This window comes from Cervus canadensis, chromosome 3 (genome assembly GCF_019320065.1).
Source record: "Cervus canadensis isolate Bull #8, Minnesota chromosome 3, ASM1932006v1, whole genome shotgun sequence".
NCBI lineage: Eukaryota > Metazoa > Chordata > Mammalia > Artiodactyla > Cervidae > Cervus > Cervus canadensis.
In genome coordinates this window covers 6,793,963-6,937,263 of record NC_057388.1, presented here as the reverse complement: position 1 = coordinate 6,937,263, position 143,301 = coordinate 6,793,963, and the positions used below count along the sequence as shown (strand labels likewise).

General features: G+C 45.2%; 4 protein-coding genes across 7 annotated transcripts; 2 read left to right on the top strand and 2 right to left on the bottom strand.

Moving 5' to 3' along the window:
* Window positions 1–9,338: 9,338 nt before the first annotated feature.
* Window positions 9,339–22,641, bottom strand: CLDN12 (claudin 12). The gene is made up of 3 exons (XM_043462553.1): window positions 22,544–22,641; window positions 21,036–21,123; window positions 9,339–12,677 (listed from the first exon to the last, which is right to left on the bottom strand). The coding sequence occupies exon 3, from the start codon at window positions 12,638–12,640 to the stop codon at window positions 11,906–11,908; it is 735 nt and encodes a 244-aa protein (XP_043318488.1). The 5' UTR covers window positions 12,641–12,677; window positions 21,036–21,123; window positions 22,544–22,641; the 3' UTR covers window positions 9,339–11,905.
* A 12,637-nt stretch (window positions 22,642–35,278) lies between these two features.
* On the bottom strand, window positions 35,279–79,436 carry SUN3 (Sad1 and UNC84 domain containing 3). 3 transcript variants are annotated; one of them, XM_043462550.1, is made up of 10 exons: window positions 79,292–79,436; window positions 65,800–65,861; window positions 59,251–59,354; window positions 50,400–50,440; window positions 48,307–48,478; window positions 46,352–46,436; window positions 43,752–43,867; window positions 41,363–41,530; window positions 36,549–36,641; window positions 35,279–35,573 (listed from the first exon to the last, which is right to left on the bottom strand). In XM_043462550.1, the coding sequence occupies exons 2-10, from the start codon at window positions 65,834–65,836 to the stop codon at window positions 35,454–35,456; spliced, it is 936 nt and encodes a 311-aa protein (XP_043318485.1). In that variant the 5' UTR covers window positions 65,837–65,861; window positions 79,292–79,436; the 3' UTR covers window positions 35,279–35,453. The 3 variants fall into 3 exon arrangements, with proteins under 3 accessions (XP_043318485.1, XP_043318487.1, XP_043318486.1); XM_043462552.1 differs by lacking the exon at window positions 79,292–79,436 and adding an exon at window positions 71,717–72,097; XM_043462551.1 differs by lacking the exon at window positions 65,800–65,861.
* Window positions 79,437–79,563: 127 nt separating this feature from the next.
* Window positions 79,564–100,007, top strand: C3H7orf57 (chromosome 3 C7orf57 homolog). 2 transcript variants are annotated; one of them, XM_043462547.1, is made up of 9 exons: window positions 79,564–79,692; window positions 79,918–80,078; window positions 87,759–87,944; window positions 89,718–89,826; window positions 90,265–90,421; window positions 94,685–94,782; window positions 96,353–96,552; window positions 97,500–97,514; window positions 99,556–100,007. In XM_043462547.1, exons 2-9 carry the CDS (start codon window positions 80,024–80,026, stop codon window positions 99,600–99,602), a joined length of 867 nt encoding a protein of 288 aa, XP_043318482.1. In that variant the 5' UTR covers window positions 79,564–79,692; window positions 79,918–80,023; the 3' UTR covers window positions 99,603–100,007. The 2 variants fall into 2 exon arrangements, with proteins under 2 accessions (XP_043318482.1, XP_043318484.1); XM_043462549.1 differs by lacking the exon at window positions 79,564–79,692 and having other exon boundaries at window positions 79,700–80,078.
* A 17,926-nt stretch (window positions 100,008–117,933) lies between these two features.
* Window positions 117,934–142,441, top strand: UPP1 (uridine phosphorylase 1). The gene is made up of 8 exons (XM_043462546.1): window positions 117,934–118,069; window positions 129,496–129,560; window positions 136,082–136,196; window positions 137,351–137,509; window positions 138,484–138,598; window positions 141,084–141,293; window positions 141,488–141,634; window positions 142,244–142,441. The coding sequence occupies exons 2-8, from the start codon at window positions 129,517–129,519 to the stop codon at window positions 142,375–142,377; spliced, it is 924 nt and encodes a 307-aa protein (XP_043318481.1). The 5' UTR covers window positions 117,934–118,069; window positions 129,496–129,516; the 3' UTR covers window positions 142,378–142,441.
* The last annotated feature ends 860 nt before the right edge of the window (window positions 142,442–143,301 follow it).

The following is a 143,301-nucleotide window of genomic DNA, read 5'->3' as shown; positions in this document are numbered from 1 at the left end:
CTGATGCTGGGAAAGATTGAAAGCAAAAGAAGAGAGGGCCAGCAGAGGATGAGATGGTTGGATTAGCTGGACATGACTTACACAAACAGAACTTAAGAAAAGTCCATTACACCCTCACAACCATCTTTGAAAAGAAGTGTGGTGGCTACAGTCCTTCTCTGGCGGGTTAGGACAATAAAGACTCTGTCTGCAATGCAGGAGACCAGGGTTTGAGCCCTGGGTCAGGAAGATTCCCTGGAGAAGGGAATGGCTACCGACTCCAGTATTCTTCTGGAGAATTCCATGAACAGAGGAGCCTGGTGGGCTATAGTCCATGGGGTTGCAAAGAGCAGGACATGATTGAATGACTACTAGTAAAGTGGTTAATACTTGTGTCAATGTGCAGATGTAGAAACTGAGATACAGGAGCTGGGACTCTCAGACACCTGTCCAGGTTACCTACTTAGTGAGAGGAGGCCCGGACTACAGAGATCTCAGTGCTCTTGACTCCACACCCAGGCTCCTCTGCTGCCTCCCACTGAAACAAATCAAGAATTTCAAGGCAGGGTTTCCCTGGTGGCCCAGGGGTTAAGAACCTGCCTTAGCAATGCAGGGGATATGGGTTCCATCCCTGGTCTGGAGAAATTCCACATGCCGTGGGGCAACTCAGCCCAAGTGAACCCCTGAGCTGCAGCTACGGAAGCCTGCACATCCTAGAGCCCGTGATCCGCAACAAGAGAAGCCATGGCATGAGAAGCAAGAACGCTGTGGCTGCAGAGTATCCCCTGCTTCCCACAACTGGAGGGAAGCCCGCGCAGCAGTGAAGAGCCAGCACAGCCAAAAAAGAATACAGAAAGGAAGAATTTCAAGACGGCACCCAGAATATTAAACCAAGGGCAGAGCCCTTCTGAGCCCAGGACCCCATGTGACTGCACGGGTCCCATAATGGCAGTCCTGCTCTCATGACGCAGTCCCTTCCAAAAGCACAGATCCAGCTGGGTCTGGGGGGACAGGGGCGTGCTTCTTATGTGTCCATGGTACAACTTGTGCTCATGCCACGGGGAAAGAATTGCTAATTTCTCTTGGCAGGGAGAGTGACTTTACTTCTAACAAAACATCCAGAGGCATCTGTAGAAACAAAAACAAATACATAAACACAGGAAAAAAGGCTGCCACTCCCTTGAAGGGCGACTGTCAATCGCAGGGTTCCTAAGTAAAACATCAGGATAAGATGATTTTCTTTTTTCTTTGCCATTTTCCTCATTGGAGCACCCTAAATTTTGATTCCTTTACTTCCTTAACAATCATACTTCTGTCCTTTGCCTAAACTGAATTTCTATTCATCATCCTTTCATGGTACCGTTTCTAAAAGCAAGAATTGAGTTGAACTATAGATAATTCTCACTTTCCACAGGGTGTTAGGTCTTCCTTAATTCTTGCTCTGCTCCCTGTCAAAGCTAATTCCACTGGAGTTGTGGTTCTGCCTTAGGGGAAATTTATCAGTCTCTCCCTAACTCCAGGCTTCCCAGTAGTAAGGAATCTGCCTGCCAGTGCAGGAGACGTAAGAGATGGGATTTGATTCCTGGGTCTGGAAGAGCCCCTGAAGTAGGAAACGGCAACTCACCCCAGCATTCTTGCCTGGAGAATTCCATGGACAGAGGAGCCTGGTGGGCTACAGTGCACAGGGTTCAAAGAGTCAGACACGACTGAGCCACTGAACACACACACAAACACTGCCTAACTCCACGTTAGCATTCATGGCTTTTTCTACCTCTGTGCCTGACAAAGTGGTACCGGCTGGTGGAAAGAGCAGCAGTCTAAGAAGGGTAGGGACAGTTGGCTTTCGATGCTTTTCCATTCCGGGGCTGAGCCATTCTCCCCCACCCCTACCACCTCCCAGGTCACATTTTCTTTCAGTCTCTTATTCCCCAACCGAGGAACTCAGTGTCCTTCGGCCGCCCCGCTCTGGGAGTCCTAAGCTACCTAGCTTGTGCCCTTTCCAGGCCAAGCATTAGGAAAGCAATCAGATTAACCCTGCTGTACTGAATACCAATACGATTCAGCTTCCTGCTCCTAATGCTGGTCTCACCATTGCTGCCATCAAGTTTTTTATTTTTTCTTCTGGCTGAACGGCATATGGATCTTAGTTCCCCAGCCAGGGATCAAGCCCCCACCCCGTGCATTGGAAGTGCGGAGTCTTAACCACTGGACTGCCAGGGAAGTCTCTGCCACAGGATTTCATCTTGCTGTTTGCTCTACCAAAGGGAGGTTTTGCTTGTCAACTCAACGGCCTAGTGAATCTCAGAATCAGCTCTTTCCTCCTCTACCTAGGAAACTATCAGTTTTATTTTTCTTCCTGAGAGGCTGACCCCAGAAATAATTGACCACTAGATAAAAACAAATGATACATTTTTTAAGGTATGGTTTATTTGTGCCTGATAACCATAGAACAATATAACCACTGTGTATGTGTGCATGCTAAGTCGTTTCAGTCACGTCTCTATCTTTGCAACCCCATGGACTGCAGCCCACCAGCCTCCTCTGTCCATGGGATTCTCCAGGGAAGAATACTGGAGCGGGCTGCCATATCCTTCTCCAGGGGATCTTCCTGAAAGATAGGACCTGAGTCTCTTACTTCTCCAGTATTGGTAGGTGGGTTCTTTACTACTAGCGTGACCTGGGAAGCCCCAACCACTATGTATGTGTGGACTTAAAAAAATTCACAGCCTAAAAGTTGAGAGTTATATTTTATTCGGTGGTTGATTTTTAAGACTTCAAACCCAGGAGACAGCATCTCAAGTGACCCTGAGAGAACTCTTCACAAGAGGCGAGGGGAGGAGCCAGATTATATAGAAGTTTTGCAGAAAAAGTTCAGTAAGCTGAACATCAACAGATTATTGCTAATTAGAGAAAACCAGACAACCCAAGTTAAGTAATTTAGCGCTTTTCTATGTATGAGAGGGCTACCTGGTAGCTCAGTCAGTAAACAATCTGCCTGCAATGCAGAACAGGGTTCTATCCATGGGTCAGGAAGATCCCCTGGAGAAGGAAATAGCAACCCATTCCAGTATTCTTGTCTGGGAAATGCCATGGACAGAGGAGCCTGGTGGTCTACAGTCCACTGGGTTGCACAGAGTCAGACACAGCTTAGCAACGAAACCACCCCCACCACTGACTGCTGGTGGAGAATTAACGATACAGGAAGAGCGTAGAACCCTGGAGACCACTGACAAGCTACTGACCACCAGTGAGCCATGGTGGTGGTTTGCAGCAGGTGGGTGTATGGGTAGATGCAAGGGCCAGGCTCACTGAAGCCATTCCTTTGGCAGGCACCTCAGCCGTCTGGGGCCTGTGTCCCTCGGTTCCACATCCGGAGCTTCCCCAGGGCTCACCGCAGGAGATGGCTGCAGTCTGATGGCTGCTATGATGGAGGGCAGGTACTCCTTCCTTCCTGAGTCCTCTCAGGGCTCACCAGCTCTCCACTGTGCTGGCTGCAGTTGCTGACGACTGTGACCTCCTTTGTTTACTGACAGGGCAGGAAATATTCCACTTCTCCTATATCCTAGTAGTTTGACTGTAAATGCATGATTTAACATCTATTCCAAACCCCACGAGTGTGTATTCTTCCGTTTATCTCCCTGGTAACAGAGGCAGTCATTTATAAGCTAACCAGAATTAGAGAGGACTCTGCTCCCAACCTAAACCCAGATATTTCTCACCTCCCACCCAGAGTAGACTGTTTTACCACATTTTGGCAATAAATATTCAGCATTTTCCAAGGGAGTCTGGGATCATGAGAGAGATTTTTTTCTGACATGGAGCCAGGGAAGCTCACAATACCTCTTCAGAGCATAAAGACAAATGTTCCTCCAGGTTGCCCCGTGTTTGCTTTATGCTGTTTGTATCAGTCATCTACTGCCATGTAACAAACTGTTCCTGAAAAATGGAGTATTTCCTGCCATATCAGTAAACAGGGATGTCACCGTCGTCAGTGATTCTGGCTCTCCAAACGTGAATTCCTGAGCTCTAGAGGCTCTCAGGAGGCGGAATGAAGCCTGTATCATTGGCAGCCACCAGGTTGCAGCCACTCCCTACAGTGATCAGTGAGAACTATGGATGTGAAAAAAGCAGGATACTGGCCCCAGATAGCTGAGGTGCATATCAAAGGAATGAGGTCAGTGAGCTCAGACTCTTGAATCTTCCCATATATAGAAGAGCACTAAATTCCTTAACCTGAGATGTCTGGTTTTCTTAATACACAAGATACCTGTGATGTTCAGACTACCTGCCCTTCGTTGCAAACTTCTATATAACCTGCCTCCTCCCCATGCCTCCTTGGAGCAGTTCTCTCTGGGTTACTTGAGATGCTGCCTCCCGGGCTTGAAGTCCTGAAAATTCCCACTGAATAAAGCACAACTCTCAACTTTTAGGTTGTGATCATTTTTTAAGTTGACAGCTCCAAACAGCATCTAGAAACAACAGCAAGCACTATTTCACACAGGGTGTGTGGGTCAGGAACTTGAAGCAGCTTAGCTAGGAGAGTCTGGCTTGGGACTTGCAGTCGGGTTGCAATTGAGATGTTGGCCAAGGTGGCAGTAATCTGATATGTTTCCAACATGGCTGGCAAATTGGTAGGGGCCTCAGTTCTTCCTAAATTAACTGTAGGGGCTGTGTATGTCCTTACAACATGGAAGCTGGTTTCGCCCCAGCGGAAGTGATCCAAGAGAGAGAGGCAGAAGCTACATCTTTTATGACCTATAACCTCAGAAGTCACAAGCTATCATTTCTGCAAAATCTTATAGGTAACACGTCAGCCCTGCTGCAGGGAAGAGCCAGTTGTGACTCCTAGTTGGATCTGTTTCTTTGATTTGCTTTTCGTTACTTTATTATTATAATCATATGTAATGGCTTACTCTGGGGACCCCTGCCCCTCTGCCTGACTACAAATGCCTTTGTTCAGCTCACAGAGATAACTTGAACCAGCCCACCTGTGAATGGTGGCAGGAAAGAAATGAACACATCCCCTCCTGTGTTGCAAGATAAATGGCCTTTTTACTTTACTTCCTCACCTCCTAACATTTAGATCCAGATAAGATGGTTGTTTTGAGATATTAGTCTGCCATCTTCTCTGTCAGTTGGTTTTCCTAATGAAGTCGTATTCCTTGTTTCAACACCTCATCTCCAAGTTTATTGGCCTGTCATGCTGTGAGCAGAGAGAGCTTGGACTCTAATGTATTTAGTATGGGAATACGATTGCATAAGGATATAAATCCCAGGAGGCAAGGATCACTGCAGGCCATCTTAAAGGCTAGCTATCACATTCATCATGCCACTTTTTCCATTATATAGGAAACAAAAACCCCTCGTTTCCAACGTGGCTTTCCTACATGGTTGAAAAATTCATAGGGAGCTTCAGTTCTTCCTAAATTAACTATAGGGCTGTGTACGTCCTTACAACATGGCAGTTGGCTTCACCCCAGAGGGAATGATCCGAGAGAGTGAGGGCCTCTTTCTCTTGTGACCAATTTGGATTGGTATGTGACCATCATACCATTTATATTCCGTTTACACATTAACTTGTAAGATACTGTCAGTGTCAATAATTGCTAAAAGTCTGACCAATGATGGGCACAATGAAAAAAGAAATCTCTCTAGATAATCTGTGGCTGTGCGAGGCCAGGCAGTGTGCTTTTCCTGGCTCCAGGTTCTTTGATGCACTCCTCTGCTTACTGCTGCACAAGACCTACTACTCAGACTCAGAGCAAGAATTGAGATTCTGTTCTGAGAGGTAACTAACTGCTGAATAAAGTTGAGGAGAGACAAGGTCATATTTGGATTTTATTAGCTTCCTTCTGTTGTCAGTATACAGGATGGGTTGTTGTTGGGTTGGGAGAAAGAGCAATACTGGAGATGGGCCCATTGAAAGTCTGTTTCAGAGAGTCCCTTTATCACAGATAAAGTTTTACACTTGTTATAATTCCCAGCTCCTTCATTAACTAATTTGAAGCTCAGCACATTAATCTCACCTGAGCAATGGTATGTGCTGATTTAGTGTTTAAACACATGAGGAGGGTGGGGAACGAGAAGAAGGAAAGAAAGAAGGAAGGAAGGGAAGGAGGGAGGGAGGGGAGGAAAGAAAAAAGGGAAAAGAAAAAACTCTGTAGTATTTGCTCATTTCTGTGGCATCAATACTTTCACCATAGCCAATTTCAAACTACAAACATGATCTCACTGGACAAGGAGCTGGGAAGAGATGTGTACAACTGGCTAGTACCACCAGGCTCCTGCATGCACTGCTACCTTCAAGCTCTTTAAGCAGAAGCAGCCAGGAGCAGATTAGCAGGTCAGAACATGACCCAAAGTCCTCACTCACATGGCCAGCATGGGGGAAGACAGACTTCTTAGGCACCTGCTCACTCCAGAGGGGATCAGTCAGGAGCCAGGGTCCTCACTCTCTGCAGAAACATCCTGGTACTCAACTCCCAACCTGGACTATCCAGACCACAGAATTAGCCTAAGAGTAAGGACAAGAAAAAGGATATAGGCATAGGGGCAAAAAGTATTTTTAAATTTAAGTGAATTATCTGTATTCATTTACTGGTAGCTCGGCTGGTAAAGAATCTGCCTGCAATGCAGGAGACCCCAATTCAATTCTGGGGTCAGGAAGATCCCCTGCAGAAGGGATAGTCTACCCACTCCAGTATTCATGGTCTTCCCTGGTGGTTCAGATGGGAAAGAATCCGCATGCAATGCAGGAGACCTGGGTTCAATCCCTATCCCTGGGTTGGGAAGATCCCCTAGAGGAGAAAATGGTAGCCCACTCCAGTATTCTTGCCCGGAGAATCCCCATGGACAGATTGAGCCTGGCGGGCTACAGTCCGTGTGGTTGCAAAGAGTCAGACACGCCTGAGCGACTAAGCACAGCACACACACCCTTTCAAACTATTAAGAGTGAATTATGGAGCAAGGCCACGAGATATATAATGCAGTTACAGTGGTGGCTCAGACGGTAGAGCATCTGCCTACAATCTGGGAGACCCGGGCTCAGTCCCTGGGTCGGGAAGATCTCCTGGAGAAGGAAATGGCAACCCACTCCAGTATTCTTGCCTGGAAAATCCCATGGACAGAGGAGCCTGGTAGGCTACAGTCCATGGGGCCACAAAGAGTCAGACACGACTGAGTGACTTCACTTCACTTCTTCTCTTGATGAGAAACTGTTACCTTTTTCTATAAAGCATAACCCTGGAGACATGAATCTACATATATATTTTTTTAATAGAGGATTTAAGTGAACAAGGACCACTCAAAACCATGATTACTACATTATTACGAATAGGACCCAGTCACATTGGGTTTTTCACAGTGTGAAAATAAGAAAAAATTTCTTTCCTCATCCACCATCTCATTGTCTTCATCAAAATCTGCTGAAGCATTTGTTTTACACAACAGTGTGGAAAGCTGGCACATTTCCAAACAAAGTGAAAAAACGTAAATTCCCTGTTAATAGCAGATTTGTATATGAATACTAGGCAGGCCACAGTTGTGCTTTTCCCCGCAGAGTTCCACAGTCCTACCACGAGGTTTTAAAGGGCTCTGGCACGCTATGGCACTGACACAGAAACTTCCTGGCTAGAGGGTGGTGAGACACCCAGCTGGGTCAGGGAGGATGACTTTCTCCTAGAAAGGGTCTCCAGTGTGGGCGAGGGGAAGGAAAGGAGACAGCCCTTAGGCTAACCTGACAGTATGCTTCAGGATTGAAGTTACTGCTAATCAATGAAATGGGACAGCTAATTCAGATCCCTTGAGTCCTATGGTTCTGTCACTTTGATTTATATATCTTCTGCAAGGACTTTTCCTTTTTATTTTTTCCAGAGAAACTGACGCAAGCTCTTCAAATTCTCTCCTAAACATGAAATATTTTAGAGATCATTTTGACTGTAAGTTTTTATGCTTTTTTATAAAATTGAAGAGCTGTGAGATCAGGAGAGGTAGAGAAGGAAGCAAAGCGCAACAGCAGAGCTGACAAGCTACATGTTTCCACAAGATAAGTCTTAAGCAACGTTCTTAGTGGAACTAACACAAAAGCAATGATCTGACCTTCTCATTGCATCATATCAAGAGGTGCATGGTGTTGGTTTAACATTGTTGATAAATTTATTCACTTGGTTAAAGTTGCAACTGCCAAGTTGATCCATTGTTACTATTTTCCCCTCTGAAATTAGTAAGTTATTTGTAGAGCAGTATTTTGAGACTATGTAAATATCCTGTTTTTGTCAAACTTTCACCAATCAGTTTTAATTCCATTGATGTTTTCCCAACTCCATCTATTTTTCTATACTGATCATTTGGTATTTTACTGGAAAAAGCAACTTTTCTTTCTTCCCATTTCTATCAGTAGGGATGCACGGATTTTTGCTTTATTCAATAGATTCCATGTTATTTTGATGCTTAGATTGTCCCAGATTCAACCACCAGGAACCTCTTTAAACCAGTTCCTGTGTAATTTGCTAAGTCCCCATCCTTCTTCGAGCATTTTTTTGCAGAAGACGATGTGCTGGGCTCATCTTGCACTTTTCCTACCCCTGGACTGGAATCAGTTTTTTTCTCCAAAGAGCTCTGTGTAGGGTATATTTTTAAAAATTGGTCTTGGATAGTGATTGCAAGCCATCTATATTTTTCACTTCTGGTTAGTAAATCACTCTTGTGAATTTGGTTAGCATGAGGAGTTTCTCCAGCATTTCAGCCACCCTCAGGGAGTTTGTGCAACTTGGGGGCAGACTCCAGATTGTAGTGTAAGTATAATCAGCTATGGGGACGGCCAGCCTGAAATGGCTTCACACTTCTAGGGCAACATACAGCTCTGGCATCGAATGACTCATTAGAGCCATGGGTTCAGTGAGGCGTGCTTGTGAACACTAACACTGGGAGGCCAAAAACTAAATGCTCATTCCAGGTCCTGGAAATTCTGAGGTGACTTACCTATTAGGACCACTTTTCCTGGTAACCTTGAGTTCTGAAGAATGAAGAAGTGTTCTCCCACTTAACCGTTTGAGAACTCTCAATCTCCAAGAGCACAGATGACTGGAAAAGTCCACTGACGAGGCAAGTCTGGCCCATTTGACTTTATCTGTTGTTTTTCTGGGGAATGTTGAAATAGTCCAGTGAACTCCTAAGACCTCTCTTAGAAATGAAGGGTCTTGATGCTTCTGAAATAATAATGCCAAGTTTTCTGATTACAATTGCTATTCTACAGGGCTTAAAAAGGGACTGTGTCTTTTACAATTTGCACATATTTGAGAAACATTTCTCAAAATATTTCACCTTAAACCACTGATGAAAATGAGGACAGAAACAGAAACTTGTAAAAATACATCTTTTAATAAACATCAAGAAGTACAGTGCAGTTTTATCGAAGTTTTACACAGCAGTTTACAGCAAACATACTATCTATTATAGTGTATATTTATTTACAAGTAAAGTAAACTCAGGCATTTTTTCCTCCCATGGTTGGATAAACCAAAACTGGTGTATCATACTACATTTAAGGTTTTCCAAACTGTTTCCCAATCTTCTGTAAAAGGCCTTTAACATGAAGAGACTTGTAACAACAAAAGAAAGATATCCCATCACAATGACAGCCTGATGAATGCTCAAAAGTTATTTTAAAAAATTATAAATATATGGATTCCTTTGATGGCTTTGAAGAATAAGAATAGTTTCTGATAGCAAATCTGAAATATTAATGACAACAAGGAAAACAGCTGTTTCTTTTGCCAAATGAATCCATAATAAACACTAATTTGAGGCTACAGTTTATGAAAAGAATCCAAAAATGCTTGTAGTAAAAGTTCAACATTTTATATATATGGTCCCATGGACTAAAAACTGTCTAGAATATTAAAGGCTGGGTCTGCTTTTAACATTGTTTATAGAAAGAATGGTGGGATTCTTGACACTTCTGGACAAAGTCAGTGAGAATAGGGACATTAATTAGTTAGTAAAGGGGGAAATGAATATTAACCTCAAAATTCTACCTGCTGTTGTCTTGGAATGATCAAAACTCAGCTACATCCAAGAAGAGTAAAAAGAACTGAAGGAAATCAGAAGCTATCACTTAAAAACCAGAGTTTTGCATGCTTTCAACTGAAGGCATTTAAAAATTATACAACTGGATTTACTGCTATTTACATAAACCAGTGTTTGGAATTAGCAACGAAAGTACTGCTTTATACACAGAAGTACCAGAAGCATATTCAGATTTGCAAAAGAGGCACAGTAACATGTCGATCATGCAACTAGTTGTATGTGAAATTTGTAATGGGTGATAGAACAAATCCCCCATGAACACAGTACTGATGCGGAGCAAATTACATCAAATAAGTAAGCAGCTCAAATTCCTAAGGGTGAAGACCCAATATCCCTGAATCTCTAAGCATTCATCTCGGTGCTAACGTGGTTTCCTCTAAACATTATCCCATTAGAAGAGAGATTTTAAATACCTCTCCCTCTTTGACATGTCATCATATTTTTAGAGGTGAAAAGGGAACAATTGGTGGGTTTGTTTTTTTACCACTGTGGCCCATCCAATTCTCATGAATCTGATACCCTGTTATCACAGCATCAAGGCTAAGGTAGGTGCTCTAAAGGATCCAACAAACTGAATTTCTGGTTCCAAATATTTCTGGTATTTACAATAAGCCTGTCTGCCAGAAAGCCATGTCTTTGGGTGAAATGTACTCCAGGAACAGTGACTAAGAAGTGAAGACCAGCTGCCACGGAGGTCAGTTAACCATTTGATCTTCTATCTTGAAGTAAAATTTCTTAGTAGATGGGACGAGATCTCATACTTTCCATGTATCCTCTACAGCACCTAGTAATGTGCTGGGCAAAGATACACGCTCATAGAAATAATCGGTGATGGGGGCGGGAACTGAATCAAGAGTGAACATGGTCATGGGGAGGCCATGCCTCACCCCACCCATCACCCAAAAGGTAGTCACCCTGATGAGTCTCTGCTGTTGTCACCGAAGAACAGACGCTTGTCCCCTGCTACTATCTGAAGGAGAACTAACCACTCGGGCCTTTTTATTCCTTTCTCTTGGTCACTAAGAGATTCCATGTGGGCCTGAGTGCCACCTGGTTGATGATATCTGGAAGAAAAGTTTTTTTGCCTCAAAGGAAGCACCGATCTGTCACCTGGCACAGTTTAAATCTAATAATACAACTTATAGAACCATTAGCTTTTTAATTAGGTTAAATGTTATCCATACTAACAGATATTTTCAAGGTTAGGCTTATTCTCTCTGACATCACTTAAAATACATTTTATTTTTAAATATAGGCATGAGGTAGAAGATAAGAACTCACAAAAGAAAGTCATCTTCAAAATACCAAACTCTATTCAATACAATTAGCCCCGAGAAAGAAGTAAGAAAAGTTACAGCTTAAGCTGGTAGACTGGCTACTGATAAACCATTACCCTTACCTGAAAAAAAAAAAAAGCTTAATTTGAAATTGTCCCTTTCTTCCCACCAATTTAAGGAATTATAGAAAAAGGGCAATACACATTCTGACATTCTGAAATATTTCTAAGGATCGCATACAACAGCTCCTCTTAATAATCATTTTTTACTATGTGGCTCTAAATCACCTCAATTGAGACACAGGTCCTTTCTACCTAAATAACTGATCAGATATCAATATGAAGGTTAAAAATGCTTTCAGCACAAGAAGCAAGATAAAAGGAATGATTCACATTTAAAATATTGTACTTTTCATAAAAACTAGCAGCACTTCATCCTACCAAGACATATAGATTTGGCTTCATTGACTGATCAGGAACAGAGGAAAATGGATATAGGTCCAAAACAGCTCCTTCACGAGGGAAACGCGAGGCTACACGTTTTCTTTAACAACGATTTCTCCATTAGGTGGTGTGGGAAACAACTGGAATGTCGATTTCAATGGCAGAGAGGCGGGAACGGGCGGAATAGGGCTGTGAGTATGTATGCATACCGGGAGGATGGGAGTACAGTGGCTGCCAGAAAGGAGAAGGCAAGGACTTACAAGCACAGTACCAAATAAATAGTAGCAGGGCTGTCATAAACAAGCCCCCAGCACTAGCCACAGTGACATACACAGCATAGTCAAATGCAAAGACTGGCTCGAACTTCCTGTTCAGGTGGATGTTGTAAAAGATGACCCAGATGGACGGGGAGAGGCTCACAGTGCCTGCCAGGAAAAACAGCAGCCCGGCCACCAGATGGCAGCCCGCACTATTGACCAGGCACTTAGCCAGCTTGATGTTGGGCACGGAGGACCTGAAGGCCGTGTTACACATTCCGATCAGGCAGAGCAGCAGGGCGCCCATCGCGATCAGGATGCTGAGGGGCAGCGCAAACTGGAGGACCCGCAGGTCCAGCTGGTCCACGGAGGAGTACCAGGTAGCGTCGTACATCAGGCAGTCATGGCCCCCGTCGTAGCGGGCGCACTTCACCCACAGGCCTGTGTAGACGGTCAGGTTCTTCTCGTTTCTGTTGAACGTGATCAGTCGTAACTTCCTCCAGTTGGGAAGCAGCGTGCCCGCAAAGAGGCCTGCTACCGAGGCGATTCCACACAGGAAGGAGAGGACGGTGGCCGCGTGGACATCCCGACAGCCCATGGCAGGCAGGCAGGCGTGTGCAGTACCGCCAGTCAGACTGGGGGACACAGAAGAGGACAGATCATGAGGGGACCCCGGGAGAGCAGAGCAGGAAGGGTGGGCTGCCTGGAAACACAACCAGGGACGTGGAATCAAACGGGGATTCTGTCCCGTGTCTCCATGTGCAGTAGTAACGGGAATGAGCGCATGTGCTCATGACCGCAGAGCACTGGTATACACACACACCGCTGCTTACCACCGACTGGTCATATAGCAACCCAAGTCTTCACACATGAGCATTTTTCTACCCAGTGAATCAGAGGAACAACCAACATAATTCCAAATTCGCTTAACATAACATCTGAAATTCTCTGTTTTCAAAAATCACTCATTCAACACCCGCATATCAGGCACTTGGATGTGTCAGACACTCAAATGTGCAGGGTCACAGGACCATGCGCAAACCATCAACTCCAAACACAAATCCAGCCTCCGATGCTCACGCAGATGTGAAAGGAGACTAGCAGAACAGGCAAAGGTGTGGGGAAGAGGGCAGCAGGGCAGCTGAAGGCACACGCTGAGCTAGACAGCGTGAATTCAAATCCCTGCTTCCTCAGTTACTAGCCAAGTGACCCAAGTGACTTGGGATCAGCAACACTACTGTGCGCCTCATTTTGCTCATCTGCAAAATGCGGAGAGTAACAGTGCCTAACCCACAGGTTTTCTAAGTAGTCAATGAATGAATACGACACCAAGTGCTTAAAAGTGTATCTGGCGCCTTGGAAGTGCGATGTGAGTGTCAACTATTCTAAGCACTTGGTGATCAGCTCAGTGCTTGCCATCATGGAGCCATTCAAAGAACATCTGTGGCGTAAACGTTAAATAAGCAGCAGCAGACAGCTCATCCCTATGTACTGGGCTAGACTCCTCTCCAATGAGTCAGTCAAACCAAAAAGACAGAAAAAAGGCCCCTGACGTTATTCTGCTTCACCACTTCCTCACTGATTCACGATGACTGGCATGCTTTTCAGACTCAGCTATTGGTTATTGGTTATAATACTGACATACTACCATTGGTTAGACTACTATTACTGCTCATAAGATGAATGCAAAGGTTTCTGAAACGACAACCTGTCTCTACTAACGCTAGCAAGACCCTTCATCTCAAATTAAAAGGCTGGGCTCTTTATCTGTACATGACATATTATAAAAACCAGTACGTTATTCAGCTTTATTTCTTCAGGAGTTTGAAATTCTCTCTCCAAACACCACTCAAATGTATTTTTTCTACCTTCTATCATGTCTCCTGCAAGGCAACAGAACAGACTGCTTTAATTTACAATATATTTAGTCCAATGACAGAAACTGGGAATAATTTTAGTAGCAGAAAACATGTACGTGTACAATACTTATACACACACACATATGTAAGTGTACAATATAAAAATCAGTTTAAGTGATTTTTATATTGTAAAATATAAAAGTGACTATTTTTTAAAGTCCTCAAGTTAAGAATAACTAGTTTTAAGTTCTCCTGTTCTTAGTTTACTATTTGTTTATCATGTTGTCTTCTGTCAATATTACCAAAAGTAGTAATTGTTTTAAAAAAAAAATGTTATAGGTGAAAATACTTAGAGGAATTATGGTCATAATTTATTTTTTTTTCCTGCAAATTTTAAATGCCTGATTTTAGCAACCAACCAACCACCTGAGTCCAACGATGCAAACTCTGGTGCAGGTTTGAGGATGTTTACACTGGAAAATGCCACTAGTCTTGTCAGTCTCTAGAATCCAGCTTTCTGTTGGTTTCGGCTCATTTACCTTCTCCCCAGTACACTGACAGCAACTTGCACAGTGCCTGGCACACAAGTCATTTTAGGAATATCTGAATAAATAAATACTAGGCTCTGATCCAAGACCACAGTACCTTAAAAAGGTAGGCTCTTAATGGTATAGAACTGGACAAGGAAGTAGCCATTACTACACAATCATTCATTCGGCAGGGATTTACTATTCAGCACATGCAAAACACTATGTTAGGTCCTAGAGGCACACCCAGACCATAAAGATCTGTCTGGACTTTGCCCCAATATGTTAACCATCAGACTGAGGGAAAGAATATGCTGTTTTATCAAAACTCAAAGTGCTGATAATGAAACAGGTGTCTGATTACTACGTATCAAGTGATCATTGTTAGGTATCAACCAAAGTGACTCAATAAGATATACCAGTTCATAAAAATGAATAATTCAGGGTGAGAGAAAAACTGAGCAATGAAAAGAAAGACGATTTAATCATCATTTTGAAGATGTTAAAAAAAAAAGTTTTCCCTCAATTCCTTTCAAAGCTTCAGAACACCTTCAGATCACCACTGCTAAGTCCTAACCCAATCACAATTCCTTCCTGCTTTCAGAGGCAGGGGACAAATGCTTGGAGTATCAGTATAATTGAGTTTTCTTCATTCAAGCTCCCCTATACCCCTGACTCCTACAAATGGAATGAGAAACAAGATCAAAATCAATTTTATTACTAATAAATAAATTTCCGAAGTTATTAGCCTACAGACTATCAAGTGGCACTAATAAACAGAGCTGGATCAATATTTAGTATCTATTTCAATTTAACGTGTGTTCAAATTTATCCTGCATCAAATCAATCCCGGTATTGTATCAGTCCCCTGAATTTGCTTCTGCTCAAGCATACTTGCCTCAGATCCCAGAAACTAACTAAAAGTCCTATTTTTAGAGAGCCAACAAGTATACCTGGAGCGGCAAGCGGCCGAGAGGAGATACCCCACATCCAAGTTCAAGAGTGGCGGCCATGAGGAGATACCCCACATCCAAGCTAAAGAGCAGCGGCTGTGCTTTGCTGGAGCAGCCATGAAGAGATACCCCATGTCCAAGGTAAGAGAAACCCCAGTAAGATGGTAGGTGCTGAGAGAGGGCATCAGAGGGCAGACAGACTGAAACCACAATCAGAGAAAACTAACCAATCTAGTCACATGGACCACAGCTTGTCTAACTCAATGAAACTAAGCCATGCCGTCTGGAGCCACCCAAGAAGGACAGGTCATGGTGGAGAGGTCTGACAGAATGTGGTCCACTGGAGAAGGGAATGGCAAACCACTTCAGTATTCTTGCCTTGAGAACCCCATGAACAGCATGAAAAGGCAAAAAGATAGGACACTGAAAGATGAACTCCCCGGGTCGGTAGGTGCCCAATATGCTACTGGAGATCAGTGGATAAATAACTCCAGAGAGAATGAAGAGACAGAAGCAAAGCAAAAACACCACCAGTTGTGGATGTGACTGGTGACAGAAGCAAGGACTGATGCTGTAAAGAGCAATATTGCCTAGGAACCTGGAATGTTAGGTCCATGAATCAAGGCAAATTGGAAGTTGTCGAACAGGAGATGGCAAGAGTGAACATTGACATTCTAGGAATCAGCGAACTAAGATGGAATGGAATGGGTGAATTTAACTCAGATGACCATTATATCTACTACCGTGGGCAAGAATCCCTTAGAAGACATGAAGTAGCCATCATAGTCAACAAAAGAGTCCAAAAGGCAGTACTTGGATGCAATCTCAAAAACAACAAAATGATCTCTGTTCACTTCTAAGGCAAATAATTCAATATCTCAGTAATCCAAGTCTATGTCCCGACCAGTAACACTGAAGCAGCTGAAGTTGGACGGGTCTATGAAGACTTACAAGACCTTTTAGAACTAACACCCAAAAAAGATGTCCTTTTCATTATAGGGGAAGTCAAGAAGCACCTGGAGTAACAGGCCTTGGAGTACAGAATGAAGCGGGACAAAGGCTAATAGAGTTTTGCCAAGAGAACACACTGGTCATAGCAAACACCCTCTTCCAACAACACAAGAGAAGACTCTACACATGGACATCACCAGATGGTAAACCCCGAAATCAGACTGATTATATTCTTTGCAGCCAAAGATGGAGAAGCTCTATACAGTCAGCAAAAACAAGACCAGGAGCTGACTGTGGCTCAGATCATGAACTCCTTATTGCCAAATTCAGACTTAAATTGAAGAAAGTAGGGAAAACCACTAGATCACTCAGATATGACCTAAATCAAATCCTTTATGATTATACAGTGGAAGTGAGAAATTGATTTAAGGGACCAGTTCTGATAGACAGAGTGCCTGATGAACTATGAACGGAGGTTAGTGATACTGTACAGGAGGCAGAGATTGAGACCATCCCCAAGAACTGTAAAAAAGCAAAATGGTTGTCTGAGGAGGCCTTACAAATAGCTGTGAAAAGAAGAGAAGTGAAAAGCAAAGGAGAAAAGGAAAGATATATCCATTTGAATGCAGAGTTCCAAATAACAACAAGGAGAGATAAGAAAGCCTTCCTCAGCGATCAGTGCAAAGAATAGAGGAAAACAATGGAATGGGAAAGACTAGAGATCTTTTCAACAAAATTAGAGATATCAAAGGAACATTTCATGCAAAGATGGGTTCCATACAGGATAGAAATGGTATGGACCTAACAGAAGCAGAAGATATTAAGAAGAGGTGGCAAGAATACACAGAAGAACTGTACAAAAAAGATCTTCATGACCCAGATAATCACGATGGTGTGATCACTCACCCAGAGCCAGACATCCTGGAATGTGAAGTCAAGTGGGCCTCAGGAAGCATCACTATCAACAAAGCTAGTGGAGGTGATAGAATTCCAGTTGAGCTATTTCAAATCCTAAAAGATGATGCTATGAAAGTGCTGCACTCAATATGCCAGCAAATTTAGAAAACTCAGCAGTGGCCACAGGACTGGAAAAGGTCAGTTTTCATTCCAATCCCAAAGAAAGGCAATGCCAAAGAATGTTCAAACTACCGCACAATTGCACTCATCTCACAGGCTAGCAAAGGCTCAAAATTCTCCAAGCCAGGCTTCAGCAATACATGAACTGTGAACTTCCAGATGCTCAAGCTGGATTTAGAAAAGGCAGAGGAACCAGAGATGAAATTGCCAACATCTGTTGGATCATCAAAAAAGCAAGAGAATTCCAGAAAAACATCTATTTCTGATTCATTGACTATGCCAAAGCCTTTGACTGTGTGGATCACAATAGACTGTGGAAAATTCTGAAAGAGACGGGAATACCAGACCACCTGACCTGCCTCTTGAGAAATCTGTATGCAGGTCAGGAAGCAACAGTCAGAACTGGACATGGAACAATAGATGGTTCCAAATAGGAAAAGCAGTCCGTCAAGGCTGTATATTGTCACTCTGCTTATTTAACTTATATGCAGAGTACATCATGAGAAACACTGGGTTGGAAGAAGCACAAGCTGGAATCCAGATTGCAGGAAGAAATATCAGTAATCTCAGATATGCAGATGATACCACCCTTATGGCAGAAAGTGAAGAAGAACTAAAGATCCTCTTGATGAAAGTGAAAGAGGAGAGTGAAAAAGTTGGCTTAAAACTCAACATTCAGAAAACTAAGCTCATGGCATCTGGTCCCATCACTTCATGGCAAATAGATGGGGAAACAGTGAAAACAGTGGCTGACTTTATTTTTTGGGGGGCTCCAAAATAACTGCAGATGATGACTGCAGCCATGAAATTAAAAGATGCTTGCTCCTTGGAAGGAAAGTTATGACCAACCTAGACAACATATTAAAAAGCAGAGACATTACTTTGCCAACAAAGGTACGTCTAGTCAAGGCTATGGTTTTTCCAGTAGTCATGTATGGATGTGAGAGTGGACTATAAAGAAAGCTGAGCATTGAAGAAATGATGTTTTTGAACTGTGGTGTTGGAGAAGACTCTTGAGAGTCCCTTGGACAGCAAGGAGATCAAACCAGTCAGTCCTAAAGGAAATCAGTCCTGAATATTCATTAGAAAGACTGATGCTGAAGCTGAAACTCCAGTACTTTGGCCACCTGATACGAAGAGCTGACTCATTTGAAAAGACCCTGATGCTGGGAAAGATTGAGGGCAGGAGGAGAAAGGGACGACAGAGGATAAGATGTTTGGATGGGATCACCAACTCAATGGACATGAGTTTGCATAAACTCTGGGAGTTGGTGATGGACAGGGAGGCCTGGCGTGCTGCAGTCCACCGGGTCGCAAAGTGTCAGACAGGACTGAGTGACTGAACTGAACTGAACAAGTATACCATGGCATTTTTCAGAAGAGAAATATTATGAACCTCAATTTAACTGAATTTCAATCTCGGTGCTGGAATTAATGTCCTCACTCTTTGTAACCTTCTTTGGCAGCTTTACATTTTATACCCTTCTCTTAACTCTAACTATGTGTGATTTGATAGAAAGTAGTATATCCCACTAGAGGTATGAAGTAACATCTTATAGGGACAGTGAGAGAAGGAATATGTTCAGTGATTTAAAACTGAAAGATATGCCGACTCTTGGAGCTCTACCACTTAATTTTAAACCATGCATCATTTTTTAAAATGCAAATCTGATCATTTCACTGCATTTCTTAGCATTCAATAGCTTTCTATTAATAGTTTCCTCAGAATAAAGTTTCCAAAGTTTCAAATCTTTCCGACAATTTCCAAAGGTTTACTTCCCACCATCTGGCTCCTGCCAGATTCTTAGCCCCCTTATTGACTCAGTTTCCTACCTTACATATTAGTCTACGTAGCCATAATGCTTTTCTTTTTAACTTTTCAAATTTTGTTTTTCAATGTGGGCTTTTTCTCATGCTGTTTTCCCTCCTAGAACTTTCTTAATCCCATCCTATTCTTTGCTTAGCTGACATGTACTTATCTTTCTAGTTTCCAGGGAGGCTGGACCTAAACCTCCCCTCTCCTCTCTGACCCTTCCCCTTTCCCCGTCCCTAGTTACACGCTCTGGTTGCACCTTTGTATTTTTTCTTTGATAGCAGTGAATTTGCTTATATTCTCTGTTCAGTGTTTATCCTTCTCACCAGACTGTAAATTCCAGGAGGACAGAGAGCCTTCTGTTTTATTCACTGTGTCCAACACTGGCACATAGAAGGCATTCAATTTGTTTAATGAATGAACAAAAAAACAAATGGAAGGTTCATATGAGTATGGTGAGGACACAGACAGTTATAAATTTGCTCCAGGATTAGTTCCATTCATTACATTCATGCATACTCTGTGTTCTGAAGCCTCCAAACTGCTTCTAGAATGTGCCCCTGCTTTCCACTCTTTACTGGTCAAAGTCTCTCTCATTTTCAAAAATGAAGTTCATTTTCTTTCCCCAGAAAGTTCCCAAGAAAGATGAGGCCATTCCCAGGTTATTTATATGCAGCCTCTGCTTCTAGAAACACAAATATAAGTTTAGTGACGCTGGTTAATTCCCACCATGGTAAGGCAATCAATTATGACAGTTGATTCTCGTGTTTTCAACTTAATAGGTATGTTACATATAGGATGTGCCTCTTGCCATTAAGACTGGTTCATATATCAAATTAATGTTTGCTTATCAAAGTTAAACAATTTTTTAATACTTGTATTTCTATTTCCTTTTTAAAATATTTCTCCCAATGAGGAAAAGAAACAAACATCTTTTTGCCATATGAAAGCCCCCTTTTAGCGACTGCAGCAGATGTGCAAGGCTAAGAATACGCTTGAACAACCTGATGAGCACACACGAACACTAGCTGGGCGACAAGCCCTGAGCTGAGTTGTATATACAGATGTGTGGGCTTGCTGTTTCCATCTGGGAGGCAGCGTGGTATTGTAGCCCAGGCGACCCAAGACTCAAACACCAGTCACAAACCACCATTTGCAAACTGGGCAAGTCACCTATGCCCTCTGCATCTCAAATTTCTCAAATGCCCCCCAAGACAGTTGTGAGATCATAAACAGTAAAACCCTTGGTAAAACAGAATAGGGTGAGAAATTTAAGTCTGACGATTATTGGTAGCTTTACTTGAGAGCATTCTCTTTGAGAACAGCTACTGACCAATCAGATGAGGCCTCTGTCTGAAACACCCACTGCACATCTGACTGCTCCACAATGACTTGCAGAGGAGATGGTACACAATTAAAGGTTATCAAAGATGTTTCAAATAAAAATATTTTTCAAAAGAACATCTTTCCTGTGGTTTTGAATGAAGTTCAAAGAAGTCTGGAGCAGAAATAGTGGCTAAGAGCTTTAAGAATTCCCAGATCCATTACTGTATTTTTTTCAGGGACAATTCTAAGGAATAGCTACCTGAGAACACATCTGTAATAGCAGCTACATTAATCCTCAGTAGTAACACTAGCAGTCCCTTCTACCTCAGAAGGTACCGTCTCCCTTAGAAGGGTTTTCTTAGAAACTGTAGATCATCAACATAGCACCTGGAATGGAAGTCTGTCCTATAGCTTTATTTTGTTAAAATAAAAAAGTGTCATATATATGGAAGTAAAAGGAAGAAATAAAATCAAGGGATGTACTTACTCTTTGAGGTACTTGAAGGTTCCAAAACAACTTTACTCAACTTAGAAGAAATATATGCACATCTGAACACAGCCAAGATGACCTGGACCTAAAGAAACAGGAAAAATACTCCAAATTAATATGTACTTCTTTAAAAACTCAATTTTAATTCATATGGAATTAGGAAAAATAATTACCAACCATCTAAAATCAAAGAAATCTTAAGCCAAAAAAGGTGGGCAGTAAGTTTAAAAAAAAAAAAAGGTAGTTTATTCTTAAATTCACACAATATCTATTTGTGAGCTACAGAAGAAAAAATTAACTCTCATTTTGTGACTTAAGAAGATAGGAAAAATAAGGATGAAAATCACTGTTTTGGAAATTTTTTCATGACTACAGTGAAAGAAGAAGGAGGTCTGATGAAACACTATCTAATTAGTGTCTTGGCATAAAACACATTCCTGAGGTTTCTTCCTCAGTTTTACTCCTTTTAAAAGGATACTGACAACAAAACTAATCAAAGTTGCTTTGTACCATGCCCCCTAAAACTTGCAACTAGAATTTCTTTTCAGTTTATAGTTCCACCAACAGCTTAACCTACCATTTACATGTTTTCATATATCTTTCTTAAGCATCAACAACTTCCTCTTCAAACACTAGGGTGAGAAGGAAAACTTGTAACGCCTAAGAGCTTCCTGGTTTAAGGCGTGTCTATATACATATATACTGCTAGCCCTACAACGATCACAAAGTAGAATGATGTTCCCAACAGTCTGCAGGAAAGGGGTTTCAACCAGACTTTCTTTTTCTTTTCTAAATATATGTCTGGTTGGTTTCAGTCACAGTTGCTTACTTACTCCAAAGTTAAGTTTTCACAATATAAAACACACAATAGGATCTCTGAGCTATCCTTTTAAAGTCAGGTCACCAAGTCTGGCCTTCTAACGTCACGACTGGCCCCTTGCAAAGCCTGTAACATAGAACTTGGGCTTCAGAAAAAAGCAAAGCAGGCTTCCAGAGAAGCTCGCCTCCCCCTGACCCTCTCTGCACTCCCTTTGAGCTGTGTCCTCAGGCGCATCAGAGCTGGTAGAAAGACAGAGGAGGTTAAAAATAAAAAAGACACAGAGCTTTCCTGATTAGAGCCAATGGAAAGAGACCGCAACAGTGACTATGAACGCTCTCAGAACAAGCTCATCCCCGCACCACTAAGTGGGTTTGAACAGAGAGCAGGTCATCATTACACAACCAGCATGAGCTAGTGATTCAAAAATAGCAACCAGCACCTCCACAGCACACACCTGGCCAGCCAAGCCCCTAGCCCTGGCCAGACACCTCGACATTGTCATAGTACTGGGTCCAAACTAATTTTGAGAGCTTCGTCAAACACCTCCTCATTCAGCGTTCACGTCCACAAAGGTGGTCAGCACTTTCCAATGCTGAGTGACTCTCCTCGTTGAAGCAACCTTACACAAAATCCTCAACTACTTATGCAAAAGACCCAGAAACCAGACATTCTTGCCCACACCTACCTGTTTCTCACATCCAGGGCATTTTCCCTCGCCCACACTGAGGAGCCTCTCGGAGCGTCTCCCTCTCGGCGTCCCCGGAAGTGCGTTCCCAGAGAGCCGCTCCGAAGGCTTCTGGGACTCGTAGTCAGGTTCCCTAAACCGGAATGCCCTGGACGACTGGCGGACTACAATTCCCAAAATCCACTGAGGCGGCAGTCCCAGGCAATATCCTGCGACCACCTCCCGCCTTTCTGCTCTGCTTCCCACCTCCCCCATTCCTTTAACACCTTAACCTCCGTTCAGATTTGGGTTATAGGTCTACAAAACAGGTAGAGGAAACAGAGCTAAAAATAATTTTAAGTTGGGTACCCAAATAAATATTTCCCACTAAGTGATTTATTTACCACTTTCAGTGAGGGGCGGGGGGAGTGGGGGTGGTCAGAGTGTTCTTTATTTGCTTTCAAACTTTTTATTTTGTTTTGGCGTATAGCCCCCAAACTCCCCTCCCATCCAGGCTGCCACATAACATTAAGCAGAGTTCCATGTACTATAGAGTAGGTCCTTGTTTATTCATTTTCATTATAGCAGTGTGTACATGTCCATCCCAAGTATATCATTTTTTTTCCCACCTGCTGTTTCTCAAGTAACTTTACTTCAAAACAATGGGGTATGCCATTGAGGCATATTTGGGGGTGACCTGCCCAGGGCAGATGCTGAAGTGTCATGATCACACACATAAATGCAGATAGAGTAAGTGTGGCAAATGTTGGTAACTGTTAAACCTAGAGAGAGTTAAGTATGCAGGTGTTCACTGTACTATTAAAATTCTCTGTACTTTTGAAAATTTTCAAAATAAAAAGTTTGAGGAAAAGCATCATAGTTGTAAATGAAAGTAAAGGATGGCATCCATTCCTATTCCACTTTGCCCCTGTATGACCTTGGGCAAAGTAAGGAACCTGTTTGTACCTCAGGATCTCATCTCTAATGATAATATATTTATATAAAAACTACAGTGAAGATTAAATGAGTTGCTATACACAGAAAAATTTGCAATAGTGTCTAGCACACAATAAGGACTGTACATATTTGCTATTACCATCTGACATTTTTCTGCCTCTTTAGTAACAACAGGACTATTTATTAATTATGGAGAAAGCTACTCTCTGTGCGCTGTTACCACTTTCTCATCTGCCACACTGCTTCAGAAAATGCAAGATACTTTAAAGCCAGAAGCAATCTGATCCCAAAGCCAGGCCAAGAGATGTAGCAGTGAGAAAGAGGGCAGCATTAGATAGTAAAGAAACTCTGGGCACAGAAAGTCTCTGGGCTGCAGGCCAACTCTGGTAAGAGCAGACGGGCGAAAACAATATGACACAGGATTCTTTGCTCTGAACTTCAGTTCTCTAATGTATAAAATGGAATTGAATCAGGTAATTGTGTACAAAATCATTTTATATTTTGTCCCCAATCGTTGGTGATTAGCTAAATCTGGTTAGCAGACTCTAGCCGGGATGTATACGTAGCTGATAGCAATTTTTTTAAAGCTACAAACAGAAGGGAAGACAACTCTGTTTCTAGACTTATTAATCAAGTTCAGGTCTATGGTTAGCTTGCCTTTGGGACAGAAAAGATGAGATACTTACATGCCCCAGTGTTAGGGCAAACACACTGACTAAAACCGCCCAGTCTGGCCAGGCACTACAGTGAATATTTGCATAAGTTATTTTATGACAGGAGGTCCTGGTAAGGAAAACAGAACTAACAAGCCACCATCAACCAGAAGAAGTCGGGAAAAGATGAAAGGAGATGCCACGTGTCCTACCACCTCCCAGAATCCTCCTTGCTGAAATCCGTCTTGGCTGAACAATGCGTGTAGCACAGGGAGGACCCTGAGTCAGAATCATTGGCCAGAGACAGCCCAGAAACTAGGCCCATCGCCCACTGTAACACCCGAGGCTGGGAGCCTTGTGGCAGAGCAGCTCCTCTGGGCTCCCTTGCCCTGCCACCCTCCGCCCTGGCACCCCTTTCTAATAAAGTCTCTTGCTTTGTCAGCACATGCGTCTCCTCAGACAGTTCATTTCTGAGTGTTAGACAAGAACCCACTCTCAGGCCCTGGAAGGGGCCCCCTTTTCCTACAACATATTCACATTTTTGCTGGCCTATCTAATACATAGTCTTCTAGTGTAGATGATTAAATGAGCTGGGAAGCAGCGTGAACGCTATTCATTATGTTTGTTTATTGTGCAAGGAAATGCCCTCATCGGAAATGCAATTAGAGTGAAGCATACAAAACATCAGACAGGGTGTGGAGTTGGAAGTAAGGAACTAATCTTTTCATAACTGCACAGATGGTAAACTCTCCTAGATAACTATTTACTGTGCATGCTTTGTGCTCAGTGGCATCCAACTCTGCGACCCTGGAGTTGAGCCCACCAGACTCCTCTGTCCATGGGATTCTCCAGGAAAGAATACTGGAGTGGGTTGTCATTCCCTTCTCCAAGGGATCTTCCCGACTCAGGGATCAAACCTGGGTCTCCTGCATTGAAGGTGGATTCTTTACCATCTGAGCCGCCAGGGAAGCCCACGTATTTATTAGCTCTTACCCAAAGCTGTGTCTGCCAGTGTCTTCAGGCGCCTGCTTCCCCACTTCAGTCCCCAGTCCCCTGAGGAAGGCTATTTGCAGTCCTGTAGTTACCAGTTAATGTCTGAAAAATTACCCAAGGGGAAAGACTGGCATAGCTCGGAGGTACTGTGGCAATCCTGATGGGCAGCATTTGTCTTTATTTTTTCCTATTGCATGAGAAAACTGTTAAATGAGGGAAAGCGTACTGTGGAGGTGGCATGAGTGAATGTCTTTTGAGAATTATACTACTTTCAGTTCAGTTCAGTTCAGTCACTCAATCGTGTCTGACTCTTTGCGACCCCATGGACTGCAGCATACCAGGCTTCCCTGTCCATCACCAACTACCAGAGCTTGCTCAACCTCAAGTCCATCGAGTTGGTGATACCATCCAAACAACTCATCCTCTGTCGTCCCCTTCTCCTCCTGCCTTCAATCTTTCCCAGCACTAGGGTCTTTTCCAATGAGTCAGTCACATCAGGTGGCCAAAGTATTGGGCTTTCAGCATCAGTCCTTCCAATGAATATTCAGGACTGATTTCCTTTAGGACTGACTGGTTGGATCTCCTTGCTGTCCAAGGGACTCTCAAGAGTCTTCTCCAACACCACAGTTCAAAGGCATCAGTTCTTTGGCACTCAGCTTTCTTTATGGTCCAACTCTCATATCCATACATGACTACTGGAGAAACCATAGCTATGATTAGATGAACCTTCATTGGCAAGGTAATGTCTCTGCTTTTCAATATGCTGTCTAGGTTGGTCATAGCTTTTCTTCCAAGGAACGAGCATCTTTTAATTTCATGGCTGCAGTCACCATCTGCAGTGATTTTGGAGCCCAAAAAAATAAAGTCTGTCACTGTTTCCCCATCTATTTACCATGAAGTGATGGGACCAGATGCCATGGTCTTTGTTTTCTGAGTTTTAAGCCAACTTTTTCACTCTCCTCTTTCACTTTCATCAAGAGGCTCTTTAGTTCTTTGCTTTCTGCCATAAGGGTGGTGTCATCTGCATATCTGAGGTTATTGATATTTCTCCTGGCAATCTTGGTTCCAGCTTGTGCTTCATCTAGTCCAGCATTTCTCATGATGTACTCTGCATATAAGTTAAATAAGCAGGGTGACAATATACAGCCCTGATGGACTCCTTTCCCAATTTGGAACCAGTCTGTTGTTCCATGTCCAGTTCTAACTGTTGCTTCTTGACCTGCACACAGATTTCTCAGGAGGCAGATAAGGTGGTCTGGTATTCCCATCTCTTTCAGAATTTTCCACAGTCTGTTATGATCCACACAGTCAAAGGCTTTGGCATAGTCAATAAAACAGAAGTAGATGTTTTTTCTGGAACTCATTCGCTTTTTTGATGATTCAATGGATGTTAGCAATTTAATCTCTGGTTCCTCTGCCTTTTCTAAATTCAGCTTGAACATCTGGAAGTTCATGGTTCATGTACTGTTGAAGCCTGACTTGGAGAATTTTGAGCATTACTTTGCTAGCCTGTGAGATGAGTGCAATTGTGCAGTAGTTTGAGCACTCTTTGGCATTGCCTTTCTTTGGGATTGGAATGAAAACTGACTTTTCCAGTCCTATGGCCACTGCTGAGTTGTCCAAATTTGCTAACATATTGAGTGAAGCACTTTCATAGCATCATCTTTTAGGATTTGAAATAGCTCAACTGGAATTCCATCACCTCTACTAGCTTTGTTCATAGCAATGCTTCCTAAGGCCCACTTGACTTCGCATTCCAGATGTCTGGTTCTAGATGAATGATTAAACCATCATGGTTATCTGGGCCATGAAGATCTTTTCTGTATAGTTCTCCTGTGTATTCTTGCCACCTCTTCTTAATATCTTCTGCCTCTTTACTTTTTTACTACTTTAACGATGTGTTTTGCTTAAACAACTCTTCAGAAATTCTTCTTCATCTTTTAGATGTTAAAGGAAAAATACATAAATAAATTTCATAATTTTTTAGAACATTAACATCTGTGGGGCCCATTAGAAGTGTTAGGTACAGTGCTGGGGGTTAGGGCTCTGAGGAAGGAGCTCCTCCACCCAGGAAGACTGAAGTTTAGTGTTTGTTGGGTGCCTGTTGTTTTTTGGTTGCTAAGTTGTGTCTGATTCTTTGCAACCCCATGAACTGTAGCCCCCTAGGCTCTTCTGCTCATGGGATTGCCCAGGCAAGAATATTAGAGTGGGTTGACATATCCTTCTCCAGGGGACCTTCCCAACCAAGGGATCAACCCCCCATCTCCTGTCTCGACAGGCAGACTCTCCACCACTAAGCCACCAGGGAAGCCTTGTGGGTGCCTGCTGTGTTTCATTTGGATGTATTAGGACTCCCCCCCAACCTTTTGTGACTTCTGAAGTCTGAATATATCTAGAAAGGTCTTCCTCTATCCAATGTCATACAAGAGTCATTCCAAGTTTTCCTGTTATCATTTTGTAGTATGTTTTGATTCTGTTACACCTATAAATCTTTTACCATGTTAGGAATTTAACATGTTACCAACTGGATTTCCCTGGTGGCTCAGATGGTAAAGGGTCTGCCTGCAATTTGGGAAAACTGAGTTCGATCCCTGGATCCCCTGGAGAAGGAAATGGCAACCCATTCCAGTATTGTTGCCTGGGAAATCCCATGGACAGAGAAGCATAGAGGGCTACAGTCCATAGGATCAAGAAGAATCAGACATGACTGAGTGACTACACTTTCATTTTCTTTCTTTCCTGTCACCAACTGAGAAGTATGAACGGAATGTTCTTTTCTTAATGACAAGGTAATTGTTCCAAGCCATTTGTTTTCCCCTCTCCTTTTTAAAATGCCACATTTATCATGTAAATGCTATGTTTTGATGTAGATATTAATCTATTTCTAAATATCAAAAATAGAATTTTTTGTTTGTTCCATTGATCTGTCAGTGTTCCAGGGCCACACAACTTAAATCTTATATCTGTGTCACTAACAACTCTGGGAAACCAGTCCATTGTGTGGGTCTTTTTCCTCCCACCAGAAGAAATACTCCAACACCAGTTGGGCGTCCTATGAATCAAGTCTGACATGGAGATCATGTCAGACCCCACAGGTCCCACAAGACTACCCCCTCATTTAGCTCCCCCCAGTCACAATCCTCGGAGAAGGCAATGGCACCCCACTCCAGTACTCTTGCCTGGAAAATCCCATGGATGGAGGAACCTGGTAGGCTGCAGTCCATGGGGTCGTGAAGAGTCTGACATGACTGAGCGACTTCACTTTCACTTTTCACTTTCATGCACTGGAGAAGGAAATGGCAACCCACCCCAGTGTTCTTGCCTGGAGAATCTCAGGGACGGGGAGCCTGGTGGGCTGCCGTCTATGGGGCTGCACAGAGTCGGACACAACTGAAGTGACTTAGCAGCAGCGGCAGTAGCAGTCACAATCCTATCCTTCTGATCAACGGGCTGTAAATTGGGGTGCCATGATCCCCTCTTTGGATTTGAATATTTTGCCAGAGCTGCTCACAGAACTCAAGAGAAACATTTTACTTACTTACTACAAAAGGAAGTAACTCAGAAACAGCCAAATGTAAGAGATGAATAGAGTGAGGTGTGATGAAGGGGCTCAGCGCTTCCATTATCCCTCAGAACTGGCCAGTGTTCCCCAATCTCCAAAGGTTCATCAATGTAGAAGCTCTCCAAACCTCAACCTTTTGGATTTTTATGAAGGTGCCTTTACATAAGTCTGATCGGTTTGATTCAATCACTGGCCATTGGCATTCGATTCAGCCTCCATCTCCTCTCCAGTCATCAGACACTGGGTGCTGAGATTGAAAGTTCCAATCCTCTAATCAGTGGTTGCTTCTCCTGGCAACCATCCCCCATCCTTTCCAAAGTTACCTCATTGACACAGTAAAAGACACCTTGATCACTCTTATGGCTCTGAAAATTCCAAGGATTTTCGGAGCTCTGCACCATAGTGAAGTGAAAGTGAAAGTCACTCAATCTTGTCTGACTCTTTGCAACCCCATGGGCTATACAGTCCATGGAATTCTCTAGGCCAGAATACTGGATCGGGGGAGCCTTTCCGTTCTCCAGAGGATCTTCCCAACCCAGGAATCGAACCCAGGTCTCCTGCATTGCAGGTGGATTCTTTACCAGCTGAGTCACAGGGGAAGCCCATAAACTGGGAAGAAAACCAAATGTATATTTCTCACTGTAAATCATAGTATAATAGTCATACAACTGTTTCCCTTTGTTGATTGCCATCTTTTTCAAGGTTTATTTTTGTTGTTGTTCAGTCATTAAGTCTGCCCAACTGTTCGTGACCCCATGGACTGCAGCATGCCAGGCTCCTCTGTCCTCCACTATCTCCTAGAGTTTGCTGAAATTCATGTCCATGGAATCAGTGATGCTATTGATATCTAACTGTCTCATTCTCTGGGGACACCCTCTCCAGCTTCCCCCTAAGTTTATATTTCCATTGAAATTTTAGAATCAGTTTGGTTGAAAACACATCCCTTTGGCTTTCTATGTATACGTGTTTTAATCTTTTAAAATCTTTCTAAAGTTGAAAATGTTAAAAATATATAAATGTAGACAGAATAGTATTAACTGAAACCTTGAGAACCAATACCTAAAGTCAGTGATCATTTAGTGGCCAATCTTTTTTATTGATCCTCCTGTTACATAGAAGACCTGATTCCATGTTGGATCTGCTTGGTGCTATCAAACATAAAAGTAGTAAATAATCCATCTGTCCTGAAAGAGGGCCTTTTGGGGTGTATATTAGATAAATGAGCCAGACAGATCCATGAGCCTATGACTAAGAAAAACAGGTATACTATTATAAAGGAATTCGTACACAGTATATTAGGATCAGAGGAGTGATGGCCCCTGAATGGCTCATTCAGTTATTATACGGTCTCGCAGCTGAAAGTGTTTTGCAAAAGAGCAGGGGAAAGAGATAAGATTTCGTGTGCAGAAGCATTTATGCGCTTCCATCAGGAGGAAGAGGAAATCAGAGGACTGCCACCTTGTGGTGCAACCGTCTGAAAGGAAACCCAGGGGAATCATGACCCTGCTCGCCAAGGAGACCCACTCCGTGCGACTGGACTCTTCACCTGCGTATGTACCAGCCACCGTCCCACCTGGAAACACTAGACCATCTGACCTGCCTCCTGAGAAACCTGTATGCAGGTCAGGAAGCAACGGTTAGAACTGGACATGGAACAACAGACTGGTTCCAAATAGGAAAAGGAGTACATCAAGGCTGTATATTGTCACCCTGCTTATTTAACTTATATGCAGAGTACATCATGAGAAACGCTGGGCTGGATGAAGTGCAAGCTGGAATCAAGATTGCCAGGAGAAATATCAATAACCTCAGATATGCAGATGACACCACCCTTATAGCAGAGAGTGAAGAAGAACTAAAGAGCCTCTTGAAGAAGTGAAAGAGGAGAGTGAAGAAGTTGGCTTAAAGCTCAACATTCAGAAAACTAAGATCATGGCATCCAGTCCCACCACTTCATGGCAAACAAATGGGGAAATAGTGGAAACAGTGAGAGACTTATTATTTTGGGCTCCAAAATCACTGCAGATGGTGACTGCAGCCATGAAATTAAGATGCTTATTCCTTGGAAGAAAAGTTATGACCAACCTAGGCAGCATATTAAAAAGCAGAGACATTACTTTGCCACCAATGTCCATCTAGTCAAGGCTATGGTTTTTCCAGTAGTCATGTATGGATGTGAGAGTGGACTATAAAGAAAGCTGAGCATTGAAGAAATGATGTTTTTGAACTGTGGTGTTGGAGAAGACTCTTGAGAGTCCCTTGGACTGCAAGGAGATCAAATCAGTCAGTCCTAAAGGAAATCAGTCCTGAATATTCATTAGAAAGACTGATGCTGAAGCTGAAACTCCAATACTTTGGCCACCTGATGCGAAGAGCTGACTCATTTGAAAAGACCCTGATGCTGGGAAAGATTGAGGGCAGGAGGAGAAAGGGACGACAGAGGATAAGATGGTTGGATGGCATCACTGACTCAATGGGCATGAGTTTGAGTAAACTCTGGGAGTTGGTGATGGACAGGGAGGCCTGGCGAGCTGTGGTCCATGGGGTCTCAAAGAGTCGGACACGACTGAGTGACTGAACTGAACTGAACTGATTCCACTTGGGCAGACATTGACCCCTTTACAAATATAATGCTTGCTAGGGATGAAAGGTGGAGAAGGAAATGGCAGCCCACTCCAGTATTCTTGCCTGGAGAATCCCAGGGATGGGAGCCTGGTGGGCTGCCGTCTATGGGGTCACACAGAGTTGGACACGACTAATGAGACTTAGCAGCAGCAGCAGCAGCAGGAATGAAAGGATGGGCAATAACAAGGCTGGAGAGAAAGTGCACCAGCACCATCTAGTGGATCCAAATGGAACTCCAGAAGCAAAATCTGGCAGTCCCTATTGCGGAACCTTACTGGGATCCTAATAATGGAGGCATGCCTCTTTTAGAACACTGCAAGGAGATGCATCTTAGTGGGTCTTCAAAGGGGGATACCTGGACAAAGGAGCTTAAACAAAATCCAGGAGGTAAACCAAAAACCAAATGAGGATCCATCAGAATTTCCAGAAAGGATTTATCAAACTTACAGGCACTACTGTGTAAGTGTAAGATCAGGAGAGGTAGAGAAGGAAGCAAAAAACAAAAGCACAACTGATAAGCTACACGTTTGTTCAAGATGAGTCTCAAGCGATGTTTTTAGTGGAACTACCACAAAAGCAATGATCTGACCTTCTCATTGCATCATATCAAGAGGTTCATGGTTTGGATACAGACCCTGAGGCCCCTGAGAATGTAAGTATGGTTAATATGACCTTTATTGGGCAAAGTGCCTCAGATATAAGAAGAAAATCACAAAAATTAGATGATGTATTTAGAATGAGCCCCTCTCGATTAGCAGATGTTGCTTTTAAAGTATTCAACAACAGGGAACAACAGCAGGAGCAAGAAAGACGAAAACCAGAAGGCAGCTCTTCTGGCAGCAGTATTAGATTCCCAGAAGCGGAATAACCTCAAAGGAGGCTCGCCACCACCACTGGGGGAGGAGCAGTGTGCTTCCTGCAAGGAGGGTGGGCATTGGAAAAATGACTGTCCTAAACTCAAGTATATCAGGAGGGCAGGAGCCTCTCATGGTAGAAAGAGGGGAATACTCTGATAATGAACGAAAAGTCCCAGGCGCTCCCTTAGACTTGATGCAACTGATGCTAATTTCCCCACAGGAGCCCTGGGTGACTTTGCCAGTGGGGAACAAAGTGATGGACTTTCTAACAGATACGGTGCCACATATCCTGCAGTGAACACCACGGTGGCACAGAAAACATCCCAGTGTATCCCAGTCATGGAGTTCTGGACAAGTACTAAACCATTCACTTTAACAACCTCTATAATGCCAATTAGAGGATCTCAGCCTGAAACACAACTTCTTATACGTCAGAGCGTTCTAGCCCTGCCTTGGGGACAAGATCTCCTTTGTAAATTAAATGCTCAAGTAACTTTTTCCACCAAGAACAGCTTGACACCAGGGTCCCACTGGAGCATGTACTGAGCCTACAAATGATGCTCATGAAAACCCCAGAGAAGGAGACAGAGTTCTTCCCCACCGAGGTCTATGAAAAGGTAAGGCCAGAAGTGTGGGCTGATAGCACTCTGTCTGTGCTTAAGTCTCTCAGTCATTTCTGAGTCTTTGCGACCCTTTTAGACTATAGCCTGCCAGGCTCCTCTCTCCATGGGATTTTCAGGCAAGAATACTGGAGTGGGTTGCCATTTTTTTCTCCAGGAGATCTTCCCAACTCATAGACTGAACCTGCATCTCCTTTGTCTCCTTCACTGCAGGCAGATTCTTCACCTACTGATAGCACTCTGGGGAAGGCCAAAAAAGCAAGACCAATACAAATCCCATTAAAAAGGGATGCTGGGACACCTAATCTAAGACAATATCCTCTGAGACAAGAAGCCCAAAAGGGAATACAGCCAACTCTGGAAAAGTTTGTGAAAATAGGGCTAATTAAACCTTGCAGGTCTGCATATAACAACCCTAATCCTCCTGGTCAAGAAGCCAGACTCAACAGAGTATCAGTCTGTCCAAGATTTGAGGGCTGTTAATGAAGTCTTATACCCTGTGGGACCTAATCCATGGTGGTCGAGTCACTAGGTCGTGTCTGACTCTTGCGACCCCATGGACAGTAGCCTGCTAGGCTCCTCTGTCCAGGGGATTCTCCAGGCAAGAATACTGGAGTGGGTTGCCATTTTCTTCTCCAGGGGGTCTTCCCGACCCAGGAATCGAACCCAGATCTCCTGCATTGCAGATAGATTCTTTATCGAACGAGCTATATATCCTGCTTACAACTATTCCAGGAGAATATGGCTGGTTCTCAGTCCTGGACTTAAAAGATGCTTTCTTCTACATTCCAATTACAGAAAAATCACAGCCATCTATTTTACTTTTGAATAGCAGGACCCAGAAACACAGGTAGTCCAACAGTATTGTTGGACAGTCCTGCCTCCAGGATTTAAGAATTCCCCTACTTGTTTGGGGAGATGCTGGCTAGAGACTTTAGAAATTTAAGATTGGATGAAGGACTCTTACTCCAACATGTGTCTGACTTGCTCACAGGGAGTCCTACAAGTGACAAGTGTGTACCAAATACCATCAGGACCCTGAACTATTTGGCTAGTTGTGGATATAAGGCCTCCCAGAAAAAGGCCCAGATATGCAAAGAGCAAGTATCTAGGCTTTGCTGTCTCTCAAGGACAGGGAGGGTCTTTGGCCTCACAGGAAGCAAGCAATTGCAGAATTGGGAGCACCTAAGACCCACAGACAACTGAGAGGGTTTCTGGAAATGGCAGGGTTCTGTTGGATTTAGATTCCAAACTATGGGTTCATAGTGCAGCACCGCTATGGGGGCACTGAAGGGATGTGATCTTGAACCCCTGTTTCAGGCTAAAGAGTGCCAAACGGTCTGTGAAACAATAAAAACGTTAAAGTCAGTCTCAGCCCCAGCTTTGCACTCCCAGACTTTAAAAAGCATCTCAAACTCTATGTACATGAGAGATAGGGTATAAGCTTTAGGGTGTTAATTCAAACTCACGTCCTCCTCCAGGGGATCTTCCCAACCCAGGAATCGAACTGTGATCTCCTGCATTGCAGGCGTATTCTTCACCAGCTGAGCTACCAGGGAAGATCCTGGGTATGCAGTGGTAACACTTAAAGGGATTATCAAAGCAAAAGCCCTGCCCCCAGGGAGCTCAGAAGGCAGAAATCACTGCGGTGACAAGAGCCCACCTCCTGGCTGATATACACATGGGCTCCCACTATGCATTCTCCGTGGGGCATGTTCACCGGGCAACATGGAAAGAAAGGTGGCTTCTCACCTAATAAAGATATTAAACAGGCCTCTGAAATCCTGCCACTGTTTGAGGCAGTCTACAAGCCCTCACATGTGGCCAAAATACCATAATTTTTTTTTTCTGGGTTGTAATTAAAATTTAACTGAATTTGTGGATCAGTTTAGACAGAATCGAGTTCTTGACAGTGAAGTTTTTGTATCCATAGACAGGCTATGTCTTTCCATTTTTTTAGGTCTTTTCATTATCCACTGCTGTTTTATTGGCTCTTCACACAGTTTAATTCTTTCATTTGATTTTTTAAAAATTTCCATTGAGGCTTTTGTGAATTATATCCTCTTACTGGTTGTGGTTTATATTTATGATTTTGATTTATATATGATAATTTTGTATCCATCTGTTTATAATGTATTTTTTTCATTGATTTTATTGCTTTTTTTCCCTTTTATTTATTTATTTATTTTTTATTTTATTGCTTTTGAAGGAGTTCATCAAGTCATCTGCAAATGAATTATGGTTGGCCTTCCTAAATTTTACCTCTAATTTATTTAGCCTCTCTAATTACAGAGTATGTCCAGGTCAGTGTTAAATAATAGTGGTAACAGCAGATATCCATGCCTGGTATGGATGAATTAATAAATGAAAGCAAATATGCTATTATGAGAAAGAGTGCTGAGAATTACTGTCTTCTTAATGTGAACTCATTTTTCAGTGCTTCAACAGTATGATTCATCCTCAGAAGCCACACTAATGCAGAGATTGAATTTATTTTCATATTTTTAATAGTAAAATTCATTCACTTTTTACTGCAGGTAAGAACCACTTTAAGGTTTCTCTCCCACTTCTGATTTTTTATTCCTATGGATGTGATACAATCAAAGGGAATTGGAGTACTTGAATATTTTGGACTTGTGATCATGGCCTTCTGCACCAGTTCTTCTAGCTGTCATCTCTTGGGGTGCCATGAACTCTGAATCTATATAAACAAGTATAGTTTGGGTGTCCCCAGTTGCTGAGAATTTTAAGTTTCACACATAATAAGAATTCAGGAACTTCATGCTGAAAAAATAGAAAAGATTAAAATTAATGTCTTATCAAATGAACTATGTCAAAGGATCTCAAGTAATGCTCATATAATAAAAAAAAATTAGAACACTTTCTTTCCTTCTTAACTCAAGTACTTTCAAGCACCAATGGATGACATCCTGGTCTACCATCAGGAAAGAGCTGATAAAAAGGCAGACACAGGGAAGGCAGATAGCATGGTGGTCTAGACACCAGGGACCTCTGACTGCCTTCTCCTGCCTCCATGATGGTCCTGACTGGCTGCCCCAGGGAGGGGGCAGGGAGAGATGTGGATATACAGTTGAATGTGAAACTCTGTAAGGGCATTCATTTCTGAATGGTAAGGGCAAACAGTTCATAAATTGTTTTCAGCTTAGATTTTCTCACCACTGGCCAAGAAGTGCAACACACTTGTGTTTACATGGCTTGAGATGCCTTCGACATCTTTTCATTAGTTCCTGTGACTAATGAGAACTAATGAAATACATTTCTTATGCCTAATGACTTTTAGGGATTTTTAAGTTACCAACTGGTATTCTTTCCCCTTTGAGTTAGGCTAAGAAGTTGTTATCTGGTATGAAATATTTATTTTCTCTGAATTCCTCTCTGCCTCCAGTCATCTCATTTTGTACCATCATCCCCACTCCCTCTACCCAAGGAGGAAGATAGTGACTGTCAGATTAAATATTATCAAGGGAATCTGATAAATAAGGACTGAGGAAGAGTGTGTGTGTGTATATATATAAAAGTAATAGCAAATAATAAAAAAATTGTCTTGGAAACAACTTTTGTGTTATATTTGCCTATTTTTTTTCATTAAAACTTATGATCAAGAATTCAGACAAGGCTTGCTTATCTCACATTTTTGTCACAATTATTCTCACACACCACTTTACATGAAGCAACCCCACACATCCCTCCTGGGGATGGAGCCACGGATACCGCACCTTCTCCCAAGGTTCTCATTACCTGGAGTGCAAATGTTTGGACGGTAGTCCCTGTTTTGTTATATACAAACTGACCCAGAAAAATTTCTTCTCCTTCACATTGTTTCAAGATGCCCTGTAAAGAAAGCAACAGACACGGAGATTGTGATGAACGTGTGTTTGGTTAAAATAAACGGAGTCAGTTGTCTGTTTGAGAAACAATTCCCCAGACATCTCTGGGTGTCCACCAGGGACACCCTGCTGCCCTGCATGTTGGTACTGGGTATGCGTGGGGGGAGGACTGTGCAGCAAGAACCAGCCTAACCAGAGGGCTGAACGGACTAAGGCAGAGAGACAGACAGACAGGATGCAGAGACAGACAACAGCACGTGTCAGCACTGACTCTGACCTCCGAACTGTATTTACTGTGCTTTGGGTAAAATAAACCAAAAAAGGAGCCCCCACATCGACCCGCAATGCATTAAACTTCACCAATTTGCTGAACTTTGATCACACAAGTAGCTCCATCCAAAAAGTAAGCTTTTGTTGATATGTGTATGCAATTTCCCTTGGGCTTTTGGCCTTCCTTTTCTCCACTTTAAAACTGAAGATTTTTGAGGAGAGAGGGCACACTGGTGGAAATTAATTTATCTTGTAAATCTAAAATTTATGGTTAGATTCTTTGAATCATAGCACCACAACAAAAAATAAAGTTTCATGAGTTCAGTCATTTTGTAATGAAAATCATCATATTTAAACTATGAGTCATTTTGTAGAAGAATTGGGACTTCCCTGGTTATCCAGTGGTGAAGAATCTGCCTGCCAATGCAGGGGATGTGGGCTTGATTCCTGATCTGAGAAGACCCCACACGCCACAGGGCAACGAAGCCTGTGGGCCACAACTACTGAGCCCTCGCCCCAGAGCTTGCGAGCCGCAGCTCTAAGCCTATGTGCACGGCTACTGAAGCCCGTGAGCCCAGAGCCCACTGTCTGCAACAGAGCGTAGCTCCTGCTTATTGCAACTAGAGAAAGCCCACGCGCAGCAGGGAAGGCCCAGCGCAGCCAAAAATAAATAAATAAAAGAATTGGATACATCATGATTAAATAATGTCCTGTTACATATACTTTTCATCTATATATTGACATATATAAACATACATATTTCATATTTTATATATATATATATATATCATCTCATATAGTTCCTTTAGCCTGTTCAGAGAGGCATGCTAGTTTTATTTCAAACCTTCTTTATGATCCTGTTTTAATTTCACTTGGTTCATAAATGTGCTAATATTGAGAAAAACAATGAGAAGTATTTTGTCTTACTAAAAGGATTTTTTTTCCACTTTTTAAATATGGTCTATTTCTTAAAGGATTCTTGCCTGAAGGATTCACTCATAATTCCTCTCTAATGAGCAATTGTGTGCACTTTTCTGAGACAGGGTTGGATCTGCTCTAATCGAGTATAATGCCACTACAAGTGTCTGTAGACGCTGAAAGGACAGCAGTCTGTTTGTAACCCTAGACCCACAGCATCTAAAGGTGTTCAAAAGACACACAAGGCAGGCTGCTGCTGCTGCTGCTAAGTCGCTTCAGTTGTGTCCGACTCCGTGTGACCCCATAGAGGGCAGCCCACCAGGCTCCCCCCCCCCGTCCCTGGGATTCTCCAGGGAAGAACACTGGAGCGGGTTGCCATTTCCTTCTCCAATGTGTGAAAGTGAGAAGCAGGCTAAGCACCGTGTTTAACTCTGAGCCCCCTTCAGAGTGGAACCCCGAGCGGATGGAGTGAGGCATAAACCTCTGAGGAAAACACGGGAGCAGACCCGAAGAGAAAAGCATCTGGAGGCGGCCGAATGGTGGCCGGTGCACTGGCCTGGAGGAAGCTCGGGTTCCTCGGGCTGCAGGGGCAACCAGCAGCGTGCGGGAGCTGGCTCTGCCAGAAAGGCCAGAAAGGGCTAGAGGTGGGACCACGGTGTGCAGGCCAAGCGTGAAGCTGGGAGTCCCCGCATCTGAGGGTGGGCTGACGATCTTTTTAAAATTGATTAAGTTTTCATCGCACCGGGTCTCCGCTGTGTGCGAGCTTTCTCTAGTTGCGGTGAGCGGGAGCGACCCTCCAGTCTCTGCGCACGGGCTTCTCACGGCGGCGGCGTCTCCTGCTGCAGGGCGCAGGCTCCAGGCACACAGGCGTCATTAGCTGTGGTGCGCCGGCTCTAGCTGCCCTCGGCAAGTGGAATCTTCCCAGACCAGGGATTGAACCCGCATCCCCTGCATTGGCAGGCAGACTCCCACCCGCTGTACTACCAGGACGTTCCTCTGATGGTCCTTTTAAGGAGCAGTTAGAGCCCAGCCAGCACTCCTGTCCTGGTCCAGAAAAGAATTGCCTTTTCTTCCCACCTCCAGGACAACTGGCCTCAAGAGCATCCTGCAGAAATAAGGGGAAGGCAGAGCCCATCATGACCCAGGGTGTGGGCTGAGCTGAAAACCCCTGGGCACAAGGCTTTAGGATTCCTGGGGTCACCCTTCTAGAAACCACACTCTGGGGTCTCCAACCAGACCATCTAGCTGTGACGCTTGCTGTCAACTTGCCCGTAATGTGTGCAGAAAAAGCCAGCTTTTGACTGTTCAGCTCTTAAGTGAGACAGACAAGCATCACCAAACACACGAGAAAAGCACTTAGCAAGGAAGATGAAGCCCACATTATAAACAGCAAGGGAGGTACTTGGGGGTATGTGAAGGAGGCTGAAAGCATGGAACAAAACTACACCTGCTCATATCTTCTGACATTCGGGGGAAGGTATTGCAACCATGAAGGAAGATATTTAGATTCTAGAAAAGGGAACATTTGCAAAAAAAAAAAAATCTTAGAATATTCATGACAGCAGAATTTAAAAATTCAGCATTAGGTTTATGATTAGATATTCCAAACAGTAAAACAGAAAATCAAAGAAGAAACATAAGATTAAAAACATTTTTAAAACAATAGATTTAAAACAAGTCAAATCCTCAGAGAGTGGAGCTGAAATCCCCTGATAACAATATTGTGCATCAAGCCTGACCAGGCACCAGTTTGGAAGAAATGTGAGCAGAGTGCTCCCGAGGGATATCTCTAAAAAATAAAGGAACGTCCCTGGTGGTCTAGTGGTGAAGAGTCTGCGTTGCAATGCAGGGGACATGGGTTCGATCCCTGGGAAGGATGTGGGGAAGGGACAGTTATGGAGTTTGGGATGCATACGTACACACTGATATATTTGAAGTGGATAACCAACAAGGATCCACTGTAGAGCACATAGGACTCTGCTCAATGTTATGTGGCAGCCTGGTTGGGAGGGGAGTTTAGGGAGAATGGATACGTGTATATGTATGGCTGAGTCCCCTGGCTGCTCACTTGGAACTATCACATTATTAATAGGCTATACCCCAATACAGAATAAAAAGGTTTTAAAAAAGAAATGTATTCAAGGGCATTGTATGACTCAGCTAAGAACAATACCATTCAGAGTCACAATGAACACATTGGATGTGTATTGAAGCTGAGGTATACCATCTGGCAGTGTCTCACACATGAAACACAGATTTGTCACGTAATCTAGAAACTGCTCCGAGGCACAAACCCAAGAGAAATGAAAACCGAGGTCCCCAGAAAACCTTGTACACAGCGCCTCACAGCAGCATTGTTCATTATTCATAACAGTCAAGAGTGGGATCCACTCAGATGTCCAGCAACTGCTGATTGAATAAATAAAAAGGGGTCCATCCATATAATAAAATATTATTCAGCAATTAAAAATGAAATATTGATACATTCTAGCACACATAGACCTTGAAAACATTATGCTGAGTGAAACAAGCCATTCACAAAAACCATTCACATATAATATGATTCCATTTTATAGGAACTATCTAAAATAGGGCTTCCCAGGTGGCTCAGTGGTAAAGAATCTGCCTGCTAAGCAGAAGACAGGGGATCTATCCCTGGGTTGGGAAGATCCCCTGGAGAAGGAAATGGCAACCTGTATTGGAGCAGTATTCTTGCCTGGAGAATCCCATGGACAGAGAAGCCTGGCAGGCTGTCGTCCAGAGGGTTGCAGAGGGTCGGACATGACTTAGTGACTAAATGACAACAGCAGCACCTGAAAGAGGCAAATCTATGGACACAAAATAGATAAGTGGTTGTCAGTGGCTGGGGCAGTGAGGTGGGGGTGAGAAGCGACAGCTAAGGGGTGCAGGGTTTCTCTGGAGAACAGTAAAAATACTCTAAAATTGATCATGACCATGGTTATACAACTCTGTGCATATACCAAGAGTTACTAAGTGTACACTTTACCTGACTGAATTGCTGATGTGTGAATTATATCTCAGTAAACCTGCTTTTTTTTTTTTTTTTAAGTTAAGACATAAACATTTTGGGAGAATTGAGAGAGGCATGGAAGAGAACTAATCTCCATTTTCCATTCAAGGAAGTCAATAGTAACAATCAAAACTGACAAATCAAGGAATGACAGTAAAAGCAAATACGAAGGCAGTAACCACATGAGCAGCTCAAACTCTGGCGAGTGAAAGCTTCCAGGGAGTAAAGATTGGTGGGAGAAGTGGGACAAGGGAAAATCATGTTTCATTATCATCGAGGGGAATTGCACACGTATAACTTGGATAAAGTTTTTAAAAATAGCATTAAGTAGTAGTAATCATCTGGTCCAACCCTCTCACTTTGTAGATGACAAAGCTGAGATACTGGAAGTAAAACACAGTGATAGAAATGTTTAGCTGCACAGTTCAGATGAGACCCTGGCTCCCAATTCCTAGCTGATCACCTCCTGTAACCCCTTCTGAAGGAAGATTTAGACAGTTTCTCACATAGACAGAAAACTCCTTGGGTGCGCTGGAGGTGTTTCCTGAGGGGGACACCTTCTCTGAGATGTGCTCCATGGTAACAGCAGTTGGCATGATCTTCCTGGCGAGCTTGATCAGGGCATGACCCTGGGAACCCGGAAAGGCCCAGCACTTCCCAGGGTGGACATCCGGCTGGAAAGGAAGCGCTGCGTCAGTCCCTGACATGCTTATATAAACCCACTCCTACAAGGTTGGCCAGCTAGTCACTGCGGACTACAGATCTCGCTTATGCCTATAATATGAAGGCACGGTGTGAGATGTACCAAACCGGAAAGCTTCCAGACTCCCACAGGTGTGCTGAGGTCAATCAGAACCTTTATTTCATGCGGATGTTTTCTTCTGTTGCTCTAATTAAGACTGTAAGCTGCTAGATGCAGCTGGTTGCTATGAATGGTGATAGCACTGGTGAAGATAGTGCTGGTGGTGGTAATGAAGAGGGTGGTGGCAATTATTGTGGTGACGATGATGGCAGGTGATGGTGATGATGGTTAATGTGATGGTGGTGGTGGTGGCGATGGGTGATGATGATGATGGTGGTGGTTGTGATGATGGTGGTGATAGTGGCAGTGGTGGTGATGGGTGATGATGATGGTGGTGGTGATGGGTGATGATGATGATGGTGGTGGTTGTGATGATGGTGGTGGTGATGGTGGTGATAGTGGCAGTGGTGGTGATGGGTGATGATGATGGTGGTGGTGATGGGTGATGATGATGATAGTGGTTGGTGATGATGGTGGTGGTGGTGGTGCTGGTGGTGATGGTAAGTGATAGTGGTGATAATAGTAGTGGTGATGGTAATAGTGATGGTGGTGGTGATGTTTAGGTGATAGTGGTGCCAGTGCTGGTGATGGTGGTGATGGTAGGTGATACTGATGGTGATGGTGGTAGTGGTGATGGTAGGTGATAGTGGTGATAATAGTAGTGGTGATGGTAATAGTGATGGTGATGGTGGTGGTGATGTTTAGGTGATAGTGGTGCTAGTGATGGTGATGGTGGTGGCGATGGGTGATGATGATGATGGTGGTGGTTGTGATGATGGTGGTGGTGATGGTGGTGATAGTGGCAGTGGTGGTGATGGGTGATGATGATGGTGGTGGTGATGGGTGATGATGATGATGGTGGTTGGTGATGATGGTGGTGGTGGTGGTGCTGGTGGTGATGGTAAGTGATAGTGGTGATAATAGTAGTGGTGATGGTAATAGTGATGGTGGTGGTGATGTTTAGGTGATAGTGGTGCCAGTGCTGGTGATGGTGGTGATGGTAGGTGATACTGATGGTGATGGTGGTAGTGGTGATGGTAGGTGATAGTGGTGATAATAGTAGTGGTGATGGTAATAGTGATGGTGATGGTGGTGGTGATGTTTAGGTGATAGTGGTGCTAGTGATGGTGATGGTGGTGGCGATGGGTGATGATGATGATGGTGGTGGTTGTGATGATGGTGGTGGTGATGGTGGTGATGGTAGGTGATAGTGCTGATATTAGTAGTGGTGATGGTGATGATAGTGATGGTGATGGTGGTGATAGTGGCAGTGGTGGTGATGGGTGATGATGATGGTGGTGGTGGTTGGTGATGGTGGTGGTGATAGTAGTGGTGATGGTGGTGGTGACAGGTGATGATGGTGGTGGTGGTTGGTGATGATGGTGGCGATGGTGGTGATGGTGGTTGTAATGGTGGTGATGATGATAATAGAGATGATAGAGATGATAATGGTGGTGACAGCAATGCTGGCACTGGTGCTAAGGAAGAAACATGATGTCCACCATTGTCTAGATCTAGACTGTACTCTGGACTGAGAGTTATAGGTTCGCCCCAAAGGTATTTCTAAATGAGGAATAAATCCAGGTGTGTAATTACAGTTAAGAGCTCTACTGTCAGTTGGAATCAAGTGCCTTTTGAACTGAACTGAAATGTTAATGAAAATCTTACTTGGAAATTTCTACTGTTAAAATTGGACTTTATAAAAATGTGTTGACCTGAATAGCACACAGCACAGTACTTGCACTCAGGGGTCATGCACCTTCAACAAATATTTTCCAAGTGACTGAAGTTCTTGGTGGAAAAGGAAGACTACAGAATCAGCTTTAAGAGAAGATATGGAATAGGTACGTCCTATTTGAGAAGTACATAGTCTAGTTCACGGATCTTAAAATAGTAATCAATTAGCTAATCATAGTTTTCTGCCCATAAAATAAGAAATAATGTATTTTGATGACTATAAAAATGCAAGGAGATGGCTTCAGGTTCTCTGACAAGTTCAGAGCTGCATCTCTTTCAGACATTAATATTTTCATGATAAATAATAGGAACAAGATCCTAAAATATAAACAGGTTATTTTTAATCTAACTTTTACCTGGAGAATGATGTCTGGAGGCATTTCATAATTTAAGAAGCCAATCCCATGCCAGTACAGTTTTGCTTTATTATTTTTGTAACTTTCTGAGGTCCCAGCTTCAACAACAGAGGCTCCTGATATGATAAAATAATTTTTTAAATTAAAAAAAAATCACACAATTCAAAGCACCATTTAGATTTTAATGTTGTTGGAAAACTATTACTGGGCAACTTACAAAGAGGTAAAACTCATACCAGGAAATTGGTGGTAAAAGTATGATTTTCAGCTTTCATTACCACTGAAATCTTGTCACTTTGAGAAAATCATGTTTTTTCTGTGGTTTCACAAAATTTCTGGAACTGACATTATGATAAAAAAAATGAAATCTGGAGCCATTGATTTAGACATGGAACTATTAGGTGGATTGTGTTTATTACCTAAAGAAACATATGGATCCCCACATTTTAACACCTTGTGTGATAAATAAGCCCGATTCATTCAAAAACAAAAGCAGAAAAACCAACAGTGTTGTAAATATACTAACAAGTTGTGTTTATAATAGCCTTTCTTTAGATTCATTGAGCTTTAATTTTAATCAAAGAAATATAAAATATACTCATTAAATATTATCTCTTCAAATTACTTCATTTTAGAAGTAAAAGGTGTTTTATACATAAGAAATAAAATGCAAATCACTTCCTTAAATTCCATCTGGGTATCAAAATACAGCATTAAAAAAACATAAATATGAGTGAATATCAAATCGCCAGTGCTTTTTCTGAGAAGGCAGGATTTGCAATAGTGAAGTTTGAGAGTGTTTATAAATTCTGGATAAAAGTCCTTTGTCAACTGTGTGGTTTGTAATACTGTCTCCCAGCCCATGACTTGTCTTTTCATTCTTTTCAATGTCTTCTTGCCAAGCAGAAGCTTTAAATTTGGATGAAGCCCAAATTATCCATTCTTTTCCTTTTGGAACTGTATGTCCAACTCTTTGAGCACCATCAACTTGCTTTTTCCCCACTGTCAAAAGTTAATTAGTGTGGCATTATTTCCAGGCTTTCTATTATGTTCCATTGATTTCACACTCTCATTACTGTAGTTTTATAATATTGTAGCTTAACATCAGTAAGTCCTCCAAATTTGTTCTTGTTTCAAAACTGCTTCAGCTATTTTAGAAAGAGTTCATAGATTTCTACAAACAATTGTGCTGGGATTTTGATTGGGACTGTATCAAATCAACAAACTAGTTAGAATTTCCATCTTAAAAATATTGAAACTTTTAATCCACAAACATGGAAGATCTGTCCAGCATTTAGGTCTTCTGTTATTTCTTCCATTTGTGGGTTTTGTTTGTTCATCTGTCCAGTTTTTAGCACATAGATCCAATGAAAATTTTATTAAATTTATACCCAAGAATTTCATGTCTTTCACTGTCATTGTGAATAGGACTGCTTTTAAATTTTCTTTTTCCAATTTCTGATCATGAGCATTTAAAAATGAAATATATACAGTTGAACTTACTAATTTCACTTTTTAGTTCTAATAGAGTTTTGATGATTTGCTATGTAAATCTGTATGTAGATCTCTATATAAATAATAATTATTTGGCAGAGTCTTTATGGTTACATATGGTATCATGTCATCTGCAAATGTGATAGTTTTACTTCTTTTTCTCCCATTTGGATGCCTTTTACTTCTTTTCCTCTCTGACTGCTATGGCTGGGATTTCCAATACGACGCTGAACAAAAGTGGTGAGAGTGGGCATCCTTGTCCAGACCCCGATCTTAGAGGAAAAGCGTTCAGCTTTTCACACTGGGTCTGATGTTAGCTGTGGGCTTGTCATATATGCCTTTATTATGTTGAGGTAAGTTCCCTCTATACACACTTTGTGTTCTTTTTAGTGATTGCTCTGGCAATATTAATACACATAACTAACTAACTTTTCAAAGTCAATTTACACTTAATATCTTACCAGTTTGTGTAAAATTCAAAATTTTATAACCACAGAGGTCACTTTAACCTCACCCATTGACCCTCCCTCAAGAGTTGTCACATCTACATGTATTACAACCCCATCGGGGACTTCCCTGGCAGTCCAGAGGCTAAGACTCTGCACTCCTAAGGCCGGGGGTCCAGGTTCGCAAGTCACAGAGCAACTAAGCCCGTGCACAGCTTTTGAGCCCACGTGCTGCAATTCCCGAAGTGCCCGCAGGCTGGAGTCTGTGCTCCTTGACAAGAGACACCGACGGAAGGAGAAGCCCACGCACGCACAGAGCAGTCCCCGCCCACCGCAGCTAGAGAAAAGTTGGCCCAGCAGCAAAGACCCAGTGCAGACCAAAGACCCAGTGCAGACCAAAATAAAAGAAAAAAAAAATTTTTTTTAAAGGACATTACAGACAATCTTGAGACACTATCACTTAATCACTAATGGTGCATTGAGACTAGTCATGAGTAGTCATTTTTGTATGTAGAAGACAAAATGCAACAAAGTTTGTGATGCATACCCAAGCCTGCTGGCAGGCAGGCTTTCTCTGTGTTCCTCTTCACAGACACTAGTGAACAGAGATTGTTCTGAAGTCCTGACTTTTTACACCGAGCTTAACATTTCTTTACTCACCTGCTGACTTAAGGGCATAATCAGCCATCTGGACTTGATCTTCTCTCAGCTTTTTCAGAATGTAATTCACCAAGTTGGACATTTCCTGTACAAATTGTAAAAAGAGTTTCCTGTTAACAATCTCCATCAATTTCTTGAGTCCTGACAATTGACTATATTGATTGGGACCTACGTTTGCTAATCTGCCAAACACACACAGGTTCTTCCTATCACCTCCGCAGATCCGTGGGATCCGTGTTTCACAGGGAGCTGAGAGATGGGCCATTCGCCAAGGCCGTGGAGGACAGCTGGATGTCATGCCCTTGACGAGCACCCCGAAATGCTCACACAGTGGAACAGCCCAGTGAGGTTGTGTGCGCGACCCGCGGGGGCCCCCTTTCAGTGTCCTGCTTAGTAATAAAGACTGGAACGCTCTGTAGGGGTTTGGGAATCAAGGCAGTTTACACAGAGCACCCAATTGCTTGCATTGGAAATTATTCATCTTTTAAATCAATATTGGGTTATAAGGATGTTCTGAGTCTAAGAAAGCAAGCATCCTGAGAGAATGTAACAGTTTGAGTTCTAAATGACAAAGCGCTTTGTCCCAGGGCTGTGAGGATGGGGGCTTGGAGGCAGTGGTGGTCAGAGTCAGCAGTATGTGTGTTTCCAAAAACAGAATCTCAGGAAAAAGAAACGAAGCCAGTGCTAACAGAAGGAGAAGTAAAACCAGGCTCTTGGTCTTCATCATCATGTTGCCTGATCTGGTGCTCATCAGGGCAGATACACTAGCGTTAGGTCCCTGAATAAAAATATTTTACTATTTAAGTATTTGTGTATAAACTTTCAGAGACTGCCATTTGTGAATGAGCAGTCTTTTTTTTGTTTTTTTTTACTGCAAACTTAAATAGAGTCAATTACTTATTTGGATGGAAGTCTGTCTTACTGCAATACAAAATTTTCCCTGTGACACAGCAATTATGAAAAAGTGTGCTTCCCCGAAATGTTCATCGCAGCACTGTTTATAATAGCCAGGACATGGAAGCAACCTAGATGCCCATCAGCAGATGAATGGATAAGGAAGCTGTGGTACATATACACCATGGAATATTACTCAGCCATTAAAAAGAATTCATTTGAATCAGTTCTAATGAGATGGATGAAACTGGAGCCCATTATACAGAGTGAAGTAAGCCAGAAAGATAAAGAACATTACAGCATACTAACACATATATATGGAATTTAGAAAGATGGTAATGATAACCCTATATGCAAAACAGAAAAAGAGACACAGAAGTACAGAACAGACTTTTGAACTCTGTGGGAGAAGGTGAGGGTGGGATGTTTCAAAAGAACAGCATGTATATTATCTATAGGGAAACAGATCACCAGCCCAGGTGGGATGCATGAGACAAGTGCTCGGGCCTGGTGCACTGGGAAGACCCAGAGGAATCGGGTGGAGAGGGAGGTGGGAGGGGGGATCGGGATGGGGAATACGTGTAACTCCATGGCTGATTCATATCAATGTATGACAAAACCCACTGAAATGTTGTGAAGTAATTAGCCTCCAACTAATAAAAAAATAAAATAAAAAAGAAAATGTGCTTCCAAGGGGTGAGCTTTAGTAAAAGTGAAGTAGGGGCTTCCCTGGTGGCTCAGATGGTAAAGAGTTTGCCTGCAGTGTAGGAGACCCAGGTTCGATCCCTGGGTCGGGAGGATCCTGTGTCGAAGGGAATGGCTAGCCACTCCAGTATTCTTGCCTGGAAAATTCTGAGGACAGAGGAGTCTGGCGGGTTGCAGTCCAAGGGGTCTGAACGTGACTGAACAACTAACACTTCCCTTTACAAGCTAATGTAGAAAAGGAATTTTCAAGAAGAAGACAGACCACACATCCCAGTCATCATTACGTTTCCCCATCACATAAGTTGTCCACTTTCTGAAAGTGGACAAGCCCCTGCCTCCGTCCCAGGCTCACTTACCTCGTCGATGATCTCGGTGTGGTTCCAGCCTTCAGCGGGGTCTCCGTTGGCATTCCAGCTGTGATTGTGCAGACCATCGCGTGTGTCTCTAAGCAATGCCTTCAGAACATCTATTTGTTCAATTAAAGAGAGAATTTCCCGGAAGTTGTTTTCCAAAGTCTGGCTCTCCTTCCTGTGAATGGAGACCTTCACAGTGAAAGGAGGAAGCAGTGGATGCCTCGCCAGCCCCATGCTGGGCTTCAGGGCCAGCAAAACCAAGCGGTGCTTTACATTGCAGAAGAGAGAACCCTGAGTGAGGGGTGTCCAGGCGATACCCCCTTTTCTAGAGAACTGCACTGCGCTGTGTATGAGGAGCAAAGACATTCCAGGAAGCACTCCTGAGGGCATCGCAGGCTTGGGCTGCGCTCTGTGCAGGGAAGCGGGCTCAGAGGACTTCACTCATCCCAGTCCTCCTGCGGGGATCGAGGCCACGCTGACTTGGGCTGGGCAACTTCACAGTGCCCTAAATCCCCCTCCCGCCGCCTCACGGTCAGGACACCTTGCACTTTGAGTTGGGTATGGAGCAGGGGGATCCCAACCAAGCCCTGAAATTCTGTGGACCAGCCTTTAGAGACGAGTGACTGAAAGATTCAGGGGGCAGGGGTGGGGGCTTAGGGGAGAGAGGTGGGGGTGGGGCAACTGCCTTCCACCAGCTCAAGGGTGCAAGATTTTACTTCCCAAGAATTGGCTCTGCTGCTTGTACAGTCTGAAAGTTACTGGTAGAGAGAATAAGAAAATGTCAAACCAATGGGTGTTTCTTTATGTTGAAAAAATGTAAGTACTATTTGTGAGGCGAGCAGAAGTAACACAGCTTAGATTAGGAGTAGGTCTTCCTACTTGGTAAGATTATCAGGCCACCTGGATACAACCAATTAGCCAATTAGGACCAATTAGCTTTGACTTAATACTGACCGCTGGTTGCCAATTAGGAAATTAGGAACGGGGCGGAAACCCCCAGGAAAGTCCCGCGCGCGAAAGTATTGACCAATGAAATTGCTTTGCAAACGTGTAACCAATCCGCTTCTCACCCCATAGATTTGTGTAACAGCTTGGGCTCGGGGCTCTCTGAGTCGCACCACTGCGTTGGTTGCGGGCGGAGAGTCCTGGCTTGAGTCAGTAATAAACTTCCCTTCCTGCGAGTTGCATTGTTTTGGAAGCCTTCTCTCTTCCCGCTCGGGGATTCGGACATCGGGCATAACACTATTAATATTTAGTGAGTGAGTGTGTGTGTGGTCACTAAGTTGTGTCTGACTGTTTGTGACCATGGACTGTAGCCGCCAGGCTCTTCTGTCCATGCGAGTTTCCAGGCAAGAACGCTACAGGGTTGTCCTTTCCTCCTCCAGGGGATCTTCTCCATCCAGGGATTGAACCTGTGTCTCCTGCATTAGCAGGCAGATTCTTTACCGCTGGCCTTCCCTTTAGCAGGGAAGCCACTTCTTTCCCCCGTTTATGACATGGGCTTCCCTCATGGCTCAGCGGTAAAGAATCTGCCTGCAATGCAGGGGATGCAGGTTCAATCCTTAGGTCAGGAAGATCCCCGGGAGAAGGAAGAGACAACTCGTTCTAGCATTTTTGCCTGGGAAATCCCATGGACAGAGGAGCCTGGTGGGCTACAGTCCATGGGGTTGCAAACAGTCAGACATGACTTAGTGACTAAAAAATACAAAAAAAACCCCAAAAACTTATGAATCAATCTATGTTCACAATTTGAAAAATGCAGAACTGCTGAAGAAATAGAAACTGTTAATAGGTTTTCTAAAAGTTTTTATCCCAGGCAAAAAAGTTGTACTAAATAACAAAATAATTTTGTGTCCCACTAATATTTTTAAATTATTTTAATGGCTTCATAATTCTCCATTCCAGGTATTTAAACCCTGGTCTATTTTTCTAATTTTATCCCATTAAAAAAAATAATAATACCGAAAGCACCTCCCAGTGTATGTTCCCTTCAAGAAGGATCCACAGAAGTAGAAATTAGTTTTATAATTTTACGAAAGCATTTCAGTGTTTGGACAGACACTAAAAAGTCACACACACGAGAACATCTCACTCACTTTAAAAGTTCCAGTTGCTCTTTTGGCATTCGAAGCCTGGCCTGAAAAATAAGACAAAGCAAAGCCAAATCAGTCCAAATCCTGCCTACTTAGGTGGAGTTATTTTTCCTATTTGTAGAGGGGAAGGAAATCACACGACTACCCTTGATAGACACACCTGGCCAGTAGGACCCACAGTCTCTAAGACAGCTGCATCTTCCTGCAAAGAGTTGTATTTAAAGGAGACGCAGAAGCATCCAGCCTTGAGGCTTGTCCCTGTAAACAGTGAGGAGCATCCCCTTTCTACATGAGGAAGCTGACTGCTGGAGTCCATTAGCCATGACATCAGGAGGACCACAGACGCTTCTCTAACGCCGATAGGGGGTCTCAGAAGGACCACCTTGTGTTTGAACAGGTGGTGCCCAGCCAGGCTGACGATGCTACTGATGCCGAGGATGTGCACGGCCTCGGTGGAGGAGGCCACACAGGGACAGCGGACCGAGGGTCCGCTCAGGCTGCCTCGCCCTGCCCCACCCCAGGTCCCCCCACCAGCTCCACGTCACCCAGGCCTCTGCCTCATCCCCACAGGCCCTTCTTCCCGTGTGCTTCTCCTCCGTGAGTCTCTCGTGAAGACACATGTCAGTGTGGTGACAGCCTGTCTGGGAAATGCGGGATGACTTCATCTCAGGATCCCCAGTGACATCCGCAGAGACTCTTTCTCCAAATAAAGGTCCCGTGGGCAGGTTCTGGGGGTTGGGCTGTGAAATAGCTCCTTGGGGGTCACTTTCACCGCAGGGACCATCCATGTGTTATCTGACAAATAAGGTCCATCCTCTCAGCCGACGAGTCTGCTTTCATGTTTCAAAGACGCTGGCTTCCCATCAGTTTGCTGCCAAAATGGTTCAAAGCACGAGGGACATCTTACCCGCGCCACTGTGCCCCACGCAGAAAACAATTACCTCCCTTTTCTTTTTCTGCTGAGCATTTTAATTTCATTTTTAACATTTTTATTGGAGTATCGTTGCTTTATGATGTTGTGTTAGTTTTTGCTAACACAGCAAAGTGAATCAGCTACCTGTATACAAGTATCTCCTTTTTAGATTTCCTTCCCATTTAAGTCCCCACAGAGAATTGAGTAACTTCTCTGTTCTATACAGTAGGTTCTCATTAGTGAGCAATTTAATTTATCACAGGCTCTCCTCAATATTTTTCTTTGTACAGAGATGTGGAGTTGGGAGCTTATTTTTGGTAGGGAGAAATTCTTATTTCCAGTGTTTCTGTTGCTGTTTGAATAGGTTTCCTCTCGCTAGGGGCAGTGTTTTGCATTTCTGTTACTTTTTTCTGTTTTACCCTTAAAAGAACATAGAGAAAGTAGGCCTTCACTAATTTGCTGATAAATGAATTTGAGAGTTCTTTGAAAGCTAACGTTTTCCTAATTTTTTTTTTTTTTTCGTTTTCCTAATTTTTAAAAGCATTTGCCTCATTCCCAAAAGGACTTCAGGTGGCTTCCACTTTAGGAACAAACATAGTATAAAAAGTCACTGAACAGAAAAGTGAGGCAATGAAAGTGAACAGAAAACAAGGACTGGAGAAGGACGAAAACGTGTGAAAGATGGGTGTGACTTCAACTCCTGGAGTTCTCAGCTGCGGCCCTACATTTGTTCCTGACACTGTAACAACGGGATTGGGTGTGGGTGGGATGGAATGGGGAAGACAACCATTGACAGCGGTCCACAGGGAAAAAAAGAAAATCGCACAGATGTGGCAGAGGCTGCTTTGCATGTGGCTGGTAATCCATCCCTTCCATGAGGCTCCTGTGATAAGAACGTGCTGGTCCCAGGGCTTCCTTCCTGGCAGGTGGGCAGAGCCCCATGGAAGGTTAGGACAGCCGTCCAAAGCCTTCATTAAGACTTTGCAGCAACTCCAACAAAGCACCTGCTGCCCAACCTTAAACATGCCCATTAAAGGAGGACCAGTGGGCATGTGCAGTCAGTTGAATGGGTATAGAATTGGCAGCCTCCTGAGAAATGGCAGGGTGAAGGAGGGAAAGCAAAGAAACAGCTGTGGGCAGAGCCACAGCCTTGCTGCTTCTTGTTGCCTCATTGTTTTACCCTTAAAAACATGGAAGACTTATCAATTAAAAATAAATAGTTTAACAAATATGGAAGCCTTCACAAGTCGTCCTTGTATGGGGGCTGTGCTGATCTCTGCATTGTTCCAGTTTTTGTATATGTGCTGCCAAGGTAAGCGTTCTTCTGTTTTTTCGGGTAAGGATGACTGAGATCCAAAGCTTTATGTCTTAGGATGTGGCTCCGATACTTCAAGCTGGGGCAGATTGGATGCAAGAGTTCACAAATGTCTCACGTGGCCAGTACTTTTCTTCTTTCGTTTTTTTAAACAAAACTGTTGGCCTTGGAGTACGGAATGAAGCAGGACAAAGGCTAATAGAGTTTTGCCAAGAGAATGCACTGGTCATAGCAAACACCCTCTTCCAACAACACAAGAGAAGACTCTACACATGGACATCACCAGATGGTCAACACCAAAATCAGATTGATTATATTCTTTGCAGCCAAAGATGGAGAAGCTCTATACAGTCAGCAAAAATAAGACCAGGGGCTGACTGTGGCTCAGATCATGAACTCCTTATTGCCAAATTCAGACTTAAACTGAAGAAGGTAGGGAAAACCACTAGACCATTCAGGTATGACCTAAATCGAATCCATTATGACTATACAGTGGAAGTGAGAAATAGATTCAAGGGACTAGATCTGATAGACAGAGAGCCTGATGAGCTATGGACGGAGGTTCGTAACATTGTACAGGAGACAGGGATCATCAAGACCATCCCCATGGAAAATAAATGTAAGAAAGCCACCCTCAGCGATCAATTCAAAGAAATAGAGGAAAACAACAGAATGGGAAAGACTAGAGATCTCTTCAAGAAAACTAGAGATATCAAGGGAACATTTCATGCAAAGATGGGTTCAATAAAGGATAGAAATGGTATGGACCTAACAGAAGCAGAAGATATTAAGAAGAGGTGGCAAGAATACACAGAAGAACTGTACAAAAAAGATCTTCATGACCCAGATAATCACAATGGTGTGATCACTCAACTAGAGCCAGACATCCTGGAATGTGAAGTCAAGTGGGCCTTAGAAAGCATCACTATGAACAAAGCTAGTGGATGTGATGGAATTCCAGTTGAGCTATTTCAAATCCTAAAAGATGATGCTGTTAAAGTGCTGTACTCAATATGCCAGCAAATTTAGAAAACTCAGCAGTGGCCACAGGAGTGGAAAAGGTCAGTTTTCATTCCAATCCCTAAGAAAGGCAATGCTAAAGAATGCTCAAACTACCACACAATTGCATTCATCTCACACACTAGTAAAGTAATGCTCAAAATTCTCCAAGCCAGGCTTCAGCAATATGTGAACTGTGAATTTCCAGATGTTCAAGGTGGTTTTAGAAAAGGCCAAAGAACCAGAGATCAAATTGCCAATATCCGCTGGATCATCGAAAAAGCAAGAGAGTTCCAGAAAAACATCTATTTCTGCTTTATTGACTACACCAAAGCCTTCGACTGGGTGGATCACAATAAACTGTGGAAAATTCTGAAAGAGATGGGAATACCAGACCACCTGACTTGCCTTTTGTGAAACCTGTATGCAGGTCAGGAAGCAACAGTTAGAACTGGACATGGAACAACAGACTGGTTCCAAATAGGAAAGGGAATACATCAAGGCTGTATATTGTCACCCTGCTTATTTAACTTGTATGCAGAGTACATCATGAGAAACTCTGGGCTGGAAGAAGCACAAGCTGGAATCAAGATTGCTGGGAGAAATATCAATAACCTCAGATATGCAGATGACACCACCCTTATGGCAGAGAGTGAAGAGGAACTAAAAAGCCTCTTGATGAAAGTGAAGGAAGAGAGTGAAAAAGTTGGCTTAAAGCTTAACATTCAGAAAACTAAGATCATGGCATCTGGTCCCATCACCTCATGGGAAATAGATGGGGAGACAGTGGAAACAGTGTCAGACTTTATTTTTGGGGGCTCCAAAATCACTGCAGATGGTGACTGCAGTCATGAAATTAAAAGACGCTTACTCCTTGGAAGGAGAGTTATGACCAAACTAGACAGCATATTAAAAAGCAGAGACATTGCTTTGCCAACAAAGGTCCGTCTGGTCAAGGCTATGGTTTTTCCAGTGGTCATGTATGGATGTGAGAGTTGGACTGTGAAGAAAGCTGAGCGCCAAAAAATTGATGCTTTTGAACTGTGGTGTTGGAGAAGACTCTTGAGAGTCCCTTGGACTGCAAGGAGATCCAACCAGTCCATCCTAAAGGAGATCAGTCCTGGGTGTTCACTGGAAGGACTGATGCTGAAGCTGAAACCCCAATACTTTGGCCATCTCATGTGAAGAGTTGACTCACTGGAAAAGACCCTGATGCTGGGAGGGATTGGGGGCAGCAGGAGAAGGGGGCGACAGAGGATGAGATGGCTGGATGGCATCACCGACTCGAAGGGCATGAGTTTGGGTAAACTCTGGGAGTTTGTGATGGACAGGATGACCTGGCGTGCTGCGATTCATGGGGTCGCAAAGAGTCAGACACGACTGAGCGACTGAACTGAACTGAACTGTCACAAGTTAGGGCTACCCAGGTGGTGCTAGTGGTAAAGAATCCACCACCCAGTGAATCCACCTGCAGATGCAGAAGGCAGAAGAGAAGCGGATTGGATCCCTGGATCAGGAAGATCCCCTGGAGGAGGACATGGCAACCCACTCTAATATTCTTCCTGGGAGAATCCCATGGACAGAGAACCCTGGCAGGCTACAGTCCTTAGGTTGCAGAGTTAGACACGACTGAACAACTTAGCGTGCATGCAAGTTATCTAATTTTAAACCCTGTAACTTTCAGGTGAATCCTAGAAGCTCTTGGATTGGCCAAAATTTGTTCAGTTCTTTTCCTGTAAAATGGCTCTAGTAGTGCTTAGTTGTCTTTAACTTCATTTGAAACAATTTTGTTAGATTGTATTGTGACTGCTGACATACCAGTGTGCATTTTTTAAAAAACTTATCAAATTGGTGAATTTTTGTGTAGCCATTTTAATACTAAAGACAGAAGAAAAAAGGAACATTTCTGGCATATTATGTTTGGCATTATATGCATATACCATTTTTGGCATATTTAATATATCAAGAAAGATAAAAATGCAACTGAAAAAGAAACAAAGATTTGCACAGAAGCTGCTGTGAGTGATCGAACATGTCAAAAGTGGTTTGTGAAATTTTGTGCTGGAGATTTCTGGCTGAACGATGCTCCACATTCGGGGTAGACCAGTTGACAGGAATCAAATCGAGACATGAAGTGAGATCACTCAAAGTTATACCACATGGGAGACAGCCACCATACTCAAAATATCAGAATCAAGTGTTGAAAATCATTTACATCAGCTTGGTTACATTAATCTCTTTGATGTTTGGGTTCCACACAATTTAAGCAAAAAAAGCCTTCTTGACCATAGTTCCACCTGTGATTCTCTACTGAAACATAATGAAAATGGTCTGTTTTTAAAACAAATTGTGATGAGCAATGAAAAGCTGAAGAGACTGTGGGGCAAGTGAAATGAAGCGCCACCAGCCACACCAAATGAATATGTACTGCCCTCAATTAGACCAGCTGAAGTTAGTACTCAATAAACAGTGTCCAGAATTAGTCAACAGAAAGTGCATAATCTTCCATCATGACAATGCAAGACTGCATGTTTCTTTGATAACCAGGCAAAAACTGTTGCAGCTTGGCCGGGAAGTTCTGATCCATCTGCTCTGTTCACCAAACATTGCATCTTTGGATTTCCATTTATTTCAGTCTTTATAAAATTCTCTTAAGGGAAAAAGTTTCAATTCCCTGTAAAATGGTAAAAGGTATATGGAACAGTTCTTTGCTCAAAAAGATAAAACATTTTGGGAAGATGGAATTATGAAGCTGCCTGAAAAATGGCAAAAGATGGTGCAACAAAACGATGAATACATTTCAATAAAGTTCTTGGTGAAAATGAAAAATGTGTCTTTTATTCTTACCTAAAAATTCAAAGGAACTTTTTGGCTAACCTAATACAATGACTGCAGATTGCACCTGTGGTTAGATCATTAAGCTTGCTGCTGTCTGTCTTTTAAGTTTTATTTATTTATTCTTTCACTCATTCATTTTGATGGCACTGGGTCTTCATTACTGTGCACAGTCTTCCCTAGTTGCAGCAAATGGGAGCTACTCTGCATGGTGGTGTGTGGGCTTACTGCGCCGGCTTCTCTTGTTACGGAGCACAGGCTCTGGGCTCAGGCTTCAGTAGTTGTGGGGCATGGGCTTAGCTGTTCCTCGGTGTGTGGAATCCTCCCAGACCAGGGATCAAACCCCTGTCCCCTGCGTTGGCAGGTGGATTTTTAACCACCAGACCACCAGGGAAGTCCTGGGTCTCTTTCTTAATAGCACTAATCCCAGCCAGGGGGCTCCACCCTCATGACCTAATCACTTCCCAAAGGACCCACCTCCTAATACCTGGGGTTTGTTGTTGTTGTTTAGCTGCTAAGTCATGTCCAGCTCTTCTTAGACCCCCACGGACTGTAGCCCGCCAGGCTCCTCTGTCCATGAAATTCGCCAGGCAAGAATAAGAGACTAGAGTGGGTTGCCACTTCCTTTTCAGGGGACCTTCCTGACCCAGAGACCAAATATGAGTCTCCCTCACTGGCAGGTGAACTCTTTACCACTGAGCCCAAAAGGAAGCCCCAATACTTGTGATTAGGTTTCAACATATGAATTTTGGACGGGACACAGCAGTCTATGACATTCTAACTCTGGTCCCCCAAATTAATGTTCTTGCATGCAAAATACATCCTTTTATCCCAACAGACCCCCAAGCCGTCATTCACTCCAGCATCAACTTATGTCTAAAGTTCAATGCCTCAACTAAATATCATCCAAGTCAGATACGGATGAGACCCCAGGCACCATCCATCCAAAACAACCTCCCCTCCAGCTAAGATGCTGTGAAATCAAACAAATTGTGTACTTTCAAAATACAGTAGTGGGACCAGCATACCATAGACATTCCCATCGCAAAAGGGAGAAACTGGGAAGCAGAAAAATTTGATGAATCAGAAACATACAGTCCATGGCAAGAGTCTGCAGGGATTGAAGACTGTGGAGAGATTTTAGGATCTCTTGGTTATAAAACCACTTAATAGATCTCTGGTCCCAACATTATTTCTTTTTTTAAAAAAATTATTGGAGTACAGATGATTTACAATGCTGTGTCAGTTTCTGGAGTACAGCAAAGTGAATCAGTTATACATACCCATGTGTGCTAAGTCACTTCAGTTCTGTCTGGCTCCTTGAGACCCTGTGGACTATAGCCCGCCAGGCTCCTCTGTTCATGGGATTCTCCAAGCAAGAATACTGGAGTGGGTTGCCATGTCCTCCTCCAGGGGACATCCCAACCCAGGGATCAAACCGGCATCTCTTATACCTCCTGCATTGGCAGGTGGATTTTTGACAACTCAGTCAGTTCAGTCGCTCAGTCATGTCCGACTCTTTGCAGCCCCATGAACTGCAGCACACCAGGCCTCCCTGTCCATCGCCAACTCCCGGAGCTTGCTCAAACTCATGTCCATCAAGTTGGTGATACCATCCAACAATCTCATCCTCTGTTGTCCCCTTCTCACACTGCCTTCAATCTTTCCCAGCATCAGGGTCTTTTCAAATGAGTCAGTTCTTCTCATCAGGTGGCCAAAGTATTGGAGTTTCAGCTTCAGTATCAGTCCTTCCAATGAATATTCAGGACTGATTTCCTTTAGGATGGACTGGTTGGATCTCCTTGCAGTCCAAGGGACTCTAAGGAGTCTTCTCCAACACCACAGTTCAAAAGCATCAATTCTTCGGCGCTCAGCTTTCTTTATAGCCCACCTCTCACATCCATACATGACTACGGGAAAAACCATAGCATTGACTAGATGGAACTTTGTTGGCAAAGCAATGTCTCTGCTTTTTAATATGCTGTCTAGGTTGATCATAACTTTTCTTCCAAGGAGCAAGCATCTTTTAATTTCATGGCTGCAGTCACCATCTGCAGTGATTTTGGAGCCCCCCAAAATAGTCTCTCACTGTTTCCATCGTTTCCCCATCTATTTGCCATGAAGTGATGGGACTGGATGCCATGATCTTAGTTTTCTGAATGTTAAGCTTTAAGCCAACCTTTTCACTCTCCTCTTTCACTTTCTCAGGAGGCTCTTTAGTTCATCTTCGCTTTCTGCCATAAGGGTGATGTCATCTGAGTATCTAAGGTTACTGATATTTCTCCCGGCAATCTTGATTTCAGCTTGTGCTTCATCCAGCCCAGCGTTTCTCACGATGTACTCTGCATATAAGTTAAATAAGCAGGGTGACAATATACAGCCTTGATGTACTTGTTTCCTGATTTGGAACCAGTCTGTAATTCCATGTCCATTTCTAACTGTTGCTTTTTGACCTGCATACAGGTTTCTCAGGAGGCAGGTCAGGTGGTCTGGTATTCCCATCAATTGAAGAATTTTCCAGTTTGCTGTGATCCACCCAAAGGCTTTGGCATAGTCAATAAAGCAGAAGTAGATGTTTTTCTGGAACTCTCTTGCTTTTTTGATGATCCAGTGGACGTTGGCAATTTGATCTCTCATTCCTCTGCCTTTTCTAAATCCAGTTTGAATACCTATTAGATGTTCTATTAGATATTCACATGCAAAACCAATATAACACATGTCTAGTTGGACTCTCTTTGTAGCACATTAGATTTTAAATGAGTAACAGACAAAATGATTTAAGGTAACATCACCTGGTAATTGTAAAGCCGTGAACCATATTCTGCAATTAGAGCATAAATTTGACTGAATTTCTGAGGAAATTCTTTCTCTTTAAGCTTCATGTGATTTATAAATCCTGTTAAAGAAAAGATCAACTTTGATTAAAGAGTTTATCTGGAAATACTTATATTTTACATTGATGAAACAATTTATATTTTTAGACAGCACAAGAAAAAAGTTCTTTCTCTGTGTCCATTTGGGCCTCCTCCCCCCTCCTTGATGTGTGGTGTGCATGCATATTACACATTAACCAGAGCTCCTCAAAGATGGGGATGAACTTTATATAAATATCAGTATGTCATTTCGACATGAGCCTTTGTCTCAAAAATGTATATGACTGTGCCTTCAACTTCTAACACATGGAACAGTTCTCAGAGCTCCTGAGAGTCTGTCTCGTGGGATATAATCCTCAGTTTAGCTTGAATAAAATTCCTCTTTTTTCTTCGTGATTATTAATTGAATTTTTGTTGACAACATATATTAATAGAAATTCCTCTAAGCAGGGAAGCTATAGCAAGTTACTTTTTTTTTTTTTCAAATTTCTCATTGTGCGGGGTCTTCAGTGCTGTGTGGGGTTTTCTCTAGGTGAGACTGAGGGGCTCCTCTCCAGCTGCAGCGATCGGGCTTCTCACTGCAGTGGATTCTGCTGTTGTAGGGCACAGGCTCACGGTGCATGCGCTTCAGCAGCTGAGGCTCACAGGCTTAGTTGCTCCTCAGCATGTGGGATCTTCCCGGCCCAGGGATCAAACCCACGTCCCCTGCATTGGCAGGCAGATTGTTTATCACTGGACCATCAGGGAAGTCCTATATCAGGTTCTTGAGTGACAATAATTTTCAATGGCAGCAAAAGGTGCTCAAAAAATTGTTCCTCCATTGAAACAATCATCAGCTGGCAAAGACTAACAAGATCAACTTTATTGGACTTCCAAAATCCAATCACAAGCTTGCATCAACCAGAGGACTAAAGGAAAGGGCAGGTTATTTCTGGCAAGAGAGCAGTGTGGCATTATCACTCACTTGCATACCATCTCCCAGAATGGTGGCGGTGGCTGTGTGGTGCCAGCCAATATTGCTGGCTCAGCTTGCTCGTGCCAGGGATCTAACACAGACCTTGATCTTCAGCTACTCTGACTTTACGCGTTCATCTGCCTGGTATTGCCCTGACTGTCTACTGCAGAGGCCAATCTTTGCTTCTATCCACTCCCATGCGCTGAAAAAATTTTCTGGGAGGGTATAATGACTGTTCAAAGAATTAAAGACAAACTGGCCATGACCGTCTGGGCAAGGGACTGTGAAAGGAGACGGTGGCAGACAGATCCAACATCATGGGAGAGAAGGCAAAGGATGAGGGCTCACATGGGAGCAAGGGCTTGGAAGGGAAAGGGGAGGGCAGTGTGAGTGTCCAGGACTGGACGCGTGCTCAAGGAAGGTCCCAGAAGACCCCAGGCTTGCACCTTGGGTGGGTCTGTGGGCTGCATGCAAACAGGAGGTGAAGATTATGGCAGAGCTGTGGGTGGCCCAGGCTGGCCCTGAAATAGAGTCCCAGCTTAGAGTCAAACAGCCCACACTGGGACAGCAGTTCTCACATCCTTGCTCTCTCCTGCTTATTTTTGATTCTAGGAAACCTGTCAGGTCACTGGTTGACCATTGTGATATCGGAAAAGTGACCATCATGAAACAAACGACTACAGCCCTCAACAAGCAACAAAGCCACCTTTGGAAAAGGGGAGAAGCCAATTCCCAGGGTTACTGTGTTATAAAACTGAAATGTCTGGTTTGCAACACAAAATTACAACGCATACAAAGAAGCAGGAAAGTACAGCTCATTAAAGGGAAGAAAAATTGACTGACATCTCTGAGCAAGTTCAAACTCTGAACTGACTGGAGAAAAACTTGACAAATCAGCTGTCTTAAATAGGCTCAAAAACTAAAGGAAACCATAGACAAAGAACTAAAGAAAACCAAAGAAATGAAGTATGAGTGAAATGAGAATATCAACTGAAAAATTATAAAAGGAAACAAGTACAAATTCTGGAGATGTAAAGTACAATAGCTGAAATGAAAAAATTCACTGAATGGGCTCAACAGCAGATCTTAGCGGGAAAAGTGAACTCAAAAATAGAACAATTGAGATTATCAAGTGTGATGAGAAAGAGGAGAATTGCAAATCCAGAGCTAGGCCTATACATCTACGGTTGATTGCATTTTTTGACAAGGGTAACAAGACCATTCAATGGGGAAAAATATCTTTTCAATAAATGATGCTGAGACAACAAGATAACCATTTGCTAAAAAATGAATCTGGTTCATTTTTAATTCATTTGCTAAAAAATGAATATGAAATTGAAAAATTCATATTATATATAAAAAATAACTCAAAATGGATCAATTAGCTAAACATAAGAGTAAAAATCATAAAGTTCTCAGAAAAAACACAGAGGTAAGCTGTCATGACCTAGAATTTAGTAATGGATTCTTAGACATGACATCACTAAAATTAAAACCTTTTATGCATCAAAGGACATTACTTAAAAAGTGAAAGGAAATCTATTGAATGAAAGAAAATATTATATATCTGAGAAGAGTCTAGTATCCAGAATATATTTTTTAAAAACTCTTACAAGTCAACAACAAAAAGACAAAAACCCAATTAAATGGGCAAAGAACTAGAAGAAATTTTCTGCAAAGAAGAGGTATAAAAAAAAAAAAAGAAGAGGTATAAATGGCAAACAAGTACATAAAAAGTTGCTCAATATTAGTTGATATCATTCACTGGTGGTGGTGATGGTTTAGTCACTAACTCACGTCCGACTCTTGCAGCCCCACGGACTGTAGCCTGCCAGGCTCCTCTGTCCACAGAATTTCCCTGGCAAGAATACTGGAGTGGGTTGCTACGTCCTTCTCTAGATAGCAGGCATTAGGGAAATACAAATCAAAGTCACAGTGAGCCAGCACTTCACGTCACCAGGATGGCTGCAGTCGTAAAAGAATAGCAAGTGTCGGTGAGGACGTGGGAAAACTGGGACCATCACACACTACTAGCGGGAAAGTGACGCGGGGCAGCTCCTCTGGAAAACAGGGGCAGCTCCTCCCTAGCAACTTACCAGCAGGTGTAGAATTGAAAACAGGTATTCAAACAAACACGTGTACACACATGTTCACAGCAGCACTACCCACAACACCCAGAGGGTGGACACGGTGGATGTTCATCCATAGCTGAATGGGTAAACAAACTGCGGTCTATCCACACGTTGCAATATTATTCAGCTGCAAAGAGGAGTGATTCGTCTGCAACAGGGATGAGCCTCAAAAACACAAGCTTATGATAGTAACATTTGTTTCACCTACTTCTCAACATTTAGTATATTCAGACTTTTAGAATTTCCACCATACTACAATGGGTCTACTAGTGTTAATTTGCATTTTCTTGATAAATAACAAGCATATTTTCATGCTATCTTTCTTTTGTGAAATGCCAGTTCAGGTGGTTTGCACATTTAAAATATTGAATTGTTGTTGTTCATATTGATTTATGGACTTCCCTGGTGGCTCAAGTTCAATCCCTGGATCTGGAAGATCCCCTGAAGAAGGAAATGACTACCCACTCCAATATTCTTGCCTGGAGAATCCCTTGGCAGAGGAGTCTGGTGGGCTACAGTCCATGAAATCGCAAAAGTTGGACAGGACTGAGTGACTGTTTTTTATATTGATTTTATAAAAGTTATTTGCACACTTAGAATATCAATTTTTGTTTGATAGAAGTATTGAAAATATCTGTTTTACATTCAGTGGCTTGCATTTTTCCTTAATGTTACCTTTTGATAAATAAAAATTCTAAATTAAAAAACAAACAAACAAAAAAACACATGAGCTTAGTGAAAGAAGCCCGACAAAAATGGCCATACATTGTATGATTCCATTTACATGACACTTTCAGAACACATGTGTCCTTGGAAAGCATATTGGCGGTTGTTGCCAGGAGGTGAGGGGAGGGGGGCTGGGGAGTGACTGAGGGGTGTGGGGTTTCTTTTGAGGTTGGTGAAAATATTTTGGAAATAGAAGTAGTAGTTGCACAACACTGCGAAGCACTAAATGCCACTGAGTTGTTCACGTCAACACGGTTAGTTTTATATTATGTGGATTTCACCCTAGCAAATAAAAATGGATCCAAGTTCAGTTTAATTCCATTGAAATCATTAACACATCAGTGGTGGCTAAAAAGGATCTGGCACTTTTGTGGGCAAATGGGTAACCTTACAGTGGGGAAAGACAAAGAAGCAGTTTGCATGCACTAAGAAAATGTATATATTTCGTTCTTAAAAGATGTCAAAGGAGAGACTTCGCTGGCAGTCCAGTGGTTAAAACGTCCCCTTCCAACGAAGGGATTGCAGGTTCAGTCCCTGGTTGGAAAATAAGATCCCACATGCCTCTCAACCAAAAAAAAAAAAGAAAAAAGAAAGTAAAACAGAAGCAATATTGTAACAAATTCAATAAAGATTTTAAAAATGGTCCACATTAAAAAAAAACATTAAAAAATGTCTAAGGAATATAGGGCATTCGTTTCCAAAACAAGGAAAATTCTGAGCACAAACAGTTCTGTTTACACGGCGTGTTCCTGACACGGGCAGGGAGGTGGAGCCTCAGAAGAGCAGGCACGGATCACTGACACAGGGTTGGGGTAGTGCTGTGGGAAATCTCAAGGGCACAGGGCTCATGAGTCAGGAGCAAGGGGTCGGGGGAGAGCTGCTGAAGCTCTCAAGCTGAGATCAGCAGAGGTGAAGACCAGACAGCTGGAAGCAGCAGAGCCAGACAGCGTGTAGCTCTCAGTAGAACCGGAATCTTCGAGATGAAGTTTAGAGGTCTGCAGAGATGGGATGGTGCTCAGGGCCCTAAGGTGCAGCTGAAGGAAGGCTGGTACAGGCTTCAGAGAGCCCTCAGTCCAGGCATCCACGCGCAAGCCCAACTGAACAGCCCCCGTTGCTGTGTAAAACGGCATTTTGTGGCAATAACTGGGTGAAACTCTGACTTCCCTGGATACCCTGAAATTCAAGGTGTCCACATACCACAGAACAATTTTCCATTGTACTAGGATTCATGGTGCGTGATATTTACAGCCAGAAAATGGCAAACCATGTGTTCTATCATTTCTTCAAGAACCCCGTGATGGTCAGTCTCTGATTGTCAAAATCCTTCAAGATGAGTCACCCAGATTTAGAAAAGATCAACTGTATGTGTTTGCAATAAAAATATAAAGGATTCCTAACTTCAAAGCAACTTCTCTGACTTTGAACCGTGATTCTGTAACAGGGAAGAAAAAAATCTGACTCCATATTTGATCTGTTTCTTTTACTTTAATCATTGCTTCCCATGGCTTTTGTCTGTTAAAAAGATACTATCTATACATAATGGCTTGCCTTGGGGAACCCTTCCCTTCTGCAAGAATGTTAAACTAACCTGCCTTTGTTCAGCTCACTGGGAGACACTCTGACCCTGCCCACTTGTGAATGACAGCAGGAAAAAGAAATGAATGTATCCCTTCCCTGAGGATGGCCAGACCAGGAGATATTTTGCAACACTCGTGGTCTTTTGACTTCCCAGGTGGCTCAGACCTTTGCCTGCGATGCAGGAGGAGGAGTAGTGGTAGTGTTGGTCGCTCAGCTGTGTTTGACTGAGACCCCATGGACTGTGGCCCGCCAGGCTCCTCTGTCCATGGGATTCTCCAGGCAAGAGTGCTGGAGTGGGGTGCAATGCAGGAGACCTGGGTTGGGAAGATCCCCTGGAGAAAGAAGGAATGGCAGCCCACTGCAGTACTCTTGCCTGGAGAATCCCATGGACAGAGGAGCCTGGTGGGCTACAGTCCATGGGGTCAATAAAAGTCCAACACAACTGGGTGACTACCACTACCACACTACTACTCCGGCATCACACGACTAACTAACTGAATGACTTACGCTTTCGCTTCATGGTCTTTTTACTTTACTTCCTTTCCTCCTCCCCCTCTGTTCTGTAAAAGAAACTGGCATCCAGACCCCATAATATAGTACTCCAGGACTCTCATCCACCATCTTCTCGGATGCCCAGCTTTCTGAATAAAGCCTCTATTTCTTGCCTCGACACCTTGCCTCCTGATTTATTGACCTGTCCTGTGTCAGACAGAACGAGCTTAGACCTGGTAACAACTCTAAGAGAAATTAAGTTCTCACTAAATTTTCAACAAAGAAACCCATATTACTTTTACAAGAGAACCTGAGTGCTGCAACTACTGAGCCCACAAGCCACAAGGGAAGACCCTACATGATGCCACAAAGACTCCTTGTGCTGCAACTAAGGTCTGATGCAGCCTAACAAATGAATAAACAAATACTGACGGGGAGGGGGGAAAAAGGAATGGTTAAGAGCATGCAGTCACTTCCAGGTTTCTGGGCCACTTATTGCAAATTCGAGTCATTCCCCTGCCATCTCTCTCATCATACACATACCCTGTGAAATGGCTTCAAGGATCACTACTGAGTAAGACTCACCCAGGAGAAGTAAAGTCAGTATAAACACCATACCCATGACAGTCTTCCATGATCGAGGTAACCTAAAAAGAAGAAAAGTAACAGCAAAAAGAATTTAGCAATACACCACTCTTAACCTTTAATTTGAACTTTAACCTCTACAGCCAAGTCGACAGACATGACTAGGCTGAGCATGTGAGTTCATTTAATTCCTAATCCACTATCCGTGAAACTGAGGGGAAAGAGCATTCAGAGTGGTGTATATACGTATTCACACATACATACACCATACACACCCCTCTTTCACACACATTACTGCCCTGTTGCTGCATGTTTTTATGCCTATAAATGTTTATGAAGAAGAAAGCAAAAGAGGTTATCCTAGAGGTCTGCAAAGTATCATCAGCCCAGAAGAAAAGAAAAAATCAGAGTCTGGACTGTAGCCCACCAGGCTCCTCTGTCTATGGAATTCTCCAGGCAAGAATACTAAAATGGGTTGCCATTTCCTACTCCAGGAGATCTCCCCCACCTAGGGACCGAACCGGCGTCTCCTGCTTTGGCAGGCTGATTCTTTACCGCTGAGCCAGCTGGGAAGTCCAAAGAGCTATGACAATGAACAGCTATCTGATAAAACTCTCTAAAGCAATCCTAACCCTTTCCCTCACTTTTTATTGAAATACAACACACATAAAGAAAAAAGCATAGATCATCGCACAGCTCGGTGGATCCAAAGGCCATCCCCACCCTCCCACTGGCAACCAGCGGGACAAGTGGTTTATAGACAGGAGCAGTCAGCTCCGACAGCTGTCTCCACTTGGTCATGGGTGGTCTGACCAGCATCATCTTGGCTGTTTTAGGTACAGTTAATCTTCAGTTTCAGGGTCCATTTTCCCCCGTGTCTTTGAGGTCAGTTCTCAGAATTTCGGCAGTTTAAGTCGTGGGTTCACCTTGGAAAGTCAGTCTGGTCATTATGCAGTTAACTTCTTCTATCTGAGGTTTCATTATCTATCAGACAGCTCACAGGATATGGCTCAGAATATTAGGAACTAAAGAAGGAACAGAAAGGTCCTTGACTATGCTTGATGACTACATTATTATTATTCGGTCTCCTTCATTTTCCTTTGTTTCCGTATTTCTCATTTCCCTGATTAAACTTATTCTTTGACTAAAGTTTCCCACAGACAAAAGGCAGGCGGAGGACAAGGGGTGTTGGGACAGGCACCACGGGGTCCTGCTCTGTTTCACCAAGACAGAAATGGCTGGGTTTGTGCATATCCGGTCTCAGCAGATCTTTCCAAAGACTTTACGAAGTGATCTCAGTGACCTTTCCACATCCAACTTTAAAGATTTTTTTTAAAAGAAGGAAAAAAAAAAAAAAAGAAAATGGCTAAAATAGATTAACCTCACTGCAACAGAAGGCTAGGAGCTTTGGGACAAAGTCCTCTAAGATGGCTAATTGAAATTTCTATTTAAAATATACAAAAACCAGGTGACAATGAATCACTCATTAATTACAGAAGGCACCCTGATGTAGCAGGAGAAGCACTGGGTCACAGCTCAGAAAAGGGGGTGAAGCTGTCACCGACTGTGCCGGTCACACAGTGAGGCCAGACAATACAGAAATGTGGAGTTTGGGGCAGAGAAAGTTTTATTGCAGCGTCATGCAAGGAGACAGGTGGCTCGCGCCTTTAAAAAACTGAGCTTTTCTAAGGCTTTCAGCAAAGCCTCTTCATGGGGAAGGGGAGGAGGGGCATGGAGAGCTGTTGCAAACTTCTTGGTGTTGGGTCCTTTGTGCAGCTCTCCACAAGGGTCAGAATAGTCAGGTCACAAGTCCCTTTAAACCTCCATCAAAACAAACGTTATTCTCTGTCCTGCAACTTTTTATATAAGGGTGTAATACTCTTAAAGGTCATGGACAAAAAAGGGAAGGGGAGGCATTAAATTGTCTCCCAGCCTCCTTGTGGCTTTTAACAAATCTATAAGCAAAACGATGTCACCCCTCATGTTATTTATTTAAGGTCCCAAGGCTTGACTTTTGTACTCTGAGGTCTAGGCCCTGGCTAACAAGGGGATGGGGTTCCTGTGCAGGCTGGTCACCCTGCCCGGGAGCTATCATCCAGCACCCAGTCTGGGACCTCTGGCCAGTGCCCAGAACAGGCTGAGGAGGCAGATCTCAGCTGGTGATACCCTTAGGGCCAGGTACCCAGACCATGCCCAGCTGTCATCACTGAAGGAGCTAGATGCCCGACACGCAACCAGCCCTCAGGCTCCACAAGGCCACACAAACAGGGGTCAGTCTTTTGGAGACTCACACTCATAGTCTTGTGATAATGGCCTTGAGCTTGCCTATGACAAAGCTGGGCCAAGCTGAAGCTCCAATACTTCGGCCACCTGATTCGAAGAAATGACTCATTGGAAAAGACCCTGAAGCTGGGAAAGATTGAAGGCAGGAGAAGGGGACAACAGAGGACGAGATGGTTGGATGGCATCACCAATTCAATGGACATGAGTTTGAGCAAGCTCCGGGAGACGATGAAGGACAGGGAAGTCTGGCTTCCTGCAGTCCATGGGGTGCTGCAGTCCATGCAGTTGCAAAGAGTCAGACATGACTGAGCAACTGAACAACTGAGTTTCAGCAAGTCACTTGATCAGTTTGTTTGGAGTTTTGACCTGTTGTTTATGAACTAGTGTCCATCAACGGGAAGGCAGAATTCCCTGCTCCAGGTGCATGCAGAATGGCTAAGAAGTGACCTCAGGTCTGGAAGCCGCTTCAGTCATGTTTACCTATGTGTGTTTCTTTCTATTTTGCTGTTTAACATTATGCGCATGTGACAGGAACCATTTCCTGCATCGATTTGTTTGAGTTTGCTGAGCAAATGGACAGATGACTCCCGCAGTGACCTGCTCCTGAGCTGTGCTGTCCAACTGGCTTGTAACCCCGCAGCTGGGGAAGTGGCTCAACACCCTAGGGAGCAGAGACCAACTCAGGACCATTGGGTGGAAAACGTTTTCCTCTCTCCTTCTTGGTTCCTCTGGCTGGTCTAAGAATTAAAGTGACAGGACACAGCTTAACCAAACACAAGTATTATGAGGTATGGTGAGAGAGGCCAGGAAAACCAAGTCACTCTCCGAAACCTTCACTTCAAGTATCTTCGGCTAAAGACAGAAGAGGGTGTAGGGGTTGGGACTTCAAAGGGGAGGAAGGCAAGTCACGTGGGGATGGAAATCAAGTGCGTGGTAAATAAAAGCAGAGACAGAGGGACACAGAGTGGACTCTGATATCTGGGCCTTGCTGGTTCCCCCACCCCACTCAGATCCAGAGACAATCCCTTTATCCCAGTTCTTTAGGCAGCTAAAGTGAAAGGAAAGTGAAGTCGCTCAGTCGTGTCCGACTCTTTGCGACCCCATGGACTGCAGCCTCACAGGCTCCTCCGTTCGTGGGATTTTCCAGGCAAGAGTACTGGAGTGGGTTGCCAAGACAAAAAGAGGACCTCCTGATCTTCCATTTCTTCAAAATAATCAGCCTAGGGGCTTCCTGGGTGGTCCCAGTGATTAGGACTCTGAACTCCCACTGCAGCGGGCTAGCTTTCTATTCCTTGAGAACTAAGATCCCTCATGTCATGCTGCTGCTGCTAAGTCGCTTTAGTCGTGTCCGACTCTGTGAGACCCCATAGACGGCAGCCCACCAGGCTCCTCTGTCCCTGGGATTCTCCAGGCAAGAACACTGGAGTGGGTTGCCATTTCCTTCTCCAATGCATGCATGCATGCTAAGTCGATTCAGTCATGTCCGACTCTGTGTGACCCCATGGACAGCAGCCCTCAAGGATCCTCTGTCCACAGGATTCTCCAGGCAAGAATATTGGAGTGGGTTGCCATTTCCTTCTCCCCTGCATGCCATGAGGTGTGGCCAAAACCCAGAAAAAATATATCAGCCGAAATTAACCCTCAGGCCAAAGAGATACATGGTGGGGGGGGGGGGGCAAATTTTGTTCCTCTGCAGCAGGAGCCACCTAATTCCATCCAATACAGAATCTTTAAGTAGCTCATCCACTTACAAAAAGCAATAGTGCCCATTGCCTGTCCAAGGTGTTACCGTTATTGTTCAGTCGCTAAGTCATGTCTGACTCTTTGGGAACCCATGAACTGCAGCATGCCAGGATTTCCTGTCCTTCTCCGTCTCTTGGAGCTTGCTCAAATTCATGTTCATTGAGTCAGTGATGCCATCTCATCCTCTGTCGTCCCCTTCTCCTGTCTTCAATGTTTCCCAGCATCAGGGTCTTTTCCAATGAGTTGGCTCCCTGCATCAGGTGGGTAAAGTATTGGAGCTTCAGCTTCAGCATCAGTCCCTCCAATGAATATTCAGGGGTGATTTCCTTTAGGATTCACTAGTTTGATCTTGCAGTCCAAGGGGTTCTCAAGAGTCTTCTCCAGCACCACAGTTTGAAAGCCCCAATTCTTCGGCACTTGGCCTTCTTTATGGTCCAACTCTCACATGACTAGTGGAAAAACCATAGTGTTGAGTCCTGTACCCCAGGCCATAGTGGGAGGCTTTGCACCAAGACCACAGAAGTGGAGTCCAGAATCAAGGTCACCTCCAAGCTTACTGAGCCCCTTTGTAACCGTTGCCAAAAGCCCCCTGATAATCACTAACAAGCTTCCTGATTCCCAATTAGGCAAAGATGCCCAACCAATCAACTAGTGTTAGCCTTCCTGCAGGAATTTTCCTTGCCTTGAGGCTATAAAAATTGGCTATTAACCCACAAAAACTGCCTACTCTCCCTGGTCTGTCAGGAGGTTGGCCCGCTGTGCTTGCAGTGCCCACTCTATCTCTGTCTTTTGTTAATAAACTCTCCTTTCTGCAATTCTCTGTCTGGAAATCCTTTTCCAATCCCAGCTCGGACTGCTTGAACACATAGCTTTGACTATACGGACTTCGTCGGTAAAGTGATATCTCTGCTTTTTAATTCACTGTCTTGGTTTGTCGTAGACATGGGCTAAAAGCAACAGAAAAGAAGGCCTTCCCAAAAGTCTCCTCTGAAGGGACATGAAACCTTGAAACCACCATCCTTTACATCTCATTGGTCACATGAGGGATCTACTGTCTCAAGAGGGCTACTCAAAGGTCAGAAGACCCTCCCAAGGGACTGGCTTAAATGAATATTAACCAAAGGTTAACTAAGCTTTTTCATTAAACCTTAGCTGTTATCCATGGGTGGTTTTCATTACTCTCTGTTTTGTTTGACCAGCAGGCAGTGCCAAGGGCACAGTTGATGAAGCTTGGGTTTTTGGGCCATCCAAGTGGTCCAGGATTTCCTCCTGTCTCCCCACTTCTTCCAATTAGAGGAGACACAGTTATTAGCTCAAGATGTGCACCCACTAACAGCCCGTGTAATCAGCTCTCACCCAGGGAGGTAACAAGCACCCTCTGTGTACAGACTTGTAAAGCATGGTGCTGGACCTTGCACCTGGCAGAGACCGAGCAGGAGGCCACTGACAAATGAGCGACGCATGAGGCTGCAGGCTGCGATCGTAACTTCACACCACTGATGAAACTCATTCCTTAGACAAGAACGTCTCCTCTTTCATCACCCTTGTCCCCCACGTGCTGTGTATGCTGTGCTTAGTCACTCAGTCGCGTCCGACTCTTTGTGACCCCGCGGACTGTAGCCCGCCAGGCTCCTCTGTCCATGGGATTCTCCAGGAGAATACTAGAATGGGCTGTCACGCCCTCCCCCAGGGGATCTTCCCATCCCACTTGTGTGATTAACCTCAACCGCTACCACAGAGAGGAGACAACAGGTCAGAAAGTACTGAGGTCCAGAGAAATCTTCAGAGGTTCTTTCTGTAAAGGAAGGTTATTTTCCAGGGTGACAGAGCACAGGCGATGAATGACATGCACGCTATCAAACCTTAAGGGGGTCACCCTGCAGTTACGTACCCGCTGGCGTCGGGGTTTTCCTGCTGTGGGAGCATCACGCTCCCGCTAGAGCTGCTACTGGCATCCTCAGAGGGAGCCCTGAAGAGCCTGGTGCTCCCCCTCGACTTGGGTCTCCCACTCATCCCCCCCCCGCCGAGTAGCTGGCGGCCTCTTCGCTACTTGATGGAAACCATGAGGCGATATACAACGGTCTGGGATTGGCTTGGGGTTTTGCCTTCCTACTTCTTGGCTGTTTCTCCTTCGAGGGGGAATCCGTGAGTGAACTAGCCCTGGAGGAGGTCCCCCGGCTCTTCTGTTGCATCACCTTCTGTGACACATCACAATGGCCAGATGCCCAGGCAGGGGGACACTCGGCCCCCCACCAGCCAGCACCCAGCCCGAGCGTGTATCACAAGGCTCCCAGACACACCGCGAAACGCCAGGGTCCCCCAGGCCCCACGCTTCTGCCGCAAGAAATCTGTTTCACTGTGCTTGCTTCAGTACTTTTTCAAAAAATTAAATATCATGAACAAAATGGAAGATCCCAGAACACTACTCGCCTCCTTTCTTTCCCACAGAAAAATGAAAATTGATATACAAAATTCCCACGTTTTTATTTTACCACGTAAATATGTATCCATAAATGTTTTCACACTGCAAATTCAAATGATAAGCCACTCTCAGCTTTCTTAGATTACTCGTCCTGAGAAATACTAACTTCAGCTTACTCATTTTAACTGCCGTATGGTATTTTACTACATCATCTGTTGATGACAGACAAATGCACAATCTGAAAGTTAAGTTTTTTTCGGTGGTCTTATTGAGGGCTGGGCTTTCGCAGTGGCTCAGTGGTAAAGAATCAGCCTGCAATGCAGGAGACACAGGAGAAATAGGTTTGATTTCTGGGTCTGGGAGATCCCCTGGAGGAGGGCGTAGCAACCTGCTCCAGGATTCTTGCCTGGAGAATCTCATGGACAGAGGAGGCTGGCAGACTATAGGTCATAGGGTTGCAAAGAATCATACACGACTGAAGCGGCAGAGCACAAATGCCCTGAGGACTAGACCAAGACAAAATTTCCCAGGGAGCTCTGAGGAACTGTCCCAAAGAGTTAAGGGAGAAGCTAGGATATATAGCGGATTTTGCTGAAAATCACACAGACCAACATGCAGCAGAACATCAAAAGATGACTGCTAATGACACACCTGAATTAATGGGTTAATGCTTCTCCATTAATGGGAAGATGCAAGAGTCTGGGCTCATTGAAATCATGACTTTGATATAGACCTTAACTCTCTAGGGCTGCTGCTGCTAAGTCGCTTCAGTCGTGTCCGACTCTGTGCGACCCCATAGACGTCAGCCCACTAGGCTCCTCTGTCTCTGGGATTCTCCGGGCAAGAACACTGGAGTGGGTTGCCATTGCCTTCTCCAATGCATGCAAGTGAAAAGTCAAAGTGAAGTCGCTCAGTCGTGCCCAACTCTTAGCGACCCCATGGACTGCAGCCTACCAGGCTCCTCCGTACATGGGATTTTCCAGGCAGGAGTACTGGAGTGGGGTGCCATTGCCTTCTCTAGGGCTAGCATCCTGCTTTTCTCCACTGTGAGTCCTGTCGGCAGTGACCGATGGCCTGATGGTCGGGCAGCATTCCTTCTTTACTGGAATGGCAGGCAACACATCACAGTTCACTCTCCCAGTCTTGTATGAGTGTAAGGTTCAGTTGCTTTTTGTTTTTTAGCAACACAGTGGAAGTTCAATGTCTGCCTTTGTCTCATGCACACGACAAGGGCTTCCCTGGGTGAACCTCTGGAATGCAACTGCTGGGAATGATGAGCATGCTTATTTGGGGCATAAAATTGCAGGCTGACAGTTATTTTCCTCTGAGTCCTTTGGAGATGCTATTCCATAGTCTAGGACTTGGCTGTTAGGGATAAAAATCCTGCCTAATCTTCATCTCTCCTTATTCCTTTTTTGCGTGACAGACTGAGTGGCAACTTGGTTTTTCTTTTCCCTCTGGTCATTTTCAAGGTTTTCTGTTCATCTTTGATGTTCTTTTTTTTTTTCATCTTTGATGTTCTTTAGTTTCACCAATGTAGCTCATTGTGATCGTGGTTTTTAATCTTTTCTCCTTTTTGGAGGAAAAAAGCATAAGATATTTCATGCTCGTGTATTTCTTCAATTCTGGGATTTTTATTTTGGCCATCAGTTCTTGAAATGCTGCTTCTCTACCACTGTCATTCTTTTCTCACGATGGCCCACCTGTTGACATTTGTAAGACAGTGCTAAACTGCCCCTTTAATTTGTTTTTGGTGTTTTTCTTTCTTTTTTTTTATGCTGATTTCAGGGTAAATTTTAGGAGCTATTTTTATAATATGCTAATTTTCTTTTTAACTTGGCAAAGTCTAGACGTATCCCAAGAATTCCCGAGATTTCTGATTTTTTACGTAATGATCCAAAATTCAAAAGATGCAAAATGATACACAGCAAAGTACTTACCCACTTCTGCCTGGTAGCTATCACTTCTCCACTCTCCTTGCATCCATGGTACCATTTTCTTTTATTTTCTTTCAAAGATATGATTTGTTGTTTTTGTTTTTTAGTTATTAAGTTGTGTCTGACTCTTTGGACTGCAGGCTTCCCTGTCCTTCACTATCTCCCAGAGTGTGCTCAGAGTGAAGTTCATTAAGTGGATGATGCCATCCAACCATCTCATCCTCTGTTACCTCCTTCTCCTCTTGCTCTCAATCTTTCCCCACATCAGGGTCTTTTCCAATGAGTCCGCTCTTCACATCAGGTGGCCAAAGTACTGGAGCTTCAGCTTCAGCATCAGTTCTTCCAGTGACTATTCAGGGTTGATTTTCTTTAGGATTGACTGGTTTCATCTCCTTGCAGTCCAAGGGACTCTCAAGAGTCTTCTTCAGCTCCATAATTCAAAAGAATCAATTCTTCAGTGCTCAGCCTTCTTTATGGTCCAACTCTCACATCCACACATGACTACTAGAAAAAACCACAGCTTTGACTAAATGGATACATATGTACAAATACATATATATATATATTTATGTACTTGTGTACATAAACTTATGTACATATACTTATGTACAAATATATGTGTGCATCTATCTATCTTTATATATCCATCTCTTCACTTTGTTGAAAGCGAAAGGTAACTTGCTAGAAACCATGTTCCACATCTTGCTTTTTTCAGGTAAAAATATATCTTGGTGACCAAGATGGTGGTGGTGGTGATGAAAAAAAGAAATTTTAAATAATTTGATAATCAAAGCTATCAAATAGCTGATCAAATAGCTTTGATTTTACGGTAGTAACTTTTCTCTCTCAGTAAATGTTTTATGAAAGTTTCAAACAGTTTTTAATCTTTTAAAAATATATTGTAAAATCTGCCAAGCATAATAAATTAATTCATACTAGGAAAAAATATATCTTGGGTTTTGTTTTGCTTTGTTAGGCTGTACCAGGTCTTTGTTGCAGCACAGACACAGATCTTTAGCTTTAGCAAGCGGAATCTAGTTCTCTGACCAAGGATCAAACCTGGGCCCCTGCATTGGACGTATGGAGCCCTGGCCACTGGGCCCCCAACGAAGTTCCTTGGAAGTTTTTGTGACTCACTTTGAGTTGATCTTTTTCTTTTTTTCATGGCTGCCTAGGGTTTCAGTGTATGAATGTGCACCAATCCATTTACCCTGATGAGTGTTTTTATATTGAAAACAGTGTGCAATAATGACCACAGGCTGAGGTTTTCCAAGTGTGTGAGTATATCTGTGAGAATGCACAGCCAGAGGAAGAACTGCTGGGTCCACGTCTCTTTGTGTCTGTCATTTTGATAAATGTTGCCTTTGCCCTCTCCAGAGACTCTACCAGCTAAGTTTCCACTGGAATTTATGATATTTTCCTCCTATTCACCAACATGGTGTATTATCAACCTTTTAATCATCGCCAATTGAATAGCTTTTTAAAAACGGTACCTCAGGAGAGTTTCTTTTTGCATTCTGATGAGTGAGTTTGAGCTTTTGTCCCCACGTGGTTAAGACCCACATTCTCCTGGGTTCTGCTTTTCTTGTTTACCTGTTTTTGCTTTGTTTCTTTTGCTTGGAAATTTATTTTTAAAATAAATTTTATCATTCTTTCATTTAGGTCTTTATTTTTTAAATTTTTATTTATTTTTGGCTGTGCTGGTCTTGGTTGCTGTGCGTGGGCTTTCTCTCATTGCCAGGAGTCGGGGTGGGGGTGGCCACTCTCCAGCTGCAGCGTGCGGGCCTCTCATTGTAGTGGCTTCTCCTGCTGCAGAGATGGGCTCCAAGGCCTACGGACCCCAGCAGTCGTGGCGCACAAGCTTAGCTGCTTCACTGCATATGGGATGCTCACAGACCAGGGGTCAAACCCGTGTCCCCTGCGTTGGTAGGGTCTCCCAACCACTGAACCACCAAGGAAACCCTCATTCATGTCTTTAAGTGCATACTTACTTCATTAAGTATGTACTTATTTTAAAACCCTTTTCAAGTAACTGAATTAAAAATAAAACCTGTCTGGAGATTACTCACTATCTGATGAGTCACCATCTTTCCATGGCTTGTTTCCATGGTGACTTAGGGTGGTACATGGCAGACTTATTTTCAGTGAAGAGTTTCCTGTTTTCATTCTTGTTTGTCTCTGATCCTCCGTGTTTATTGGCATCCCATGACTTCCAGAGTTGTAAATTATTTTCTATTTGCATTTCATCTACTGCCATTATAAGTTTGGAAATAGGAGGTACTTGAGACCACAACCCCAAAGCTTATATTTGGCAGAAGACTCCAACCTATTTGCAATTATTTATTTTTAAAAAAATTTATTTATTTACCTATTTGGCTGGTCTTGGTCACAGCATGCAGGACCTTCATTACATCATGCAGGTCTACAGGTCAGCAGTTGCAGCATGCAGGCTCAGTTGGTTCACTTGTGATCTTAGGTTCCCACCCACCCCAGTGATCAAACCCACTGTGACTGGCAGAAAAAACTGGGAGTTGTCTCATATAGCAGGGCTGGCAGTGAATGCAGGCAGCACACGGAGATAGGTGTCTAGGACTTCCCTAACGGTCCAGTGATTAAGGCTGCACTGCAGAGGCTGTGGGTTCGATCCCTGGTCAGGGAGTTCCTCCCGAAAGTCAAGTGGCATGGCCAAACAAATTAAAAAAACATTGGTTTCTGATAGCCTGCAACAACTTAGCTTTATAAATAATAAATCATACATGATAAACGGTCTTACTATTTTTCAAATATGAAGTATTTATTTTGTATTTCTTCAAAACTAATACAATTACTTTAGCATTATATATAAATTGTTGCATTATAGGAATTTAATAAAAATGATATAAACTGTTCTGTTACTTGCATATATTTTGTTTTTACTCTGTCACTTTTACAAAACATTTTACTGTTACATCTTAAGAAAGGTAATCTGTTTAAATTTATTGTAAACTGTGAAGTTTTTCTACCAAAGAGAAAGATCATTATCACTTTAACACATAATGTTAAGAGATGCTGGTAAGGACACAAAGAAATCCTGTCTCATTCTGTGCCAGCCACAGATGATAATCTTGTTTCCACAGATGGTAATCTTGTTTTTCAACTGAACTGAAAACCCAAACTGCTACATAATACTGAAATACAGAAATGTGTGGAAAAGGAAGCATTTGTCTTGAAATGATCAGATTATCATCAAACACAAAACACCAAATGTGGAAATCCCCCCATTTTATGAAACCCGAGTCTAAGGAATATGCTGCACACTATGGAGGACTGAGTCTCCTGGGAGTGATGTTTAGGGAAAGGAATTTATCCACTGGGTTGGAAGATGAAACAAGGATGGGCTTGAGCCTGAAGATGTATCTCAGGAGTTTAGCAATATTAGCTTCAGTCAACAACATGAGCAAACCAAGAGATAGTAGTACGAGGGCTTTAAAATATCGGAATTTTATACTCAAATACACGTTTTCCTCTTCCCCCAAAACCCAAAAACAGGATATAATCATATACAATATCTACGTAAGATATAAACCTCTAAGAATTTATCCACATATAAAATACAGATATATTTTAAACAAACATCTACAAATAATTGAATAATTCATTTTCTTTCCATAAACTGCTAACTAAATCTGTACATGAAGTTAGATTGTATATGAGGAAAGGCTGGATCTTCTAAAAACTCCAGGCTGTTGAATCAGTTCTAATGAGATGGATGAAACTGGAGCCCATTATACAGAGTGAAGTAAGCCAGAAAGATAAAGAACATTACAGCATACTAACACATATATATGGAATTTAGAAAGATGGTAATGATAACCCTATATGCAAAACAGAAAAAGAGACACAGAAGTACAGAACAGACTTTTGAACTCTGTGGAGAAGGTGAGGGTGGGATGTTTCAAAAGAACAGCATCTATACTATCTATGGTGAAACAGATCACCAGCCCAGGTGGGATGCATGAGACAAGTGCTCGGGCCTGGTGCACTGGGAAGACCCAGAGGAATCAGGTGGAGAGGGAGGTGGGAGGGGGGTCGGGATGGGGAATACATGTAACTCCATGGCTGATTCATGTCAATGTATGACAAAACCCACTGAAATGTTGTGAAGTAATTAACCTCCAACTAATAAAAATAAATGAAAAAATAAAAATAAAAAAATAAAAACTCCAAGCTGTTATATGAAAGAAAGGTCACATGCGTTAAAGTATAGGAAATAAACACTGAGAAATCTTCATAATAGATTTTTCTTGTGTCATGTTTTCATTTGTATAGCAGCTCACTTACGTTCTTATTTGATTTGGCATCTGCAAATACCTGTGATTTCAGTCACATTCCAAAAGTCAGAACTTTATTCTGAGGAATGATCACTCTTCATTATAGCTCAAATGATGATTTCAACTAGTAAAGAGGGTTGTCAGCTTGAGTAAGTTCCCTTCTCTTCTGTTAACCAAGCTCAGAAATAGAGAAAGATATTCTTTAGTCAGGATTGGGCCAATCAGTAGGATACACTATTTGAAAAAATTACCTTCTCTTGGCCGCAGTCCCCTGGGCAAACAATGCCTTGACTTATGCAACAGGAAACCCTGTTACACTTCGGGGGTGTCTACATGTCTACCTGCAATGGGACAAACATTTGTCATTGAAAAGTGACGTCTTGCTTACTTTCAAAACTGGGTCAGCTGAGGATCCTGAAAATATTATATGCGAGCTGGATAACCCACAGTGAGAGTAAATTCCCATCACAAGAATTCTCTTCTCCCTACCAAATGGTTACATCACCTCTCTTCTGCTAGATTTCTAAAGCTTAACTTGTGTAGTAGCAAAAGCAGCGCCTTGTTTAAAGTTGCCAAATAACCACCGTTAAGACATCGTGATTTTTCTTTTTTAGCAAAAGACAACCTTAGTTCCAACGGCTGCCTGGGCTGGTGGAATCACAAGAGGACTACAAACCAAGTTTCCAAACCAGAAATACTGAAAAAATAACGTATGAGGAAAGACGTGTGCACAGTAATTTTACTACTAATACACAACTGGCAGAAATGGCTGTCTTTTGAGTTTTCCAGGTACTTACTCGTCCTCTTTTTAACAATGTATTAAATAAACCGGAGACGCACAAACCGCTGTTGAGTCTTCCAGGTCGTCAGGAGGGCGGAGGTCTCAACTCCGAGGCTGGCACGCCCCAGGAGCCGCTCTGCCTCGCCGGCGCCACCACCTAGACCGCGCCCAAGCCCCGGGCAGTTGACTGTAAGCGCCCAAGCCACGCCCCTGACCCGATTGGCCCGCCCTCACACTGCTCCGATTGGCTGCCTGTGCTCCTTCCGCGGCCGCCGGTTGGCCCAGGCCGTTGCCCTGGCGACGCGGGTTGCTGTAGTGCCGCGCCTCTCTGGGATTTGGGATTGGTCTCCGCCGCCAGCCGGAACAAACTGGTCTCGGACGCTGCCGGTGGCACCCACCCAGGCCCTAGGTCGGCAGGTGAGCGGGGTCAGACGGCCTGTGGGGCCGGGACCGGGAGGGACCCCTGTCTCCTGAAATGGAGGAGCACCGGGCCGGGGCGGGACTTCAGAACCTGCTGTCTTCTGCTGGCTACTTTGCGTGCGTGCCCCTGATGCATATACCTTGCCGGGACGCGCCCCTGCTGATGCCTTGCCTGGGCGTGCACGCACTACCTGAATGGTGAGACTCCTGCATACCCGTCAGGTGGAGGAGGACGGACCGAGTAGGGTGCGGGCCCAGCCTCTGCAGCTCAGCCCCGGCGACGGTTCCTGGCTCGCCCGTGAACCCCCGGCCCAGCGTGTCTCAGGGCATGAGGAATACCAGCAAGGAGCTGCATGGGGCCGCGAGCCGCTACGCGCCCTGCGGTGAGTGACCAGAGGAGAGGAGATCTGCCTTTGCTCTGCTACTGGACAGGCTCACCTGTGTCCTGCATGCGTGTGTGGAGAAGGCGGTGGGGAGGGGACAGGACTAACACGGGGGTACCATCAAAGAAAGCTACACACTGCCCCTGTGCCCAGGGTGGAAGTAAGGCTTAAAAGTAAGGTGGGGATCTAGGGGTAGAGGGGAACTTGGCTTCTGGGGTTTTTTCGTTTGTTTCCCTATTTTCAACAAAAGAAAGCCAGGCTACCCACTGCTGTTAGAGCTACTCAGTTCTTGGAGCAATAGCATCTCTGAAAATTTCTCTGTAACAGGAACCCTATGTTGACTTGGACACTTTCATTTTCAGCTGCATCCTTGTGTGTTTCCTTGATCACCTATCTCTTGCTCCTAATTTAGACTCCAACCAGGGTAACTGTGTCTCCTGCTTTAGGCAGCTGAACACAGGAAGTAAGCCTCCGGTGGAGGCTGGCACTTCAGTGGGCTTCTCATTGTGAAGTTGGAAGAAGGGAAAGAAGAAGACCTAGCTGCTGTGGTCTGATTTTGACTTTGGCTTTATTCTTCCCCATCTCGTGAAGGGCTGGAGTAAGAGGATGGAGAAGAAGAGGGTCCTGAAGCTCTGTTGGAAGGGGCAGGATAGGGGTTGGCACGTGGACTGCCGGCAGTGAGCCGAGTGTGGCCTTCACAGGCTCCCCGTGCTTCTGGCCCAGAGCTCTGCTGTGACCGCTGTTGATGAGGCTGTGGCTGTGCTGGAATGGGGGGCAGGGGGCACAGGAGGCCTGGGTCCCAGTCTCCACTGTGGGCTCTCAGCCTGGTTTTCTGCTGTCTCAGTGCCCTACTGCGTAGCCTCCCCTGTGTGCTAAACGCTGTCACGCTAACACTGAACTTCAGGACAACCTGCTGAGGGCTTGTTAGCCTGGTTTGCAGATGAGAACGCTGAGGCTTAGAGTTTCAGAAAGCTGCCTTGTTCTCCAAGGCTGAGGCTGGTTGCCAGGATCCCGCCTTTGGGTTACCTCTCATGGCTCAAAGACCAGAGAACTGCAGGACTTGAGTCAACCTACAGTCAGCTCTGAGCCGGGCCCGTAGATAAAGCAAGCCAGGAGGAGACGGGAGCCGGTAAAGAAATCTACACGGTCGTGTGTGTGATCTGGTGCCAGACAAGTACTAATCATGGTTGAGGACAAGATAATTCTCACTCCTTCAACCGTGTATGTGTGTGTGTGTGAGAGAGAGAGAGACAGTTGGTTCACAGTGACTCATGTGCTGACTCTGAGCAGGGCACGCCATCATAAATGGCCAACCAAATTAGAGCTCAGTTCCTGCCCGAAGCTTCCAGTAATGAGATGTAGAAACTACTCTGTTCTCTGTGGATTAATTAGTAATCAAAACACTGAGAGGAAAAATAAAGCAAGAATCGAATGCCTTCCCTCTGAAAGAAAATATTTGAGCTGAATATGATCAGATACGATGCTCCTAAGCCCTTCCTCCTGGTTCTAAAACTAACTCTGTGAGCTCAGGCAAACTTCTTTAAAGCTTTCCCATTGGGTTTTTTTTCCTTCCTCTTTCTCTTTTCTCCTTTTCCCTCTATTATGTTTTCATTATAGTGTTCATCTCATTACTGTTGTTTAGATATTTTAAAGATTTTTCCATGAACATTCATTTCTTACACAGTAAACTCAGCTGTAGTTCTAAGTAGAGATTGCATGGCTAACTTTTAGCTGTGGAGGAAGGTGACTTCTTGTCCCTGGGATCTGCGTGTGCTTGTGTTAAGCCATCTATTCAGCACAGTATTCCTGTAATCCTGCTGTACCACTCGGAATTCTCCAGAGCCCAACAACATCTGTGCCTCTGTGTGTGTGTTTGTGTGTATGTGTGTGTGTGCGTAGAAAGAGAAAGAGAGATTGACCGAGACATACATCTATTTTAAGGAACTGGCTCAAACAGTTGTGGAGCAGGCCAAGAAGGAGCTGATGCTACAGCCCTGGGTTGGAAGACCATCTGGGGGCAGAATTCCTTCCTTCTCAGGAGACCTCAGTCTGGGAACTGTGGCCTAGCCAAGTGGACTCTGGAAATCACCCATTGCACCTGCCAGGAGCTGGTCCTGTGTTAGACCCTGACTGCCACGCATTTTAGACAGCTGGTTCCAGTGAGCTCTTAAATTCTGGAAACACTTGTGCCCCAGTAGTGACGTCTTTTTTATTTCACATCCCTCCTAGGTTTTGTCCCCTAGTTCTCAGTCAGCTGTGATGTCTGTTCTTATATTTGGACATGTGGGTTCATCAGTTTCAGATGCAGAGTGTCACCGGAACACCACCAGCCCGGAGTGTCTTCTCTCTGTGGGATTATGAGTGGGCCTGATAACTGCAGGTCCCCGGGCTTCTGCCGACACCTCTTGCTCCTGGCAGGGACCCTCACAGGTGGTCAGCCAAGCCACCTGCAGGGTTCTGTCCTGGGTGCCCATTGAGGGGCCTCAGGGCTCTGCCAAGGCCCGTTCTGCTCACCACCCGTGACCACTCTCTGGGGGAGGTAGGGCCCAGCAGATCAGTGGGGAGGGAGGTGAGAGAGTAAGCTGGCCTTCACTTATCCCCCTTTGCCCCCCCACCCTCCTGTTTATCAGCTCTCATCTGCTAGAAATCTCATACACTGTTTAAAATGTGTTTGTTTATTTTGGCTGCATTGTGTCTTGGCCGCTTGCACGGACCTTCCCCGGTTGTGGTGAGCCGGGGCTATCCTTGCTGTGGCGTGCAGGCGTCTCACTGCAGTGGCTTCTCTTGCGGGCAGAGAGCAGGCTCTAGGGCACACAGGCTTCAGGAGTCGCAGCTGGTGGCCTCAGGAGTGTGGTGCACGCTCTTAGTTGCTCCAAGATTGCACGAGGGATCTTTCCAGACCCCTGCATTGGCAGACGGATTTTTAACCACTGGACACACCCTTTATCTGTACTCACCACACTTCAGTTCTGTGGGACCCAACTGGATGTTTCCACGGGAGCCACATTCAGCCCCCAACCAATCTGCAGCCTGAGAGGGTTCCCACAGCGCGACGTTGCCCAGGGCAAAGCCCCTGCCTCTCTGTTCAGCAGCCCTTCAGGGTGCTTCTCCCCTTTCCCGTCTGACCTCTAGGGATGTCCTGCTTCCTGCCTCGAGCCAAAGGAAAGCTGAGGGGCATGTGTGGAGCGGGTGTGGCCAGCGTCTGGCAGGAGGGCCTGCCAGGATGCCCCCCGGGGGTGGGCGTCAGGTCAGGTTGTTCACCATCCAGCCTTCCTGAGGTGGCACTCGGTCCTGCTCCTGTCAAATTAGCAAACCTGTTCACCAAAGCTGTTACTTCTGTCTCAGCATGTTTGTTTTAATTGAAGTATATAGGTGATTTGCAATGTGGTTTGTGTTAGTTTCAGATGTACAGCAAAGTTATTCAGTTACACATATATATACACATTCTTTTCCAAATTCTTTCCATTATAGGTTATTACAAGATACTGAGTATAATTCCATGTGCTATACAGTGGGTCCTTATTGATTTTCTATTTCATATATAGCGGTGTGTACATGTGAATCACAACCTTCTAATTTATGCCTCCCCTCATCTTTCCCCTTTGGTCTTCATTAAGTCTGTGTTCTATGTCTGTGAGTCTGTTTCTGTTTTGTAATTAAGTTTATTTGTATCATTTTTTAAGATTCCATTTATGAGTGATACATGGTATTTGTCTTTCTACATCTGATTACTTCACCTAGTATGATAATCTCTAGGCCCATCCATGTTGCTGCAATGGCATTAGTTCATGCTTTTTTATGGCTACATAGTATTCCATTATATGCACCACATCTTTATAAATTCATCTGTTGATGGACATTTAGGTTGTCTTCACGTCCTGACTATTGTAAATAGTGCTGCTATGAACACTGGGGTGCATGTAACTTTTTGAATTAGAGTTTTCTTCTTTTCTAGATGTATTCCCAAGAGTGGATTGTAGGATTGTATGGTAGTTCTGTTTTAGTTTCATAAGAAAGCACCATAGTGTTCTCCATAATGGCTGCGCCAGTTTATGTTCCCACCAGGAGTGTAGGAGGGTTCCCTTTCCTCCCCACCCACAGCATTTTTTGTTTGTAGACTTTTCGATGATGACCATTCTACAAAACTACAATGACCTCATTGTAGTTTTGATGTGCATCTATCTGCTGCAGTCAGTATGTCAGCAAATTTGGAAAACTTAGCAGTGGCCACAAAACTGAAAAAGGTCAGTTTTCATTCTATTCCCAAAGAAAGGCAATGCCAAAGAATGTTCAAACTGCGGTACAGTTGTGCTCATCTTACCTGCTAGAAAGGTTATGCTGAAAATCCTTCAAGCTAGGCTTCAGCAATACATGAACTGAGAATTTCCAGATGTACAAGCTGGATTTAAAAAAGGCAAAAGATCCAGAGATCAAATCATTTGTTGGATCATAGAAAAAGCAAGAGAATTAAAAAAAAATCTACTTCTGCTTCATTGACTACGCTAATGCTTTTGACTGTGTGGATCATAACAAACTGGAAAATGGAGATGGGAATACCAGACCACCTGACCTGCCTCCCGAGAAACCTGTATATAGGTCCAGAAGCAACAGTTAGAACTGGACATGGAATAGCAGACTGGTTCAAAGTTGAGAAGGGAGTACGTCAGGCTGTATATTGTCACTCTGCTTATTTCATTTATATGCAGAGTACATGTTGCAAATTGCCAGGCTGGATGAAGCTCAAACTGGAACCAAGATTGCCGGGAGAAATATCAGTAACCTCAGATAACACCACTGTCATGGCAGAAAGTGAAGAGGAACTAAAGAGCCTCTTGATGAAGGTGAAAAAGATGGCTTAAAACTCAGCATTCAAAAAACTAAAATCATGGGATCCAGTCCCAACACTTTATGGCAAATAGAAGGAGAAAAAGTGGAAGTAGTGCCAGGTTTTATTTTCTTGGGCTCCAAAATCACTGTGGACGGTGACTGCAGTCATGAAATTCAAAGATGCTTGGTCCTTGGAAAGAAAGCTATGACCGACCTAGACAGCATATTCAAAAGCAGAGACATTACTTTGCTGACAAAGGCCAAAATAGTCAAAGCTATGGTGTTTCCAGGAGTCAGGTACAGATGTGAGAGTTGGACCATAAAGAAGGCTGAGCACCAAAGAATTGATGTTTTCAAACTGTGGTGCTGGAGGAGACTCTTGAGAGTCCCTTGGACTGCAAGGAGGTCAAACCAGTCAGTCCTAAAGGAAATCAACCCTGAATATTCATTGGAAAGACTGATGCTGAAGCTGAAGCTTCAATACTTTGGCTACTTGATTCAAAGAGCTGACTCATTGGAAAAGACGCTGATGCTGGGAAAGACTGAAGGCAGGAGGAGAAGGGGGTGACAGAGGATGAGGTGGTTGGATGGCATCACCAACTCAATGAACATGAACTTGAGCAAACTCTGGGAGACAGTGAAGGACTGGGGAGTGTGGCATGCTGCAGTCCATGGGGTCGCAAAGAGTCGGACATGGCTTAGCGACTGAACAATAACAACAATAATAATTAGTGATGTTGAGCATATTTTCATGTGCCTGTTCGCCATCTGTATGTCTCCTTTGGAGAAATGTTTATCTGGCTTTTCTGACCATTTTTTGATTGGGTTGTTTGGGGGGTTTTTGTTGTTGTTATTGCATTATATGAGCTGTTTGTGTATTTTGGACATAAACCTTTGTCCATCACATAGTTTGCAAATATTTTCTCCCAGTTCATAGTTTGTTTTTTCATTTTGCTTAGGTTTCCTTTGCTGTGCAAAAGCTTGTAAGTTTGATTAGTCCCCTTTGTTTCTTATTGTTTTTATTTCTATTGCCTTTGGAAACTGGCCTAAGAAAACATTGTTATGATTTATGTCAGAGAATGTTTTGCCTGTGCTGTCTTCTAGGAGCTTTATGGGGTCATGTCGTATTTTTCTCTCAGCCATTCTGAGTTTATTTTTGTGTATGGTAAGAAAGTCTGTTCTAGCTTCATTGATTTAAATGTGACTGTCCAGCTTTCCCAATACCACTTGCTGAAGAGGCTGTCTTTTCCCCATTGTATAGTCTTGCCTCCTTTATCAAAAGTTAGTTGACCACAGGTGTGTGGGTTTATTTCAGGGCTCTTTATTCTAGCCCATTGATTGGTTTGTCTGTTTTTTGTGCCAGTACCACACTGTTTTGATTACTGGAGGTTTGTAGTATTGTCTGAAGTCTGGGAGAATTATGTCTCCAGCTTTTTCTTTTTCCTCAAGATTGGTTGAAAATTCTGGATCTTTTAATATTTCATATAAATTTTAGGATTATTTGTTCTAGTTCTGTGAAAAAGGTCCTGGGTAATTTGATAGGCATCATGTTACAGCTGTAAATTGCTTTGGGTAGGACGGTCTTTTTAACAGTATTAATTCTTCCAACCTAGGAGCATGGGATATCTTTCCATTTCTTTAAATCATCTTCAATTTTCCTTACAGTTAGCAGCATATGTGTCTTTTGCCTCCTTGATGGGTTTATTCCTAGGTATTTTATTTTATGTATTTATTTTTGATGTTATTTTAAAAGGGATTTATTTTTACTTTACCTTTGTGATATTTCATTATTAGTACAAAGAAATGCAACAGATTTCTGTATGTTAATCTTGTATCCTGCTATGTGGTTAAATTCATTTATCATTTTTAGTAGTTTTTGGGTGGAGTCTTTAGGGTTTTCTGTATATAGTATCATGTCACCTGTGTATAATAACATTTTTACCTCTTTCCGACCAATTTGAATACTTTTTATTTATTTTTATTTTTTGACTGCTTTGCCTAGGATTCCAGTACTATGTTGAATAGAGGTGGTAAGAATGGGCATCACTGTCTTGTTCCAGAGTTTAGTGGGGAGGCTTTCAGCTTTTTACCATTGAGTATTATGCTGGCTGTGGGTTTGTCATAGTAGCTTTTTATTATGTTGAAATAGGTCCCTCTATGCCCACTTTGGTGGGAGTTTTTATCATGAAATCTCAGTGTTTTGAAAGTCTAAATTGATCAAATCTTGGGCAACTTTTGGCCACATAGTCCAGAGACTTGCCCATGTTTTAAGTGATTTTGGATCCTTTAGGAATGTGTGGGTGCATGATGCATGCTCAGTCATGTCTGACTCTTTGCGACTCCATAGACTGTATAGCCCACCAGACTCCTCTGGTCCATGGGGTTTACAGGTGAGAATACTGGAGTGGGTTGCCATTTCTTGCTCCATCAGGAATGTATACTCCCCGACATGTCCAGAAATGTAGTCAAGTCCCAATTCAGGGAAGATTGAAGGAGAAGAGAGATACACATGTAGGGAATTTGGAAACCTCACTGGGAGGCTAAGACCCCCAGGAAAGGGCTCTGGTCTCACTGCTTTGGGACAGTGGGGCAGCTGGGCGCGGAGGCCAGTCGGCCTCCTCGAGGGTGTTCTCCTGCTGGGCACTGTGGCTGCTGCTGGCGGCCTTTAGGATCTGCTGACTACATGACCGGCAGGGAGATGCGTCAGGTAGCAGGTGTTCAGAAGAGGGCAGTTTCTGCTTTGCTGGTGTCCTGGGGAGGGTGAGACGCCCTCCTTGATGTCTCCTGGGCAGGGGACCAAGCCAGCCTGGGCTCCGTGAGTAACATCCTGACCCTGGGCCTCCTCTTGCCTAGACTGGTATTACCACCTTCCTGTGAAGCAGTCAGAGAAGGCCATGGACGCCCCACCAGCATCGCAGATTCCCGGCCTCAGCGACCTGAGGGAAGCCCCCAGCGGGCACACGCTCGGGGTGCGGAGGTACTGGGTGAAGGAGACAGACTCGGAGTACGTGAAGCTGGCCAAGCAAGGTGGCCGCCCTGGTGAGCAGTGCTTTTGTGTGTATGTGTGTTGGGGGGTGTGACCTTGTCATCTGGATGTCCAGATGCCATCTGGGATCTGGACACGTGTTACTGTCAAGTGTAGGAATTTTGCCCAAAGTCATAGGATGTCCAGGTCGCCTGATACAGCCCAGGGTGCAGACTCTTCAGGGACGTGCTGCCATTTATGGGAAAGACCAACTAGACTGTGCATTCACCAGATTGGGATTTTCTTTGGATTTCTCCTGAGCAACACCCTGGGGTGACTCCCACGCCAGCCTGGCTGTCTAACTGCAGAGTCGCTGTCTGCATTGCACTTACCCTTCTTGGGGGGTAAGAAGGGGTCAGCCCTTCTGCACCTGCCCGTGAAGCATCTTTGTTTCCTGTTGCTCAGTCTCCTCATCCCTCAGGTGTATATTAGTATCTTCTGCATGACAGACGCTGGGATGAGCGTCAGTGGTGATGCTGACAAACATCTGAACTTTATCCGTGATTTCACTGAGAAAGTCTCGTTCAGTTGTGCTAACTCAGTTGCTGCTCAGCTTAGGACTGCTCAGTCTAGAACACCTTCTGCCGGGCCTTTGCGGAGAGCGACCCTGAGAAACGCTGACCTTTCTCTCTCTGGCCGCCCTTCCTTCCGTGAAGGTTATCACGGAGAAGCTGGGCTACATGGCAGATGGTGGCATCTGGGCTGTGATTTCTACAAAGCCCAGAACAGACTGTGTGACTCCTTGCATGTAAAGCACAGAAGCGGGGTCCCCTCCTCACTCCAAGCCACGGGCTAAAAGAACATCAGTGGGACAGCTGGCAAAACCTGAATAAGATCTGTAATTGGATAAAAGGATCGCATCACACAGACTTCCTGATTTTGATCACTGCGCTGTGATCATGTCGTAACTGTCACTGGAAAAACCCCACGTGGTTCCCCCAAAGAGCAACAGACAGTGACAATACTAATGGGAGGGAGGGAGGAGCAAATGGGAAAGGAAGCATGGTGTTTGGGGAATCTGGGTGGAGGGTATAGCGGAGTTCATACCATTTGAGGGAACTTTTGAAATATTTAAAAAATGAAAAGTTCGAAAAGTAGAAAAGTTTAAAATGTCTACTAATAGTATTGGCCACTGCCCGGCTTAGCAGGCAAAACGAGTCACTCCCAGCTCCGGCCTGTCGACCCCCGCCCCCTCCCCGAGCCCCACTGTGAAAAGCCTCCAGCCTGGGGGAGGGGGATGAAGACCCGGCAGCTAGAGCGTGGGTCGGGAGCTGGAGTGAGTCTCCGTGCTTCTCGACTTGGCTCTGAAGGAGACACCGGTTAACAGGACCCCTACTCCATGATTTAGAGGGGCCGGTGCCCGCTTCCCACCAGAAACCTGGAGGCTTACCCTAGAAATGCCTCGGGTGTGAAGGAGTGGGGACAGAGAATAGACCCTCCTGGGCTGAGAGAGGAGACAGCAAGCTGCCCCCCGGCCCCCAGCCCGATGAGTTTTGTCTCCACAGTCGTTGTCCTGGAGCAACGACACCCCCTACCGCCTCCAGGATGCTTGGATGGGAGGAGGAGGTGGGGGGCAGAGGGGGGGGGGTGTTCTCAGCACCAGGCAGCACGGGCACTGGCAGGTGAGAACCAGGGACACCCCGACGTCCCCCCCAACCCCCTCCTACGAGCCCAGTCAAAGAGCCGCGGAGGAAGCCCAGTTCCGTGTCAGCAGCGACCTGCTGGCTGGTAATGCTCAGGCTCGGATGGGGGCAGTGATGCTCACCGCCGCGTTTTTTTGCCTTGAGATCTGTTGAAGCACTTTGCCCCCGGGACCACGAAGGGCTCCCCGGTGGCCTACTCCTTGCCAGACTGGTACATCCACCACAGCAAGCCGCCGACGGCAGACCAGAGACAGTGAGTATCCTGACCCCCCGCGTTGCAGCCACCGCCCAGCCCGGCACCCCCAGCCTCAGATTTCGCTCCCGGCCGCCCCACCCGCAGCCTCCTTGCAGCCCCTGCAGCCCTTTTCTCTCCCACCATGCCTGGCACTCTCCCGACTGCCCAGCTTCTCCTGGGCCCCGTCTGCGGGAGGCTTCCCCCATCCCCTGCACTCTTTTCCCTCCCGTCTTCCCTCCCTTCCCTCCCCTGCTCAACTCAGGCCCTCCCCTTCCTGCTTTCCTGCAGCTAAGAGTTGGAGCTTTATCCTGGCTGAATGAGGAGCCAAGAAAATGAGGGGTGGGGTGGGCGGGGCTGGGGTGGGCGGGGCCTGGAGGTCAGTACGGGGGAGGGGGGGAGGGGGGAATCCGGAAGTGGCCCTAAGCGGCTGGCGGGCCCTCCCCTCTTTTTCTGCAGGGTCCCTGCTGTGTCCATACCCGATTACATGGTTTATGAAGAGTTTAACCCCGATCAGGCCACTGGCAACTTCGAGTCCAGAATGGGCCCCTTCGACTTTGACATGAAGACGGTTTGGCAAAGAGAGGCTGAGGAACTTGAAAAGGAGAAAAAAAAGGTGACAGGAGCACCAGATAGACAGCATGGCGTTGCTTGTCAGCTGCGCGTGTCTACTGGCCCCGGAATCTGCCTTTTAAGTTTGATTTTTTCAAAGGCCAGTTGTTGTTCAGTCGCTCAGTCATGTCCCACTCTTTGCGACCCCATGGACTGCAGCACGCCAATATTCCCAGTCCTTCACCGTCTCCCAGAGTGCTCAAACTCCTGTCCATTGAGTCAGTGATGCCATCCAACCATCTCATCCTCTGTCGCCCCCTTCTCCTCCTGCCTTCAAGCTTTCCCAGCATCAGTCTTTTCCAATGAGTTGGCTCTTCGCATCAGATGGCCAAAGTATTGGAAAATACAAAGGCCAGAGGCCAAAATAAATGAGCTTCCTTTTCTTATGAATATCAACCCTGTGAGGTGAGACTGCCTTTTGTTTAAGGAGCTGACACGGGGAAAGTTGGCCACCACTTCTCATCTGCCCAGATAGGAAGGACATTAGCCAGTTTCTGAGCGAGCCCATTCTGTTTGAGGGTTTAAGTTAAAACTCCCCAGAACACTCTGTGTGGACAGGAAGGGAAGAGGAGACAGTTCTTCGCTGCTGCACAAACCCCGCAGGTGTATTTGACCTTGAAGGGGTGCTGGCTCCAGGGTGACACACTTCCAGGGCATTTCTGTTTCAGGGGAGCCATGGAGGCCGTGTCTGGTCAGTGGCTTTATGGTGGTGTCTCAGTTCAGAGGCCATTGGTCATGGCTGGCGTGGCTCCTGGGATGTGGGGATCTGTGAGTGAGCTGGTGATGTTCGTGTTAAAACTAGCAGCGGTGTCCCGGCGGTGAGCAAGCCTTGACACCCTCACACACACACACATGCACACACATATCCACACACACACCCACCAACCCTGCCTCGCCAGGGAGTAGCCTTGAGGCCCACTTCCCAGTGTCTAGTTGAAGGAGAAACCTTGGAAGTTTATTTCAGGGCTCGGAAAATTGAGCCCCATGTGCAGGGTCAGCTGCCTGTATTTAGCTGGCTGTTTGCCCTCAGGACACCCCATCCCAGCCCTGAACCTGGGTCTTGGCGTTTGCACAATCACTGAATGAGCTGCTGTCAGGAACACACATGTTCCTGGCAACACCTCCCAGGAATACCCAGAGCCTTCAGATGGTAAACAGAGTCGGTGCACATGCCCTGTTAAAGGCTGAAACGCTGCATTGCCCCCAAACCATGAACAGAGTCATGCAGGGGCTGAGAAAGTGTAGGGAGCAAGCCCATTCTATCCTGTGTCTCTCTGTACAGGTGAGGCTCAGTTCAGTTCAGTTGCTCAGTCATATCCGACTCTTTGCGACCCCATGGACTGCAGCACCCCAGGCTTCCCTGTCCGTCAGCAACCCCTGGAGCTTACTCAAACTCATGTCCATCAATGATGTCATCCATCCATCTCATCTTCTGTCGTCCCCTTCTCCTGCCTTCAATCTTTCCCAGCATCATGGTCTTTTCCAATGAGTCATCTTCACATCAGGTGGCCAAAGTATTGGAGTTTCAGCTTCAGCATCAGTCCTTCAAATGAATATTCAGGACTTATTTCCTTTAGGACTGACGGGTTTGATCTCCTTGCAGTCCAAGGGACTCAAGAGTCTTCTCCAACACCACAGTTCAAAAGCATCAATTCTTCAGCACTCAGCTTTCTTTATAGTCCAACTCTCACATCCATACATGACTACTTGAAAAACAGTGGCTTTGACTGGACGGACCTTTGTTGGCAAAGTAATGTCTCTGCTTTTTAATATACTGTGTAGGTTGGTCGTAACTTTCCTTCCAAGGAGCAAGCGTCATGGCTGCAGTCACCATCTGCAGTGATTTTGGAGCCCAAGAAAATAAAGTCTGACACTGTTTCCACTGTTTCCCCATCTATTTGCCATGGAGTGATGGCACTGGATCCCATGATCTTAGTTTTCTGAATGTTGAGTTTTAAGTCAGCGTTTTCACTCCTCTTTCACTTTCATCAAGAGGCTCTTTCATTCCTCTTCATTTTTTGCCATAAGGGTGGTGTCATCTGTGTATCTGAGGTTATTGATATTTCTCCCTGCAAAATTGATTCCAGCTTGTGCTTCATCCAGCCCAGCATTTCACTTGATGTACTCTGCATATAAGGTAAATAAGCAGGGTGACAATATACAGCCTTGGTGTACTCCTTTCCCAATTTGGAACGGGGCTGTTGTTCCATGTCTGGTTCTAACTTGCTTTTTGATCTGCATACAGGTTTTTCAAGAGGCAGATCACGTGGTCAGGTATTCCCATCTCTTTCAGAATTTTTCAGTTTATTGTGATCTACACAAAGGCTTTGGTGTAATTAATAAATCAGAAGTCGATATTTTTCTGGAACTCTTTTGCTTTTTCTTTGATCCAACAGATGTTGGCGATTTGATCTCTCATTCCTCTGCCTTTTCTAAATCCAGCTTGAACATCTGGAAGTTCACTGTTCACATATTGTTGAAGCCTGGCTTGGAGAATTTTGAGCATTACTTTGCTGGCATGTGAGATGAGTGCAATTGTGTGGTAGTTGAGCATTCTTTGGCACTGTCTTTCTTTGGGACTGGAATGAAAACTGGCCTTTTCCAGTCCTGTGGCCACTGCTGAGTTGTCCAAATTTGCTGGCATATCGAGTGCGACACTTTCACAGTGTCATCTTTTAGGATTTGAAAGAGCTCAGCTGGAATTCCATCACCTCCACTAGCTTTGTTCATAGTGAAGCTTCCTAAGGCCCACTTGACTTCACATTCCAGGATGTGTGGCTCTAGATGAGTGATCATACCATCATGATTATCTGGGTTGTGAAGATCTTTTTTGTACAGTTCTGTGTATTCTTGCCACCTCTTCTTAATATCTTCTGCTTCTGTTGGGGCCATACCATTCCTGTCCTTTATTGTGCCCATCTTTGCATGACATATTCCCTTGGTATATCTAATTTTCTGGAAAAGATCCTCTAGTCTTTCCCATTCTATTGTTTTATTCTTTTTGTGTGTGTGTGTGTGTGTGTATGAATCACTGAGGAAGGCTTTCTTATCTCTCCTTGCTATTCTTTGGAACTCTGCATTCAAATGGGTATATCTTTCCTTTTCTCCTTTGCCTTTAGCTTCTCTTCTCTCAGCTATTTGTAAGGCCTCCTCAGACAGCCATTTTGCCTTTTTGCATTTCTCTTTCTTGGGGATGGTCTTGATTCTTGCCTCCTGTACAATGTCACAAACCTCTGTCCATAGTTCTTCAGGCAGTCTGCCTATCAAATCTAATCCCTTGAGTCTATTTGTCACTTCCACTGTATAATCATAAAAGATTTGATTTAGGTCATACCTGAGTGGTCTAGTGGTTTTCCCTACTTTCTTCAATTTAAGTCTGAATTTGGCAATAAGGAGTTCATGATCTGAGCCACAGTCAGCTCCCGGTCTTGTTTTTGTACACTGTATAGAGCTTGTATATCTTCAGCTGCAAAGAATATAATCAATTTGATTTTGGTATTGACCATCTGGTGAACGTCCATGTGTAGAGTCATGTCTTGTGTTGTTGGAAGAGGGTGTTTGCTATGACCAGTGCATTCTCTTGGAAAAACTCTGTTAGCTTTGCCCTGCTTCATGCTGTACTCCAAGGCCAAATTTGCCTGTTACTCCAGGTATCTTTTGACTTCTTACTTTTGCATTCCAGTCCCCTTATGATGAAAAGGACATTTTTTTGGGGTGTTAGTTCTAGAATGTCTTATAAGGTCTTCTTAGAACCGTTCAACTTCAGCTTCTTTAGCATTACTGGTTGGGGCATAGACTTGGATTACTGTGATATTGGTTTACCTTAGAAACAGAGACCATTCTGTCATTTTTGAGAATGCGCCCAAGTACTGCATTTTGGACTCTTTTCTGACTATGATGGCTACTCCACTTCTTCTAAGGGATTCTTGCCCACAGTAGTAGATATAATGGTCGTCTGAGTTAAATTCACCCATTCCAGACAATTTTAATTCACTGATTGCTAAAATGTCAATGTTCACTCTTGCCATCTCTTGTTTAACCACCTTCTAATTCACCAGTCACATCCTCAGCTGGGTGTTGCTTTTGCTTTGGCTCCATCTCTTCATTCTTTCAGGAGTTATTTCTCCACTCTTACCCCATAGCATATTGGGCACCTATCCACCAGGGGCGTTCATCTTTCAGCGTCCTATCTTTTTGCCTTTTCATACTGTTCATGGGGTTCTCAAGGCAAGAACACTGAAGTGGTTTGCCATTCCCTTTTCTGCAGGTGAGGCTGCCAGCCATCAAGTCTAAGTATCCAAGCAAAGTGGGGACCCCTCTTGGCCACAGAGATCCTGCAGGAAGCAGACTGTCCTTTCCACCCATGTAAGTGCACGGGCTGGGCAGCGCAGTCTGGATTCGGTGTGGATCTGGTCTTTGGTCGGGTGACAGCCACACTCCACACCCGAGGTGGATGCCGCCTAAGGCTGTTCACCTCCCAGCAGCAGGCTTCGGGGGTGTCTCTGCAGTTGCACAGCCTCCCGTGGCCCGGCCTGTCTGCTGGCCTCTTCTCCCATCTTCCCTTCCCTCCTGACGCTCCCGGGCCCCGTGGCCCCCTCTCTCCCCTTCTCGTCTCATGTGCCTGTGAGTGCCGGGCTGAGTTCTGTCCTCCATCAGCCCGAGTCCTGCCTTCCCCTTCTCGGAAACCCCCTCACCCAGGCTCACCCTACCAACCTGGGACCACTCATTCTAATACATGTGCGCTGCTCAGTCCTGCCACCTTCTGTCCCTGGGGCCTGACCCCCGGGGTCCAGGCCAAGTGAGCCCCCGACTCTGCATCCCGCTGGAGCATCCATCAGGTGCCCTGACGTTAGGGTAGTTGCCCAGCTGGAGAGAGGGCCCCTGATGCCTGCTGTTTCTCTTCACTTTCCCAGAATCCCATTTTAGTGCCAGAACTAATGCCGTTAATTGTCCGACTAATTCTTCAAATGGCTTCTCCCCTAGTGGGCGGAGGGGAAGGGGAGCGATCAATCAGTCACATTATGTGTGACAAATGTCATGAGAGCACCACACTCACACTATGAGGGCAAAAAAATTCTATCATCTGCCTAACTGTCCATCTCTCTATCCATTCATCCTTCTGTCTATCCCCCTATCTATCTGTCATCCATCTCTCTGTCCTGTCTACCCATCCATACCCCCATCTATCTATATCTATATAGATATTTCTATTTATATATCTATAGATATATAGATACATCTATATCTATATTTCCATGTCTATCTCTCTATCTATACAAACAAGGAGAGCCATTCAGAGCCATTAGGAAGACCCCTAATAACAACAGGGTGATTCACAAGTCAGAAACCCAAGGCTCAGAGGGAACAGGTGATGTACATGCCCTGTTTGACACCTGAGTACGTGCTGCTTTGGCCGTGTTGACCTCCTTGCCTCTCTGAACATAGGTTGCAATAAGGTTTGTGAAAGATACAGCCACAGAGGTAAATAGAAGGCAAAGCTGTGCAAAGAAGCAGAAGATACTCTGTAATGTGAACTGGGCAGAACTCATTAAGGAAATAATAATAATTTGTTGCAAAGTGGCAGAGTCTGAGTCACTTATCCCTCCCCAGAGGGGAGAGTGCTTTCAGGAGAAAGCTCTCTGGAGAATGCTGGAATTCAGCTTCTTCTCATTGGCTGTTCTGAAGAAAGGCTTTTGGAAGCTGAGCTAAGTGTGAGCCGAACTAAGTATAAGTGTCCAGGAGATGCTTGGTGGTCACTTCTTTATGCTTAAAAGTGGAGAGAGATTGAGAAAGAGGTGGAGAGAGGCAGGGAGAGAAGAGAACCATCTCTATGATGTCTTTAGGAACAATAACATATGTAACTTAACATGAATATGTTTGCTTCTGCATTTTCATTCACCTTTGTACTTAAGTACTTAATTTTTCTCTTTTTGAGACCTGGTCAAAGACCCAGTTCACCTACAAACTTTTCCAAACTGATTAGCAATGGTTATAAGGATGAGTGGTTACAGCAGCAAGTGGACTCAGACAAGAGGACCCCGCAGACTCCTCCATCCTCTGTCTCATCTCCATCCCCACTGGACGCTGAGCCGCCCCCAGACCCAGAGGCTCCCGGAGGCACCAAGGAAGCCCCAGGTGAGGAGCATGGCCACCGAGACCCCTTGTCTCATTAGCTGTATCATAATGAGAGATCTGAAAGCCACATAAAAAACCTACGGGAAGTATTGAGGTTACAGGCACACATGAGGATAATATGTATTTTGTTTTCTTCCTCTATTCAGATGAATAGCAAAAGTCATTATTTCTGTAGCTTTACATTTTCTTTTAGTTGAAAATTCCGATGTTTCTTGTGTTGTACCACACACATAACATTGATTTTAGTCTCCTGGATCCAAAAGGTTCTGACGCACGCAATGATTGGTCTTCTCTGAGGCAGCTTCGGAAAAAGCCATGGTTGTGAAAAGCACTAGCAGTTCAAGTTGGGCCATTGTCAGCGCTTTCTACACTTCGTCATTACGCTTTAGATGTTAACAGTTTAGTCCTCTCCCTGAAACTTGCTATCCAGAAACTCTGTAACAATCGCAGTCACAGGGACAGTTGGTCTTATTTTTGGCCGCGTCCATCTTCAAGTCTATGTACTATGTTTAGTTTCTGTTGTTGTTCAGTCGCCAAGTCATGTCCGACTCTGCGACTCCATGGACTGCAGTAGGCAAGGCTTGCCTGGCCTTCACTATCTCCCAGACTATGTAGCTCTAGGAATTATTGACCATTTACCTTTAGGAAACTTAGGTTCACCCTGAGGCTTCAGTTCTCTGATTAAGGAGGAAGGAACTGTGCTGCTCAAGCATCTCAGGTGTTTTATGTGATGTTTTATAAGTGTGATCTCTGTGCACCTTCCCGTCCAGCGGGCACCTCGCTGCCCCAGCCACTGTCTGAATGACACCCTCCCTCCACTGCCACCGTGATAACATCTTAAGTCATACAACCTTTTACTAAGCTTTAAGTAATTAGTAAAAGTAATTCTTTTAAAATTATCCTGTTTTATTGAATTGAAAAACTGATCTACTTGTTCTTTATTCCAGAGTCTCCTCCTCCGAGTGAGTATTTTTAGAGAAACTGACCTTCATCCAAATATAAAACGTGTCTCAGACACACAGAACAGTCCATGGACGTGGTTCTTGAACCTGGAGCTGACGTATCTCAGAAGCCTGTGAGATCCCTCTCCAAACTGCTGGTGTCCTGACTAGAAAAGCTGGTGCCATCTACCCCTCTAAAAAGTCGCGTTCTAGTGACACAGCCTGGGGACAGCAAAAGAAGGACCACTTATATTACTACAATAAGAGGAGTCTTTTATGCAGACCACACAAGATAGAGCATATTTCAGTTCACTTTAGAGACGTACGTTTTATTAGGCACTGTGTGAGAGCTATGGGTTTAAATAATGGTAAAGAAGTGAAAGGGGCTTCCAAGATGACTCAGCGTGAAGAATCCGCCTGCCACTCGGGACACAGATTCAACCTCTGGGTCAGGAAGATCCCCTGGAGAAGGGAATGGCAACCCACTCCGGTATTCTTGTCTGGAGAATCCCATGGAGAGGGGAGCCTGGCAGGCTACAGTCCATGGGGTCGCAAAAGAGTCAGATGCGACTTAGCAACAGAGCACAAGTGAAAGCCCACGCGAGGACCCCAATTTAAATACAGATGGGCAGGCACCGAGGTCCACCTACGGAAGGGTCTCCCAGGGGTTTAGCATTGTTTTTCTGCATGGTCTTAAGAAGATAGAATTTACTTCACCACCACCAAAATATCTTATCTGATTAAAGAACTGTTACTGGACATTAGTCTAAGGTTATATACTTTCTACTGGGAAATAAATCATTGCACGTGTTATATAATATGCATGTGTTTGAATTTGCAGCAAGACCCTCTGAACCTCAGAGGAAATTTTTCACAGTTCAAAGTTAGTAGCAGACCGAGTAGGCAGGAAGGCCCTGTAACTTGGCAGAAGCACCATGCAGTTGAGCCAGCCGGCCTCTGCGCATTTTCTGGGTCGCTGAGTGTCCCTGCCTGCCGACCCTCCCTCACCAAGACTTCTGATCTGCCGGGTGCTGCGGCTGACCTCGGCCACACTCTGCCCACGGTCTCCTGGTTCTCCTCCTGCCCATCCCGGCTTTTCACTTGATAAACAGCAATCGCCCACCCAGAGCATTCCTTTTCTTTCATTGGAAAGCACCAGCTGCCCTCCACTGCAGCCAGCCGCTGCAAGCCTAGACCTTATCACGTCTTCTTGAATGGGTTTTCCTTCAACTAGACACAGAACTATTGTTTCTCACTGCAATTTTTGCAGCCCCGCCAGGTGTTTCTGACATTGCCAGACCATTGCCTTGAGCTGAGTGGCACCATGTCGCCCCTGGAATGGTGGGCAGGGCGCAGCGCCGGGGGTGTGGGCCCCCAGCCTCCGCTGGGGCGGGGCAACCGGATAGCGCTGGGCCGCCCCCTGCCCAGCCCCACCCCTCAATGCGCTCAGCATTTTTTGGTCAGCAGTCTTCTCAGCACGTGCAGGACTGACTGGGGGACCACCAGCTGCCTGCGAGTTGGAAGCCGACGTTTCTGACGTGATTAGTGCCTTGAGGGTAGGACAGTACACTAGAATTTTATGTAGACTACAGTTATAATCTGGTAAATAGGATTACTACTTTAGTAAATCAGTACAGAGACATTTCTTTTATTTAAAATAATAGGTTAGGGACTTCCCTGCCAGTCCAGTGGTCAACTTCCCCTTCCAATGCAGGGGTTGCAAGTTTGATCTCTGATCAGGGAGCTAAGATGCCACCTGCCTCCTGGCCAAAAAAACCAAAACATAAAACAGAAACAATATTGTAACAAATTTAGTAAAGACTTTTAAAAATGGTACACATGGGCCTCTCAACCTTCTGAGATGGCCCACACTCTGTCTGGGGAGCCTGTTTCTCTAAATAAACCCACTTGTTACCTATCAAAAAAAAAAAAAAAAAAAGATACACATTAAAAAAAATTACCTTGCAGAAAAAAAAAATACAATTAATAGGTTAGATGTTTAAATTTGTGAAACAGGCCATCTTGGTATCTTTACTCATCGACTCCTTGTTTTACATTGCAGGTTCGGCACCACCTCCACCCGACTCAACGCCCGTGGAGCTCAAATAAACGCGGATGTAAAGGGCATCCTGGATCTATGTTATGGCTACAGTCACAAGTCCCCTGTTATAGCTTATTAATAGATTCTTACAGAGTGATCGTCTTAGAACAGATGTGAACTCCCTGCTGCCTGGGGGTGCTGGCCTCGGGTTTTGTTTCTTGTGTCTCTCTGGGATGGCGGGCGAGTGGCCTTTGCCCCGCTGCGCCTTGCTGGCCTGGGATGTCAGGGCCGCTTCCTCCGCATCCGCAGCAGATATCACGTCACCTCCTGCTCTGTGAGCCTCTGTGGGCCCCACTTCTACTGAAATCGGCGGTTTAGATGCTTAACTGGAAAAAACTCACCCAAAGTTTTTTTACTGTTTTGGTCCTGAAATTTTTGTAGAAATAATTTTTCTGTTACAAAACAGCATTTAATTCCAGAATATTGTGATACAGTTTATATTAAGAAAAAGATTGATTTGTTATACCTTGAAGTTTTAAACATTTAATATAAAAACATTGCAGCATTTTCTAGTTTTAGATATTTGACAAGATTTTTTGCATAAACCGAAATTCATAATAGCGAACATTTATTGTTTTGCATTAAGTAAAAATGTTTAAATACTTAATTTAGTAGTCTTAACAAAAATGTTTTAATACAGAGACAGTTCTCTCATTTTAGAAATTTCATTGCCATTTATATGTAAGTAATTAGCATAAAATGTAGTTTTATATTTTGTGCATTTAATTCATTAATAAAATAATAATTTTCTGCTGGAGGATTTTCAGACAGCCAAGTAAAGTCAGAGGTATTTTAGCTTCTTTCCCAGAATAAACTTATCGTGTACTTGCTCACCTCAAGTTGAAGTTTTCAGTTAATTCTTCATTTAAAGATACTGAGTTGCACGTGGATCTGTACCCTTGAATCAGCCACAGGGAGATGGTGAGTGGTGTGTGCGCTGAACAGAGAGAGTTAGCTTTAGGGGAAGCTGCCAACTTTCCTTTGTCACCCTTTCCTTTCTCTTTAAAACCTACCGCATCCTCACCCTTCCCTCCTCAAGAAAAAACCACCAGGACCAGATACAGTAGCTTAGTTAGTGTTAGTTGCTCAGTCGTGTCCAGCTCTTTGTGACCCCATAGACTGTTGCCGACCAGGCTCCATGGGGATTCTCCAGGCAGGAATACTGGAGTGGGTTGCCATTCCCTTCTCCAGGGGATCTTCCTGATCCAGGGATTGAACCCAGGTATCCTGCATAGCAGGCGGATTCTTTACCGTCTGAGCCAGCAGGGAAGCCCCATACAGTAGCTTATGACTGTTTAATTCTCTTTTGAGGGTATTAGAGTACAGAAACCTGTCGTTTAGGGAGAGGACAGACTTTGGGGCAGGGACCTGTGACCAGACCTCGGTTCCACGCAGGGCCTCTGGTGTCTGTTACTGGTAAAAAACAACCCTGCAGTTAACTTTTTGCTTGGTAATAAACAACAGACTATGAAAACAGAAGTTTTGCACATTCCATCCAGTTATTTTGAAGCAAAGGGCTTTTGCCAAAAGATAGAAAATATAGCAAAATCATTCTAAATAAAAATTGTCAGCTTAAACCAGCAAAAAAAATAATGTGTTTAATGAAATACTTCTTTTACACACATGTGCATGTAGGCATGGGCGCACACACCCTCCCAGGGTCCCGATGCTTTTGTGACAAGCACTGGCAACCTCAGCTCAGCACAGACTGCTCTCAGAGCTTAGCTCTGAGCCTCCGTTTCCTTCTTTATCAAAAGGAGATACTTCTATCCAAAGGCTGTTGTGAGGATTAACCAAAATAAGGTTCAGCGAGGTTCCTAACACAACATCTGACATAGTACTCAATCATTCTTTCAGCTTTCAGAAATCCAGTGCTCAGTTTGGTGGTCGGCTTACCCATGAAGGGAGCCCCAGACTCACAAAGGAAAACCAGCGTCCCTGTAAAAAGCCATGATTCTTAACTGTCAGCTGATTAACTTTCCATTTATACACAGCCTTGAGAACTGTCTGAAATGGGCCCATGGAAAGCAAAGCAGAGATTAGTGGAAAAGTGAAAAGACCAGAGAAGAGCTTCAAGGAGAAAATGCAGAAAAAAAACAACAGTGGGGCAGCACAGAGAGAAGGTGGAAATAAATGTCAGGAATTAGAGCAGACGTGATGGTGGAGGAGAATGAGGCTCTGAACCCCTCAATGGGCTTAACTTGAGTCCAAGAAACAGTTTAAAAAATTGGCCAGACTGTACCTTAAAAAGCAAAAGAAAGTCCAGACAGATTTAGTAGTGAATTGTACCAAACATTGAAGAAATTATATTTAAAATACATGACAATTTAATATATAATATAAATATAATTGTGACTATAATTATAATTTATAATTCTGTGAATTAATTATACTAACTCTACTATCTCTTCAAGAAGATAGAAGCAGAATAAGTCCTAAATCATTCGTGAGCTCATCATTATCTGGATACTAAATTCAGACAGATATTACAAGAAAATTATGGATGCAAATTAAAATATCTCTCATGAACATAGATGCGAAAATCTCTAACAAAATATTGGCAAGTTACATCCTAAAATAGGGACTTCCCTGGAGATCCAGTTGCTAAGACTCCACATTCCCAATGCAGGGACTCAGGTTAGATCTTTGGTAAGGGAACCAGAGCTCAGATGCTGTCTGCTGCAACTAAGAGGTCACGTGCCACAGCGGAAGATCTCATGTGATCCAGTGCAATTTGATCCCTGGTCCCTCTGCCTTTTCTAAATCCAGCCTGAACATCTGGAAGTTCATGGTTCACGTATTGTTGAAGCCTGGCTAAGAGAATTTTGAGCATTACTTTGCTGGCATGTGAGATGAGTGCAGTTGTGTGGTAGTTTGAACATTCTTTGGCATTGCCTTTCTTTGGGACTGGAATGAAAACTGACCTTTTCCAGTCCTGTGGCCACTGCTGAGTTTTCCAAATTTGCTGGCATATTGAGTGCAGCACTTTCACAGCATCATCTTTTAGGATTTGAAATAATCAACTGGAATTCCATCACATCCACTAGCTGTGTTGGTAATGATCCTTCCTAAGGCCTACTTGACTTCACATTCCAGGATGTCTGGCTCTAGGTGAATGATCACACCATCGTGATTATCTGGGTTGTGAAGATCTTTTTTGTATAGTTCTTCTGTGAATTCTTACCACCTCTTCTTAATATCTTCTGCTTCTGTTAGATCCATACAATTTCTGTCCTGTATTGAGCCTATCTTTACCTATTAGTCATGACAGATACATTCACAGGATGGATTGAAGGCTTTCCCACCCAGACTGAGAAGGCTGAGGAGGTGATTAAAAAATTGCTCCATGAAATCATTCCGAGATTTGGCCTGCCCAGGTCATTACAAAATGACAATGGGACATCATTTACTTCTAAGTTCATCCAAGGGGTCTCTAAAGCTTTGGGTATTACTTATTATCTCTATTGTGTCTGAAGGTCTCAGTCTTCAGGAAAAGTAAAAAGAGCCAACCAGTTCTTTAAATCGGCAATAAAAAAGATAACCCAGGAGACCTCCCTGGGATGGAAGGAGGCTTTACCAATAGCTGTCCTCCACACCTGTATTGCCCCTAAGGATCAGGTTGGTCTTAGTCCTTATGAGATGCTATATGGGAGACCTTTTGTTTATGTTATGACCTCTTCCTAGATCCAGAGGCTCAGACCCTCTGGTCTTATACCAAGGCCATTGGGCAATTCCAACAGGATATAAGCTTGTAGGGTGTCAACCAGGACCCAAAGTATTCTTTTTTATTTTATTTTTTCCCAAAGGATTCTAAAGAGCCACCACTATATGAGTCCAGGGACTCAAGTCCTAATTAAAGTCTGGAAAGATGGGTGCCCAAAGGCTCAACTGCAGCCCACATGAAAGGGCCCCTACCCTGTAATACTTTCTACCCACAGCAGTCAGGGTACCAGGACACAACTCCTGGATTCACCACTCATGAGTCAAGCTGTGGAAGAAAACAGAAGGACACTCAGTACACCTGTGAGCCCCTGGGAGCTCTCAGATACCTATTCAGGACTACGAATGAGCGCCATTCTAGTGAACACCCCCAAAATTAAGTTTCTGGGGATAAGATTTCTCAGGATAGCTCTAAAGAGCCAACACAGCTTGGCAGGGGTTGTACTCCAAAGCAGGCAGGAGATGGATCTCCTGATCCCTGAACAAGGAGGGATTTGAGCCATCTTGAATGACACGTGTTGTTTCTGGGTAAATACCTACAACTAAGTTAAAGAAAGTCTCACAGTACTCAAGAAAAACATTCAGGTCCTACAGGATCTCCAAGAACGATCTGGAGAGTTCTCTGGGTGAGTACAGTCTCTCTTTGTGGGATCCTTCTCCTGGTGCTGGAGAATTTGCAGTTGGCTAATGCCCCTACTAATCCCTTTTATCACCATATTGATTCTACTTATGATTGCTCCATGTTTTATCAATTGTCTCACCCATCTTGTCTCTGCCCAGGTCAACAAGCTATAACATGCAGTAGCAGTTCAACAAAGATATATAAAACTACAGCTGACCACAGAAAACATCACTCACCCCTAGATGGACACTGGTATAAGGATTCTGAGGCTTGAGACCAACAAGAAGGGGAGGCCCAATGCCCCTCTCCATCCCACCTCAGCAGGAAGTAGCCAGAGAGACCTCGATGCCCATATTCCCAAAGAATTGGGCCTCCCATTTTTTGAGGAGGGAACGTTAGGTAGTTAGATTAGGAAAAACAAGTCCAAAATAGTGGTGGCTAAAAGATAAAGAAGAGAAAAGCCCTTGAAAATGAAACAAAGAAAGGTCCAAGGACCGGAGTGAGAACCTCAGGTGAAACAAACAGCCCTCCTGGCTAGCCCAATTTACATAGGGCAGGCTCAGGGGGAGGAGACAAAACATAAAAAGAGGAGCCAAAATTGAGCCTCAGGCTTCTCCTCTCTACTCTGTGCCTCTTCTGGGTCAGCCTGCCCTCATGCCTTGAGGATGTATTTTCCTTTTCTTGCCAAATAAAACTGAGCTGTAACACAGATCCGTTCGTCACTTCAAATTTTTGCTCCAGCAAGACAGAACTGAGGAAATTACAAACTCCCCCAACAATAGTAACTAATACACCTAGACAGCATATTAAAAAGCAGAGCATTATACTTTGCCAACAAAGGTCCATCTAGTCAAGGCTATGGTTTTTCCAGTAGTCAGGTATGGATGTGAGAGTTGGACTATAAAGAAAGCTGAGCACCGAAGAATTGATGCTTTTGAACTGTGGTGTTGGAGAAGATTCTTGAGAGTCCCTTGGACTGCAAGGAGATCCAACCAGTCCATCCTAAAGGAGATCAGTCCTGAATATTCATTGGAAGGACTGATGTTGAAGCTGAAACTCCAATACTTTGGCCACTTGATGTGGAGAGCTGACTCATTGGAAAAGACCCTGATGCTGGGAAAGATTGAAGACAGGAGGAGAAGGGGATGACAGAGGATGAGATGGTTGGATGGTATTACCAACTCAATGGACATGAGTTTGAGTAAACTCCAGGAGTTGGTGATGGACAGGGAGGCCTGGCGTGCTGTGATCCATGGCATTGCAAAGAGTCAGACATGACTGAGTGACTGAACTGAGATATAACACCAAAGGCATAAGCTGTGAGAGAAATAGTTGATAAGTTGGGCTTCATTAAAATGAAAAATTTCTGCTCTGGGAAAGACATTGTTAAGAAAATGAGAAGACAAAACAAAGACTAAGAGAAAATATTTGCAAAAGATGAAACCGATACAGGACTGTTATCTAAAACATAGAAAGAAATATTAGCACTCAATAACAAGAAAACAAACAACCTGATTAAAAAATGGACCGTGATAGACACCTCACCAAAGAAGATATGCAGATGGAAAACAAGCATATGAAAAGATGTTTCATGTCAGATGTCATCAGGGAAATGCAAATTAAGACAATGAGATACCACCTATATGGATGGACAAAATCCAGAACGTTGACAACACCAAATTCTGGGGAGAATATGGAGCTATAGGAACAACTGCTTCATTGCTGTGGGAATGCAAATGGTGCAGCCACTTTGAAAGGCAGTTTGGCAATTTCTCACAAAACTAAACACACTCTTGTCATAGGATCCAGCATTCAGACTCCTTGGTATTTACCCAAATGAGTTCAGAACTTATGTCTACACATGTACTTGCACTGGTTATTTATGGAAGCTTTATTCCTAATCATCAAAACTTAGAAGTAACCAAATTCTTCATGAGTATGTGAATGGACAAACTGTGGTCCATCCAGACAATGAACTATCGCTCAGTGCTAAAATAGGTAAGTTATCAAGCCTTGAAAGGACACAGAGGAGCCTTAGACATGTGTGACTGAGAAAAGAAGCCAGTCTAAAAGGCTCCAAACTATATGATTCTAACTATGACACTCTGGAGAAACACAAAATTACAGGGACACGAAAAAATCAGAGGTATCCAGAGGTTGGGGAGGGCGGGGTGAGTAGGTGGAGCACAGAGGATTTTCAGGGCAGCAAAACTACTCTCAATGATAATACTGGATATACACAGTCGCTCAGCTGTGTCCAACTCTCTGTGGCTCCACGGACTGTGGCCAATCAAGCTCCTCTGTCCATGGGATTCTCCAGGCAAGAAAACTGGAGTGGGTAGCCATTCCCATCTCCAGGGGATCTTCCTGATCCAGGAACCGAACCTGTGTCTCATGCATTGCAGGCAAATTCTTTTACCCCTGAGCCACTGAGAAAGCCCATAATGGTGGATACATGTTATTAAATATTTGTCAAAACTCATAGAAATGTACAGCACCAGAAGTGAACCCTAATTTAAAACTGTGGACTTTAGGTGATTATGGTGTGTTAATACACATTTGTTAATTGTATCAAACGTACCACCTGGTGCGGGATGTTGCTTGCAGGGAAGGCTGTGCATGTCAGGAGGCACGGGACACACGAAACTCTCTACACTTGTCACTCGGTTTTGCTATGAAACTAAAACTGCCCTAAAATATAAAGTCAATTAAAAATTGGGGGGGAAATCAATGCAATGTGCTAGAAGTACTCACTTCTCTCCTGCTCCCTTACAACCCACACAGAATATCTCACTTCCCACATTTCTGGTCATAAACTGTGTGTTTATCCCCCAACAAGCAATTCTCTGCAACACCAAGTGGTGTCTTACAAATTAACTTAATTCTGACCCTATCTTATCTGGAAATAGTGTCAGATCCCACAAGTCAAGGGCTCAGTCCCACAAGACTGCCTGCCTCCACCAACCACCCTGATTCCCCCAATCACAAGTCTAGGTTGTCACCTCTACTCCTGGTCAACCTGCTATAAACTGGGGCTCCCATGATCCCCTCCTTAGATTTGATAATTTCCTATGCAAGGTATGTGTAGGGGAACACCAGAGTAGTCCTCTCTCTCTGGGCATGTCAGCCTCCTAGCACCTCCACATGTCCACCACCTTGGAGGGTCTCTGGACCTGGTTCTTCAGGCACTTTTACGCATGCTTCATCACAGAGGCATTAACTCCATTTTCAACCCCCCTACCCTATCTGCAGGATAGCAGGTGGGAGGGAAATGTTCAGCCATCTTCATAGCTTAAACATTCTGCTGACAAGTCCCATCCAGAAGTCATGTGGGGTCAACCAGAATTTACTCATATAAGACACACAGATGGGAAAGCGAGAAATAAACCTATTTGCAAATAACATGATTTTCTATGTAGAAAATTCCAAAGAGGAGAGTGAAAAAGCTGGCTTAAAACTCAACATTAAAAAAACTAAGATCATGGCATCTGGTCCCATAACTTCATGGCAAATAGATGGGAAAATTGGAAACAGTGACAGAGTTATTTTCTTGGGCTCCAAAATGACTGCAGATGGTAACTGCAGTTGTGAAATGAAAAGACACTTGCTCCTTGGAAGAAAAGCTATGACAAACCTAGACAGCATATTAAAAAGCAAAGACATCACTCTGCAAAAGTCCACCTAGTCAAAGCTATGGTTTTGACATGTATGGACTTAAGAGTTGGACCATAAAGAAGGCCAAGTGCTGAAAAATTGATGCTTTTGAACTGTGGTGCTAGAGAAGACGCTTGAGAATCCCTTGGACTGAAAGGAGATCAACCCAGTCCACCTTAAAGGAAATCAACCCCGAATATTCATTGCAAGGACTGATGCTGAAGCTCCAATACTTTGGCCACCTGATATGAACTGCTGACTCACTGGAAAAGACCCTGATGCTGGGAAAGATTGAGGTCAGGAGGACAGGGGGCAGCAGAGGATAAGATGTGTTAGATAGCATCACCAACTCAATGGACATGAATTTGAGGAAGCTCCAGGAGATAGTGGAGGACAGAGGAGCCTGGCATGCTGTAGTCGATGGGGTTGCAAAGAGTTGGACATGATTTATCGAGTGAACAGTCACAACAACCTCCCAAAGGCCCTATCTCCTAACACATCACATTAGAGGTTAGGGCTTCAACACAGGAACTTGGGCGACACAAACAGTCCATAACACCCAGGGTGGGGAATTCTCACTAAATTGACTCATCAGGATTCCTGCTAAACCTGGAATGGACAGGCCAAGCCCAGGGTAGTGCCTGGTCAGGAGGAAGACTCAGGAACCTGACTCACTCTACCCAGAAGAAAAGCCTCTATGTCATTACAGTAATCAGAACAGGCCAACACTGACACATAGATGACTACAACTTCTACAGAATAGCAAGCCCCAAATCCCTACTCAAACATGAGCAACCAGCTCCTGACAAAGAGGCTGAGGTTATTCAGTGCAGGAAACACAGGCTTCTCAACACGTAGTCCTGGAGCCCCACCAAAAATGACTCCAAAATCAAAACCCAAAAGACTTCACCCAACCATCACATCCAAAAAGGGATCATAAACATGAGTTTTACATAACATTTTTAGGAAAACAACAACAACAACAACAAAAGAGGAAAATCCTCAGGATTTACGAGGCAGCCAAGAGTTTTTAAGACTTGACAGCAAAAGCATGACCTGTAACAGGGAAAACTGATAAAAATCTCATCACTTTTTTTTGAAAAAAGGTGCCCGGTGAAATCTGTACCAAGAGGATAAACAGACAAGCTACAGACTTCGAGAAACTGTAAATGGTATCTCCAAGAGAACTTGTGTCTAGTATATACAAAGAGCTCTCACAACTCAACATGAACAGGGAAAAGAAAAATAAAAACAAGCAATTAGAAAGTAAGGAAAAGACATGAACAACTATTTCAAAGAGGATACACATCAAAGACACTCAATACCATTAGCCATCGATAAATGCAAATTTAAACCACAATGAGACATCATGGCACGAGGATTAGAATGGCTGAAACACAATGAATGACATCAACTACTGGTGAGGACTCAGAGAAGCTTGACTTCACAACCACTGCTGGTGGAAACGTAAAATATAGCCACTCTGGAGAAGAGCCTGGAAGTTAAGAGTCTGGCAATTTCTTGGAAGATTAAATGTGCAATTATCATACAACTCAGAAGTCAGTTACCTGGCTTTTATCCCAGAGGAATGAAAATTTATGTTCACACCAAAACCTGTACATTAAATTTCATAGCAGCTTTGTTCTTTATGGCTTAGAGCTGGAAATAACCTAGATGTCTTTCAGCAGGTAGATGGCTAAGCAGCTGTGGCAGATCCATGTCATGGAATGCTGCTTGGCAAAAGAAGGAAACCAACTACTGATACATGCAGAGTGGAAAGATCTCTGGAGACTCTGCTACGTGTGAAACCCAGGTCCAAAGCGTTAGATACTGTATGGTGGTGATTTTGTTGTTAAGCCACGGGCAACTCTTTGCAGCCCCATGGACCGTAGCCCACCAGACTCCTCTGTCCATGGGATTTTCCAGGCAAAAATACTGGAGTGGGTCACCATTTCCTTCTCCAAGGGATCTTCCACACCTAGGGATCGAATCCATGTCTCCTGCATTGCAGGTGGATTCTTTACCAACTGAGTCATCAGGGAAGCCCCTATTATTGTTGTTGTTCAGTCCCTCAGCTCAGTTCAGTTCAGCCACTCAGTTGTGTCCGAATCTTTGTGACTCCATGGACTGCAGCACGCCAGGCCTCCCGGTCCATCACAAACTCCCAGAGTTTACCCAAACTCACGTCCATTGAGTTGGTGAAGCCATCCAACCATCTCATCCTCTGTCGTCCCCTTCTCCTCCTGCCTTTAAGCTTTCGCAGCATCAGGGTCTTTTCCAATGGGTCAGTTCTTTGCATCAGGTGGCCAAAGTACTGGAGTTTCAGCTTCAACATCAGTCCTTCCAATGAACACCCAGGACTGATCTCCTTTAGGATGGACTGGTTGCATCTCCTTGCAGTCCAAGGGACTCTCAAGACTCTTCTCCAACACCACAGTTCAAAAGCATCAATTCTTCAGCGCTCAGCTTTCTTTATAGTCCAACTCTCACATCCATACATGACCACTGGAAAAACCATAGCCTTGACTAGATGGACCTTTGTTGGCAAAGTAATGTCTCTGCTTTGTAATATGCTGTCTAGGTTGGTCATGACTTTTCTTCCAAGGAGTAAGTGTCTTTTAATTTCATGGCTGCAGTCACCATCTACAGTGACTTGGGAGCCCCCCAAAATAAAGTCTGCCACTGTTTCCACTGTTTCTCTACCTATTTGCCATGAAGTTATGGGACCGGATGCCATGATCTTAGTTTTCTGAATGTTGAGCTTTAAGCCAACTTTTTCACTCTCCTCTTTCACTTTCATCAAGAGGATCTTTAGTTCTTCTTCACTTTTTGCCATCAGGGTGGTGTCATCTGCATATCTGAGGTTTTTGATATTGATTTCAGCTTGTGCTTCATCCAGCTCAGCGTTTCTCATGATGTGCTCTGCATATAAATAAGTTAAATAAGCAGGGTGACAATATCCTTGATGGACTCCTTTCCCTATTTGGAACCAGATTGTTGTTCTATGTCCAATTCTAACTGTTGCTTCCTGACCTGCATACAGATTTCTCAAGAGGCTGGTCAGGTGGTCTGGTATTCCCATCTCTTTCAGAATTTTTCAGTTTATTGTGATCCACACAGTCAAAGGCCTTGGCATAGTCAATAAAGCAGAAGTAGATGTATTTCTGGAACTCTCTTGCTTTTTTGATGATCCAACTGATGTTGGCAATTTGATCTATGGTTCCTCTGCCTTTTCTAAATCCAGCTTGAACATCTGGAATTTCACAGTTCACGTACTGTTGAAGCCTGGCTTGGAGAATTTTGAGCATTACTTTACTAGCACATGAGATGAGTGCAATTGTGCGGTAGTTTGAGCATTCTTTGGCATTGCCTTTCTTTGGGACTGGAATGAAAACTGACCTTTTACAGTCCTGTGGCCACTGCTGAGTTTTCCAGATTTGCTGGCATATTGAGTGCAGCACTTTCACAGCATCATCTTTCAGGATTTGAAATAGCTCAACTGGAATTCCATCACCTCCACTAGCTTTGTTTGTAGTGATTCTTCTTAAGGCCCACTTGACTTTACATTCCAGGATGTCTGGCTCTAGGTGAGTGATTATCTGGGTTGTGGAGATCTTTTTTGTACAGTTCTTCTGTGTATTCTTGCCACCTCTTCTTAGTATCTTCTGTTTCTGTCAGATACCATTCCTGTCCTTTATTGAGCCCATCTTTGCATGAAATGTTCCCTTGGTATCTCTAATTATCTTGAAGAATCGCTAGTCTTTCCCATTCTATTGTTTTCCTCTATTTCTTTGCAGTGATCACCGAGGAAGGCTTTCTTTGCACTGATCACTAAGGAACGAAGCTTATCTCTCCTTGCTATTTGTTGGAACTCTGCATTCAAATGGGAATATCTTTCCTTTTCTCCTTTGCTTTTCGCTTCTCTTTTTTTCACAGCTATTTGTAAGGCCTTCTCAGACAGCCATTTTGCTTTTTTGCATTTCTTTTTCTTGGGGATGGTCTTGATCCCTGTCTCCTGTACAATGTCACGAACCTCCGTCTATAGTTTCTCAGGCCCTCTGTCTATCAGTCTAGTCCCTTAAATCTATTTCTCACTTCCACTGTATAATCATTAGGGATTTGATTTAGGTCATACCTGAACGGTCTAGTGGTTTTCCCTATTTTCTTCAATTTAAGTCTGAATTTGGCAATAAGGAGTTCATGATCTGAGCCACAGTCAGCTCCTGGTCTTGTTTTTGCTGATTGTATAGAGCTTCTCTGTCTTTGGCTGCAAAGAATATAATCAATCTGATTTTGGTGTTGACCATCTGGTGATGTCCACATGTAGATTCTTCTCTTGTGTTGTTGGAAAAGGGTGTTTGCTATGACCTATTCAGTCACTAAGTCATCTCTGACTCTTTGTGACCCCATGGACTAGAGCACGCCAGGCTTCCCTGTCCTTCAACATCTCCCAGAGCTTGCGCAAACTCATGTCCATTGAGTCAGTAATGCCATCCAACCATCTCATCCTCTGTTTTTCCCTTCTCCTCCTGCCCTCAATCTTTCCCATCATCAGGGTCTTTTCTAATGATTCAGGTCTTCTCATCAGGTGGCCAAAGTATTGGAGCTTCAGCTTCAGTATCAGTCCTTCCAATGAATATTCAGGATTGATTTCCTTTAGGATTGACTGGTTTGATCTCCTTGTAGTCCATGGGACTCTTAAGAGTCTTCTCCAACACCACAGTTGTACCTTTCCAGGCATATAAGTTTTTCAAAATGACCTATTTTCGCAGTGAAGGACAGATCAGAGGATGCCAGGGTTTAGAAGTTGGTGTGGGTGTAGGTTGCCAAAGGGTGACATGGGGGTCTTTGGGTTATGAGCTGTCCAGCAGCGTGGTTGCGCTGGTATCACATACATGACAAAGTCGTATAGAACAAAAGAGAACTAAAAAGTTGAGAAATCTGAACCACACTGAGGGGGCTCTGTTAATTTCACACTCTGGCTAAGACATCTCCTACAGTTCTGCAAAATGTTGCCATGAGGGGAATCTGTGTCTTTCCTCTTTAATCACATATTGAAAGTGAATGTGAAAGTTGCTCAGTCGTGTCTGCCTCTTTGCGACCCCATGGACTAAACAGTTCATGGAATTCTCCAGGGCAGAATAATGGAATGGGTAGCCTTTCCCTTCTCCAGGAGATCTTCCCAACCTAGGGATCAAACCCAGGTCTCCCACATTGCAAGTGGATTCCTTACCAGCTGAGCCAGGAGAGGCTCAAAAACAACAAACATTTATCTCCCACAGTCCTAGAGACAGGATGTTAAGGACCAGAGCACCAGCAGACTGGCGAGGCCCCTTCCTGGTTTAAAGCTGCCCAACTGCCCTGTGTCCTCACCTGGAGGAAGGGATGCTGCAGCTCCATGCGTCTCCTCTGGGAGGGCACCAGCCTTATCACGGGAGCGCCATTCTCCTGACCTCATCGCCTCCCAAAGCCATCACTTTGCAGTAAGGGTTTCAACGTGTATGTTTCCAGGGAGGGGGAATTTACACATTCAGACAAGAATGGACATAGTAACGTACAATATCACCTTCATATGATTTCACAATTTTCTCAATAAAAATTCACTTAAAAATCTGCAGTGGGCCCAAGGGCTACAGTTTCAGGGGTAAGGCGGTGGGTGACTGGTGACTGAGGTCAGGGGAGACTCCTCAGAGATGATCTCGAAGTCAGACAACTAAGCAAGGAAAAGTTGCTCAGACCGCATGAGTGGGCAGGAGCTTGGGGTGCCCACCAAGGACCTTCCTGTTTCCTCAGCTGAAGTCCTGATGCATTTTCAGAAAATGATCTACCAACACACCTGAGCCGGTTATCTGTTGTAACTGGGAAGAATGGAATTGATTCCATGTTGGGTCTGTTTCTCTTCCTTTAACATTTGCTTCCCGTTGCTTTTGTTATTGTAATCACTAAAAGGATGCTGCCTATAGGTGTAAGCATCATAATGGCCTGCCTCAGGGGACCTGCCCTTCTGCCAGACTGTTAACCTAAAGTGTCTTTGTCCAGCTCACAGAGGAGCATCCTGACCCTGCCCACCTGTGAACAGCTGCAGAAAAGAAGAAATGAACACATTCCCTCACCAATGCTGGCCAACCCAGGAGATATTTTGCAAGACTTATAGCCTTTTTACTTTCTCACTTCCTCCTCCTCTCTGTTCTCTAAGAGAAACTGGCATCCAGACCCTGTTAAGACAGTACTCTAGGGCGCTAGTCCATCTTAGCAGAGGCCCAGCTTTCCGAATAAAGCTGTGTTCCATGTCTCAACACTCTGTCTCCGAATTATTGAACTGTCATGTGGTGAGCAGACCAAGCTTGAACTCTGTAACACTGTGACAAACTAAACCAGATTTCAAAAAGCATCAAGTAAAAAGGTGACTGGGGGTATTGGCTGGTTCTGTGTGGTGGGTGAGCGATGCAGAGACATGCAATTTGACAGGAACCTGTTCCTGAGTCCAAGCTGGATCTGCTGGACACACAACAGGCCAATGAATAGGAGAGATGAGGTGCTGAGGCAAGGAGTTCGACTTTATGCAGAGAGCTGGCTGACCGAGAAAAAGGCAGTCTAATGTCTCAAAATAACCATCTTGTCAGGGTCTGGATGTCTGGGTCTTTAGCAGAGTCAGAGAGAGAGAAGCAAAGAGGAGCTACAGTCAAAAGTCAGCATAGACAGGGAGAGGCAGAGAGGAAGTAAAGTAAAAAGGGTCTTCCGTCTCGCAAAACATCTCTGGGAAGGGCCAGCCTTTGGAAAAGGCGTGCATTTATCTCTTTTCTTTTTGTAAACATTCACAGGTAGACAGGGTCAGATTATCATTTTATGAGCTGAACAGACACTTTAGTCAGGCAGAGGGGCAGGGTCCTTTGAGGCAGGCCATTATGTATGCTTATAATAACAACAGCAACGAAAAGCAAGTTAAACAAACAGTTTTCAACATGGAGTCAGAATTGGCTTCTCCCTGCAGCAAATCTACCAATCCTAACAGGCTTTTGCACCTCCCCTATCCCTTGCTGACCCCTGCAGAATGGGCATTTTCCCATCTGAGGGAGATTTCAGAAAGTCACCAGTCAGCACACAGCACAGCCAAGGTCACCAGGGGAAAAGTCACTCTGGATTGAGCACCAGATAAAAAATTAACTTACTATTCCTGAGTGGCACGGTGAAGGATCTCTGTGCGAGATAATGGTTTAGAATGAGGTGGAAAGCGACGAGGATGAAGGCTCTGCAGGCAGAGCTGTGAGGGTAACGTTGGGCCCTCTGGGCCTTTTGGGACATTCAGGCTGGTGGCCGGGGGTGGGGGTGGGGGTGGGGGCGGGGGCGGCTGCCCTCGGCTGTGCGCCCAGCACAGCACTTCCGCTGGTGCCCCTTTTCAGCAGGGGGCAGGAACCTGTCAGCAGGTGGCATCAATTTTGGGACTGGGGGCGCTCATGAAGTTTGGGCGGGTGGGTGGTCTTGTTACCTAGTCCAAGCTCGCTCTGTTAGCTTGAACTAAGTGAAAATCTCTCAGTTGTGTCTGACTCTTTGTGACCCCATGGACTATACTGTCCATGGAATTCTCCAGGTCAGATTACTGGAGTGGGTAGCCTTTTCCTTCTCCAGGGGATCTTCCCAACCCAGAGATCGAATCCAGGTCTCCTGCATTGCAGGTGGATTCTTTACCTGAGCTGGGACACCAGGGAAGCCCAAGAACATTGGAGTGGGTAGCCTTTCCCTTCTCCAGGGGATTGTCCCGACCCAAGAATCAAACTGGGGTCTCCTGAATTACAGGCAGACTCTTTACCAGCTGAGCTACCAGGGAATCCCCACAGGGCAGCCGATTAACAAAGACAAGTTGCTGAGGCAAGGAATAGGACTTTATTCAGAAAGCTGGCTGAACAAGAAGATGGCAGACAAATATCTGAATAACCATCTTATCAGGGGTCTGGAGGCCAGATTCTTTTTGTAGAACAGAGAGGGAGAGGAGGTGAGCAAATAAAGTAAAAAGGCCATTAAGCTTGCACATATCTCCTGGAATGGCAAGCCCAGGAAAGGGATGTGTTAATTTCTTCCTCCCTCCCATCCACAGGTGAACAGCATCTGAATAAAGGCATTTTAACAGTCAGGCAGAGGAGCAGAATTCTTGGTTTGAGCAGCCGTTATGTATGATTATAATAATAAAAGCAACAGAAAGCAAATCAGAAACAGTTCCAACCCAGAATCAGGATTGGCTCTCCCTGCCACAGCCTGAGACCTCTGTGGGAGGCGCAGATATCTGCGCCCTCCACCATGTGCCAGGAGGGGGCTCTTCTCCTCTGTTCTGTCCCATGAGCCATCAGACGCTGGCTGTGCCCCATTATATCATTTCATGACCTCCTGATGGGGCCTGCCAGCTACTTGGAAAACACTGTTCTTTGGGGTTTCCACCTTTGCTCAGTGAGGCATCCGGGGTAGCCCTGGGATGGACAGGGACGTAGGGAGTGGGCCCAAGCAGCAGGAAGCCTCACTGAGTATCTCTGAAATACTATCAGGTTTAAGAGAATCTGGCTTTGGAAAGTAGTCTGGGGTTGGGCTTCCCTGGTGGATCAGATGGTAAAGAATCTGTCTGCAATGCAGAAGACCTGGGTTTGATCCCTGGGTCAGGAAGGTCCCCTGGAGAAGGACATCGCAAGCCACTCCAGTATTCTCACCTGGAGAATCCCCATGGATGGAGGAGCCTGGCGGGCTACAGTCCACGGGATCGTAGAGTCAGACATGTACATGACTGAACATTTAACATGACTTCAGCCTTCGTTGAGCCCAACTGAGGGCGGTCACCACTTGGTGCTGTCGGGCCTTCAAAGGACAGATTCTGCAGAAGCAGGCGGAGTTCTCTGAAGGCGTCCAAGTGGGTGGGGTGGACTGGGGTGGTGACTTCTGGCTGTCCTTAGCTTTGCTGGCTGTAGAGGCAGCGCTGGAGGTGGTCGGGGTACGGCAGAGAAGCCAATTCTGACTCCGTGTTAGAAATTTTTTTAGACTTGCTTTAAGTTGCTTTTGTTATTATAATCATACACAATAGCCTGCCTCAGAGGACCCTGTCCTTCTGCCAGACTGTAAGTTAAAGTGTCTTTTTGTTCAGCTCACATAGATAATCTGTCTTTGCCCACCTGTGAATAACTTCAACAAAAAGAAGAGATTAACATATCCCTTTCAAAGGCTGGCCATTCCTGGGGATGTTTTGCAAGACTGAAGACCCTTTCACTTTACTTCCCCACTGCCTCTTCCTCTCTGCTGACTTTTGACTTCAGTTTCTCATTGCTCCTCTCACGGCTTTGGAAAAGAACCCGGCACCTAGGCCCCAGCAAAATGGTTATTTGGAGACGCGAGCTGGCCATCTTCTCAGTCAGTCGGCTTTGGTTTTCCAAATAAAGTTCTATTCCTTGCCTCAACCAATGGCAACCCACTCCAATACTCTTGCCCGGAAAATCCCATGGACAGAGGAGCCTGGTGGGCTGCAGTCCGTGGGGTCGCTAGACTGAGCGACGCAGCAGCAGCCGCCTTGCCTCAACACCTCCTCTCTCACCGGCCTACCCTGCAGCAAGCAGAGTGAGCTTGGGCTCAGCAAACGGGCTCGCCTGGGTTCACCTGTGTGGTTTAGAAATGGCTGGAGACAATTTGTTTCCAGGTGTCACATTTACCAGGTTCTACCTGAACAAATAGTCAGGTCTTTGGTGTTTGGTTTTCTGGCTGAAGTGCAGCCTGTTGGAAAGAAAAGGACTTCATCTCCCAGGGATAGCAGGCCACTGCCGTCCACCGCCCCAGAGGCCTGGGGGTTCCGGGGGGCCTCCCAGGTCCCCTAGTGACAGGACAGCCAGGACCGCCGGCGCTGGCTGGAGTCCTGGAGGCAGGTCCGTGCCTCAGCCGGTGGCTCTGAATGAATGAGTCATTTCCTCCCGCCCTCTCGGGCGCTACTAGGACCAGGCGGGTCCCAGAGTGAACCCGAGACCACAGAGACCCAGGAGACCTGGGTCCCCACCTTTGGCCTGTGGGGCCCACTCTCATCCCCAGCCCAGCGCTAGGTCCACACCGGTAACGCTGGCACTTTCCCCAGACAATCCGCCTGCCCCACGTTTGCACTCGGGGTGGGTGCCCGCAGATACCTTGGCTCCGGCCGGAGCGGTGACCTCGGGTGGTCACCTCTGTCCCCCAGGTCTGCAGTCAGGAGGGGAAGAAGCCGCAGGGAGGTGTCGTGGGCGGGACGAGTGGCTTAATGAGTAAGCGGTTGGTCTCCGGTCACTCGCCGTCGCCCGCTGCGCAGCAGGAAACCCGACGGGGGTGGGCGGGGGCGCCCGGATGGGAGGAGCTGCGGGCCGGCGGGCGGGGACCCCCGGGAGGCCTGACTCTACCAGCTCCCCAGTACCTCCTGGCACAGTTCGGGCAGTCTCTGCGCGGGGAGCCTCCGTGGCCGGAGTCCAGTTTTCGGGAATCACTCTGCCGGTGAGGCGACTCGGTGCGGGGACGCGGGGCCACCGGCGGGGAGGGTGCGCGGGTACGCTGTGCCGGGAGAGCGCACGCGGAGCGAGTGCGCGGAGCGAGCGCGGGGAGGACGTTTTCCGAGGGTGTGCGGGGAGAATGTCCCGGGAGGAGGTGCGGGGAGACCGCGCGCGGAGGAAGTGACAGGAGGGTGTGCGGGGAGGGCGCGCGCGCAGAGGAAGTGCGGGGAGGATGTTCCGGGAGGGTGTGCGGGGAGACCGCGCGGAGAGGACGTGACAGGAGGCTGTGCGGGGAGGATGTTCCGGGAGGGTGTGCTGGGCGAGCGCGCGCGGAGGACGTGACAGGAGGCTGTGCGGGGAGGATGTGCTGGAGGGAGGGCGCTCATCCTTGCCTCCGCCGCTCGGGTGTCCGGACTCCGCCAGGATGCTGGGTCCACCTGGTGCATGAAATCCGCAGCCCAAACCGAGCGAGATGGGTCCTGGGACACCTGGAGCGTCCCCTTCTCGTGAGGGGAGAGGGGAAACGACGTTTTAGAGAAGGACTGTTACCAGACCTGGAGAGTTAAAATGAACTCGGGTGTGTGCGTTGAGCCAACAGATTAAGTGTCACAGCGTAAAATACTGGCGTCAAGGTGTCCGGCAACTCAAAAGAGAAACTTCACAGTTAAAGTATCTGACACAAACATGATTTGCACCGGGGGGAGGTATGTTTGCAGTTCTTGTAAGCGGCAGGTTGCTTTTAGACGGGCAAGTGGGGCCGCCTCTCCAGCTCTGGGGTCTGGGCGTGTCCGGGAAGTCAGTCACCGCCCGCAGCCTTCTCCTACCCGCTCTTTCCCAGCCCTGGCCGTCTTTCGCTCTCCTCACCAGAGGTCAGCTCTGCCCTGTGCAGTTCCCCGCTGATGGTGACTTGCAGAGAAACCCACTCTGAAATCCAGGCTGGAACGCGGCCATATCCTGTAAGGCTGGCTCCAGGCGGCGTGACCCTGCGCTCTGAACTCTGTTTTCCGTCCTCCTGGCTGCCTCTCCGTCCCCGTGCCCTGCCTAGCCTGGTCTCCCTTCGCACATCTTCCCCCTCTTTCTGTGTTTCCGGATCAGAGAACTTTGATTCCATTCATTGGCTGTGGCCCTGGCTTTTTAAAGATTTGCATTTTTCCTGAATAGAAAGAAGCGATGCCCAGTGGGTTTCCCACCCTGCCAACCCCTCCCAGGACTGCCTTGCCCTTCACTCGGCTTGCCTGACTCTAAGCAGAGGGCCCCCTCTCCCACTTCTGGGCCAATTTTCCATGATTCCCACCCCTCCTTTTAGAGGCCAAACTGACCTTTTGGTTGTCTTTCTACATTCGCTTGGAGACTGCAGACTAATTCAAACAGGTTTATCAGACATGAATTATATTTTTTATTCCAGTACTCTCAACCCTGGTAGGCACTGAAGTAGCACTTTAGTTGAGACAAAGTAGTTATTCTTTACGTTGGCTTTTGTCCAAGTGAACTTTCTCATTGTCATAAAATTAATACAAATTCATTATTTTTTTTAAACAGAATATATAACAAGATATATATATATATAACAAATAAATAAAAACTTTCAGTTTTTCTGCTTCCTAAAGATAAACCCTGAACATCTTTCTGTCTTTCCCTCCCTCTTTGCTCTCATACACACACACACATTTGCTTTTGAAATATGTTCATTCAAAAAAATTAAAAAACGTTTACACACTAATCTATATGCCCAAAGTAATTCGCCTGTCTGAATTGGATTAAATAGGTTAAAACTAAAATAAAACAGAACAACAACAAATACAAAACAAGAAAACCAAAACCAGCTGCCAGCTGGAGGGCTTTTTAATTTTGCAAGTTGGATCTAGCAGAGCTAGAGTGATGACCCAGTTAAGGAAGTGGTGCTGGTGGTTTAGTCGCTCAGTCCTGTCTGACTCTTGCGACCCCAGGGACTGTAGCCCGCCAGGCCCCTCTGTCCATGGGATTCTCCAGGCAAGAATACTGGAGTGGGTTGCCATGTCCTCCTCCAGAGGATCTTCCCCACCCAGGAATAGAACCCAGATCTCCTGCATTGCAGGCAGATTCTTCACCAACTGAGCTCTGAGGGAAGCCCCTCTAAGGAATGGGTGGGGTCAAACTAGGTTACATCCTGTCTCATAGAAGAGCAACAGTCAATGGAGAAATTGAAACACTCTCTGGACTGGCCTCAGTTAGGAACCAGAGTGTGAATTTCAGAACCTTTGCCTTCTCTTCACTGATGGTTGGCAAGAAGGTGAGTGATGGCCTCCTGTATCTCATGTGGAAATGTTGCCAAGCTCTTGGCTCCCAGTCCACCAATGCTGAATAGAAAGATGAGACAGTTTGGAGGAAATAGAAGTGACTTTATTCCGTTTGCTGGGCAAGGGGGAGAGCACAGCAGGTTAGCACCTCAAGTACTATGCTTCCCTTCTAGGGGAGCCGAGAGGCTTTATATAGCCTGGGTCTCATCGTCTAGGGTAGATGATAAGGCTCAAAATGATGAGGGTCTCACCTTCTTCTTGCATTATTTCAAAGCAGTCACAGCTGGCGACAGGCTGCCTGGTAATTGGGTCCGTTTGTCTCTGGGTTATGAGCTTCCCTTGTGGTTCAGCTGGTAAAGAATCTACCTGCAATGCAGGAGACCTGGGTTCAATCCCTGGGTTGGGAAGATCCCCTGTAGAAACGGAAAGGCTACCCACTCCAATATTCTGGCCTGGAGAATTCCAGGGACTGTATAGTCCAGTCAGTCAGTCAGTTCAGTCACTCAGTCCTGTCCGACTCTTTGCGACCCCACGGACTGCAGCACACCAGGCCTCCCTGTCCATCACCAACTCCCGGAGTTTACTCAAACTCATGTCCATTGAGTCGGTGATGCCATCCAGCCATCTCATCCTCTGTCATTCCCTTCTCCTCCTGCCCCCAGTCTCCCCCAGCATCAGGGTCTTTTCCAACCAGTCAGTTCTTTGTATCAGCTGGCCAAAATATTGGAGTTTCAGCTTCAGCATCAGTCCTTCCAATGAATATTCAGGACTGATTTCCTTTAGGATGGACTGGTTGGATCTCCATGCAGTCCAAGGGACTCTCAAGCATCTGCTCCAACACCACAGTTCAAAAGCATCAATGGTGCACGCATTTCTCAGCCAAGATGAATTCCAATGAGAAGGACTCTGGGAGGTCGGTAGGAGTTGTGGGGTCTCCTTTGACCTTTCCTGAATTCTTCTGGTGGGTGGTGGCTTGTTCTTTGAACCTTACCAGGACCTCCTGTCATAAAATAACTCTTGGCAAATGGTTACTGTGGTGTCTGGCCAGCATGGACAGTTTCAGTCTGTTTCTCCCAACAGTGACTTTGCCTCTTAATGCTAAACTCTGCTCTTCGGGCAAGATTGATGCTGGTTTTGCACATACACAGGATGCTGGAGTGTGTTATCCACGGGGCAAGGGCATCTAGGACTCCACTCTACAGGGAAGGTCACAGTGCCCTTTTGTGAACACGTGTGCACCTTTGGCTTAGAACATCACATTCTGCTACTGGGTGAGACAGTGCTTTGAGGGTTAACTCCCTGTCTCTTTGCTTGTTACCAGTAGTAAACACTCCTGCTTTAACCAAAAGCGCCTGGTGTGTTCAGAGGCTCAGCACCCCTGGCATTGGGTCCGTTGAGTCCCCTAGCATGTGGCAAAGAGTCGACAGGACTGAGACAACAATCGGGAAGCCTTGTGCTCACAGCGAAGCCTCGGGACCTACGAGCCCAGAGCCAGGTTCTGAGTTCTCTGGGAGGCAGAGCCTCTGGGCTTGGAATCTAGTGGAACCCTCCTGTTTAGAGAACAGAGGGTCCTAGAAAGTGAGAGGGGCTGTCTTCAGAATGCCTGCAGCCCTTGGGACAGTGTTAGAAGAAATGTTTTCTAAAACTGACTCCAGGACAACCCCATCCTCAGGTGCAGGGTCTAACCCATGGAGCCTGCCATGCTGTGGGAAAGCCATCAGCTCTTCCGGAAGCCCCAGACTAGCTGACCAGACTGGACCACTGACCAGTGACCATACTGCCACCCTGACCCCTGCTGACCCCAGTTAGATTAGACCTGTGAATGACAGAGTTGAAAGTCAATGCTTCTCCAGTAACTGACCCAGAATTCCTACCTGCCCCGTTTCCGCAAGCACTTCCACCTTGAGTGATGCCTGTGGGCATCTTGTGTGGGAAGCCGGTGCCTCTGATGAAACATTCAGATTGGTACATCATGTGGCCTTCCTTCCCTGTAAATCCACTGGACACAGGCATCCCTTACAGCCTCATCTGAATACCACCTTCCAGCCCTTAGGATTCACCTCCTGGATCCAGGATGCACCAAACTTTCCTGTTGTGATTGCATCTCTGCTCACCCTCTGTGCAGGGATCACATGTTGGGGAAGAAAAACTTCTACCCACTTAGATTCTATTCTTGTTGTTGTTCAGTTGCTAAGTCTTCTGCATAGAAGTTAAATAAGCAGGGTGACAATATACAGCTTTGATGTACTCATTTCCCAAGTTTGAACCAGTCTGTTGTTGCATGTCTGGTTCTAACCATTGCTTCTTGAGCTGCATACAGGTTTCTGAGAGACAGGTAAGGTGGTCTGGTATCCCCATCTCTTGAAGAATTTTCCACAGTTTGTTGTGATCCACACAGTCAAAGGCTTTAGCATAGTGAGTGAAGCAGAAGTAGATGTTTTTCTCTAATTCTCTTGCTTTTTCTATGACCCAGCAAATGTTGGCAATTTGATCTCTGGTTCCTCTGCCTTTTCTAATCCCACCTGGTGCATCTGGAAGTTCTCAGTTCATGTACCGCTGAAGCCTAGCTTGAAGGATTTTGAGCATTACTTTGCTAGCACATGAGATGAGCACAATTGTAAGGTAGTTTGAACATTCTTTGGCATTGCCCTTCTTTGGGCAATGATTCTATTCTTGGAGACTGCAAATTAAAGACAGATTAGCAAGAGAACAGACAGATTTGAATTTATATGTGTACGGGAGAATTCAGAGAAAAATGCAGTCTTGGGAGGTGGTTAGAATCTGGGGCTTATATATCATCTTAATGGAAGTGGGGAGAGGCAGAGAGGCACCTGGGAGAGAAAATGCCTTCTTAGAAGAGGGTGGGGCAGAAAGGGCACTTATGCAAACACCGAGGACTTTGGAGAGAGGAGTGGTCACTTGAGAGAGACAAGCAATAAGATAGGACAATATCTGTTTGGGTTTTTTTTCAGAGAAGAGGAGGTTAGTTTTTTCTAGGAGGGGTACTGACATGTTTGGAATTCCCAAGGTTCAGGCATGTAACGGCTTTCAGGACCTCAAAGTCTTGAGCTCAGAATGGTTGTTAGGTAACAATGGCTTATTCTGGAGCCCTTTGTGTGGCTTTACTATGAAAGCCTCTGACTGTCATTCACTGCATCCAAGATTTCAGAGCCCCCCAGTCACCTCCAGGATGGGGTCACGTCGTTGGTGCTGACACCTGGCTGCCCTTGCGCCTGGCCCCTGACCAGCACCCAAGTCACCCCTCTCCACCCTGAGCCGGCTCAGCTGCTTGTCTCTGCATCCTCCACATATCTCATGGGGTGTCATGTCTCCTCGCTGTAAATAGTTTGTCCTGTCCTCTCTGCTGATCTTTTCCTGGCTATTCCTAGGAATCCGGGTAAGAAACGACTCATTCCTCCCGTCGAACTAGAAAAGTCTGTATCTTTACCTGGTTCTCCCTAGCCAACAGGCATTGGAGTTCACATTCACACATGTTTACTACACTGGACTCAGAGTGTTGCATCTTGTCCTGTCTCTACAGATCACACACTACAACATGTGCTGATACTAACCTTAACAGGTACACCTGTTGGTGATTTTACTTGAATGACTAATGAGGGCAATTCTTAGCACCTTCTGCTATCTTACAGATAAATAGAAAGGCATTGTAGTTGTTCAGTTGCTAAGTCATGTCCAACTCTGTGACCCCACGGATTGCAGCATACCAGACTTCCTCGTGTTTCACCATCTCCTAGAGTTTGCTCAAGCTCATGTTCATTTAGTTGGTGATGGTATCCAACTATCTCATCCTCTGTCACCCCCTTCTCCTCTTGTCTTCAATTTTTCCCAGCATCAGGGTCATTTCTAAGAGTCGGCTTAGAAATCAGGTGGCCAAAGTATTGGAGTTATAGCTTTATCATCAGTCCTTCCAGTGAATATTCAGGGTTGATTTCCTTTAGGATTGACTTGCTTGATCTCTTGACTATCCAAGGGACTTGGAAGAATCTTCTCCAACCCCACAGTTGGGAAGCATCAGTTCTTTGGCATTCAGCCTTTTTTATGGTTCACTTCACATTTGTACATGACTACTGGAAAAACCATAGCTTTGACTATATGGACTTTTGTCAGCAAAGTGATGTCTGCTATTTAATATGCTGTTTAGGTTTGTCATAGCTTTCTTTCCAAGAAGGAAGCATCTTTTAATTCCATGGCTACAGTCACTGTCCACAGTGATTTTGGAGCCCAAGAAAATAATCAGGCTTTAGCATAGTGAGTGAAGCAGAAGTAGATGTTTTTTCTGGAATTCGCTTGCTTTTTCTATGACCCAACGAATGTTGGCAATTTGATCTCTGTTCCTCTGCCACTTCTAAATCCATCTTGTACATCTGGAAGTTCTCCATTCACTGCTGAAGCCTAGCTTGAAGGATTTTTATTGTTACCTTGCTAGCATGTGAAATGAACATAATTGTATGGTAGTGTGAACCTTCTTTGGCCTTGCCCTTCTTTAGGATGAAAGCTGACATTTTCCAGTCCCATGGTCACTGCTGGGTTTTCCAAATTTGCTGGCATATTGAGTGTGAACCTTAACAGCATCATCTTTTGGAATTTTAAATAGCTCATCTAGAATTCTATCACCTCCACTAGCTTTGTTCATAGTAATGTTTCCTAAGGCCCACTTGACCTCACACACCAGGATGTCTGGCTCTAGGTGAGTGACTGTACCATCATGGTTAGATGGGTCATTGAAACCTTTTTTGTATTGTTCTCTGTATTCTTGCCACCTCTTGTTAATCTCTTCTGCTTCTGTTAGGTCCTTGCGATTTCTGTCCTTTGTTGAGCCCATCTTTGCATGAAATTTCCCTTGGCATTTCCAATTTTCTTGAGATCTGTAGTCTTTCCCATTCTATTGTCTTCCTCTACTTTGCATTGTTCACTTAAGAGCTTCTTATCTCTCCTCTCTGGAACTCTGCATTCACATGGGTGTATCTTTCACTTCCTCCCTTGCCTTTTGCTTCTGAGTTACTAAAAAGGTGAAGTAAAAGTATGAGGCAAGTGCCTGAACTCCCCCTGACGTTGCCGCTCCGGCCACAGCTGTGCTGGGTGGACGGGGCGGGCAGGGCCAGATGGCACCTCTTGTGGGTGGACGGCACTGTGGTGCTGATTCAGTGCCGGGTTTGTGCAAGTCAGCTTTCCTCCGCCACGGAGGAAGTGAAGCAGTTGCTGCACAAGTATTCACCTGGGGTGATGCCCAGGCTGAAAGTCACTTGTACAACATCAAGAGTGTGCCTTAGGAAATACAGAAGCGTATTGTCTGTTGGAGGAAACAGGTGCATGATAGCGTTAATTCAGTAAAGCAAATGAAAAAACAGTTGGCGAAAATGTTCCCTAAATTCTCTGAATGAGCTTGCCAATGATGACTTCTAGTTGTGCTGCGCAAGGGCTTCGCTGGTGACTCAGATGGTAAAGACTCTCCCTACAAAGCAGGAGATGCAGGTTCTATCCCTGGGTTGGGAAGATCCCCTGGAGAAGGAAATGGCAACCCACTCCAGTATTCTTGTCTGGAGAATCCCGTGGACAGAGGAGCCTGGCAGGCTACAGTCCATAGGGTTGCAAAGAGTCAGACACGACTGCATGACTTACACTTTCAATACTCTAAAGTTGTGACCTGAGTTGAACCGACTGCAGTGGAACCATGGAGGGCTCCCTCTCTCTTCATCTGCATTAAACCTCAGGGGGACAGACTTTGGCCTCGATGGTGAAGGACCTATTTTCTGATTCCTTTGATGGTTGAAAAAAATAATGCATCTTCTTGACAAAAGAAAACAACAACAACACAACTTAAAAGTTGGGAACTAAGTTTTGTTTGATGGCCTTACTGAGGACTTAAGTTCAGGGAACAGCCTTTCAGGTAGCTGTGAGGAATGCTCCAAAGAGGTAAGAGTGGACCCAGGGTTTATAGGAGTTCTGCTGAGAGCAAAACAAAAACCAGACATTTAAGTTGAACATCAGAAGATTACAGGCAATCATAGAAACCAGACATCTCAAGTTAATGATCTCAGTGCTTTTCTATGTACAGGAAGATGTAAGAGGCTGGGCTCCTTGAAATCATTCATCTGATGTTCATCTTAACCACCTAGGGCCAACGTCTTGTTTTTCTCCATCCTGAGTTTCCTGGGGTGCCACATGGGGATGGCTGCCTTGGCTGAGGACTTGATGGAGGCAACATTGTTTACAGCAGTGGCTGGTGACATCTTTTTACCCACAAGCTTCACATACACATTAAAGGATTTATTTATTTGGCTGCACCAGGTCTTAGCTGCAGCCTGTGGGATGTAATTCCCCAACCGGGGCCCCTACATGGGGAGCTCCGAGTCTTTGCCCCTGGACCACTGGGGAGGTCCCCTACACATTTTTATTAACTTGAAAATTCCTTCTGAAATTCCACCTTTGCATGGTTCCCTGAGTGGTTATTCTTAAACATCACCAGGGTCTCCTTTTACAGAAGTGGGATGCTCACCTTGCTGGTGGCCTGCAGAATAAGGGTGAATCTGAGTGAGCAACCAGTCTGCCCGTGACAGCCGTGTGGCTCTTGGATTCTGTCTGTTCCAGCTGGTCTGAGGGCAAGTGAATTGAGAGGGGAGGGACTTCCTTCACCCCCTCCCCATCTTTGACCTTTCGGTGGGTGGGTGGGGTAGCCGTATCATTTATCCTCCACACCCAGCTCCTTCTGAGAGTGAAATGCGGCTCTGGTGGTTGTACCAGGATTCTTTAGGCAAACGTGCATGCATGTTCACTCCATGTGAACATCTTAAGGTATTTAGTGAGGAAGTTACCAGTTAGAACATTGCAAAGGCTCTAATCTTCTCTGTACAGAGCTGGTTAAATAAAGCTTTCTCGTCTGCAGGGCCAGGCCCTGGCCCCAGGAGGAGTTGTCTTGGGGGTGGGGAGCTCACAGCCTGGAGGGGTGAGTCTAAGGAGAAGCCTTCCACACTTCAGGAAGGAGCTGAGGTCAGGGGCGGCAGAGGGCAAGGATAAGACAGAGAAAATGGATTCTCTGCTTCAGAGGCAGGGAGAGAACTGGGCTAGAGAGGAACACTAGCAAGTCCAGACAGGATGCCTTCTCTGTGGCTAAGTTTCAATTCCTGGAAAATAGGGATGGATTCTCCCTGAAGACCCCCTAGTGTACCCTCTGAACTCTGTGATTCAGCTGCGGCCCCATGGGAAGGCGCCTCTCACCCTTCCTCTTTCCCGTACCCGCCTCCCCCACACCACCCCCAGAGGAAGAGCCGGCAGACCGGAGGGGACTGACTCTCCGTGACCCTAGGCCAGACTTCATCTCTCAGGGGACACTGAGGGCCAGTAAGGAAGGCTGTGGGCTGGTGCTCCGGAAGACATGTCTGCACTTACTACAGACAATGAGATGGATCCCAGAGGGGCAGCAGCCACTGCCTGCAGGGCATGTGAAAAGAGTGGCATTTCCTGGAGGCCAGACTTCTTCAGAAACGGCTGCCTGCGTCTCATTTCATCTGTCAGCCTGCTGGATGCTGTAAAGGCAAATTATGCCCTTAGAGTTTGATCACTGAGTACAGTTCTGATTTGTTCTCCCCACACCCACACCATCAAGCAGGGAGTCCTATAGGTGGGCTCAGTTCTGACACGGGCTGCCTGGGGACAGTGTCAGACCCCCAGGCTAGGGGCTCAGTCCAACAAGACTGTCTGCCTTCCCCCACCCTGAGCCCTGCGCCCCCATCACAAGTCTGGGTGGTCACCTGGCTCTGGATGGGAGGTTCTCAACAACCACCCCTGCCCTGCAGTAATTTGCAGTTGACTCAGGCTGCTGGGCTTCCCAGGTGGTACCAGTGGTAAAGAACCCTCCTGCCAATGCAGAAGATACAGATTCGATCCCTAGGTCAGGAAGATCCTCTGCAGGAGGGCGCAGCAACACGCTCCAGTATTGCCTGGAAAATTCCAGGGACAGAGGAGCCTAGAGGGCTACAGTCCATAGGGTTGCAAAGAGTCACACATGACTGAAGTGACTTGGCACGTATACACGCACAGGATGGCGTTTCCTGAGAAGTGTCCTATAAATAAATGTTAAGGGAGGAGGAAGTCCAGGCCACTCTCCAGAAAAATCTGTGTCCCAGAACCAATTATGATAAAACTCTTCGGTCTTCAGCATTTTCTAAAAATGGTCAATATTTAACTGTGTAACAGCAGCCGTCGATCCTTTTCTCCAAAAGGAGACCTTCTGGGCTTTCACTTGGTGGGTTTGGTTTTCTGATAAGTGGCTGGTGGGGTTCCAGGTTGGGAACCTGACCTGGGGATGGTGGGGGTGGCTCACTCACCGCGTTCGCCTCTGACAGGTCCTCAGGCTCAGCTCTGCAGTGTCCGCCTGATTGCCCAGCCCCAGTAAGATAACTGGTTACCTCTCCTGGACGTCCCTCCTTCCAGCTCTGAGTTGGAGCAGGGCGGTGGGTTGATCCATACTTGCCCCATTTCCTTCCCTTCCCTCCATGGCAGGCTCTGGAGAGCTGCTGCCTTTGCTTGCTCCCTTCCTGCCCTGAGCTGGAGGAGAGTTAGGATTCTAGAAGGGTGAGGCAGCCTGGTGTAGTCCGTTGGGTCAGGGCTGTCTTGCCCTGGGGACCGCATGAGATGCCAGCCCGCGCTGACTTTGGGTATATTTCCGCCAGCTCCTCTCTGAAATTAGCAGCCTTCCTGGTTGTATATTCGTGCCTGCATGTGATGCAGAAATGTAGGGTTCCTCTCGAAGGTGCTGGCCTTCCACAGGTTAATGTGGCCTTGCTGACAGAGCGACAGTGGTTCCTATCGGGAGGATTAACTAGTGTTCAGATAATTGAACAAGGAGCCCACTGGACCGTGGTGGCCCTAATGCTGAGGCAGCCCGTGTCAGCAAACTGAAATCTAAGCGATAAATGCCTCAAGGCTGCAAATTCAAAATAGTACGAACAACCGTCACACACAGCCATGCAGGCCTCTTGCTGCAGCCATCAGCCACACACTGGCTTTGCTCCCACTTCTCCGTAGGTCGCTCCCCAGCTCCCTGGGTGACCACTGACTGCAATCGCTGTGCCCTCAGATGAACTCCTGAAATGCTCACTATTACCTTCTCACAGACTCTGCTGTCTTCTCCTAGGGTCCTGCCTCAGCTGAAGGAATGGCCTGCACCGCGGCTGAAACGGAGAAGCCGGAAGATCACAAGTAAGGTGACCTGCGTGCTGCCCGGCCTAGGCTGGTGGTGATGGCCTTGAGCCCACAGTGTTCTAGGAGCTGAGGCGTGGACGCCTTGGTTCTCGGGTCTGAGCCCGAGCGGGGTCAGGGGGACTGAACGCTGGGTTGGCTGGCAGCTGAGCTGGCTGAGAACGCCTGGTACCCCATGTGGGCAGCTGCTTGTAGCCGTGGTGTGTTTGTCCCTCAAGGATGCCAACGCTCAGACCTATATCCACGGGGGTTTCCTTACTCCTGGAAACTTTTTCTTTTTGTGAGCTAAGTTTTATTTGGGGCAAAAAGAGGACTGAAGCTTGGGAGGCAGCACCTCAGATAGCTCTGAGAGGCCGCTCCAAAGAGGCTGTTGGGGAGGTCAATACATAAGATTTCGGGGAAGGGGCAGCTCAGTGCAATCCAACACTTACTTGACAAGAGGCTTTCTCCTCTTGGACACTTTCTGAGTCACAGTCCCTGCTGCCCTCCCAGCTTTCTTGGTTCTGACTTTCAAATACTTTCCTTATTTCTTTGCAGTTGTTCATTATCCACTGTGTGATTCACATGGCCACTCTTTTATGTATATTAGTGCATTGCTGGTATTGATGAAAAAAAATTAATAGTCAATCTGAGAAAAAAATGGAAAATTGTATTCCAGTTAGCCTGAGTATTATAACCCAGGAGATGGTTTTTCAAAAAGCTCTGAGGACTGTTTTGCCTAGAAGAGGTCAAAGGTTTTGAGACAAAGTGTAGTAACATCAAATGATGTATTACTGGGGCTTCTCAGGTGGCGCTTGTTGTGGTTAAGAACCCACCTGCCAATGCAGGAGATGTCTGAGACGGGGGTTCGATCTCTGGGTCGGGGAGATCCCCTGGAGAAGGGCATGGCAACCTCCTCTGGTATTCCTGCCTGGAGAATCCCATGGTCAGAGGAGGCTGGCAGGCTGCAGTCCATAGAGTTGCAAAGATTGACGACTAAAGAGACAGCATGCCTGCGTGCACGCACACACGACATTTTACTGACAGTTTACACCATCCAGATACACATCCACAGAGCAGCGAGTCGTGGGTTCTCATGACCCCTCACAAGATTAAGAGGGAAGATGATAGCTAAAACCTTTATGGCATTTTGATTCCACTTGTTTGACTTCATATGAATAGAATGCTAGATTTGTAATTTATGTATTCACTCAAAACTTTGATATAGTTCTGGGTATTTTGGCATCGGTATTACTGCTAAATGTCTAGAAAGTTTGTTACCTTGGTGATTTAAAAAGAATTTAAATGAGGCTTGAAACTTCTAAGTCAATTTTGAGAATATAAAGAAATACTATGTTATAAAAAAAATCCAGGAAACATGTTATACAGTATTGTTAACTGAAGTAGAGATTTTGTTTAAATCTAACAAAATTCTATGCTAGTGTTCATTGTTTTCATACCTTATTCAAGATTCATGTGTTCAGTTGCATTGAGTTGCTTGCAACAAATTCTGGTAAATCCTCTTTTCATTTTTATTCTGTTACAAGTATTTTCTAATTTTCCTCTTTATGGTTTCTTAGATACACACATCATTTAAAATGGACATTTTATTTCCAAATATATGGGGTTTTTAAAGTATCTTTGCTATTAATTTCTCATTAAATGCATTCTTCTCTGCAATCAGCCTCTGTGTTTCTTTAGTCTCCTAACTTTACTGGGACTTCCAATGGCTAAGTCAAAGATCTCTATCAGTAAATGTCACACTGCACTTGAAAATGTGAGTTATTTTCAAATATCTTTTGATACTAATTTCTAACATAATTCCACAGTAATAAGAGAACAGACTTTGTATGATTTCAATACTTTTAGACCTCAAGGCCATCCAGTAAGAGAGGAGAAACCCACCAAGTTAACCTAGGAGTCCTGGACAGAGGTAATTGGCCACAAACTCAGCAATTAGTTTGACTTTTGAAACTTAAAAATGACTGAGCCCAAGGAAGAAATGCTTCTGGTTTATAAGCAAAAGTGTGAGCAATTATTAAAGTAATTAGCTTACAGGCCTGGTCTGGCATCTTGGGTCAGCTATTTACTTCAAGATATCATAATTTTCATGTCCTGGTCTGGCAGTATTAATCTTAATCGAAGTCTAAGGAGGCCTAATAGAGTCCCTTCCGAAAATCCTTTATCTGATGTCTTTCCCACATGCATAACCCCCTGGTTGCAGGCCATGGCACGTGTGATCTTCATTCAAAGATAGATTACTTTCATAAGCTTCAGAAACAAACTGTACAATAATGTAGCATAGCAACAAGGAGTCATCTGAGAAATGCATCTTAGGCAGTAAATACAGACCTCAATTAATAATTATTAGATAATTTTATTACCTGATAAAGCTGATGAGAAGGTAAGAGTTTCCAATTTCTGGAGAAATCAGGTAGAAAGAAAAGATAACTATCTTAGTTCTGCTTACTAATGTGTAATTTACGAAATCTCTGTAAGTCATAATTAGCTTAAGGGGAAGAATTTCCTTATGTCTGGAAAACAGGTCCAGTGTTAGGACTCTGAGCCTCCAATGAAGGGGTTCGTATGTTTAATCCCTGGTTGGGAAACTAAGGTCCCATAAGCTGCTTAGCAAGGTGAAAAACAAAATAAGCAACTCCCCCCATCAAAAACAAAAACAAAAAACCACCGACCAGGAATTGAACCCAAGTCCTGGTGGTGAAAGTGCCAAGTCCTAACCACTGGACTAACCACCAGGAGATTACCAAAAAGTCCTTTCTATGGAATCTTTTTGAAGATGAAGCAGTTGATAAATAACAAACGACTTAAAAAGGCAAGGTTAAAGATCTGATTACATTGTATTTGGCAAAGAAACTTGGCTATTTCTGTGACATACAAAATTTTAACATAATAACTAGAATTATGATTGTAAACATTATCAGGATTCTAAGGAGTGGCATATAATTTCTAGAATATGTATATTAGTAATACTTAACCCACACAATGTAACCTAAGAATATTTACCACGACAATGCTTCCCATGTAATTTAACATACCAAATAAGCCTAATGAGTTTAATTTTACTCTCCCTGAGGTGCTTCAGGGGTCCTTTCTGAAGAATCCCAAAGTCAACTTCAGGGAGAATTTGGGAAGTTTGTCAAAATAGTGAAAAAGTTTAAAATACTTGGTTAAATAGGACCTTAGGTCGCTGTGGACCAATACTTAATTCACTTAACCAAAGTGAGAATACAATCTTTCAAAAGCAAATACAGCTCACTTAAAAGGCAAAGATGCATAATCCAGTAGGAAAAACGGCTCGATATTCCAAGAAAACTTTATTTTTTTAAACATTAAAAAAAAGTACTTATTCATTTTTCATTTATTTGACTGCATTTCATCTTAGTTGTGGCATGTGGGAGCTAGTTCCCTGACCAGTGATTAAACCTGGACCCCCTACACTGGGAACACAGAGTCTTAGCCACTGGACCACCAGGAATGTCCCTCCAAGAAAACTTCATTCTCCTAACACAGAGAGAAAACCAAGCTTCTGTTTTGTATCAATTACTCTTAGTAACAAAATATATTTAATTCAATTCAGTCCTACCTCACCATACATAAACTCTTTTCTCAGGATTCCTTTTTCCTAAGAAGGGCTCTCCTTGGTTCTCCTCTGGGAGGTTCCTCAGGAGGTTCTCTGGAGCCTCACACATGTCGGTCACCTGCTCACATCCTAATCCCACATGGATACCTACCCTTTCCTTCCTTCCCCGCAGAGTCTTCAGCCCATTTTCAATTTTGGGGGCTGCCCCGGGAATGGCTCTTGCAGAGATAACTTTAAATGAAATAGTAGGATCCCTAGTGCTTCCAATCATCGACAGCCAAACACACCCTGTCCCCACTGTCCTCTCCCTGATCTCTGCCCCCAAGTTGAGGACCCCGGGGGCTGATGGAGTGGGGATAGTGTGAAGTAAAGGCTGTGAAGGGGACCTGGGCACCAGGTGAGGTGCACACACGGCAGTGACCGCCCCCTCTTTGGTTTCAGGCTCCCTTCCTCATCTGCCAGTCCCTTTTGTAAATGTTTATTTTTATTTATTTGGCTGTGCTGAGTCTTAGTTGCAGCATGTGAGATCTGTCTTAGTTGGCGCATGCAGGATCTCATTACCTGACTAGGGATGGAAACCCGGGCCCTCTGCACTGGGGAGCATGGAGTCTTAGCCACTTGCTCACCGGGGAAGTCTCTCTGCCAGTCCCTTGAGCATGCGACCCAAGACATCTGGGCCAGTTTGACCAATAGCCGTGTTTTTCCCTCCCTGCTGATAAACTCCTGGAATCAGAAGTCAAGTTTCATTCCTTTTGCATCTCACCCATTTCTTTTACAGAGTAGGTGCTCAATGAATATTTGTTAAGCAAATAAAGTGTCAGAATAAAGGAAGATAAAGTCAAGTTTGAAATTGTGTGTAGACTAGAGGAATAGTTTCCAAGTAATATGTCTTTTACTTGTTATTTTAAAGCCCTTTAAAAAAATTGAATCACCGTGGTAGACCTGACGCTATTACAACACTGCAAGTCAATTATACCTCAGTAACAAAAGAAAGTCTGAGCTAGTTCTGTTTGCTATTATGATGTGTCTAATTTACATATTTTTAAATCTTTGCTGGTCTCCAGAGTTACACCCTATTTCCTTCTCCTCTTCCTAGAATGAAAGAGGAAAGAAAGCTTTTGTGTTTTGAAATAAGTGACAAAGCTGTTTTGTCACATCCTATTTTGTCAGTTCCGATGCTTGCCTGGTAATGCTTCTGTTTGTAGTCTGTCTTGTGAACATCCTGAAGGAGACCAAGAACCATAATAATAGTAAAACAATTATCTTTAAAGGAGCTTCAGACGCTGTGGTTTGTGTTGTGACTTCAGAATTTCAGCTTGGCCTTGAGATTCAGCAGGCATTCAGGGAAAGCTTGGGATTTGTCCCAGCTGGATTTGGTCCCCTGGAAAGAGACCCCCTGACTCAGGAGAGTGGGCTTGGCTGAAACTGGTTGGGGTCCAGCATAGACCGTGGCTTGAGCAGATGACCTGTCCTGAGTTAAGACTCCCATCTCTGCCCCAGGGCCGTTCTGTGAGCCAGCCATCAGCACCTCCCCTTTAGAAAAAGACCTGCCTCTCTTTAATATTTTGTTTGCATCTTTAAAAAATTTTTTTAAATTTTTTTCACTTGATAATAATTTTTATTGACATGTCTTAACACAAAAAATAATGCATTTGCATTACAGAAAAATGTTTGCCTCTTTTAGTATTGCTTCTCGACACTGTTGGGCTGTGAATTAACTTGGATGCCATTCTAGGGAAATAGGGGGGAAAGGAAGAAGTGACGAGATGCAGAAGGCAGAGGAGCAAGCGTCTTTGGTCTGGAGGCTGGGTGTCTGCGAGGACCAATGGATGCCAGGAGAACCCGGGCTAGAGGCAGCAGAGAACGGGCACGTGGCCTGGGTCAGCTACACTGTGGTGTTTACAAGCCCCAGGATGCTTAGACCTTCTCCTGCCTGGCTTCTTCTCACAGTTAGATTGAGAAGGAAATGTGATCAGTGGGTTCTGAGCAGAAAGTCTGGCTCAGAAGGAAGAAATAGAAGGTCCTAATTGCTGTGAACTGGGGCCCCGTGCTGCCTCTCTCTTTGCCCCTGGCACTGGGCAGCAGACTTGTGTTTGGGATCTGGAAGGCACAGGTTAGAAGGAGGAGTATCTAAGGCTGCAGATGCAGTCTAGACTTGGGCATCATGTTTAAAAATAAAGTTGTATTGGAACACATCCATACCCATTTGCATGTTGTCTGTGGCCACTTTGATGTGACAACAGCAGGGTGGAGAAGAGGTGACGGAACCCGTATGACCTTCAAGGGAAAAAGTATTTACCATGTGGTCTCCTGTGGGAAATGTTTGCTGACCCCTACTGCCAGCCAGCAGTGTACCATCCGAGAGAAATATAATGTGAACCACACAAAGTTTCAAGCAGCTGCAGAGAAAAAAACAAAATCAAAAGATGTCTTTGCTCATCACTCTCTTTGGATATTGTACCAGCTAAGTGCTGGCTAATGACAAGGAAATGAGAAGGAAAGGCATCAGATTGGAAAAGCCATCTCGGAGTGGGAGGATTATAGGCCATTTTTTTCTTTTATTTCCATGCATATTTCCTGTGATAAGTGTATCATTTTTACCACAAAGCCACATTTATGTGTTGAGTGAGCTTGAGTTTGGTAGCAACTGGCTACACGCTATATGGAGTGAATTGGCATTTTAATCTTTGTACCATTCGGTGCTCTTGTGAGTTCGGTGCTCTTGTGAGTTCTGTCTGATCATCCTCCAAGACCAGCCCTGGAAATGAAGAGGGGGTGAAGGGAAGGAGTGGGGGGAACTGAGATGGAGCAGAAGCCTCTGTAGGTTGGGGTTGTCCTGCTGCTGGGTTCCACGTGCCTCGCTGGCACAGAGCGCCTCAGTGGTCCAGTTGGCCACTGGACGCTGGTTCTATAAACTGTCTCCTTTCCTGTTTTGGGACAGTGACTTGGTACAGCTTTGCAACCCCCATGTAGCCGCAATGAAGGAAGACGTCCTCTACCACCTCGGCCTCAGCACCAGCACGCACGATTTCCCAGCTATGTTTGGAGACGTGAAGGTAAAATGCTCAGGGCTTTGAATTTTGGAATTTGTCCTAAGATCACTAATATTCTTAATGCTCTCATTGAGAGACTAGAAAAGAGCAGACACTGAGTCTTTTCCAGGGGACTGAGGGATAGCAAGGAGGAGCAGTCACCGTGTCTGCTGTCTGTCATTTAAGATATACATCGATTTGTTGAGCTGGTTCCTTCAATGACTTACTTGCTGAATGCAGCTTCCAGGCTCCCCTCGTCCCGAGCCTTGAGTGCCTGGGTCCAGAATTGTCCTCACAGGGGACTTTTAAAGTGGACTAACGTTTAGAATTCTAAACTGAAACAGGCCGCTGACCCTAGATCCAGGGCTGCCTCATGGGATCATAAGGTCATGACCAGGTTATGTCCCACTGGCTGCCTGGTTCTTTCATGATGATGTTTGTTTCAAACTGAGGGACAATTTTCCATTTTCATTCTTCCCTTAAATCTAACCTATACCTTTTTTCCTAGGCTGTAGAAGTTCTTTTTTTTATGTTTAGAGACTAATAATTCTTCGATCATTGAGTCCCTAAGAGTGACTTATTTACTTGTTTTTCTTCTGTAAGCTTTCATGTTTTGCACTTTGCAGACTGCAGGTTCTGTGTCTCTGAGATTTACCTGCTCCGTCCACAGCTACAACTGCCCAAGCCCCCACTGGCCCCTGACTCTTTCTCGAATTGGCCATTGGGTTCTCTGCCGGCAGGTGAAAGAGTGGTTAGAAGTCCATTTTATGAATAGGCTGCTTGCACATCGAGGATCCTGCCCCACCTTATTCTGAACCCAGGCTCCCTCCAGTGGAGCGAGATGCCGCCCACGCAGATGGGTGGGCCCCGGGCTGGCGTGGAGCCTGGATTTTATCCACCCAGGGAGGGCGCGGCGGTCCTGCATTTTGTGCAGCTGACTGCTTCACACTGTTGAGTCCAATAGCACTGAGCTGAGTCCATGAACCAGTGCTTCTTAAATGTGAAGAGTGCTGGAATCGCCAGGGGGCCTCCATAGCACACAAATCTACACAGCAGGTCCGGGGGGAGGCCGGGGAAGGGACCTGCACTTCTAGCAAGTTCCAGGAGATGCTGCTGCAGTGGGGGTCCCACTTTGAGGACCCATGCTCTGCTGATGGGGCTCTGTTTTCTGTCTGCAGTTTGTGTGTATGGGAGGAAGCCCTTCCCGGATGAAGGCCTTCATCAAGTACGTGGCCGTGGAGCTGGGCTTCGCCCCCGCGGGTGCTGACTACCCCAACATCTGTGAGGGCACCGACCGCTATGCCATGTTCAAAGTGGGGCCAGTGCTGTCTGTCAGCGTGAGTACCTGCGCTGGTCGGGGGCCGGCCCCCGGCTCTGCAGGCTCCCCGCCTGCCCTGCACACAGCCCGGCAGAGGGGCCAGGGGTGAGGGGAGCCTGGAGCTGGGGCCCGTCTTCAGGACCTGCCAGTACACACATGGAAACACACATGCACGCCCACCCAGCTGTGTGCACACGGTGGGGGCCCAGGTTGGAAACCAGGAGGACCCGCCTAGAGCGGGCCTCCGAGGAGAGCCAGGACCAGTACCAGGGGCCCCCGCCCTGGCCCCCTCACTGGGACTTACACGTGTGATTCAGCAGTGAGTGAACGTAAATCTCTGGTCTTTCTCGTTTCCCAGTTCTGGTTTCCTTTGTAGGCGGGAGCATTAAGCAAGTGCTTCCATAGAGTAAGGCTGCCCAGAGAGAGGGTGCCCTCGCTCTGAGTAGCTGAGATGTTTGGCAGCTTCAACCACACAGCACACACCTGGGAATCAAGACATGTTCAGATCTGGATACTAATAATCCATGGAAGCACCTCCCACATGCCAGGCTCCATGACAAACACATCCTCCCAGGACTGCTCCGCCTAGGATCAGCTCCGGGTGGATGTGACTCCAGCAGGCCTCTGAAGAAGGGGAGGGTTGGGGTGGAGAGGCCGCAGCCTTCACAGGGCGGAGCCACATGCCGGTCACTGAGGATGGCTGCGGAAGAGCACGTGGAGAAAGGGGAAAATGTGTGCAGGCCTTCCCAGGCCGGAGGGGCTGCTCGTTACCTGGCAACTGCAGGCCCCCTGGTCCTCAGCTGAGATCCGTTCTACCGGCTGTGTGCATCAAACGGGGTCATCCGTTCAACAGCATCATGCAAACCTTCCCCACGTAGTCACAGTTTGTAACTACGTTTGAAGTTCACCTTCTTCACCCTCACTTAGCAACGCACGACCGAGCACACACAGACTCTGCCCGAGCGTGATGCGCGTGTTTCTCCCTGGTTCTAGCACGGGATGGGCGTCCCCTCCATCGCTATCTTGCTGCATGAGCTCATCAAGCTGCTGTACCACGCTCGCTGCTCCGGCGTCACCCTCATCCGCATCGGCACTTCCGGTGGGATAGGTCAGTGTGCAGACCGCCACCGGGCCCTTGCTGGGGGCGAGGGGGGCATCGAGGGGACCCAGAGCTCCGACCTGGGCTGTGCCCAGGATAGCTCAGCAGCAGCAGCAGCAGGTGTGAAAGCAAGTTTGCTTTGTTATTTATCTGGTTTTTTTGGTCCAGCTACTTCTCCCAACCCACACCCCAGAAATAGCTGCAGAAAGATTCCTGGCCACTCGCATGTGAAAACCCGTCCTTTTCGGGTTACACTCTCATGCCTTCTTGTTTGCTTGATTCTCTCTTTTTTTTTTCTTTCTACTTCCTCATTTCTCTGCCTTTCTCCTTCACTTTGCTCACTCCTCCCTATTCTTGCAAGGATGTGAAGTATCTTAAGAGAAAACCTACAGGAAACTCAAAGGGAGAAGAAAGAGAAGGAAAACAAAATTAAGATAAGTGTTCTTAAATTGCCTAAAAGCCCTCAGTGCTCATCATAATTTTTTTTTTTTAACATCACAGAACGCTAAAAATTATGTTGAGTTTTAAGCCAAAGTTGTTGAAACAAACTTGTTTTATGTAAGTTGTCCTGCTTTCAGATGTCCCAACTCAGGGCAGGTTTTTCTACTGAAAAATGGGTTCTGACAATTCTCACTCCCATCAAGGAGCTGGGAGCTGCTGGAAGGAGGCCTGGCCTCTGCATTTGTTTCTGACCGTCTAGGCCTGACCTCCCCTGGATTTATGATAATTTGAAATTTTAGGTTTTCCTGCTATGAACGGGGACTTCTGTAGGCCCTAAACTTCTTGATACATAGTCTCATTTTCCTTTCACTGTGTAGACAGATTGATAGGTAGCATCCCTGTTTGCAGATTGTCATTCAAAGTTTAACGGGGTTCTCAGAAAACACCCCAATGACTAGGGAGGGCCCTGCCCACTTACCTGTGATACCTTCCAATGCCCAGGCTCTCCTTCATGCATGTTGCACCAGTGTTGCCAGAAGCTCCAGCAAACCTTTCCTGAGTTCTTGCTCTGCAGGGATTTTAAAATCAGTAACCAGAGAATGAATTCTGGAGGGAGCAGGGTGGGTTTTGCTGCTGCTGCTGCTGCTAAGTCACTTCAGTCGTGTCCGACTCTCTGCGACCCCATAGACGGCAGCCCACCAGGCTCCCCTGTCCCTGGGATTCTCCAGGCAAGAACACTGGAGTGGGTTGCCATTTCCATCTCCAATGCATGAAAAGTTAAAAGTGAAAGTAAAGTCACTCAGTCGTGTCCAACTCTTAGCGACCCCATGGACTGCAGCCTACCAGGCTCCTCTGTCCATGGGATTTTCCACCCACTGGAGTGGGGTGCCATTGCCTTCTCCAAGGGTGGGTTTTGAGTCTCCCAAAATTGCTCCATAGAATTGGATAGATCAACTAAAGAGCTGGACCCCAAATCCCAAAATAGGAAGAGTGGGTGGGTGGGTGGCACGGGCCCCCACTCGGGAGGAAGCAAAGGAAACGCTGCGGTTCCTGATGGGTGTGAGAAGAGAATTCTGGAATAGCCAACAGGTATCCTGAGAAAGTGCAGGGTCTGTATGCGGAAGAGCAGCTGACCCTGGAGGAGGACTGCACCCTCCAGTTTGAGGCCTGAGCGGCTGGAATGTCCTGGGCGCCATGAGTTCCTGAAAGCTACTGTCTGAGGGTTCTCCAGGCCCACACTTGGGGAGGGGAGACACTTGAGGGGTGTCTGTGTTGAAGCCGCAAGGAGAGTCTAGATGGACACACAGGGGGGTGAGCAGAGTCAGAGCCTGAGGGTTGGTCATATTTTTTAATGTTTCATGAAAGCAGCTGATATAGGGGGTGGGGGCGGGGAGCCCCAGAACAGCTCTCATGGCTTCTTCCTCCTAAATGTCTAGGAAAACCAATATCCCATTAAAGCAAGAAGTGGTGAGAAATGCTAATGGTCAAATCTCAAGCAAAGTTATTAACAGTCCAAAGACCAAGGAGCAGAATTATGTCAGTACAAATGTGGAAACGCCCACAGAAAGCAGATCCTCACCTGGGGTCACTCTTGGAGGGAAGCCAGGGCATCAGGGGCTGGTGACCACAGAAGCCAGTTTTGGGGAGCCCGGAAATTCCTTACACTATTCTTGGCTACTTTTGTTTAACTCAAAACCTTAAATACTTAAAAAAAAAAAAAGTACAGAACAGGGACCAGCTGAACACCTTCTGGTAAAGAGAGCCCCAGAGAGTTCCAGCAGCAACTGTTAAGATGCTGTTCAGTGCGGTGCAGATGCACCGTCAGTTTTCCTTTATTTTTTTGCACTTTTCCCTATTTTCTGTAGCGTCTACCCATTCGTTTCTTTTACCATTAGGAAAAATAAATCTGGTGTAGAAAAGGGATCCTTACCTATTTCTTTTTAGGACCTGACTGACCTTTCAGCGTTCCCGTGCATGGACCAGGCCCTTCCCTTCCCAACCCCCGCCGCCCCATCAGGCGGCGAGACAACTGCTTCTTCCGTCCTTCCTTCAGGTCTGAAGCCCGGCTCTGTGGTCATCACCCGGCAGGCGGTGGACCCATGCTTTAAGCCGGAGTTCGAGCAGATTGTCCTGGGGAAGCGAGAGGTCCGGATCACGGACCTGGACGAGCAGCTGGTACAGGAGCTGCTGCGCTGCTCCGAGGACCTGGGCGAGTTCCCCACAGTCGTGGGCAACACGATGTGCACCTTGGACTTCTACGAGGGTAAGGGGCCCGCTGGTCTCCTGCTGGGGGTCTGCCGCCGTCGTGAGCTTGCTTCTTATGATTTCCATGCAGGCCGGATGCTGGAGGGCAAGCAGGCTGGTCGGGCTCGAAACCATCTCCATGCCTGGGGAATGGGGTGGGCGTGCAGTAGGTGTTTACTGCATGCCCGTGCCGAGTGCTCCACGATTTTCCAGGGCAAGGCCGCCTGGACGGGGCGCTCTGCTCCTACACCGCAAAGGATAAGCAGGAGTACCTGCAGGCAGCCTACGCGGCCGGCATCCGCAACATCGAGATGGAGGCGACGGTCTTCGCCGCCATGTGCAACGCCTGCGGCCTCCGAGGTGGGATCCCTAGGCCGCCATCCCCCCACCCCCACCCTGCTGAAGCCCCCGCTTCTTCCCCGTTCCCACCCAAGTCCTCCCGGAACTACCCGCCCACCCTGCCCCTCAAGGCATGCCTCTGGACCCAGAGCATAGCGCACCTCTGTGCTCTTCAGATTGACACGCGCTTCAAAACAGGATCCGCAGTGTCTCTGCTGGGACTCCGGTGCCACTAAGGGACCAGAAAGATGAGAAAGCTCCCCCCTCAGCTCAGGGTGGCCTTCACTGCCAACTGTACAGTGAATCTGGCCTTCGGAGCTCCTCGGATTTCTGAGTTGCAGTTAACCCATCGCAGTTCCTGGCCTCACCCCTCCAGGCCCAGCTCTGCCTTCCAGAAATCCTGCCATCTCCGTTGTCACATCACCTTGCCTTTCAAGGCAGTACAGGGACCCGAGCTGGTCCTGGGGTTTGCTGAGGGAATCTCTTTGGGATGCAAAGGCAGCTGGAGCATGAGACAATAGGACAGGATGCTGTGCATCCCACGCCTTCTCTTGAGGAGTGGAGGCTGGTCTCCCGGAATTAAGCTAGAAATCCCGCAGTTTGTGCTGACCTGGCGTTTGCTCCCTGCAGCGGCCGTGGTGTGCGTCACCCTCCTCAACCGCCTGGAAGGAGACCAGATCAGCAGCCCCCACGAGGTGCTGGCCGAGTACCAGCAGCGGCCCCAGCGGCTAGTAGGCCAGTTCATCAAGAAGCGCCTGATGTAGGCCTGACACCCCAACATCTATCTAGAGGGCATTTGTGGTTCCTGCAAATAAAATCATTGCCACAGTCTCCTCTGTGTGACTTCCTGGATCCTTTATACAAGAATCTAGGGAACTGATTTCAGGTCAGAGGCAAAGAAAATCCTGCCTTAGCTACGCAGATTTAAAAAAATATATATATATATGTTTAGTTTAGTTTTTGGCTGTTCTGGGTCTTGATTGCTGCGTGGGCTTTGCTAAGTTGTGAGTGGGGGCCTCTCACTATGGTGGGTTGTCTTGTGGAGCACGGGCCTTAGGGCATGCAGGCTTCAGGACTTGTGGCCCACAGGCTCTGGAGCACAGGCTCAATGGTTGTAATGTAGGGGCTTAGCTGCTGCCAGGCAAGTGGGATCTTCCTGGATTGGGGATCTAATTTGTGTCTCCTGCATTGGCAGGCGGATTCTTTATCGTTAAGCCACCAGGGAAGTCCAAGGATTTTTTTTTTTTTAAAGCTTCATTGGAACATGTCCACCACGTTAGCCTGATTTGGGTTTTCTTTAAGAAAGTTCCTCAGTATTTGAAATATTTCTAGGGAAGTTTTTCAGACTTGTAAATACTGATTGTAGTCAGATTTCGCTCACCAAGCGAGACTCAGGTTCACTTTAGCCTGGCAGCAGCCCTGCATCAATGCTTCCGTGTCCCTCAGCTTCCTCCTGGAGTCAAACCCCACCTCTCCCGACTGGAGGCAGAGGGGGATTTGGAGGGCATTACAAGGTGTCCCTTCCTGTCTCAGATGGGTCTGGCAGTAGCTGTTTTTGGGGTGTCCCCAGGTCCCCCAGCCCAGAGGCAGTTGCCCCAGTTGCCTTGTTGGCACATCTACACCTGGTAATGTTTGGTATTAACTCTGTTTTAGGTTCTCAAAGTGGGCTGTTTTCTGACTGCACACCG

Excerpts from the sequence above, each read along its gene's own strand:
- CLDN12 (XM_043462553.1), bottom strand. The coding sequence starts at position 12,640 with ATGGGCTGTCGGGATGTCCACGCGGCCACCGTCCTCTCCTTCCTGTGT.
- SUN3 (XM_043462552.1), bottom strand. The coding sequence starts at position 71,838 with ATGAGTGGGAGACCCAAGTCGAGGGGGAGCACCAGGCTCTTCAGGGCT. Across the intron at positions 65,862-71,716 it reads GAAAACCCCGACGCCAGCGG|GTTACCTCGATCATGGAAGA; the intron begins GTACGTAACTGC and ends TCTTCTTTTTAG. Across the intron at positions 36,642-41,362 it reads CCAAGGAGTTTTCTGTCTAT|GGCATCTTGAAACAATGTGA; the intron begins GTGAGAAACTGT and ends CTTTCTTTACAG.
- C3H7orf57 (XM_043462547.1), top strand. The coding sequence starts at position 80,024 with ATGAGGAATACCAGCAAGGAGCTGCATGGGGCCGCGAGCCGCTACGCG. Across the intron at positions 90,422-94,684 it reads TTGAAAAGGAGAAAAAAAAG|GTGAGGCTGCCAGCCATCAA; the intron begins GTGACAGGAGCA and ends CCTTTTCTGCAG. Across the intron at positions 94,783-96,352 it reads AGACTGTCCTTTCCACCCAT|ACCTGGTCAAAGACCCAGTT; the intron begins GTAAGTGCACGG and ends TCTCTTTTTGAG.
- UPP1 (XM_043462546.1), top strand. The coding sequence starts at position 129,517 with ATGGCCTGCACCGCGGCTGAAACGGAGAAGCCGGAAGATCACAA. Across the intron at positions 138,599-141,083 it reads CGGCACTTCCGGTGGGATAG|GTCTGAAGCCCGGCTCTGTG; the intron begins GTCAGTGTGCAG and ends TCCTTCCTTCAG. Across the intron at positions 141,294-141,487 it reads CACCTTGGACTTCTACGAGG|GGCAAGGCCGCCTGGACGGG; the intron begins GTAAGGGGCCCG and ends ACGATTTTCCAG.